This window comes from Myodes glareolus, chromosome 19, assembly GCF_982192425.1.
Source record: "Myodes glareolus chromosome 19, mMyoGla1.1, whole genome shotgun sequence".
Classification (NCBI taxonomy): Eukaryota; Metazoa; Chordata; class Mammalia; order Rodentia; family Cricetidae; genus Myodes; species Myodes glareolus.
In genome coordinates this window covers 44,317,059-44,426,713 of record NC_142044.1, presented here as the reverse complement: position 1 = coordinate 44,426,713, position 109,655 = coordinate 44,317,059, and the positions used below count along the sequence as shown (strand labels likewise).

General features: G+C 46.6%; 4 protein-coding genes and 1 non-coding gene across 5 annotated transcripts; 2 read left to right on the top strand and 3 right to left on the bottom strand.

Annotated features, from left to right (window-relative positions):
* Positions 1–1,605: 1,605 nt before the first annotated feature.
* On the bottom strand, positions 1,606–13,528 carry Ccdc134 (coiled-coil domain containing 134). The gene is made up of 7 exons (XM_048445071.3): positions 13,375–13,528; positions 11,487–11,605; positions 10,139–10,260; positions 9,880–9,964; positions 8,238–8,419; positions 7,853–7,924; positions 1,606–2,869 (listed from the first exon to the last, which is right to left on the bottom strand). The coding sequence occupies exons 2-7, from the start codon at positions 11,587–11,589 to the stop codon at positions 2,744–2,746; spliced, it is 690 nt and encodes a 229-aa protein (XP_048301028.1). The 5' UTR covers positions 11,590–11,605; positions 13,375–13,528; the 3' UTR covers positions 1,606–2,743.
* Positions 13,529–14,456: 928 nt separating this feature from the next.
* Mei1 (meiotic double-stranded break formation protein 1) lies at positions 14,457–88,320 on the bottom strand. The gene is made up of 33 exons (XM_087898692.1): positions 88,309–88,320; positions 85,781–86,062; positions 85,571–85,633; positions 83,942–84,065; positions 83,163–83,213; positions 70,022–70,095; positions 66,655–66,760; positions 65,057–65,260; positions 63,089–63,219; positions 61,694–61,808; positions 60,591–60,707; positions 59,129–59,228; positions 58,890–59,024; positions 54,739–54,853; positions 53,278–53,369; positions 51,783–51,924; positions 49,067–49,178; positions 46,087–46,147; positions 43,895–43,992; positions 41,125–41,293; positions 40,675–40,822; positions 34,555–34,830; positions 30,250–30,415; positions 27,715–27,819; positions 24,292–24,402; positions 23,858–24,018; positions 21,773–21,854; positions 21,439–21,614; positions 17,538–17,619; positions 17,007–17,113; positions 16,013–16,144; positions 15,735–15,847; positions 14,457–14,650 (listed from the first exon to the last, which is right to left on the bottom strand). The coding sequence occupies exons 1-33, from the start codon at positions 88,318–88,320 to the stop codon at positions 14,605–14,607; spliced, it is 4,008 nt and encodes a 1,335-aa protein (XP_087754818.1). The 3' UTR covers positions 14,457–14,604.
* Positions 71,665–71,798, top strand: LOC125407515 (small nucleolar RNA SNORA42/SNORA80 family). The gene has a single exon (XR_007234239.1). It is a non-coding gene; the product is annotated as a small nucleolar RNA SNORA42/SNORA80 family (small nucleolar RNA).
* Positions 88,321–89,071: 751 nt separating the features above from the next.
* LOC125407196 (uncharacterized) lies at positions 89,072–97,875 on the bottom strand. The gene is made up of 2 exons (XM_048444563.3): positions 97,627–97,875; positions 89,072–93,458 (listed from the first exon to the last, which is right to left on the bottom strand). Exons 1-2 carry the CDS (start codon positions 97,834–97,836, stop codon positions 89,160–89,162), a joined length of 4,509 nt encoding a protein of 1,502 aa, XP_048300520.3. The 5' UTR covers positions 97,837–97,875; the 3' UTR covers positions 89,072–89,159.
* A 5,279-nt stretch (positions 97,876–103,154) lies between these two features.
* Snu13 (small nuclear ribonucleoprotein 13) lies at positions 103,155–108,539 on the top strand. The gene is made up of 3 exons (XM_048445072.3): positions 103,155–103,279; positions 106,158–106,278; positions 108,173–108,539. Exons 1-3 carry the CDS (start codon positions 103,277–103,279, stop codon positions 108,433–108,435), a joined length of 387 nt encoding a protein of 128 aa, XP_048301029.3. The 5' UTR covers positions 103,155–103,276; the 3' UTR covers positions 108,436–108,539.
* The last annotated feature ends 1,116 nt before the right edge of the window (positions 108,540–109,655 follow it).

Genomic DNA, 109,655 nt, shown 5'->3' with positions numbered 1-109,655 from the left:
TTAAGTCCAGATGGTTTGACTGTCCAAGAAGAAAAGAGCAGAGACAGGAAGCTAGGCCAAAATACCTATTCATTTAAAGAGGTGAGAGAAGACACAGCAGACTTTAATCAGTGACAGAGCTCGGAACAAGAATAGCCCAGAATGGGCTGCAGAGATGGCTCAGTGGTTAAGAGCACTGTTGCCCTTCCAGAGGGCCCAGGGTTCAATTACTAGCAACCACATGGCAGCTCACAACTGTCTGTAACTCCTGTTCCAGCAGATCTGACACCTTCACACCAATGCACATAAACTTTAAAATAAATAAAGTAACCCCAGTAGATCATCCCCAAAAGCCCTCAACATCTATCTGGACAATGACTAGGGAGGGCAGAAGAAAATGGAGGACTGAGGGGAAGGAAGGAGAGACATCTAGCAGTGACTGGAGATGTTTTTAGTTGTCCTAAGTGCGGGACTGCTACTGGCATCTAGTACGTGGTGACCAGGGGTACTGCTAAATATCCTGCATCACTCAGGATAGCCTTCTCACACAACAGTAAAGTGGTCCAAAATGTCAACAGTGCCACTGTGGAGCTGCTCTGCCTTACGGGATAATTCAGGGGCTCCCAGAGTCTCCAGGAGTGCCATGGACTGGACTTACAAGACTGGACAATCCAAGACCACACTGTCACCGTTGCCATCATGAGCACCCCTAGCAATGGCCACTGATCAGCCACTAGAAAACATACACTCTTGTTACCTTGGCCACTGTGACTACCTGAACACACAATTAGTAGAGCTATATCACATAATTGAACCCAGCTGCTGGGTGAGCAAGAGAAGCCAGTGCCCTCCCTCAAGTGTTTTGTGTTTTTATTTCCTAAATCCACCCACCCACCTACCCACCACCAGGCATGGTGACACATGCCTTTAATTCCAGCACTCAGGGAGCAAGGGCATGTGGATCTCTGTGAGGTCAGCCTAGTCTACAGAGTGAGTTCCAAGGCAGCCAGAGCTACATAGTGAGACCCTGTCTCAAAGAAACAAAAACAAAAAGACATGTTCCCCAGCCAAGCTAGCCTGGTTCTTTAGAAGCTCTTCCCTCAGTTAAAGGAAGAAATATTTTCCTTGCAGAGCCAGCAAAGATGAACAGGGAGGACCCTCATGGCTGGCTCTGAGTCTCACAAGCACTCACTCAGCTTCGACAGGTGATGGATAGATGTCATCCTTTTCATAGGCCTAGCGCCGTCATCTCCTATAAACCTCACAGGAATTGGCCGGGTCATACAGCTGGAAAGGGACAGGACTGGGAATGCAGCCCAGGTCTCTGGAGCCAGCTGTGTATTTCTTCTGCCTAACAAGGGAGACAAGCATTTCTGATGGGAAATCTCCAGCCCTCCTCCCAATGACTTCCTGTTTCTTTACTTTTCCTGAATGACTGTTGGGCTGCAGGCTATTCACCTGGTTTCCCTTTGCTATCCTGGCCAGCAGAAAAGTCAGCCTCCAAGGAAATAGTTAAGAGCTTGGCAGAGGATTCAGATATCATCAAATTTATTTTACCAATGAAGGCACAGCACAGGGAAGGGAGAGTAGGCCAGGATCAGTCAGACTATGACTCAGGTCTCGTGATCACGGTCAGCAGTAAGAGGAAAACTTTATTTGAAAGGTAGGGGATGGCTGGGAATGATACAGGGATTGTGGGTGTTTCCGTGCCTTTAAGAGATACATTCTGGCTTGGCAAGATCAAAGAGGTGGTGCTGTAATTTCAATAGAGTCAAGGCAGCCACGTGCCTTGGCATTCACAGAAACCAGGCTGCCCTTTGAGGGCCTAAACTCCTTAAAACAGCTTCCTGCCCTGTGGCCATGGAACTCTGCTTGAACCCTGAACTGGGAAGCCCACTGTCTGATCACTCCAGCTCACAGTAGCCCCATTACAAAGCAGTCTCCTATAACCTGTCTCCTACGGCCTCTTCCCACACACAGGCTCTATTTTTCAGCAGTAGAGAGAACAAGTTGATTGTCCCCTGAACCAGCTCAATGACTGTCCCCAGTTATCTGAGAATAGAGATCATGTTCTTTTAAGGTCTCCTTGAAATAAACACCCTCCCAGGACACTTCTGGGTCCCCTCTTCAAACTAGTCCCTCATGAAGGGCAGCAGTGAATGAAGAAGAGGTCTAAACCTGACTTGTTTCTCTGCAATGCAAAGGCCTGGGGCTCCCTCCTGATGAGGGAGAAACATACTCCAGGCTGGTCCTGACATCTCTAGGAACTCCTGGTACCCTTACAATCTCTTCATGAGCCTTGGATTTGCTGGGTATGTAGTGTTGCTCTGCAGAGAGCTGTTGGACTGGTGATAGGCAGCCCAGGAATACAGGGAGGCCAGCTGCAAGCATGGCACCTTCATCTGTAACTCAGAGCCAGGTTCTACTGCTTCCTCAAAGGGCAGCAGCTGGCCTGCAGCCCTTACTCACCAAGAGGATCCAGACCAGGAGTCCCTTCAGTCAGCCTCCCCCAACAGTTTCCCTACAAGTCCTGTCAGCAGAACCGTGTCCTCTCAAGGTCCCCTCAGTGTGCCCTAAGATCCCAGAGGCTCAGTCTTTCTGGTCGAGGCTCAGACCCAGCTCCTGAGGACCCAGCAAGCATAGAGTCCCCATTTGGAACTGGGAGTTGCTCATCACAGTGCTAGACGCTGCTACACCATAGCCACATGGTTGTCTCTTCTGACTGGCCTCTTGCTGAACCCTTAGGCCCCAAACTGCTGTAGGGCTACAACTCAGACTGGGATCTTGAGATTCTTGGGCCTTTTCGAATCTCTTTCCGCTTCTCCTCCTTCTTCCGGCGTTTTTCTTCTTCCCTCAGGGCCTTCTGGAAAGGGTCAGTGCTAGGAATGAACTGAGATGAGCAGAGTAATTTGATTTAGTCTAGGAGTAGCAGAGTTTCCGCCCAGTTAAATAATGGAATGTAAAACAAGAAGGTCCCAGAGAAGGCCCTGCCCCCAGGGAGTCCCAGACAAGGAAGCAGATGAGAGGGCTCTGGGAAAGCACTGACTGTATCTTGAGATAATCAGGAGCTTGACAGGCAGACAGGGAAGACAAGAGATTCCAGGCCTGGGGGACAAATGCCAGCTAAGGTGTGAGCTGGAAAACAAATACTCTCTTCAAGGAAGAAGGAGCAGTGTGGCTCTTAGAATACCTGCCTGGTACCCTTCAGGAGCAAAGCAAACTGGGAATCTTAGACTACAGGTGCTGCCACTAGGGAACAAGAAACAGTCCCCAGGAGAGGAGCACACAGGAGCAAAGTAGACCAGAAGAGAAAGAGATGGGACTTCCAGGCAGGCAGGGATGGGAAAAGACAAGGATTTGGGGGCAACTTCAACTTCAATCTCAGGGCACGACTCTCCTCCCTCCATCCTTTTCTGCAAGTCTTATTCGACCCATAGCTTCTGTTGGTCTCTGTGGCTAAGTAACTATCAAACTTGCATCTCTATGTCTATTTGTCTCTGTAACCGATGGACGGTTTCCATGACAACACTCCTGCAGGCCTTTGCACATGCTGTGGCCTAGGCCCAGAATGCCCTTTCCAGCCCTGTCCGCTTTGTCTCATTTGCTCCAACTCTGCGCCCACTACCCTGGGGACCTCTTCCACAGCTGCCTCCTCGCTGGCACCTGCCTCCTCGCTGGCACCTGCCTCCTCGCTGGCACCCACCTCCTCGCTGGCACCCACCTCCTCGCTGGTACCCTCTCTTCCGCTTTGTACTAATTTATTCTTGTTCTCCTCCTTTGTGGTCACCTACAGCAGCATGTTTCGTGAAGACGCAATGCTGGTATTGGATGTTGTATCCACTATGTCCCAAGCACAGAGTCTCACAACAGCATTCAGTGTGCACTTCGAACAAAAATGAACATGAGAATATAAAACACAAAAGTATCCAAAACTCAGACTGTGAGTGGACAAGTGTGATCAAGGTAGGCATTAAAAACAAACTAAGAGTGCCACCTTGTGGCTTAACCTACCTGTCACATACACAGCCATGCCTCTGGGAAAAGGGGTTCAGAGACAGGCCAAACAGCTAGTGGAATGCCCAACTAACTAGAACTAATCCAACCAGGCATTGCATGCACCTCCAGATAGCTGCCACTCTTGTCTCATAAGAGAATCTTCTCACTGAGAGGTTCACGCTGAATACAAAATGGTAGACAGGCTGGGGATCATTTGGATAGCATGCGTAAAGCCCTAGGTTTAAGCCCCAGTACAGGGGGGGAAAGTGGGAAAACTATCGGGATCATCCCTACCCAACAAGAAGGAATTATGTTGCTTCTATAGTAGTGTCTAAGACACTATATTATGATAATGATATTATATGACACTATATTATGATATGATATTATATATTATGATAATATTACACTAAATTTATCTTTTTTTTTTTTTTTTGGTTTTTCAAGACAGGGTTTTTTCTGTAGCTTTGGAGCCTGTCCTGGAACTCGCTCTGTAGACCAGGTTGGCCTTGAACTCAACAGAGATCCACCTGTTTGGGATTAAAGGCATGCACCGCCACTGCCTGACTTTCCTAAGCTTCCCTAAATTTATCTTGGAAGTATTCTGACACCGTCCTGTGTGACAGAAGCACATATGACTTACACTGCGAGAAGAACCTACTTACAGAAATTTAGCATCTCCCTTGGTGCCCCCTTGTGGTGGAAAGAATCTCTCAAGGCCCTGAGCGCCTCTGAGTGCGCCACTTAGTACACCTAGAATCAAGATCTTGTCCAGGACTACTTATCAGGTTATGATGATAGCAAGCAGCCTTGAGGGGTGTACCATTGAGAAGGGGTAGTAGCTACTTTGATGGGAAAACCATATCCCCTACTCCTTCTGTATAAAACAGGAACCTCAGAGGTTCTGCTAGATATAAATAGCCAGGCATGGTCCACTGTGGTTCAGCTGGGTTAAAAAAATAAGGTGCTGAACAGAAATTAGTAAACATTGCAGGTGTGGCCATGTGTGGTGGCATATGGCTCTAGTCCCAGCACTTGGGAAGTAAAAGCAAGCAAATCTGGAGTTGAGGCTAGCCTGTGCTTCATGAGACCCTGTCTCAACAAAAAAAGGAAACAACAGAGAAACCCAGGAAAGGAGTTGCAGGTCTGGCTGCTATCTTTTAAAAGTCATGTGTTTAAAGTTGGCCCTTGACTGGCAGCTGGGAACCATAGTCTAAATAAGTAAAAGTGGTTCACTGTTCTCAAACTGTCTGTGAAATCGAAATGGTTTATGATAAGTTTCCTCCCAGCAGCCTGGAGTTTGGGTACTAGTTAGATACAGGGCACTCATATAACCAACTCCCAGTAAAACCCAGAGCACTAGGTCTCTAGTGAGTTGACAAAGGAAGCTCTTACATACTACAACTTGTTGCTGGGGGAATTAATACATCTGTGACCACTGGACGCAAATGCTAAAAGCTGGTTTCCCATGTGTCAGGGCTGGTGTCAAATTCCAGAGCTCAGGTGATCATCCCAGTCAGCCTCCCAAATAGTTGGGATCACATGTGTGCCACCACAACCAGTCAACAGGTTTCTATAACCTGGGATCACATGTGTGCCGCCACAACCGGTCAACAGGTCTCTATAATCTTGTAGAAACTCCCTTGTCCCACTCACATCTGAACCTTCTGAAGGCTCTAGGTGAAAGAGGGAGTGACTAGAGGTAAGAAAAATTATAGGCATTGAGATGGGACACATGAATAATTCCGCAATGACTCGAGCACCTAGGCAGGGCTTGAGACTCTAAAAGGCAGAGAACACAGTGGCAGGCGCCACTAACCGGCACAGGGTATGTAGTTCCCACCCACATGATGGGGACACTCACACTGGCACAGTCTGTGTCTCATACCATCAGAGGTCTCCTCAGAGTACCTATGCAGCCACGAAGGACGGTACAAACCTGCTTTACTCTCACTCTCACAGGTTAACTATCTGTTATTCCTTTTTTTTTTTTTTTTTTTTTTTGGTTAACAGAGCTTTTCTATGTAACCGTAGCTGTCCTTGAACTCCCTCTATAGACCAGACTGGCTTTGAACTCAGAGATTTGCCTGCCTCTGTCTCCCAAGTACTGAGATTAAAGGCATGTGCCAACAGGACCTGGTCTATCTTTTATTCCAAATGCCCAAGCAGCCTTGGGTTATACGACACAAACAACTGAGGTTAAAATTCTGCAGTTAAGATACCCTCAATGTACTGAAGACTTAAAAGTATAAAGTGGAAGAGAAAGGGCCACAGGAATGTCTGTCCACGGTGGATGACTGTTGCTTTGGGCCTATCGATTGCTTCCTATAATTATTAACGAATACATTCAATGAGATTGGCAGGTAAAAATCTAAATTTTAGGTGGATATAACGGATAATAAACATTGATTTTAGATGATATTCTGACTGTTCAAAATGAGACTCACTAGTCCCCCCAATATTTAAGTCTGGGTTGAGTCGGGAACCCAGAGAACATGATAATTGTAGTCAATTCTGCAGGTTGGCTTTACCCTAGTACTCAGACTACCTAGCTGTGGTGGCTTGTGCCCGTAATCTCAGCACTCGGAAGGCTAAGGCAGGAATGTGGAAAGTTTAACGTCAACTGGGGTTACAGAACAAGACTCTGTCTCAAAACCCAAACCAGCAATCAAAAAGCAATATCTGAGTGCAGCCTCAATAAATGACATGAAACAAACTGAATGGATTTGGTCATCGCCTGTTGGTCAGATTAACCAGGAAGTAGGCTATGGAGTACACCATTTGCGATGGCGCTGGGCATCTTCCTGTGTTCTTGCTGGGGACACTGACAATGCAAAATCTGGGAAGTTCTTTTGTTTGATTAATTTTGTTTTGTTTTAAGGCAGTTTTAGGTCAGGCTGGCCTCAGATTCAGTAGACAGCCAAGATGGCCTCTTGCTCCAGCCTCCTGAGTGCTGGGGTTACAGATGAGGTCCACATCTCTCTTCTAGCAACTTTACCCAGAACGTTTCTCAGGATTACTTTTGCAGAGAGACTTATCTTGGAAGGATGAGTATCTTTCGCTGGATAATGCATAGTCTAGTCAATTCACTATGAAGAAAGATGGCAAACTTTCCAAGCATAGAGGTCTGCAGGCATAATGCAAACCCACTACACACACAGCATCTGCCTGGCCTTCCATGTAAAGATCTGGAAGAGCAGTGTACCCAAGACGATGGGCCCAACAGTCAAGCTACCACTTTTGCTGCATTGAAGAGCGTCTGTGACCTGCTGGCATCTATAAGCAGTAGCAGGCTACTTTGTCAGTCTGCAAGCAGGTACAGCCTTGGACCCTCTGCACGGGCGTCAGTCCTCGTTTCCTAGGAGGGGCCCTTCCTTCCCGTCCTTCTTGGCCCTGCCCTGCTCCCTCTGATCCCTTCTTCCCTGTATGTGTCACCATCTGTCTTCTCAGACTGCAGCTGTTAGCCCCCAAGGCCAATTTTAGAACTCTAGATGAAAGGCATGTGTAGGAGTGAGAACAGAAGCCCCAGAGTACCAGTACCACAGACTCGAAGCTGGGAACATTATCTGACCTCACCTGGTCATTATGACATTCACAACTTGGGGTACATACTGTGCAATGAGATAAAGATGCTCATAGCCACAGGAATCCCACGTCCCCCAATCTCCACTCCATCCCCAGCTACGGTACATATTCAGAGAGGAACGATGACTTGCCAAAACCTTCAGTGACTTGAGTAATGATTTCTGGACCTGTATTCACTGGGGTATCCACTTCCAAGTTTAAAGCTCTCACAGTCTACCCTAGGCCTTAGCCCTGCAGACCCAGCCTTCCATGCCCATCAGACACAAAGCAGTCACAGGACCCAGCAGCTCACCTCTGTCCGGTCCATTCTAAATGGGTTCTGGAAGTCAGAGTCTTTCTCAGCGATCCCCAGCTCTTGGGCCATCTGTGGATGAAAAAGCTAATCACTTTCTTCTGCCTTCTGCTCCCTGACTACCAGACAGCCATTCCCACTATGCATGGACTTAAGCCTCAAACCCAGGCCCAAATGTGGGCCAGAAACAATCCCTAGGGACCTCCAAGTGAGCACAGAACCCCTTGAATTAAGCCTCTATGACCCAAAGTGCCCTGAGACACACAAACAAATGTAACTAAGCATTCACAACTGAGAATAACTGACAGGGCTAACCACAGACAGACACGAGGCTCCAGCCCACCACGTGACAGGGTTCCCAACCTTCTTACCAGTCCTTACTTACCAGGTTGAGGATGGGTGAGTGGGGCCCCTGGTCAAAGACACCTGTCTGATTGCAGAAGCTGATGCCCCACCGGATGAGGACGTTCCAGTTGGAATTACGGTCAAAGTAATAATGTACAATTTTTGGGAAGCGCAGCACCACGTCACCAAAGAAGGCTGTGTTCTCCACCACGTGTGAGAAAGCTGACAAGAGGCTCTTAGTGAGTCATCAGGGTAGTTGCTCTTTTCCTCTTGTCCACCCAGATGGCCCCAGACCTCCTCCAGGAATGGAGGCATTTACAAAATCCCCCAACCAGAGAAGGGTCGGCACCCATGGATCACAGGCTGTGATCCCATTGATGGAATTTAAAGGGAGAGACAATGGCTGTTCCTGTTTTACAGACTGTGTTGGTCAGGAGGTTGATTTGTGGTTGGATTTTTTTTTTCCAACTTGACATAAGCTAGAGTCATCTGGGAAGAAGGAACCTCAATCAGATCCCTCTAATACCATGGTCCTCGGTCACTGTATCTAAATCGGGAAATTAGCAATACTTTTATCTTACCTACAGCCATTTGTCATTTGAATTTGGTCAGTTTTCCCACAAATGAGACCAACAGATCAGTTTACACTGGGATTAGAATGTTCACTCTAATGACAGGTTCCCAAACCCAGATAAGAACAAAGGGTAGTCGTATCTTCACTCCTAGAGCAGAGAGCCCTGCCTAGCACTGGCTGGGCATCACAGGGAGGCAAGCAGAAGCCAAAGATGTGCCAGGCTGGCATTTGAGACATGGACCCATAGACTTCAGAATAATCTTGATGCTCAGAGAACTGAAGAGTTAGTTTGGTTCAGAGAGAAGAGCAAAGGCAAATGATTTGTTCTCTTCCAACTGAAGAACAGAAGCAACTCACAGGCATGAGAGGTGGCCCTCATGGTAAGTCATGGTTCATATGCATGAGCTGTTCCCTCCTCTCAGTGACTCTCAGGACTGGTGAGGCTAGGCCTTTAATCCCAGCACTTGGGAGGCAGAGGCAGGTGGATCTCAATGCATTTGAAGCCAACCTGGTCTACACATCAGGTTCTAGGGTAGCCATGGTTACATAGTGAGAAGAAACAAAAATGTCATCTGTTGGTAGGCATGAGTGAGGACTGACCACCACTGAAGAGACGTTCTTGCGAGAGGGGACAAAGGGACGTGAAACATCCCTTCACCTTACTCACTTTTCTCCCCTTGTCTAAAAAGGGATTTAAGGAGCTTGTATATTTTACTATGGAAGCAAAGAGTACTGGCAATCACACTCTGACTCAGCTATCTGACAGGCCTCGGTCATTTCACCTTCCAACCGAAACAATCCCTACCTGCCCTCCCAAAAAGTAGCTGTCAGACTCTGTCCTGGCCCTCGGTGACGAGGGCAGAAATTCTTCTCTGGTTTCCCTATCCTAAGCACAGGACAACAAAAGGGAATATGTGCAAGGGCAGAGAAGCTGGCTCTGTACCCCAGGAATGTTTAGAGAACCAGAGACTAGGCCCTTATCCCCCCAGGCCAACTACTCAGGCATCACATGAGGATATCCCCAGGGGACAAATGATGAGAACAGAGAAGGGTCAGCTAGAGAATACCAGGGGGGCAGGCAGCAAAGCGAGTGCTGGGGAGACCATACCATCCTTCAGCTTCTCGTCCTGGGGGAAAGGCCCATCGGGGAGCACATTGGCAGCGGTGAGTACTGTCCGGGAGTCCTCCAGCACCTGCAGGAACCCCATGTCTGCTAAGTGGCTCTGTGGAGACCCTCACAACCTAGCTCCAGCCCCAGTTAACTGAACGCCGCTCCCACTCTTCCGCGTATACAGCCACTTCCTTATTGAACACTACCCCGCAGAGAACTCCTCTTCTGCTGGGAGCTGCCCTGTTCCCTGACACACCTTAAAGAGTCCCTTAAGCATGACATCAAGGATCTTATACTGCTGGTGGATGTCGTTCAGCTGGGCCAGGTTCTTCAGAGCCAATAACTGCTCCCGCCGCTTCACCTCAAACATCTTCTTGTCTGAGCACCATTAAGTTAAGGGACTAGCAGAAAACACCTACCCAGGCAATCCAACGGCCCTGACTCAGAGGGTCCCTTTCTGACCTGTGCTACTAAAGCCTTGGATGGCCGTGGCTGGGATGCCCCTGGGAAGAGTTGGACTGCCTGTGAAGTATACAGTTACCGTAATGTACCACTTCTCCAGATCTCAGAGACTCCACACCCAGAAAAGAACCGAAAGCCAACACTCCAAGACCTGGCACCTACCCTCCTATCGCTGTGTCTTCCTGTCGTCTCTCACAGTCATTCATTGTTCCAGGACCTCCAGCAATCCACTTAAACTATAACTTCCCTGAGATGCCCCCGCCAGTCTCCTGGTGCTTCTATCAAGACCTTGCTCAGAAAGAAGGTTCACAGTACAGTGTTTCTCCCAGGACCTCCAGTATCCACCAGAGCCTCCATCGCAGAGAACCCAGGCCATTCACTTGGATGTTCTGGTGGTTTAAACAAGAATGGCCTCCATAGGTTCACATTTAAATGCTTGGTTCCCAGTTTGTTAGACCCTTTAGGAAGGATTAGGAGGTGGAAGTGTGACCTTGTTGGAGGTGTATCACTGGAGATGGTCTTTGAGGTTTCAAAAGCCCACACCAAGCACAGTCTCTCTTACTCTCTGCCTCCTGCCTATAGACAAGGATATAAGCTCTTAGCTACTGCTCCAGTAACATGGCTGCCTGTCTTCCCAAAATGATGATCAAGAACTAATCCTCTGAAACCGTAAACAAGCTCTCAATCAAATGCCTTGGTCATGGTTTCTCTTCACAGCAACAGAACAGTAACTAATGCACATGTTTCTCCTTCTAGCTCTGTGAATGCCTCAAAACCAGGGATGGTCTTGTCTCATCCTTGTGTTGCCTAGACATGGCTCAGAGAACCAGTGTCAACATAAGCTAGTAATCCAGAGTTCTGGAGGATCTGCCTGGGGTCTTACCAGCCAGGCGCTACACATGAACACTCCTCATTTGCAGAGCTGAGAGAAGGGCCGAAACTTCAGTTAACAGATGGGGAACCAGCTCAGGAGAAAACTGACTTGCTCATAGTCTGGCTAGGGCTTGTTTCCTTCTCCCTCCCGTTCTTCCCAACTCTGTCTGCTCATCTGCTCATTCCTGGGATTCCCCTAAGAAGTTATGGGCACTGAAGATCTCATTTACCAGCCCTTCAAAAATCCCACCCAATCCCCAAAGAGATACAAATCTTGAGGCTGGGGTCCACGGTGGTCTTTAGGGTGCCTGTGACTTCTCTGCCAGACAACAGTAGGACAAAGACGGACACGAGGAACTGAAGAAGGTTCATGTCTGAGACTCTGGAGCTACAGGAGTAAACCAGAGAAGGCAAGTGAGTTAGGTGAAAAAGCAACTTCCTCAGACATGACCCAACCTCCAAATACCAGGAATTCAGCTTTGGGAAGCCCTGAAGATCTAGCCAGGACTGGTGACTAGCACACACACAGTATAGGGCCTGTAGGATTGCAGGAGGAAGACAGGAAGAGGGACTTTGGAAATGCTTACAATACTGGATAGGGGCGACTTAGGCCAGAGCTCTAGGATGGAGTGTGAGAACATATGTCTTTATAACTGGGCAATTGTCCCAGCTCTCTAAACCACAGCTTCTTTACTTGTAAAACAGGACTTAGGAGGTCTCTTTCCTGATGCAGAGAGGCAGGTCTGGATGATGTACTATGTCTGGAGGAAGGGGCTGGTCAATAGCACTCCTCTAGTTCTCTGCCCTAGCCTCCTAGGAGGGTATCAACCTGGAACTCTCAGGCAGTGAAAAAATATGTAAAACTTGTGTGGGTTCCCTCCTTCTCCAACTTCTTCCAACATCAGAACAAACACACAAGTAAATATACTTTAAAAAAAAAAAAGACAGGGCTAGGGAGATGATTCCATTGGTAAAGTTGGAACCATGAAGTTTTGAGTTCAATCCCTAGCATCTATGTACACACTGGGCACAGTGCATGTTTGTGGTCTACAGCTGGAGACAGAATGATCCCTGGGACTCAACTAGTCTGGCTGAATCTAGGTGCCCCAGGTGCAGTGAAAGACACTGTCTCAACAAATAGGGTAGAGGGCAATTAAGGAAGATATTTGATATTGACCTCTGGCCTCCACATGCACACACACAGAAGTGTTCACACATGAACACATACACAATTTAAAAAGAAAATGATGAGAAGAAGTTGATCAGGTACAACATTGGCAAGTGGGGGCCAGGAGTAGTGTGGCTCATGACTTTAAGCCTATCACTTGGGAGGCTGAGGCAGAAGAACTTCCTTAAGTTTGAGACTAATCTAGGGAACATGGTGAGATCGTGTCTAAAACTCCAAAACGGATAGGAAAATGGGTGCAAGATGAAAGTCAAGGGAGGTGTCATACTTAGACACCCGGTTTTACTAATGTTTCCATTTGGGGGACAAAAATAAACGAATGAATGAATGAAAGAATGAAAGGCCTGTCCAGAGCCTCACAGTTGTTCCTACACTAAGCCAAACGTCCAACTCAAGTTCAGTGTCTCTTGTCTCTAAATAAGGAAAGGGCACCTGATATGAAAGCTGGCCACACCCCACCTCAACTCAGAGTTTGAATTGCTCAGTCAGAGGCCGTTAGAACCTCTGCCCCGACTTCCTAGATGGGACAGCTGAAGTCTAGAGAAGGACTCCAAGATCATTCAGGACCCTCCACCTCCCGCTTCATGTTCCAGGACCCTAGGGACCCTGAATCAGGCCACAGCAAAACTTAGGTAAACAGAAATTTACCAGACAAACTAAGATAACTCGAGCAGGACAAACGTGAGAAAGGAAAGAAAGAAGCGGACTGTGGGGACAGGTTTGGGTTTCTTTACTGTAACTCTACTATTCGGCCTCTAAACCTCGCTTCTGTCCCAAGCGTCCCTAGACTCTGCAAGCCTCTCTGAACTTGTTTTGAAGAGCCAGTGGAAGTGGCCGGCCGCTGGTTGGTTAGGGCTAGCGAGCCCAAGTAAGAGGATTCCGAGTCTCGAAACCCGGACGCAGGGCGGTGGGCTCTGCACTCCCCTCCCAAGAAGCCGACACCACAGCCCAGCACCCCCGCCACCACCTACCCGGGCCGGCGGTGCAAGGAGATGAGGGCAGCCCCTCAGCTTGCAGCTCAACTACCGGACGCAGCCAACTCCGGCGAAAGCTCGAAACTCTAGAGCACCTGGCCCGCCGCGCAGCGAGACCGACCATTGTCCCGCCCACTGCGCTGCTCCAGACCAATGAGATCGGGCCGCGACCGCCGCGCTCCGCTGACTTCACTTCCGGCCCCGCCCCCACCGGGCTCCGGTGCCTGTCACGACAGCTGTCAGCCCCGGCGGGGTCCGGTCGAAGGCGTCCCTCGGAGAGGCAGATCTCGTTTCTGGTCGAGTTAGAGGAAACTAAACTAAGCTAAGCTGCGGTGGGGGCTTTACTTTGCTTAAAGCGCGTCAGCAAGCCCAGGCCCGAAACCCTGGCTGCCCAGGCGCTGCAAGTGTGATGTCTCATCTGAGTCTTCTTTAAACCGCAGTTCACAAGATCCAGAGAACTTTTGAAAGAACTAGCAGAACTCCTAGTGCGGAACGCGGGCAGCCACTGCTTGCCGCTCCAGTCCACTAATCTCTAAACCAGAGCGCTCTGTTCATACATTTTCAGTTTTGCTCGGAGGGGTGAGGGTTGCGGGAGGTGTCAGGACAGCTAGATCCGGGGAAGACAGGTGGAGTGGTCAGTTAGAGCGCAGAGGCCCAGGCTGGGCTGATAAACAGGTGTGGGCAGAGTTGTCTGCCAGCAGCCAGCGACGGGTAGCTGTTAAATGATCACTGCCCATGTGGGCTTTGAGAGGGCTGGCTTGAGCCAGGGGAGCTGAGGCGGATTTGCTAAGCAAGGCAGGCTGAGGGTTTGGTTGTCTTTGCCTGAGATTTATACCTCTCCCTATGACCACTGGAAGGAAAGTCACCCTCAGAGTTCCAACCACAAGCCCTTGCTCTGCCCTTCCAGCTCAGGGTCCTCTTGTTCTCTATGCACATCTACTGAGAGGCACTTTGCACAGGCTCCTTAAATGCCGTCTCCACTCCGCCTCTCTCCACCTTTGTTAAAACCCAGTGTCCAACTGACCAGTTGAGGAGCAAGTTTCAGAAAGGTGAGTTCAGAAAGAGTGCCCACACAGGAATGTGAACTCAGTTTTATTTCAGGATTCACGGTGGAGTAAAATGGCTCCCAGCAAAGGACTGAGATTGACATTTTTCCATCAACAACTGTCCTGAATTTTTCTAGAGGTCTCCCTTCTTTCCGTGTCTGGGCCTTCATGTCCTTAGAGCTCAGTCTCTGATGTGGGACAGGGAAACAGACACACCTCCAAGGCAGCTGGCAGGAAGCATGAGAGGAGAATAAGAGAGAAATGGAGCTAAAGGGGTAGGGAAGGAAATCTCACACTTCCAGAACCCCAAAGGGCAAGAACGGTCCAACAAGAGCATGGATGTGGGGCTGGAAAGACAGCTCAGTGGTTAAGAGCACTGGATGTTCTTCCAGAGGACCCACATGGTGGTGCTCAACTATCTTTAACTCCAGTTCCAGGGAATACACCCTCACAATATGTACATGCAGGTAAGACCCCAATGCACATAAAGTAGAAATAAATTTATTAAAAAGAGCATAGGTGCTTCTAAAATGGAGAAGTAGTCCTCCTCCTCCACACACACACACACACACACACACACACACACAGAGGCACTATAATGTCTCCAGCGCATCACAACCTAGAAGACTCTGGCCACCAGGACAGCCAGGTCCTCCCTTTTTCCTCTCCTCCTCCCCCCTCCCATGTTTTTCAAGACACAGTTTCTCTGTAACAGCCCTGGCTACCGGGGTACCCGGGAACTCACTTTGTAGACCAGGCTAGTCTCTGCCTGCCTCTTCCTGAGTCCTGGGATTAAAGGTCTGCATTACCAGTGCCTGGTAACTAACTCTCTCTCTCTCCTTCTCTCCCCCTTACCTCCCTCTCTCCATCTGTCTCTGTCTCTCTCTGTGAGATAAGGTATTGTTAAGCCGGGCGGTGGTGGCACATGCCTTTAATCCCAGCACTCGGGAGGCAGAGGCAGGCAGATCTCTGTGAGTTAGAGGCCAGCCTGATCTACAAGAGCTAGTTCCAGGACAGGCACCAAAGCTACAGAGAAACCTTGTCTTGAAAAAAAAAACAAAGATAAATAAATAAGTAAGATATTGTTATGTAGCCCAGGCTGGCATAAAAATTTTAAATCCTCTTGCCTCAGCTTCCTGAGCGCTGAGATTTATAGGTATGTGCTACCATGTCTCAACCCCAGCTTTCTTAGGGACTTACGAATCACCAGCCCTCCCTACTTGAACTAGGGGAAAGAATACTGCTAGAGCCTCCATGGCCTTGGGGATGTTGCCCAGGCCAAAGCGCCTGCCCAGATGCAAGAAAGGATACAGCATGTCTTGAAGGGCTGGCTGGGCTGGGAAGGTCCTGGAACAAAGGCTCTCCAAGGATGCCTGCAAGGTCTGGATTTTGTTGTGGTCAGTCAGGAGACCCACACTCTGGACCTGCAGGAGAAGGGACAGGAGAGACAGGCCCTCTCTAACTGTCCCCCACCAACCATATTCTTGACTTCCCAATGGCTTTAGTGGCTAGAGCTTCCACTCTCTACAGAGAATATGGTCTTGAGGGTCTAGCCTCATACAACTGCATAGCATCCTTTTCCCACTCACCTGCAGGAAGAAGCCACGCAGAGCCTGGAGTGTATCATTTGGGAGAGTTGACAGGTCAGCCAATGCTGCACTTTGCAAAATAAGACCCACCTCCTCACGAGAGAGGATGTTGTTGCTCCGGTACTGCACAAACTAGCCCAGAAGAAAAGCCCCAAAAGTCCATAATTAGAGGAGATGCTGTTTCTGGGCACTGCTGTGCCCAGCACTGAGCAGGGAACACCATTCTCAAATCCAGAGTCCTGCTTTTAAGCGCCGCACTGGTGAGAACGGGTGGGCCTGTCTTACAGGAGAACGGGGCAAATGAGGCAGATTGAGATCCTGAGAGAGCTGGCCTCAGTGACTTCTCCATCAGGCTCCCTCCCCCAGCCTTGCACTGCAAACTCATGGCCAAGATGGACTGCGTGTTGTTCCTATAACCACCCTATGTGCTCTTGACCCTACTACTCCCACCTCACTCCCTAAAATACTGTCTCCTTCTGCCTATTGCTCCATTAAGCTTCAGCTGACACATTACTTACACTTCACAAAAGCAATTAATTTTCTCTCTGTTTTCACCTCTGATTTATTTGTGGGTGAGCGTCACTGTCAACCAGGAGCTTGTTCCTTTGTTCTTCATTCAGCAAGAATTATTAATGTGCCAAATACTCTGTCACTCAAAATATCAAACTTAGCTATTCATTTACTTGTCTTTCTCATTTTCTAGAATGAGGGACCTCTGGGGGCAGAGTATGTGACTCTGGGACATCCTTAGTACTTAGACCTGTCATGGGACAAAGACCCTGGCCATCGTTTCATTAAAGAAGTAAGAGAAAATGTGTCCTAAGGTTAGATGTAGCTATTCACAGGAAGTCCCTGGGCAGGTCTCTTGTCGGGTGAAGGCTGCCATACTGCTCCTTGAAGATTAGGGTCACCTAAAATACCTTTGTGTTTTGAACCTCTTTAGCAACACCCTGCTGATATCTTCCAACCATACGGCTATCCTGTCTGCACTTACCATGGTCATAAGTCTCAGTATCTCAGGTCTAAGGAAGGAATTCTCTCCAGCATCCAAGAGGGTGAACAGCAAAAACCGATTCCAGGGCTGGGAGGCCACATGGAGTGCTGTAAGAAACATCAATCCGCAGATGGTTAATGCTGTCCTTCCAGAGACCCGGGAGCATGCCCAAAGAGGAGTTTCTCCTATTGACTTAAAAGAAAAAAAAGGCTGCTCAGCTGCAGACAGGAAGTTAAACAGGCTGGGTTCATGAGGTCTCTTGCCTGGACTTCTACCCACCTATCTGGACTCTCAGTAAAACAGTCTATCCCATAACTATGAGAGGTAGACAACTAGAAAGTCTCTGCTGCTTAAGAGCACAGTGACCATGGTTAGGCAGATCACTTGAACAGTCTGGTGCTCAGTGCCCATGTCTTACAGTGGGCATACAGAGTCCTCTGCAGGGTTGTCAGAGCACTGGAGCGGTAAGATGATGGGTTGATTCCCTCCCATCTTGATCATGGACAATGAGAGAATAAGGAAAGTTTCTACCAATGTCTGGGCTCCTGGCATGCAAGTAGTCCAGCAAGGCTTCCAGACAGCCAACACAGGCTTGCGACAATAGAGGATCTTTCTGGGGAAACAAAACAGAATTAGAGTCAGGATTTATTTGTTTTCTTTTTAAATATATATTTATTATGTATATAGTGTTCTGCCTGCATGTATGACTGTACACCAGAAGAAGGCACCAGATCTCATTACAGATGGTTATGAGGCACCATGTGGCAGCTGGGAATTGAACTCAGGACCTCTGGAAGAGCAGTCAATGCTCTTACTCTCTGAGCCATTCTCCAGCCCTTATTTGTTTTTCTAAGACAAGATCTCATGTAGTTAGGCTGGCCTCAAACTCCAGGAACATCATATATATATATATATATATATATATATATATATATATATATATTAACCAATAAGGTTTAGTTTTTCAGTTTTTTAGATTTCAGTTTTTCAGATATGGAATACAAACCTGTAGATCACTTTAAGTGCTTGTCAGAATCATCTGTCATGTACAAAGCACAATATTTATATTAAGTAACACCTTTTTGTGAAGCAGACTCTTTTATTTTCCTGAAACAGATCTCACTATTACATTCCCAGCTGACTTAGAAATCAGGCTGGCCTCAGACTTGGGGCAATCCTCCTGCTTCTACTTCCCAAGTACTAAGATTAGGGGCACAAGGCACCCAGTTGTAACAAACTTTCAAAGAAAGACTTATTTACTTTTGTTTTGTGTACACAAGTGTTTTGCCTATATGTATATCTATGTACTACATGTGTGCCTGGTGCCCACAGAGGCTGGAAGAGGGGTTGCAGCCCACAGAAGTGGAATTACAGATGGCTGTGAACTACTGTGTGGCTGCTGGGAACTGAACCTGAGTCCTCTGCCAGAGAATCCAGGGCTCTTAACCACTGAGCCAGCTCTACAGCCCCCAAAGATGTATTTATTTTTATTTTATATGTATGAGTATATGTATGAAAGTGTACCATGTGGATGCAGTACCCACAGAGGCCAGAAAAGGTCACTAGATCTCTGGGAACTGGAATCATAGATGGTTGTCAGCAGCCCTGTGAAACTGAACCCAGGTCCTCTGCAAGAGGAGGAGTGCCCTTCAAAGTTACCTCTTTTTTCTGAAAGAGTGATTTGTTTTAGAAAAGGAGAGAGGCCCTGGGACCCATTAAAAGGTTCACCCATAAGACACTGGAAGACTTACAGTGTGTCTAAACCAGCAGTTATCAATTACTTTTTAAACATTAGACCCTTTTATCAAACAAAACTTTAAATTCTAACAAACACATGAAAAATTCACTATCACCAGTCATTAGGGAGCTGCGAATTAAAACTTCTATGAGAGAGTCACTACACTCACTAGGAGCTAAAATTAAAAAGACTGGTAACCCATGAACCTTTTAGGAGTTTCCTCTGCCCTGTGGCAGAAGAATCAGAGGGACTTAGAGTGTAAGACTCGTATGCCACTCTGGTATTGAAAATGGAAGGATTGTGTTGGAAATGATTTGAACAACCTTCAAGAGCTGAAGGAGGCCCTTGGGGAGAGTTCACTTCCCCAGGATAAGCTCCCAACTTGGCTATCATTGATTTTAGCCCTGTGGGTCCAAGTGGAAACCCCAGTGACAGAACTCTTGCTTAGTATGTAAGAACACTGGGTTTCATCCCTACCAGTACACGAAGCCACCACTAACCTAAGTAAACAAGCTGGGTGAGTTCCCCCAAACTTCTGGCCTAGAGAACTGTGAAGGAACTAACAGGACTGTAGGGGGTGTTTATGTCACTATGTTTTGATAACTCATTACAGAAAAACAAACAGATCACCAACACATCATTCGACCCAACAATCCCATTTCTGGGTATTCACCCAAGATGAATAAATCTCTATTTATCAGCATACACATTTGTACTATAGTAGTAAGAGCTATGTTACTCAGAAATGGGAGTGGTGATATAGGCCTAAAGCCCAGCACCATGAGGCAGAGGCAGGAGGATCAGGAGTTCAAGGCAAGCCTGAACTACATAAGCCCTTGTCTCAAAAATACTATTTTTTAAATTTAAGAGTAACTTTATGTTGTAGATTATTTTAAGGTGTGTTACATTTGTTTATGCTCTGAAACATTTGTTTAATGATGCAAAGATGTGTTGCACCCTTTTGTTGTTGTTGTTATTCAAGACAGGTGTTTCTGTGTAGCACTGAGATCCACTTGCTTCTGTCTCTCAAATGCTGGGATTAAAGGTGTGCACCACCACTGCTCAGCCTGCTGCATTTTTTTTATGTTGCATTTATTAGCTCTGTGAAGCTGTGTTACTTTGCCTGTCTAAAACACCTGATTGGTCTCATAATGAGCTGAATGGCCAATAGCAAGGCAGGAGAAGAAATAGGCAGGGCTGGCAGGCAGAGAGAATAAATAGGAGAAAAAGAGAAAAGAGATCAAGGAACGAAAAAAGGAGGCGAGGAGTCCAGGCCAGCTACCCAGCCACACCGGCAGACACAGACTGAGAAGGAAAGAAAAGATATACAGAAATAGAGAAAGCCAAAAGCCCAGAGGCAAAAGGTAGACGGGAAAATTTAAAGTTAAGAAAAGCTGGCAAGAAACAAGCCAAGCAAAGGCCAGGCATCTATAAGAAAGAATAGCCTCCATGTGTGATTTATTTGGGAGCTGGGTGGCAAGTGCCCCAAAAGAGCAAAGAGTGAAAACAACCAACAACATTATTAATTATTGATACACACAATAAATAGATTTCAAAGTCATTAAGCTAATTGAAAGAAATTAGACACGTAAATCCCAATATTATTTGATTATATGAAATTCTTTAGAAGATAATAGTATAGTGACAGAAAGCAGATCAATGTTTGTAAAGGGTCATGGAGGGGACATGAGTGACAGTGAGGAAATGTTCCATATTGTGACAGTGTTTACACAACTATGTACCTAGCCGGGCATGGAAACAAACACTTTTAATCCCAGCACTAGGGAGGCAGAGGCAGGCAGGTCTCTGTGAGTTCAAGGCCAGCCTGGTCTACACAGTGAGCTCCAGGACAGCCAGGGATATTACATAAAGAAACCCTGTCTCAAAAAACAAACAAAGACAATGACAACAGCAACAAAAATCGTGAAGTGGAGAGTGCCTGAGGGGTGCTCTCCCCTCCATCTGTATGGGCACACCTGTGTGTACCTGCACGCTCACACATACACAAACGCACACAACAGGCACACACAGAAACCTGCTTTTTGTTTGTTTGTTTTTGAGTCAGGGTCTCACTCTGTAGACCGGGAGAACAACCTGGCCTCAAACCCAGAGATCTGCCTGCAGAGTTTATAGGCTACCATCACATGATGGCTGGATAGGCAGTCATCTCTAAGGACCTCTGGGCTACAAAATACAAACACCTCTGGGGGACCCATCTGCTCTGCTTGGCCAGGCTCCATTCTCCTAGGAAAACGATGTTACTTTGGAGAAGCGTCCTTCTCATGTTAAGCCATGTAGGCTATACGGAGCCGACCATATGTTCTGGCTCCTAGGGCACCAACCCAGGCCAAACTAGCATGGTAATTATCCTCAAAGAGAAAAAAACAAAACAAAACAAAACAAAAAAACCCCCAAAAGACCAAAAAGATAAAAAAAAACCCTATAGACCTGTATCTTATATGCCTTCTAAAAGACTCCTTTAACTACACATTCATACTATCCGTTCTGTTCCTCTAGAAGTCTCTAATACAATGACCGGAACTCTTGGTCTTCCTGCCTCCACCTCCCAAATGCTGGGATTTCACATACGAGACTCAATGACGGCTCTGATAGAAACACTAGTCTCCTGAGAGGAAGCCATCTTTTCCTGCTGTCCCACCGCAGGGACAGGACAGGACTCAGCTAGAGCCTTACCTGCACCAGGAGGTTCTGAAGCCCAATGAACAGGGACAGCACCTGTGATGTTTTCAATGGAGCTAGGACAGTGTCCTCAGGAGTTGGCAGCGGTTGACCCCCTGAGGGCACCAAGGCCACCAAGGCAGAAGAAAATCTTTGCTTCAGTGCTGTCCGCAGGAATCGTAGGATGGCAGCTAGAAAGAGGAGACTCTGACACCCCATTCCTCCTCCACTCCCATCTTCTACCCAGAAGGGGAAACAGTGCAGATAGAGAATTATGGTCTGGGCGGGTGGTCCTGTCTAAGAATCCAAGGAAAAGGCTTTTTCTCCCGCTGGGAAGTCCACACCATACCTGACAGCAGTGCAGACTTTTTCTTTGGAAAGCTGAGAGCCTTCAGTACTTGGCTTAGTTCCACAGATAATGTCTGATGGACCTGGCAGAGAAGCGGGGAAAGGGGTAAGTCCAAACAGTGTTCTGTAGGTGGAGGTAGAAATGGCTACCCACTTCCTGTTGCACCTGTTGCATCAAGACATGGAGGCGACACAGCCCTCTGAGCCTTACTGTCCTGATGCCAGGAGTGTGAGGACGATCAAGCCTGCACCTAGAGAACTAACTCCGCGCTGAAGTCATCCCAGACAGCACTGCCTCCAGGAAGCCTTGTTCAGCCTCATCTGCGGCTTGGTCTCTGGCTTTACTCACCTAACCCAGAACACCTAGAGTTTGACACACCAAATCAGAACCTTGGCTCTTGCCAATAGTGGTGGCACATGCCGATTGTTACCTTGAGAGGGGAGGATTGTGAGTTCGAGGCCATCCTGAATTATATAATGAATCGCTAGATAAGCATAGCGGGTAAGTCACTGAGTCTCTGCCTCCCGCTTTTCTGCCTCCAGAGTTACCTTGCAGACTGGTGCAGAAGCAGCATAAGTAAATGTGAGCCAAATGTCCAATTGAGGAGCTGGACAGGGTGGCCGGTTCAAAGCCGGTCTGTTCTGCCCTCCTCCATCAGAACACGAGCTGCCAGAGGGCAGCTACTACTACTACGCTTGACTCAGAGTCTGGCACAAGGAAATCCCTTACATATCTGAGACTGAATTAGGGCAGTGGAGCTGGGTGGGAGCAGGTTGCCGGCGAGGTATATGCTGACGGCCAGGCGCAGTCAAGAAGGAGGAAGGAGGGCAGCCTTTTACCCAGGCACATCACCAGAGAAGTGAGAAGCTCCTCACAGAGTAAAACAGGGAAGGTTTCTGTTCTGAATCACCCATGGGACCATCACAGTGACACATACCTATAAAATCATATCTGGGAGGTTGAGGCAGGATGATGAGAAGTCAAAGGCCAGAATCAGCTACCTAACAAATCTGAGGCCTATCTGGGCCACATGACATCTATCACAATAATTTTTTTTTAAAAAAAAGACATGCATGGTTATACATGCCTTTAATTCCACCATTCCAGTGGCAGCGGCAGGCAGATCTCTGTGAGATGGAGATCAACCCAATCTACATAGCCAGCTCCAGGGTTACAGAGAGGAACTCTGTTTCAATAAATAAATAAATAAATAGCAAAAATCAACCCTAGGCAACACCATGCAGGGTCTGCCAAAGCACAGAACTGCTGTCATTTGTCACTACCACAGAAGTCAAAACTGATTTCCCTTCTAACAGAGAACTGGCCATGCTGGGTGCTGTGCAAATACTGCAGAAGCTCAGAGATGGTTTCTGCCCATGAGGAGCAGCTTGGGGAAGAGCTGGCTGTGTATGACATGGCCAGAAGTGGAGCTCACAGAGGACCTTGTCATCACAAGGTCCTCCAGAAGGAAACGAGGGTTTCTGTGAGATGTCCACTGCTTCCGTGTTCTCTGTGTCCACCTCCAACAGTGACAATGGCAGCTAACTACATGTGGCACTCTACATCTCGCCGCTGGGCACTACAAGGTCACAGCTGGTTCCTGCTTTCTTGTCTAAACCGATCTATTTCTTCGCTCCCTCATTCCAGCCACACATACCAGCTTATCACTAAATACGTACCCCGTGTCCTAAATGTGTGCATCTTTATGCCCTTGCCCACATTGTACTGCCCTGGAGCTCCTTCCCCCACTACCTTTGCCAAGCACAGTCTTCCTTCAAGGTTTTACTTAGAAAACACATCCCCTAAGGGTAGGGCAAATGTGACAGTCATTTTTATTTCTCTGTGCCCAGAATACAGCCTGACATGTAGGTGATCCGTTCCTGTTAAAAAGAGTAATTTAAGCCAAGCTGTCAATAACCCTGACTCCCTTCATTGTTGTTGGTAAGAGCTCTGAAACTCAGTATAGTTAAGTATTTTGCCAAGGTCACACTGCTAATAGGCCACAGAACTGGGAACAAAACTCAGAATTTTACCTTTTCTTTGAGCGCTAGCTCATGTCCTGAAGATAAGGCACTAGACACTAACCTGCAAATTGCCATCGTGCTGCTGGGCAGAGAAGGAGGCAGTGAGCAGCCAGGCAGAGCAGAGCAGTGGAGTCCTGGGAGAGCCTGCTTCTGTCCAGGTGAGGGCCAGCATCTTCTCCAGTAGCTCAACCAAGGCTGTGCAGCTCAGCAGTACAGCGGCAGCTGCAGGGAAAAGAGGGGAGGGGCAACCGTCTAGCTTACCACCTCTATGATACTGAGTACCTAGTAGGGCTTCGAGCATATAAAAACAATGGCTCATCAAGGGGACCTAAGGAACCTTGCACACTGATTGATTGAAGAATCACAGACTACCAGAATCTGAGTCTCATCATCAATCATACACAAACACCTAGTTATTTTTTAAGAAGAAAAACCCAAGAGCACCAAGGACCCCTGACACTGGCCTCTTCAGTGACTCTGCCGGAGCCCCTGTACCTCTTTTCTGGCTACTGGGTGTGGTTCGATGGAGACTCCAGTACAAGAAGTTGAAGGAGGGCAGCAGGATGTCCACATCTGCAGGGCTGCACTTCCCACACAGCTTGCTGACTGCAAGAAAGCAGAGTCCACGGGTAGCCTATGGCACGGCACTCTACTTTAAGCACTCTTACACTTCACACAGATGCTGGCCAACAGCTGGCTGGTTTCAGATGCCAGTCTCGGGGGGAGAAGACAAACACTGTGTTACAGCCAGTGAAAAGAAGGATGGTATGTTTGTCCACACCCTCCATCTGTACAAACACATGAGCAACCCACCACCAACCGGCAATCTTAACACACTGTTTAGTTCACTTGTCAAGGGCATCCTCTTACTGTGCATGTGTCAGCCTGCTACCTGTACTGGCTGGTTTTGTGTGTCAATCGACACAAGCTAGAGTCGCTAGAGTCATCAGAGGAAGGAACCTCAACGGAGGTAGTGCCGCCTTGAGATCCAGCTGTAAGGCATTTTCTCATTTAGGGAACAGTGGGGGAAGAGCCCAGCCCATGGTGGATGATGACATCCCAGAGCTGCTGCTCCTGGGCTACAAGAAAGCAGGCTAAGCAAGCCGTGGAAAACAAGCCAGTAAGCACCTCCCCTCTATGGCCTCTGCATCACTGCATCAGCTCCTGCCTCCAGAATCCAGCCCTGTTTGAGTCCCTGTCTTGACTTCCTCCGGTGATGAACAGCAATGCTGAAGTGTAAGCCTAATAAACCCGTTCTTTCCCAATTTGCCTTTTGGTCACGGTGTTTCATTGCAGCAATAGAAATCCTAAGACAATACCAGTGATCTTTGTTCCCTAAGACCATTCAGCCACTTACTCATCCCAAGGGAATTCTGTGATGCTGGATGGACAAGTCCCTATATTTGCTACCCTTCTGCCTCCACCCCCTCCTTCTTCCTTCCACTCTTCCCCTCTGGTTTTTAAGACAGGGTCTTATGTATCCTAGAATAGTCTCAAATTCACCACTGCTTCTGCCTCCCGAGTGCTGGGATTGCGGGTGTGCACCACCATCCTCCTGCCTCTGCAGGAGTGCTTGGATTATAGGCATGCACCACCATTCTCCTGCCTCTGCCTCCCAAGTCCTGGGATTAAAGGCATGCATCACACCTGGCTAGACTTTTCAGTGATGCTGCTACCTTTGAGTCATCCATGTTCTTAATTCTACTAACCTCACAGACTGAACTGGGATGGAATCCTTTTTGGTCTGTCAGTGCCCCTTGTGAGCCGGACAGACATTTCCTTACATCACCCCAGGAAGAGGAATGCAGCATTACAAACATTATACAACCAAAGATGACCCAGAGTGGAGCAATTGCATGGCCTCTGCTAAAGGTGGTAAGATGTGCAATTAAGCTTAAACCATCTGAGAATGGGATGCATGGGGTGGCGTGCTTCCTTGAAAAATGGGGTCTTCCATGTATGTGAGTACAGGCTTGTCCCCCAAATGAGTGACAGACCAGACAATATTGCAATCCCTGAAAACACATATGGAACGGGATTATAAAGAGCTTTGGTGTGATAAGTAAAAATCTGAAGCAAGAGAGTTGCTGGTAAGATGGCTCAGTGTGCCATCTGCCACAAGGACTGAAAATTTGAGTTCACTGCCTAGAACCTATAAGGAGATGGGAGGAGGGAACTGGCTCCACAGAGTTAACCTCTGACCTCCACACTCATGCTGTAGCATGCCTATAGTCACATACAAATCATACACACACTGAATAACATTAAGACCGTGTCAGCTTTGCGGCTCCTGCCATGTAAGTGATAAAACACACACTGGAGCTGTCCAGAGGGAGCACGCCCATTTGAGGAAGAAATAAGAGTGTGCAAAGGCCATGAAGATGCGATCCTCCACGTCAGCCTCTGGTCTGGCAAGAAAGGCAGATAAGAGGGAGGATGAGATAGAACACCAGCTCAGAAAGATTTGGCTCAGGCCAGACATGGGAGCAAACGTCTGTAATAACTAGGGCTTGAGGGGCTGAGGCACAAACAATTCCAAGTTTGAAGCCATCATGAGTTATCTATCAAGATCTTGTCTCCACAATAAAAAAACAAAAACAAAAATATTCAGCTGGCAGATTATCTCTGTAACCGTTAAGCCTAGCTGGACAGCTCATCGACATTCCGAAACAGGCAGTCACGGCGCCAAAGAGCAGAGCTCGAGAGAAGTCTTCCCCCTCATCCCGGAAGCACCATTCACCTCCCCACACCATTCCATCAATCCCACTTTTTCCACTTTTTGGCAGTCATATTACATCTGACTTCTCACTGGCTTGTGCTCAACTGAGCAAGCAAGTCTTCCCTCAACAGTGTCTCTACTCCAGAAACACAGTTCTTTCTTCTCTCAGACAGAAGGACTCGAGAATTGTGTGGAAATATCTACTATATTTCACATGGAGGTTTTCAGTCTGTTGTTCTTTGTCAGAATAATCAAAATCATTCCATGTGCGTGTGTGCGTGCATGTGTGTATGCACATATATACTTAAGACAGGAGTTAGCATTTAATGCAGTCTAGGAAGACCCTGAATTCACTATATAACCAAGGATGACCTTGAGCTCCTGATCCTGCTCCCTCTTAAGTTCTGGGGTCACAATAATGAAAAATAAATTCTTTTTGGTTTTTCAAGACATGGTTTCTCTGTGTAGCTTTAGAGCCTGTCCTAGAACTAGCTCTTGTAGACCAATCTGGCCTCGAACTCACAGAGATCCGTCTGCCTCTGCCTCCCAAGTGCTAGGATTAAAAGCATGCACCACTACTGCCCAGCTTAATAAAAATAAAAATATTTTTAAAAAGATGCCCAGAGAACTGTAAACTGGAAGACCAGTGATCTAAGTCAGCTGTGAGACAGGGAAGCTAGCCGACCAGATATTGGGAAGCATTGCCTGACACAAACTGCATCCAGAAGGCCTCTGTGTGCCAAGCACTACACATCTACCAGAACACATATCATCTCAACCCTACACGAGGGATGCTCCATTTTTACCTATGAGCTCAATACAGGTAAGGTGGCTCTGCATACAGTTATCAATAGCTAACATGCAAATGTCTTCCTGTCTTCACTGATTGTTAGTTTGCTATTTTGGGTTTTTGTTTGCTTTTTAGAGTGGGTATTTCCCAAATATTCCTTTACAATGAGCAGAGGAGGTCAAGAGATACCCCCAGGATTGCTCTCTCTCTCTCTCTGTGGTTCCCTAGCCACGCAGCTGAACTTGGACTTCTCGTTCCAGTTTCATGAGTTTTCCTCTTATAATAAATAAAAATATAATTCTTAAGATGCCCCCAGGAACAGACTGACTTGTTCACATTTTCCAAACCGAGTGGGCCCCACCACACTCAGCCCCAGGCCCGTGGGCACTGTCTCAAGCAGCCAAGGCACCTTGATGAAGCAGCTTCACGGCCATGCTATCCAGTTCTTGCTTCGACTCACTCCTGAGCTGCACCAAGGAGAGGAGGTTCAGCAGCAGTGGCAGGTTCCCCGAGGCTATGGAGAACAAGAACAGGCAGCTCAGAGAGCTAAGCTCAGCCCACCCACAGGTCAAATACCGCCCTGCCACAAACAGCCCTAAGGGCACTTGGCTCTCTCATTTCTTCTCATGAGGGACAGCAGTAGCTCATACACTCAGTGCCAACTCTAGGGAGCCATTGGGAATTCATTACGTCACTAAAGTCCATTAAAAAACATGTAAACAGGGACTTTTATTCCTACTTTGCAGTTAAGGAAACAAAGCTCAGTGATTTCTCACAATGTCCCACGCTACTGCAAGGCGGGTGTCATGCTATGAATGCTTGCAAGCCCCCAGCTCCTATGCTGAAACCCTAACCTTCGCTGTAAGAGTACTAGGAAGGGGGGCCACTAGGAGCTGATCGAGTCATAAGACATTGTCACCATGGATAGGACTAGTGCCGTAAAAAGAGACTCCGAAGAACTAGTCACTTGTACCTTCTGCCGCATGAGGACACAAGATGTCTGAACGTGGGCTCTCACCAGACATCAAATCTGCTAGTATCTGGACTCTGGATTTCCCAAGAACTGTTAATAATAGTCTATTGTTCACGAGTCACCAAACAAAGGCAGAAATTGAACACAAATCTAAATCTATTCCATCCTTTTCATTTAATCTTTTTCTTTTTCTTTTTGGCTTTTTTGTTTGTTTGTTTGTTTTTGTTTTTCGAGACAGGGATTCTCTGTAGCTTTGGAACCTGTTCTGGAACTAGCTCTTGTAGCTCAGGCTGGCCTCGAACTCACAGAGATCCACCTGCCTCTGCTTCCCAAGTGCTGGGATTAAAGGCGTGTGCCACCACCACCCGACTCTTTTTTTTGGCTTTTTGAGACAGGGTTTCGCTGTGTAATAGTCCTGGCTGTCCTAAAACTCACTCTGTAGATCAGGCTGGCCTCAAACTCACAGAGATCCACCTGCCTCTGCCTCCTGAGCGCTGGGATTAAAGCCATGTGCCACCACTGCCTGGCAGTCTTTTCTTCTTCTTCCTCTTCCTCTTCCTCTTCCTCTTCCTCTTCTTCTTCTTCTTCTGTCAGGGTTTCTAAGGGCAGCCCTGGCTGTCCTAGTGCTCCCTTTGTAGACAAGGCTGACCTCAAACTCAGAGATCTGCCTCCCTCTGCCTGCCAAGTTCTGGAATTAAAGGAATGTACCACCATACCTGTCTACAATGAATCTCAAAAAAATTTTTTCTTTGTTTTTTGTTTTGTTTTGTTTTGTTTTGAGACAGGGTTTCTCTGTGTAGCTCTGGCTATCCTGGAACTCACTATATAGACCAGGCTGGCCTCAGACTCATAGAACTCTGCCTGCCTTGGTCTCTCCAGGGCTGTCACACTGTTACACCTGGCCTCAAATTTTCAAAATTTGTTGTTATTATTTATTATTACTATTATTAGTGTGTGTGTGTTGTAATGGGGAAAGGTACAGCAGTATATACATGGAGATCTGAGGACAACTTCATGAAATCAGTTCTCTCCGTCCACCTTTATGTAGGTTCCGGAAATCAAACTTGGCTTGGCGGGCTGTTGAGCAAGGCTGTTCAGCTGTTATCTGCTGAGCAATTTGGCTGGTCCAACCCTTATCTTAAACAGTACCATCATCCAGATACATTTTGTTCTTCCCTGGAAAGGAAGTGCTTGGATCCTCACAGCTCCAGTGTTCTTCCAGGAAGTGGACCTGGGAACCACAAGACTCTTCCCACCTCCCCTAGATGGCTCAGAAAGTTAGTTTAAAAAATTAAGATTCTTGGCTCGGGTGTGGGAGTGATAGCTTTAATTCTAGCACTCAGCAAGTAGAGACAGTGAATCTTTGTGAGTTCGAGGCCAGCCTGGTCTACAAAGTGAGCTCCATGCCAGTCAAGGCTACACAGGGAGACCTTTTAAAAAAGAAATCAGATTCTTGAGCCAGGCATGGTGGTACATTACATACCTCTAATCCCAATACTCGAAAGACAGAGGCAGGTGGATTTCTATGAATTTGTAGCTAGCCTGGTCTATATGAGACCTTCTCTCAAAACCCAAAAGCAAAATCAGATTCTCAAATTAAAAAAAAAAAGTCAGCTTCTTTAAAAGAGCTGAAGACAAATCAACCCTAATTTTGAGTTTCTTCATACTGAGAAGCCAGCTTCTGTGACTGCTAGCATATCCTCACTGGGGCTCACTGGGTATTCAACACATCACAGATCCACCCTACTCCCACAGCCCTGCTGGTTCCCCAGCCTCCTCCAGATTTGCACTTTCCTTTTCCCTCTGGGAGCTGCCATTTTTGTGACAAACAGCTCTGAGCACATGCTGTGCACGGTAGGGACTGGCCTGATTTTTCTTCTGGTGCAAAACCTGATGCTCTTTCTTAGAGCACACTTCACCAAAATAGAATGGTCTACTCTGCATGTCAGAACATGTCCAAGGAAAACTGACCTCCTGAGGTGGAAGCTCCACACTCCACCAGCAGGCGCTGCAGGATGAGCAGGAAGTGGCCTCGGATGAGACCACCCACCTCAATATCTTCATTCTCCCGAATGAAGGTCCCCAGAACAACCAGGACCTTGCGGGCTGTGTCCACGGGACTGGAATAGACGAGATCCTGAGAACAGAAGGAAGCCAGAGCTCAGAGGGCACACAGCCAGGGACAGGTAAACAATGCAGGGAAGAAAGTCAGGGACCATGCCCAGGATGATGGTTTCACAGAAACTAAGTGAGATCTCTCTTAGCACCTAACTTTGTACCAAATGCCCTGGTGGATGCATGGACTCCTCACAAATCCTGGAGAATAGTCCCATCGTATTACATCAAGAAGCAAACATGGACATTACATGATTTGCTAGAGGTCACATAAAGCCAGTAAGTGGCACCACGGATGTAAGTGTAGGTCTCTGGACTCAGGATGCCTCTCCCTTGTAACCTGAAGTGTTAGAGGCAAAAAGAGGTTGCTTTTAGGACCAGCAACCTGAGAGCCAGAAGACGATACAGAGGGCAGAGATGTCATAGGTCAGGAGAAAAATAGGTTGGGAAAGATTCAGGGACAGGAAGTGAGGACCAGGTCAGGCCCCTTCTCTGCCATGGCATCTGCCCATCCCTGCCCCAAGCAGTGAAGGACTTGGGTTCAGGAAATGGAAAAGGGCATTTTGTTTTGTTTGTTTTGCTTTTGGAGTTATTTTAATGAGCGTATGTTGAAGGCAAAACAGGCAGAAGGCACACCAGGAGCTGTCCCTGATAGCTCCTGGCACCTACCAGCTCAAATACGCCAATGCCTTTGGACAAGTGAATGTGTCAAGCCAGTTATGATAGGGTGCTATGAATCCAAGGTCGTTCAGACGCCATTCAGAGAACATCTCCCAGTGCAGAGAAACATGACTGCAGGGCACTTCAGCCAAACAAATCCTGATGTGATGACCACTGGGCAGGCAGGGCAGGGTGGGGAATCATGAGCATAGGGTTTGGAGAAATGATAACAATATCAGCAATTAGAACCTAATAACATAGGTGCTGTTTTGTTTTTATATGATAACCATACATTTGTCTATACATTTATCTTCATTTATTTATTCCTTTATTTATTTGGTTTTTCCAGACAGGGTTACTCTGTGTGGTCTTGGCTGTCCTGGAGCTCACTCTGTAGACCATGCAGGCCTTAAACTCACAGAGATCCACCTGCCTCTGCCTCCTGAGTGCTGGGATTAAAGGCGTGCACCACCATGTCTGGCTGTCTATACATTTTTTACATCTTCCTAATAACTCTAGGTATCACTCCAATTTACAAATGGAGAAACTGAGGCAGATAGATTAGTTGTCTATCAACTAATCAAGAAAATAGTAGAGAACCAGACAGAGGTGGTAGCTTCCACCTACAATCTCAGCACTCAGGAGGAAGAGGCAGAGGAATTCCATGTGTGTGAGGCCAGCCTGGGCTGGGTATTAATTTCAGGGCTAGCCTAGGCTACAGAATAAGATAGAGTAGCACTGAAATTCTACTCTAGAATGTGTTAATGAAGGGGAGGGGTGAAGTGGCTTTACCTCTGACACTTCATAGAGACTCAAAAAACATCTCTGCGAAGACAAACTCACAAATTGGAGGGCTAAGGAAAATCAAGAAAATTTCAGAGATAGATGTGTGGCCTAAGCCTAAAATTCTAGAACTCGGGGATGGGTGGGTCTCAAAATCATCCATCTCCTCTGCTTTAAAGAACGAGAGGCTGAAACCTAAAGTAGAAATAACTTACTCATGATCAAGAGAGAAAAGGTCAAGTCAACTTCCCCGCTGTCCTTTGCTGGCCCATCCCTGCTGGTCCCTCAGACATCTGTGAATGTTAAAGGTCTAAAAGGAGAGGGGTTGTGTGGTCTTTGTGGGCTGCAGTAAATGCAGCGTGCTGGCGTGCACCTCCTCACACGGGTCGGTGAGAAGGTGTTGGGCGGACCCATGGCCCACTACATTTTCAACTGTCCAAAGCTGTCCAGACTCGGAACAGAGCATCTGTGACAGCCTTGTTTTTCACAGCCAAACAACGTACGTGAAAGACCACCCGTGGATAAGAGTGGCAATTAACAGCTCTGTTCTCAGCTGCTAATTACCCATATCAAAACCAGAAATTGGTCCCAGCACATATTTTTAGACTCTTCCCCCCCCCCCCCCCGTGGCTACAAGCTGGGAAGAAATGGTGGGAATTATATGTGTGAACAGCAAACAAAGTTGTTCCTTGCTGTTCTTTTCAGCCCTGATGTTTTTAGGACCTAATTTTGTAAGACTCAGTAGCTGTGGTCTGCAGTCCGGGCCATGATCCTTATTACCTTGGGCAACTCTATTAGCATCTCTGAGTTATTATCCAGCTCAGACTCAGAGTCAATGATTAACAAGAGATTATCTGTATGCAGGGCTTGTTTAATATCCCTCAAGCTCCCCCTCCTCCTGCTGTCTCCATTTTATCTGAAACACAGGAAAGCCTCCTTCTCCAGATCTCTAAACAGCATCCAGCCCCGAAGGTGGCTCCTTCCTATTGAGCTCTAGGCAAAGCGAAGTAAAAAAACCTCCTGGGGCCTGATGCAGCCACCTCCAAGAAGAGATGAATGGGACAGTTTACATTCGAGGGCAAGCTCTGAGCTGGAAGGATAAATGGTGCACCCCATCCCTTCCTAAACACATGAAATCTAAGGATTTGGTCTTGCGAGATTCACTTTCTTTTTGGTTTGCTTCTCCTAAGTGTTTATTTCCTTCGACACTGGTGGCCCAGGGCAGTTTTCAGGTCTCCACCCTAACAAGGTCCAAACTATGAAAGGCAGAAGAGATAACAAGCTGCATCGTTTTCATATTAATTATAGATTTATATGTTTGCTTATCCATGAACCCAGTCCTTCTTGTGTTCCAAGCCACAAGCTCTATCACCGATTTACACCTCCATTCCAAGGAGCTTTGCTGTGGGAAAATTCTCTTGTACACTGTAAAGATTTGTCCCTTGTATTGGTTTAATAAAATGCTGATTGGCCAGTAGCCAGGCAGGAAGTATAGGTGGGGCAACCAGACTAAGAGAATTCTGGGAAGAAGAAAGGCAGAGACATAGTCACCAGACAAATGCAGAGGAAGCAAGATAAGAATGATTCACTGAGAAGAGGTACCAAACCATGTGGCTACACATAGACAAGAATTATGTGTTAATTTAAGTTGTAAGAGGTAGTTAGTAATAAGCCTGAGCAATAGGCCAAACAGTTTATAATTAGTATAAGCCTCTGTGTGTTTCTTTGAGACTGAGCAGCCGCAGGACCAGGTGGACAGCAACTTCTGTCTACAGAGCTTCATGTTAGACAAAACTGCCAAGTACATGGTTGGTATTATAAGACTAAGTCTGGAGTGGTCAGAAGTGAGGTGTAGGCTTGGTTCACAGCATATAGGTAGAGGCTACCAGAGTCTGGGATAGGTGACCAACCCAGGAGAGATGCACTGAGTGAAGACAGCTTCAGACAGAACTCTGCAGAACACCACCGTTCAAGACCTAGCCAGGGCACAGGGAAATCTCTAAGGGACTCAGAAGGAACGTCAGAAGAAGGGTGAGAAAAATCAAGAGATGGCATACCTTAAACCAAGAGTGGGCCACTAAAAAGAAAGAGGACAGCCATCAATATCAACAGGTCACTTGAGATGATTACCTGATTACCAGCAAGCCGACGGTAATTAGGCAGAGACATCCTTGTTATAATGGGGATGCAGTGTTAAGGAGCATCAGGGCCTGAAGCCAAAGGGTGGGTGAATTAAAGAGATAGAGGTGAAAAGTTGGAAGTAGACAATTACTTCTAAGAGTTGGGCTGTGTCAAGGAGGGAAATTAAAACATAAAGAGCAGGAGGCAGGGACTCGGGAGCCCATAGGTAAAAGGAGAGGCCTTCAGAGCAGTTAGAGAATAGTAAGCAGGGCGTACACTCACACACAAAAGTCAATCTCTCTCTCTCTCTTCTTCCTTCTCCTCTTTTTTTCTTCTCCTTCTTCCTCCTCCTTCTTTAAAACCCAGGCATCCTTAAACTCACTACATAGTAGAGGATGACCGTGAACTTCCAATCCTCCTGCCTCCACTTCCCCGGTACTGGGATTATTGCTGTTCAGCTGTTCGTCACCATACTCAGTCTATGCAAACCGGGATGGAACCATGGGCCTCCTGCACGCTAGGCAAGCACTCTGTCAACTGAGTTGCATCTCCCCAAGCCTGCTGTCCATGAATGCAGAAATCAATGCGTGCACCCACCAGCAAAATGAGTAGGACGCTAGGCGTGCTCCTGAGCATCTGGAAGAGGGCTGCTAAGCTGGCAGGAAGGACGGCACACCCAGGAGACGAGTCGTGATCTAGGTTCTCATAGTTGTACTCTTCCCAAGAAAACCAAAGTTCCAGGACACGATACCCGAACCTGCTCATCAGCTCCGGGTAGACCAGGAAGAGCCTGAGCAGCAGCGGGTGATGGGTGTAGACCAGGCGCAGGTCTGAGACGCCTTCTAGGACTTTCCTGATTGCGCTGATCACAGTCTGGAGGGAGAAGAAAGCAAATGAATAGACCTTGCAGAGGACCTGAAACCCCAGCGACGTAACCAATGACTGAGGTATCTCAGCATCCCAGGGCACCGTGCTGATCATCCCAGTGGCTTGGAGAGAAAACCCCACAGTGCTTGACTTTAACAGCAGTTCTCAGGCGGGAGCGGTTTGCTCCCTGTGTGATATCTGGTAGGGTCTGGAGACGTTTCTCATTGCCACGACAGGGGAAGTGCTGCTGGCATCTACTAGGGAGAGTGCAGGGATGTTGCTAGATACCCTACAAAACCCAGCAACAATCCTCCCAGGGGAAAACCCCAGTGCAAGATAAAAGTAGTGCTGAGGCTGAGGACCCAGGCCTATCGAGGCACCTCAGTGTAAAATGATTTCTGTCTCTCTCCTACCCTACACTGAAAGCTCACCTAGCAGTGGGCCTGCCTCAGAAGGGAGAAAGCAGATGTGTCATGTACTAAACACTAGCAACCACTCCCTTCCCATGGAAGACTGAGCAGCATTCAAATTCCTTCTAGTCTTGATAGTAAAGAGTAACAGAAAGGCTGGATTTGATTGGAAACTGCTCAGGAGATCAGTGAGACATACCCAGGTGTGTCTGTGAGGGCATTTTCAGAAAGCCTAATAACGTGGGGAGGCGGGGAAGAGCAACCCTGAATGTGAGTATTACCATCCTAGAGGGTGGGGGCTTGAATGGATAAAGGGGAGGAGAAAAGGGGAAAAAAATCCATTATAAATGTGTGGCTTAGCCGGATGTGATGGCGCATGCTTCCAATCCAGCAGAGGCAGGCAGATGTCTGAGTTCAAGGCCAGTCTGGTCTACACAGTGAACTTCAGGACAGGTAGTGCTACTCAGAGAGACCCTGACTCAAAAAAAAAAGAAAGATAGATAGACTGTGGCTGAGGTAGCTTTGTGAGTACAGCAGATACCTCAGTGGTCAAGAGCATCAACTGGTCTTGCAGAGGATCTGAGTTCAATTTCTAGAACCCAGTCAGACAACTAACAACCATCTGTAACTCTAGTTCCAGGGAATTTAACACCTTTCCCTGACCTCCAAGGCCATCTACACACATAAATAAACATACATCTTTTTAATTTTGTTTTGTTTTCCTGAGACAGCCCTGGCTGTTCTGGAACTTGCTCTGTAGACCAGGATGGCCTTGAACTCACAGAGATCCACCTGCCTCTACCTCCTGAGTGCTGGGATTAAAGGTATGTGCCACCAGCACCCAGCTAATACATTTTTTAAAAGTAGAGGGAGAGCTCAATTGACTTGCTTAGCCTGTATGAGGCCCTGGGTTCCATCCCCAGCACAGAATACCAGCGGAAGTGACAGATGCCTGTGATCCAAGCTTCGAGGAAGTAGAAACAGGAAAATCAGAACTTCAAGAACATTATTAGCCAAATAATGAGTTCAAGGCCAACCACAGGAGCTGCCGATTCAAAAAAACAAAAAAGTCAAGATCATGGACTATTTTTTTTTAAGAGAGAGAGAAAAAAAACAGGAAGTAAATGTGATATGTATCTCAGATTGGAGAAAAATCTCTATAAAGAACATTATTAGTTTAAGTAGTAAAATTTCGTGGCTAAGGTTGTAGTTCAGTAGTGGATTGCTTAGATAGCGTGTTTAAAAAGCAGCAGGTTCAATTCCTAGAAGCTCCCCCCCTCAAAGTGAAATTAGACTACTGACTTATGGATTGAGTATAGTAAAAGTGTCGCTAGATTTTGTTTGCTTGAGAAAGAGCCTCACCCAGATTGGCTCAGAACTTACTATGTAGTCTAAGCTGGCCAAAATCTTTCTGCCCTAAATTCTCAAAGTATATAAATAAAATATTATGGTGTTAGGCATGATGGTGCACTATGAAAGCTAAGGCAGGGGATTATTAAAAGTTTCTGGACAGCCAATGTTATAGCATGAGACCCTGATGTAAGTCCCCCTAAATCAGGCTGTGGTTCTGAATTAGCATTTACATATTTATGGAAAAATTAAGATAAAACTACAGCTCAATTGAGTGCTTGCCTGCCATGTAAAGGCTGTAATTTTTTGAAGTATTATATAACACTATGGATGCGTGCCTAAAAGGGAAAGCCCAGAGTCTCACTCAGCTTCTTCTTGGCTCCCACACCAGTAGCAGATGTGAAGAAGACCCAGCAATCCAGCCTTGCTACACACCGGTTGAGAAGCCACTGGGACTGCTCCCATCATCCTTTCTCCTCTATTACTGGCAGTCACAGAAGTCCAGAGTCATCCCCTTTGGGCTCAGGACACACCCTTTCCTGTCCTTCTGTCCTGTCTTACTCAGCTCCCCAAACTGTGCATTGTGCCCTTTGACCCAATGCACAAACAGTTACTGAAAACTTTTGTGTTTTCAAACTTCTCTGAACATCCCCTCCCCTCTGCTACTTCGATTCCCTTCCAAACACTGGCTTGGCCTTTAGCCTCTCGAGTGGAAGCGTGTTCTGCCCCACCTCCCTACTTCCAGAACCCTGAGTTCTAAATTCTGTGACTTCTTCCCAGTTTCTTCCACCTGCCTCAGCTATTCATGTCTGTGGTTCTGTCCACTCGGGCCTGAAAACCTGGGTTCAGTCCCAGAGGGCCACACAGTGAAAGGAGAGAATCTACTCCTGCAAGCTGTCCTCTGACCTCCACATGACTTCTGTAGCATGCGTGTTTCTAGCTTCTGTGCAGACTACATGCATGTTGGTACAGACATACATGGAGGTAAAATACCAATACACATAAAAAAGATGCAGCAGGTGAGAAAGTATAGGAAACTCTTTTTATTTCTTTTTTGAAAACTGCTAATTAAAGAGAGAAATCACCAGGTGGTGGAGGCTCACACCTTTAATCCCAGAACTCGGGAGGCAGAGGCAGGCATATCTCTGTAGGTTCAAGGCCAGCCTGGTCTACAAGAGCTAGTTCCAGGACAGGCTCCAAAGCTAGAGAGAGAGAGAGAGAGAGAGAGAGAGAGAGAGAGAAAATCCCAGCTGGGGATACAGCTCCGTGGTGGAATGCATGCTCGCTTATGTGAGATCCTGTGTTTCATTCCTGGCACTCAAAATAGGAACCAATCATTTAAGCTTTTTCCTATGCAATATACCCTTGAGAGTGAATGAACAATTGATAAAGTACTCTAGTTAATAACTGGCAAGGGCGGGGCATGGTGTTTCTACCTGTGAACTCAGCACCCAGGAAGTATGAGCAAGAGGACCACGAGTTCAAGGCTATCCTTGGCTATACAGAAAGCTGAGTGAGCTGAGTTCCAAGCCAGTCTCAACTAAATGAGACCATGCCTGAAAACAACAAAAACTAAATAAAGAATGTTAAATTCAGGCCAGTGAGATGACTCAGCAGGTAAAAGTCCACGCTGTCTAAGACTACCATCTGAATTTGATCCCTGGAACTTATTTAAGGGTGGAAGGAGAGAACCAATGCTACAGAATAGTTCCCTGACTTCCACATACATGGTTTCAGCATGTGTGCACACACTTAACACAAACATCATGCACACATATACTCTCACAATAATAATCAAGCTTTTAACCTACAAATAAAAAGAAGGATAGAATTAGGATAGTATTGTGTGGAAATCTGCAGTGAAGTAACGAGTGTAGGCAACAATCACTGGAGATTGATGATAACCCACAAAGACAAGCAATGGGACCCTGTGCTAGACCATACAGAGTCATGTCATGCTCTTTCTGCTTCTATTCCAATGAAACTTAATCTCTTTACATCACATTTGGACCAATATCAACTTTAAACAAAAAGAAGAAAAGCTATTTGGTGCCACACACCTTTAGTCCCAGAACTCAGGAGACGGGAGCAGCCAGATCTCTTAGATTTCAAGGCCAGCATGGTCTACAAAGCGAGTTCTAAGCTAGCCAAGGGTACATAGTAAGACCTTGTCTCAAAAAAAACAAAAACAAAAAAATTGTTACTGTAGACCAGTGATACAGCACTTGCCTAACATATGCAACACACTGAGTTCATCACCCAGCACTGAAAAATCAAGTGAACAGAGCAATAAAAATAGTCTGTGGTAGCCAGGCAGGGGATGACCACACCTTTAATCCTAGCACCTGGCGGGCAGAGGCAGGTGGATTTGGTGAGTTCAAGGCCAGTTTGGTCTACAGACCCAGTTCTAGGACAGCCAGGGCTGTTACACAGAGAAATCCAGTTTTGGAAAAAACAAAACAAAACAAAACAAAAAAAAAACAAAACAAAACTATATATTCTTAGGTAAAAACTGAGAAGTTCACAGTCAAGGAACTGAAGTGGGGCCGGAAAGCTGGCTCAGTGGTCAAGAGTACTTCCTGCTGCTGCAGAGGACCAAGTTCTGTTCCCAGCACCCGTGTCACATAGCTCACAGCTGCCTCCAGGGAATTTGACATCCTCTTCTGGCTTCCACAGGCCACCACACGGTTGTGCTACACATTCGCTTAGATACACACACACAATAAAAAAAAATGCATTTTAAAGAGACATAGAAGCAAACCTCTTTTAAAAAATATTTTCATTTTATTTGCATTGGTGTTTTGTCTGAATGTCTGTGTGAGGATGTGAGATCTTGGAGTTACAGACAGTTGTGAGCTGCCATGTGGATGCTGGGAACTGAACCCGGGTACTACGGAAGAGCAGTCAGTGCTCTTAACCGCTGAGCCATCTCTCCAGCCCCAGAAGCAAACTTCTAAGAAAAGCATCCCGTTATGAGTTAGACACTGTTCTTGATTTCCAGGACTGATAAAACAGAGAAAACTTGTACAATACAACTATAACCACCATTAAAGCAGGTGGGAAGTTAAAAAAACAAAAAAGATCCAATAGCCAGGTGTGGCAGAGCAATTAATTCTAGTTTCTTGGAAGAGTGAGGCAGGAGAATTCCAAGTGTGAGATGAGCCTGTGCAATTTAGTGAAATACTGTCTCAAAATAAAATAAGAAAAAAAGTCTAGAAATACAGTTGAGTAGTTGAACATAGCATGTGGAAGGCCTTGGGTTCAATCTCCAGAACCGCCCTATACATATACACACATACAGAGAAAGAGGGGGGAGAGGGAAGGGAGGAGAGAGAGAGAGAGAGAGAGAGAGAGAGAGAGAGAGAGAGAAGAGAGAGGGGAAGAGAGAGAGAAGAGGAAAGAGAGAGAGGGGAGGATAGAGATAAGAGAGAGAGAGAGAGAGGAGAGGAGAGAGAAGAGAGTGAGAGAGGAGAGAGGAGAGAGAAAGAGAGAGGAGAGGGGAGAGGAGAGGAGAGAAATAGAAGAGGTGAGGAGAAGAGGGGAAGAGAGGGGAGGGGAGGAGGGGAGGGGAGGGGAGGGGAGGGGAGGGGAGGAGAGGGGAGGAGAGGAGAGGAGAGGAGAGGAGAGGAGACCCACAATCAGTCCAACAATGACCACTCCGTTTGATGCGTTGTCATCACAACTCCCTCAAAGCACAGAGGTGGCACCAAGGACAGACGTGTACACCTTGAGAAAGTTATTTTCACTTTTTTTCTGCGGGGGGAGCGGGGGTGTTATTAGAGGCAGGCTATCCAGGCTGGCCTTTATCGTCTCCACCTCACTAGCATTGTAGATGTGATCCCACGTCTGGCTTAGCTACTTTCACTTCTGTCTCCATTTTCTTACCTATGGAATGGAAATCACAATCTCCACCAGCCAGGGCTGTCGAGAGAATTAGCGAGCTTATAGGCTCGCCGTGTGTCAGCACTGCCCTCTCTTGTCCCACGGCACTTCAGCTCAGCCTCGCTGTCATCCCTGTCTACACAGATCATCACGCTCTCCCAAAGACCATGAGTGCAAAGAGGAGAGCCCCAGGCCTTCTCCTTTGTACCTCGCTCAGTGCGCCATCCCTGTCCTGGCACACGGCCAGCAGAAAGAGGGCGGCTTTGCAGGCTGCTGGCGGAGGGCACTCGCCCTGGTCCTGCAGAGACAAAAGGAAGCTCTGCACAGCCACGAATAAGTCTGCCTCCGGGACAAACCTGTTGACCAGAAAAGCCAGAGTGAGAAAGGCAGAGCTGCCGGGCCTGCAGCCTCCTGTCCCACCGGCCCCATTCTCCCTCCGCTCAGCATCCGTCCCCAGCACGCCCACAGCCTGGTCACTCCAGGCACAGCGTGTTGTATAGACTTTCAAAGCATTGTCACACATGTGCAATACGAATGCGCTCGAACACGTGTGCAGAGATGAACACGGATACATGCACACATGCATTCCGCGGAACTGGGTTACAGAAAAAAGCCCCAGGTCTCACCACCGGCCGGAGCGCCAGCTCTGAGAACTGACCTGTCGTCATGGATATGAGCCAGGTAGAAGAGGAGCAGGATGCAGTATTGTCTCTGGCGTGCAGCGGCCTCCACATACTGGCGATCTGACAGGAAGGCAAGGCTTTCAAGGGTCCCGCTGCTTATCTGGGGCAGTCCATGCTGCAGGACCTCAGACACTGCGCAGAGTTCTGGGAGGCCGCAAAGAGAACACAGGAAAGCCAGTAAAGAGGCCTGAGGACCACTGCATGTAGATGCTACACAGGGCACCCAAGGGCTGCGCCGTGCAAATTAGAGGCTTCTCTTCCCTTACGCTGCTCTCAGTCTCTCAGGGACTGAACTTCACATGTGGGAGGGAGGACACTGACAGTATGCATTCATTAATTCACTCACTCATTCATTCATTCCTCTGACGTTTCCTGAGTGGCTTACTCTAGAGCAGACTGTGAAACCTACTTGAGTCCCTGAAGGGAGAGAGTGATAAGACAGAATTGCAAGACAAGTGGTCGGTGCCATGTTCCAGGCAACCTATGGCGGAGGGGGCAACCTTAAAGGGCAGAGAATTGCAGAGGATAAGCAGAAAGCAGGCAGGGAATGGAGAGAGACTTCTCTCTCTCCCAAGGGACGGGAAGCAGGGAGTTTGGAGACCCAGAGCCATAGGCGGGCACAATCTGTTCACTATGAACAGGTACGGGGCGTCAGGGACCACAGGGCCATGTGGATATTCCACAGCTTGACTGCAAAAGACAGCAGATGCTGCTGCCTAAAGAACTCGAATATTTGCAGGGCAGGAAGTGGTGGCACATGCAGTTCCTGTCACACACTGGCTGTGCATCAGGCAGGATGGCACTCAGGTGGCTGAAGAAGAAGGGCAGACAGCTCAAGGACACCCTGGCCTACATAGTGGGATTCTCTCTCAAAAAAAAAAAAAACAAAAAAAACAAAAAAAACAACAAAAAAAACTCGAAACAAAACAGCAAAACCGTTAAACCAGGGATGGCTCAGAGGTTAAGAGCATTGCCTGCTCTTCCAAAGGTCCTGAGTTCAATTCCCAGCAACCACATGGTGGCTCAAACCATCTGTAAAGGGGTCTGGTGCCCTCTTCTGGCCTGCAGGCATACACACAGGCAGAATATTGTACACATAATAAATAAATAAATATTTTTTTAAAAAAAAACCCGTTAAACCATTTGTACTTGCTCCTGGGAGCAGAGGTCCTAGAACCTGTTTTACAAAGGATGGTAGCAGAGGAATAGAAGCAAAAGGATCTCAGAGCCTTTTCAACTTTTTGGGAAAGTTACCACATTACCCTTGTTCCTCGTTCCACCAAAGGCCAGCGAACTCTCCCCTCACCGTCTGACGCTGCTTGGCAGACTGACAGGTGAGGACCACAGCTGAAGAGCAGGGAAGTACGGCGGTAAACCTTCCCAGGAGATGCTCCAGCGGTAAGTGAGGACAGGTTGGAGAATGAGCGACTAGAAGCGGGCAGCCAAGCTCACGCCCAGCTGAAAGAACACACCCTGCCAAGGCCAAGTCCTAAACATGCAGAGCGGAATCCCCAGAACAACGTGGGGGCACAGCTCATCAGGTATTCTAATTCCGATTCAATTCTTTCTCCAGCAACAAGCTCCAGAATGTGTGTGATAATGAGATGAATATCCTTGAGCCTCACAGATCCACCTGCCCTCTGCTCTGATACATACAGGAAAAGGAAATAAAGCCACGAGTGTGAGAGTAAGTGAGCTGCTCTCCCTAGCATTCTGAGCTCTGACAAGTGCTCAGTGCTCAAGGGAACGGGGGTGAGGGGCTTCCTTTTGTTCTGACAAGTGAGGAAACGTAAGAGGCCAGCCACAGTGATGAGGCTGCCAACAGTCTCGGGTCACCACAGCGGAGGCACTGAGGTCTTCTCCCTGCATGTTATGCCTGAACAGCAGACTGCTGGGAACCATTCAGCCAAAACTGGTCAGTGTAATGAAAGAATCAGGCTCCAGGACATGCTGGAAGTAATAAAATGCTTGCCTGGACTCCTGTCTGTCTCGGCACGGTATCTGAGAAAGGGAATGGACCGGAGACAGGGGATGACCAAATCCTCATGATGTTGAAAAGAAGAAACACTCTCAACACCTGTCTAACCCACAAAGACAGGATAACCTGAGTGCGTACATAAAACAACGATTGCCCTATGTCATCTCAAGAGATAAGTCTAGAATAGGGGAATTTCATAAGAAATAACCCTGCAGTCTTTGTCTGATCTACCTGTGCCTCACCAGGCATAGGGGAGAATTCAGGTATTAGTCAACAAAAGAGAAGATTTCTAACAAGAGGCCTACACCCACTGTTCTTCCTGCCTGGGTCCTGCGTGGCTCTCCTTTGGTCCCCTGTCTGGCATAGCCTCCTCTCTCTGTCTTCCTCCATCCCTTTGCCCACTTTTCTTTTTCTTTCATAGTGCTATGCCTGACATTGCACCTATTGTATAATACCTGCCTTTCTCACTGAAGAGAAAGGCTTTGTCTCCCCAGCTCCTTCCCTAGCACCTGGCATAAAATGTATGCACAAGAACTGCTTCATGAACAGCAGAACAAAGAAATAGAACGGACTATTCGAGAGACACTGAGTCCTGGGCAGACGTAGACCAGGAGAGTGTTGGTGTGGGGATGGGGTAGCACAAAGGAGACGGTTGAGAGAGAGGATTTAGACCCAATAAACTCCAGGGTCCTTCTCGACCTCCAGAGGCTAACATCCCAGGAACCTTGGATCCCATCAGTGTCAGTGGTCAGATCACTTCATCTTACCTTCTTGTGAGGATGGTTCTGTCTTCTCTGGAGCTGAGAGCAGATTGAGGCACATGTAGTAGAGGAAACTGGAACACACCTGATTGAGGGATGAGTGACTTAAAGGGGGAAATAAGAACAAAAGAGGCAGCATTACTACTTTGGCTCCAACACCATCAACCCCAACATGTGCTATGACATCACTGCTTTGTGCCAGAGCCCAGTGAAAGTCTAATCATGGCTACAGCAGAGGAGACCCTAAGGTGGTTAGAAAAAGTAAGTAGCTGGGGAGGGGAAGTGGAGAGATGGCTCAGTGGTTAAGGGCATTTGCTGATCTGGCAAAGAACCCAGGTTCAATTCCCAGCACCCATAATGGACAGCATTCAACCACCACTTCTAAGGGCACAGCCCACATACAGACAAGTAGGTACACACACACACACACACAAAAAGATGAAAATGAAAAATATTTAAAAGTAAATATGTAACAGCTACCACATTTGCAATAGGCACCTGCTCCTTGGAATCACTGAAAGCTTCCTGAAACATACACTAAGGAAGGCTGCCCAAACATACAACACACAAAAAACACTAAGGAAGGCTGCCCAAACATACAGGGCTGAAGAGCAGTACAAATGTAAGGAGTGACCCATGGTAGTACATATCCATAATTCCAGCTCTCAGAAGGCTGAGGCGGGAGGATTGTCAAAAGATCCAGCCTGGGATAGACGATTTGCAAATAAAAGAAAAGAAGCCAGGCGGTGGTGGCGCACGCCTTTAATCCCAGCACTCGGGAGGCAGAGGCAGGCGGATCTCTGTGAGTTCAAGGCCAGCCTGGTCTACAAGAGCTAGTTCCAGGACAGGCTCCAAAACTACAGTAAAACCCTGTCTCTAAAAACCAGAAAAAAAAAAGTAAGTAAAGAAAAGAAAAGAAGGAGGAAAAGGAAGAGGAAAGAGGAGGAGAAAGAGAGAAGAGGAAGAAGGAAAAAGAGGGAGAAAGACGAGAAAGAAGAGGAAGAAGAGGAAGGAAAAAGAAGAGGAAGAAGACACTGAATTGCAGTTTTGACCTTGAACCCAGACTGACTCCTGAAAACTCTTGAATGTGAGTATTCTGAGTATTCTGTTCAAAGCTACGGAAGGAGAGCCACGTGTGACGCTGTGGTCACTTTGCAAGCTCTGGACAGTGGCAAATCCCAGATGGGAAGGTACAGAAGGAAGATCTAGAAAACTAGAAAGACACTGAAATACTGACATCCACTCTGAGCAAAAACTGATCCTCTGAAATCGCGGGGCTGGCAACAACTACAAGGGGATAGATAAATACTGTATCCTTTCACCTCTGCAGGCCTCAGTTTCTCCGTTAACTGAGATTACACAAATGATCTCCAAGAGCCTGTGGTGTTTAGCTTTTCTTGTGAACTTGACACATCCTAGGCTCTCCTTGAAGAGTCCCAGTGAGAAGTTGTCTGTATTGGGTTAGCCTTTGGGCATATCTTTGAAGGTTGTGTTAAGTTAACGGATGCAGGAAGATCCAGCCCACTGTGGGTGGCACCATTTCTAGGTAGGAAGTCCTGAATTGTATAAGAATAAAGAAAGCAGGCTGGAGATGGTTTAGGGGTTGAGAGCACTGACTCCTCTTCCAGAGGTCCTGAGTTCAATTCCCAGCAACCACATGGTGGCTCACAACCATCTGTAATGAGATCTAGTGCCTTCTTCTGGCCTGCAGGCATATATGCAGGCAGAACGCTGCACACATAATAAATAAATCTTTAAAAAAAAAAGAATAAAGAAAGCAAACAGTGTGAGCAGCCAAGCAAGCACACATTCATTTCTCTCTCTTCTTGACTGTGGATACGATGTGACCAGCTGCTCGAAGGACCTGCCTTAACGTCCCTATTCTAAGCTAAAACAAGCCCTTTTCTCCGCCACGTTGTTTCTGCCAGGGTGATTTATTGCAGCCACAGAAATAAAACGAGGACAGAATCCTCCCAGTTTTGATGTAACAGCTGCCCGCTCACACATCACCTTTCCGTGGCAGACGAATCTCAACTTACAGAAGCACCTTCAGCTCATGTGTCAGTTGCTGGGCAACAGTGACACCGTTTCCAACACACTAGGGTCCCATGACTGAATCACCAACCAGACACCCCCATTTGTCCCCTCAAAACTTTTTCTGGCCCCTGCTGTTCAGTTCTGCAGGAAGCCATACATACCTCTGGCCATTGCAGAACCTGGCCTTCAGCTCCAGGGTCAGTCGTATGAAGGATGAGTCAGCTTCGGAGAAGTGGGGAAAGAGCAGAGCTGTTTAAACCAGGCTTGTCGCAGAAACTCGCAGGTGTTGGTATTAGGGTATTGGTTTTGTAATCATGGGGCCTGGCTCACCAGGATCTAGTAGCAGTTAATTTCTGAGACCCTGTTTTCGTTATCTGTACTTCATAGGTTGGGAATAAGTATATCTTTTGTTTGTTTGTCTATTTTTAAAGACAGGGTCTCACTGTACAGACCTCAGCTGTCCTGGAACTGGCTCAGAAGACCAGGCTGGCCTTGAACTCACAGAGACACACCTGCCTCTGCCTCCCAAATGTATGCCACTACCCCCTGGCAGGAATAGCACACCTAACAAATGCTTGCTGGATCTCTCTCTCTCTGTGTCTCTGTCTCTGTCTCTCTCTCTCTCAATTATGTTCTACTATAACATGGTACTTTCTGCAGGCACCAGAAAGGGCCTTGTTGCTTCTACAACAACAAGATGCTGTCTCATCTTTGTAGAAAACAATCTCATTTCAGACTTGGAAAGAAGAGTGGTAGTCATTGTCTTATCCCTATCTCTAAACTGCCTATGTGAAGGAGACTGGGTCTCAGACCACAGACCTGAAAACAGCTTCTGCCTTAGCTAGTGACCCTGGCCTAGCTTCCACTGCAAAGTTTCTCCTGGTCTTCTCCCTAAGACTGGCTTTCACTCCAGCAGCCACATCAAGTGGCTCACAATTACCTGTAGCTCCAGGGAGTCTATGCCCTCTTCTAGCCTCTACTTGCAATTATGAGCAAATATCCTACACACATAACACATAACACACATACACACACACACTTCTCAAAAGCAATCGTTAAAAAGGAAAGAAAGCTCTAAATACACAGTCACAGGGTTACTTACAGTGTAACCCCGGGCAAGTTCCTGTGTCTCCCTGATAACTCAGTTTATCCATCACTTCAATGAAGACTATGTGTAATTCCCATGAGTTTTCAATCAATTAATCAATATATGTAAAGCATATCAAATAGTGTCTCAGACAGTGATGGGGAAACCTTGTTAGCCAATTATCTTTAAAAGGTGGATCTAAGTTAAGGCGTGGCTTTCTAGGACTGGGAGAGAAAAGAAAAAAAAATCACTCTCTTGGTGTGATTCCTGCAGGGCACAACTGAGCTTGGACTTCGCATTCCTGTTTCCGAGTTTTCTCTTTATAATAAATAAAAATAAAATTGTTTTATCCTTTAGCTACCCTGGCTATTTCCTGAATCAAGCTAATTTCTACAACACAGTAAGAACTTAAATTATTGAGGAGGGAGAAGGCAAAAACAAAACAAAACAAAACAAAACAAAACAGAGGCCAGGTGGCCAGTAACATGGCTCAGGCACTTGCTACCAAGACTGATCACCCGAGTTGAATCCTTAGGACCCACACAATAGAAATGGAGAGATGATTTATGTAAGTTATCCTTTGATGCACACATATACACATGACAAAAAGAAAGAAAGAAAGAAAGAAAGAAAGAAGAGAGGGAGGGAGGGAGGGAGGGAGGGAAAGAAGGAAGATAGATGGTAGATGACTAGTTGGAAGATAGATAGATAGATAGATGATAGATAGATAGATAGATAGATAGATAGATAGATAGATAGATAGATAGATCAAAATGGAAGGAACCTTAGTGGATCACTAAATAGTAGCTTCTATATGGAGTGCAACAGCTCCCTTAGAAAACACTTGGAAATATATTAAGACCTTTCTCAGTTTTCACAATGACTAATGCCTTGGCATCTGGTACTCAGAATCAGAGATCCTGGGGCTGGAGAGATGACTCAGTATCAAAGTGCATATTCTGTTTTTTGTAGAGATTCTACATTCAGTTCTCAATACCCATGTCAGGCGACCCATAACTGTTTGTAACTCCAGCTTCAGGGGATCCAACATCTTTTTCTGGCCTCTGCAAGCACCTTCACTCACATGTACACAACCCCCCCATCCATAGCCACACACAACCACAACCCACCCATCCATATCTACACACAGACACACACACACACACACACACATCCACACATCCACCCATCCATATCCACACGCACACACACATCCACACACCCACCCATCCATATCCACACACTGGCATACACCAACACACGCACAAACATTTACACACACACACACACACACACCCATCCATATCCATACACCCACACACATTCATGCAATTTATTTATTTTTTATGATCTTTAAAATATTTTTTGCAGGGTGTGGATGGCACATGCCTTTAATATCAGCACCCGGGAAGGCAGAGGCAAGTGGATCTCTGAGTTCAACATCAGCCTGATCTACAAAGTGAGTTCCAGGACAGCCAGAGCCACACACAGAAACCCTGTCTCGAAAAGCAAAAATTGATGAAATTTCATTAAATATTTTATTACTTTTTATAAATATTTATTACATGGAAGTAAAAATAAATCTTGACCAAAAAGAAAATAAACCAGAGCTTCTAAACATCATTTGCAGTCTCAAGGGATATGGTAAATAAAAGGAATGGGGGATTCAGGATTAGTAACAAACACATTTAACCCCAGCACTTAAGAGGCAGAGGCAGGTGGATGTCTGTGAGTTCAAGGTCAGTCTGGTCTACATAGTGAATTCTAGGACAGGCAGCTCTATATAGTGAGACCCTGTCTCAAAAAAAGAAGAAAGAAAGGAACCTCCTGTACTTCTAGACAACACTAAAGTATCAATAAGTTGGAAAACTTATTTCAATAGCTTTGATTGCTCCATGATTTTTCTGCCACCCAACACTGGACAGAGAAAAGGACATACAGTTTAACAGACATGCAAATGTCCACCCTATAGCTAATGTTTTCTCTGAGCACTCTCAACAGCTGCTGACAGGTGCTCGCCTCTCTACAGAGCCCCATAACGACCTGCCACCTACCCAGCTTCCTGGAGAACTTCACCTTCATGTGGGGAACGATGACAAAGAGGCTGTGCAGAACTGAGAGGAAAACTTCCATCAGGCTTGGATGCATGGCCTCCTCCGAGTATCTCTGAAAGCACCAGAAGTGAGAAGACAACACAGCACCAGGCCTGAGTCTCCGAAGAAGGAAAGACAGCTTCAGAAACCAGCATCAAATCTACCAAGTTGGGATAACCACTTCCATTTGACCAACACAAGAAAGTCTAGGGACTCTGAACTCACAGGCCTACACCAAAGGACTCTGCCAGTAGATGGTACCAGGTACTTCACCTCCCTGGCCTCTGCTCCTACCCTCTTCCCCCAAACAAAAACAAGAACACTTATTTCCGAGAACAGATAAGTTATAATGTACAGAAGGCATTTCTAGGCCATAATGCAGGATGGCATATTTCTCTCACTACAGTTATAATTTTAATAGGATTCTAGAATTCAACCTTCACTTTTATTTTTCCCTAAGACAAGGTTTCTTTGTGTAGCCCTGGCTGTCCTGGAACTCACTATGTAGACCAGGCTGGCCCCAAACTCAGAGATCCACCTGTTTCTGCCTCCAGAATGCTGGGAGACTAAAGACGTGCACCACAATACCTAACTTCTGCTTTCATTTTTTTTTTCCGTATGATCCTTGGATAGTCATGAGACAGCCTGATATAGTGCCTCAGGGTTGAGGTTAAAGGAATTTGTCTTCTATCAAACTCAAGCTCAATTTAGGGCTATTTCTGTACATCCTTAGACAGTAACCTTCTCCCCTCCTAAGTTTCAGGTCCTAAGTGTGAACAGCTGGGACCTTTGAGACATTATTCTTGAACATGCCAGTCCTTTCGTTTTAAAACAAAACATTTAAATACATATAAATTATTATAAAAGTTGTAGCTGGGGGTAGTAAGACACACCTTTAATATCAACATTTAGGAAGCAAAGGCACGTAGATCTCTACAAGTTAGAGGCCAGCCTGGTCTACATAGCAAGTTCCAGGCTGGCCAGAACTACACAGTGAGACTTTCCCCAAAATCACAAAACCAAAAAAAAAAAAAAAAGTAGTATGTGCACTTATTAAAGAAAAAAAATCTACAAATAAAGGAAAGTAGGAAGCAGGAATAATATAATAATTCTATAGTCTGCCCTGACTAACACGGGACTCTTGGCAGCTTACAGGATGCTCAAACCCTCAGAAGGAGAAGACTCTGGATGACCCTAGAGCCAACCACTCTGTCTCCCGCCCAAACCTATTTCCCATCATCTTCTTCTAGGTCAACCATAAACAAAGCTCTGTGGGACCAGGTCTCATTTCAGATTGGTGTCTCTGGTTTATGGAACACACATGTCCTTACTGAAGCTAGGATCAAAGACATTCACTGCTGCTACCTACTCGTGGGGGAAGCAAGAAAAGCTATGAATATGAAATTACATGCTCTTGCTCAGCAGCACCGTAATGCTTTTCTTTTCTTTCTTTCTTTCTTTCTTTCTTTCTTTTTTTTTAAGACAGGGTCTCTTTACATAGCTCTGGCTGTCCTGGAATTTACTATGTAGACTAGACTGGCCTCAAAATCACAGAATTCCACCTGCCTCTGTTTCCTGAGTGCTGGGATTAAAGACGGGTACCACCATGCCTGGCAATACTTGCTTTCTAACAGTAGAAGGGTACCATTTAAAAACTACAGAATATAGTTTAGTGTGGTGATATTTTGTTTGTGACCTAACAAATAAAGCTTGCCTGAAGATCAGAGTGTGGAGCTAGCCACTAGTTAGCCATAGAGGCCAGGCAGTGGGGGCACACACCTTTAACCCCAACACTCGGGAGGCAGAAACAGACAATCTCTGTGAGTTCAAGACCACCCTGGACTACAGGAGATTGATCCAGTCTAAAAAGAGAAACAGAGCCAAGTAGTGGTAGCTCAAACCTTTAATTCTAGTACTTGGAGTCACATGCCTTTAACCCCAGCACTAAGGAGGTGGAGACAGGAAGGATATGACTGGGCAGGGAGTTATATAAGGCAAGAGGAGACAGAAGCTCAAAGAATTCAGTCTGAAGATTCGTGGAGACAGGATCTTGTCCACTTTGGTCTGAGGATTTGGTAGAGGTAAAAGGTCTCTCTAATGGCTGGCTCATTTACTTCTCTGATCTTTCAGCATTTACCCCATATCTAACTCCAGGTTTTTGTTATTAAGACCAATTAGAATTCACGATACAGTTTAATGACAGCCACATATAAGATCTGAGGCGGGGAGAGATACAGGGAAAATTCTAATACCCTTCTCTCGTGGCCACAGGGACAAAATTACATGTGATTGTAAAACAGGTACCACATTATAAATGTTACCTGTTGCTGATTTCAACTCTTCATCAGATGACTCTATTACTTTTATAATGAAACTCACTTTCTTGTTACAACTAAACTAAGGTAGCTGCAGGAATAACATTGATAAGGGGCTAAAGACTAGCTGAGTGCTCCCCGAGATCTGTGCTGCCTGTGGAGGAGAGCCTACCATCATCATAGGGATGCACTGGGAGTCACAGAGGAGAGCCTACCATGATCACAGGGATGTACTGGGAGTCACAGAGGAGAGCCTATCATCACCACAGGGATGCACTGTGGAGGAGAGCCTACCATTATCACAGGGATATACTGTGGAGGAGAGCCTACCATCATGGGGATGCACTGGGAGGAGAGCCTACCATCACCATAGGGATGCACTGGGAGTCACAGGCACTAAGAAGAAATTCTGAGAAGGCCTCCAACGTGTCTTCCTTCTCTGCACCTGGAGCTGTGAAGGGATTCTCCTGAGTGGAAGGCTCGCCTTGGAATTCCACAGCCAGCCTGAGAAATCAGTACATATGTTTTTATTAACACCCATACACCATAAGAAAGGATGTATCCAAGGCTGGAGAGATGACTCAGTGGTTAAGAACACTGGCTGCTCTTCTAGAGGTCCTGAGTTCGATTCCCAGTATCCACATGGTGACTCACAACCATCTGCAATGAGATCTGGCGCCCTCTTCTGGATTGTAGGCATACATGCAGACAGAACACTAAATACATAATAAATAAATAAATCTTTAAAAAAAGAGAGAGAGAATGTACCCTCTTAGACTGAACTCAGAATTCAGTGAAAGTATTCCCACCTTTAGGTGGGGGCAATTTTAAGAGTCCTCAACGAGAAGTTCAGGGCTTTAATTAGCCCTCCAAGTCTCTGCTGCCCCATTACATACGGCTCTTCCATACCCATGTGTACCCCCTGACCATCTCATGTTATCTGCTGATGCTCCTCTCCCTGCCTATAACATCTTCCTTGGATGCTATACAACTTAGAGAATTTGCATATATATCCAAAAGTGTCTTCCTGCAGAGACTGTCAGCTCCCTGGGGGCAGGAGTCACTTTGATTTATCTTTCTATCTCCAGGTCTGGCATACAGATGTGACAAACATCTGTTTTTGTGAAATGTGTTCAGAGAAGAGTGATGGGTGATATCAGGCTAGTTTCAAGGAGGAACAAAACAAAAGTGAATAAGACATAACTTCATGGGGGCTGGAGAGATGGCTCAAGGGGTTAAAAGCACTGGCTACTCTTCCAGAGGACCCAGGTTCAATTCCCAGCACCCACATGGTGGCTGACAACCATCTGTAACTCCAGTTCCAGAGGATCTGCTTCTCTCTCTCTCCCTCTCTCTCTCTCTCCCTCCTTCTTTCTCTGGTTTTTCGAGACAGGGTTTACCTGTGTAGCCCTGGCTGTCCTGGAACTAACCCTGTAGATGAGGCTGATGTCAAACTCAAAGATCTACCTGCCTCTGCCTCCCAAATACTGAGACTAAAGGCTTTCATCACCACTACCTGGTTTGATACCCTCTCTTAGCTTTCATGAGTAATGTGTGTACATGGTACACATACATACATTCAAGCAAAACACCTACACACATAAAATAAAAATAAATAAAACTTAAAAGATGTTTTTAAAACAAACTCATGGTACAGTAGCAAAAGCATCACCAGGATGCTTTGGTAGGAATCTGTCCTACCCCAAGCTACCCATTCTCAAACTTCCTCCACATACCCCAACCCCACTCAAAGTTCTTTCACAATTGGGAGAGCGGCAGAGGCCAAGCACTATTCCGTCCTTTGCCTAGGACTCGCCAGACCCTACTCTCCAGCCTCTGGATGCACAGGCGGCTTACCTGCAGGCATTCCTAAACCCCTCCAGAGTGCTCAGGAGGAATTTCCCCATTCGAAGAGTGGCCTTCTCTGAGTTTCTACTGCAAGCATGACCCTGGGGTGAGGAGGGAGAGGAGATTATGAGTCACACACCCACTCCCATGTGCCAGCCTAGGCCTTCCCTCGCTGCAGCCTGCCCTGGACATACACCTAACTTTCCAAGGGATCGTGTTAATATCTTCACAAATCTGAGTAACTCCCTTAAAAATAATAGCGGCAATAACTTTAACCCCATGTGCCTAGCACCTCAGGAATGGCTCTTGGTCTATTACAAACACAAAGGAAGCTATCACAGCTGGTGAACAATAGCCGAGTAGTTGTAACATCCATATTGTTGCTCCATAGCACAAGAAAGACCTCACTCCAGCAGTCTGAGAATACAACCCTGAAAAACAGAACACTCATACTGAGAGCATCTTTCTGATATCATAAGTCTATGAACCATTAAAAGCCAATAATTAGCCGGGCGGTGGTGGTGCATGCCTTTAATCCTAGCACTTGGGAGGCAGAAGCAGGTGGACCTCTGTGAGTTCGAGGCCAGCCTGGGCTACAGAACTAGTTTCAGGAAAGCCAGACAGGGCTCGAAAAACAAAAACAAAAACAGCCAATGATTACAACATAGTACCCATCAGTCAGATTCTTTCTAAGATCCTAAAGCATCCAGTATTACATAATGTGAGAATGTTTGCCATACCTACAAGGTAGGGTTAGGAATGTGGCTTAATGTGGAGTACTTGCCTTTTACTGATTCCCAGAAGCACAAAAGTAAGCAAGAAAAACAGAAACAAAACAAGGAAAAATGTAATTAACCCCATTTAAATAGTAGCTAAATTATTTTGGGACATTATGTAGCCGAGGCCAGCTTCAAACTCTTCAATCCTCCTACCTCAGTCTCTTGAATATAAGGATTATAGGTATGAGCCTTGCTTGCTAAAGTACCTTGGATCTTTTTTTTTTCCGAGAAAAAAAATTTCTCTGTAGCTTTGGAACCTGTTCAGGAACTCACTCTATAGACCAGACTGGCCTCAAACTCACAGAGATCCACCTCTCTGTCTGCCAAGTGAGTGCTGGGATTAAAGGCAGAAGCCACCATCACTGTCCAGTGAAATTTTGGTCTTTAGAGAAAAGTCTTTAACCCCTGGGGCTCAGTTTCTTCATCAATCAGAATGGAGATAGTTATCCTTACACCTGTAAATTGGCACGGGAGATAAGGTGATGTCCAAATTACTTTTCTAAAGACAAGTTGGAGAGCTGGAGAGATAGCTCAGTGGTAAAGTGCTAGCCTAGCATGCCTAGGTTCAATTCCTAGTATTCCAAAAAAGGATCTAATAAATAAGATAGGCAAGATGATGCATGCTTCCAGTCCCGTGGCAGAGAATAAAATGACGGACAGACATTAGAGCAGGGGCTTGCACTTCACTCACCAGGGGCCTCCTGTTCAGCGGGGTGTGGGAAAACTCCATGCATCGACTCAGCATGGCTTCAAGCAAGGCCCGAAGGGCTCTGTACTGCACAGGTAGAGAGCTTTGATGGTCCTTCCTACAACCAGGGAGACAAGAATAAGCTCGGAGAGATAAGAGAGCCCTAAAATCCACACCCCAGGGTTTGAGGCATTGGGAGGCCCAGAGCAGATGCATAGCTTTCTGTGCATCTTCACCCTCTGTACTCACCGGCCTGGCCCATAGAGGGAAGCTTAGCAGCAGGGAACCTCACAGACTGATGCTGAGGATCACACTAGGCCAGTCAACGAAGGTGGCAAGAGGGAAGGCCAGGGAACAAAAACGGAAATGGCCTTCTTTCTGACACACCTCTTTCTTTTAAAAGTCTGGGCCACCCCAAGAAGGAAGGTGCCATCCTGAGTGTGGGTCTTCCTACCCACATGAGTCGAGGCCGTCAGGACAGCTCTTCAGGAGAGGTCTCCTGTTCGGGTGATTCTAACCCGAATGTCTGGCAAGCTGACATTGAACTTACTTAGGATATTATGAGATAATTTTTATAATTCAATTGTGTAGGGTTTTTTGTGTATTTTTTAATTTTGGTTTCTGGTTTTTGTTTTGTTTTGTTTTGCTTTTTATTTTTATTTTTGAGACAAGGTTTCCCTGTGTAACCCAGGCTGTTCTGGAACTCATTGCGTTGAACCAGGCTGGCCTCCAACTGACAGATCTGCCTGCCTCTGCCTCCTGAGCGCTGGGATTAAAGATACATGCCCGGTTCAATTGCGTAGTTCTTGAGTGTGAATTCTGTAGACAACAATGTCTTGTCATAATGTTGGAAGACGGGACTGACCTGCAAATCTAAAGCATCTTGGGAAGTATCTTTCCTTGTCTTAGCTTGTTGGTGGTTGCCAGCAATCTCTGCATTCCTTGACATTGTCCTAATTCTGCCCGTCTTCACAATGGTATCTTCCCCTCCTCTTTTCCACGTTACCATGTATCTAAATCATCCCTTTTAAAGTTTCATTTATTTTTATACATAAAATGTTTGGTTGCATTTGTATTTATGTGCACATGTGTATTTATGTGCACAACATGTGGTGGCTGGTAACACTGGGGGCCAAGAGAGGGCATCAGATCCCCGGGAACTGCAGTTACAGGCAGTGTGATTGTCATGTGGGTACTTGGAACTGAACCCAGGTCCTCTGGAAGAGCAGCCAGTGCTCTTAACCACCGAGCTATCTCTCCAACCCCAATCCTCTACCCCAACCTTTTTGAAACAGGGTCTCACTTTTAGTTTACTGGCTCAGAATTCACTATGTAGCCCAGGCTAACCCAAAACTCTCAGAAATTCTCTTGTCTCAGCCTCCCAAGCACTGAGATTATAGGTATCACACCATCATGTCTGGATTGTGTTTTTGTGTTTTGTTTTTTGTTTTTTTAAATATTTATTTATTTATTATGTATACAATATTCTGTTTACATGTATGCCTGAAGGCCAGAAGAGGGCACCAGACCTCATTACAGATGGTTGTGAGCCACCATGTGGTTGCTGGGAATTGAACTCAGGACCTTTGGAAGAACAGGCAATGCTCTTAACCACTGAGCCATCTCTCCAGCCCTTGTTTTTTGTTTTGAGATGGTGTCTCAAGTGGCTGGGGCTAACTTCAAATGCTCCCTATGTACCTGAAGAAGGTCTTGAACTCCTGATCCTCCTATCTCCACCACCCAGTGCTAGGATTACAGGTAAATGCCATCACTGTAGCTTAGACAATAGTCATTGAATTTGCAACCCCTGCTATATGACTTTATCTTAACTTGACAATATCCACAAAAGCGCTATGTCTGAAGACATACTCACAGGTCTACGTAGACAGGCCATTGGAAGGACTCTATTAAACTGAGTGTAGTAACTAGGGAACACTATCATCTCTCATTCCTGGGTCCTTTGACACTGAGTGAGCAATTTGGCCTTCTAGTAAGTTCTCAGCTAACTGCACATAGTTTAGGCTTGGCTTCTCCTTCCTCCTTCTGGAAACCCTTTGTTTTCTTCTTTGATTGATTTTTGGCTTTTTGTTGTTGCTGTTTTGTTTTGGGTTTCAGGTTTTTTTGCTTTTTGTTTTTGGAAACAGGGTTTCTCTGTATAGCCCTGGCTGTTCTGGAACTCACTCTGTAGACAGGCTGGTTTTGAACTCAGAGATCCACTTCCCAAGTGCTGGGATTAAAAGTGGGCAGGCACCACTACCACCTGGCCTTTGTTTAGTTTTTTGAGACAGGGTCTTCGTATGTTGCACAGACCATTTCTTTAACAATTATTGATTGGGGCTGGAGAGATGGCTCAGTGGTTAAGAGCACTGGTTGCTCTTCTAGAGGTCCTGAGTTCGATTCCCAGCAACCACATGGTGGCTGACAACCATCTGTAATGAGATCTGGCACCCTCCTCTGGCGTGCAGGCATACATGGAGGCAGAATGTTGTGTACAAAATAAATAAATAAATAAACAAACAAACAATTATTGATTGTTGTGCGTGATATACATGTGAGCAGGAACGTCAGAGTGTACGTGTGGAGGTCAGAGGGCAACTTTCAGGAGTGAGCTTCCTCCTTCTGACATGGTTTTCGGGGGACAGAACTCAGGCCATCGGCTTATCCTGCAAGGGCTTTCACCCATGGAGCCATCTTGCCAGCCCACGCAGATGGGTTTCCACTATCCTCAAGCAACCCTCCCAAGTCCTGGGATTGCAGGGCTGCACCACCGTGTGAACGCTGGCCCTCTAACTTTTCCCTACAGTCCCTCAAGCCGCAGGTCCCTTATATTTGGTGCTTGCTCTCTCTGTCTGTGTTTCAGCAGCTCACTTTCTTCTTTCCCCTAGTTTGTCTCCCGGAGCCGAACCACTCCATCTCAGTGCGACCACCTCAGCCAGCGTTTTGGGGGATAAAGTCAACCCCTCAGCAGCCTGCAAACATTAATGACTCACTCACCTTCCTCCCCAACGCTCCCCAGCTCTGACCAAACAGCTTTGCTGGTACTGCCCGCTTCTTGTAACCTGCTAACTGAGCAACTGCTGCGCCTCGGGAACGCTCCCCCTTGCCTTTCCGCCCACCCTGTCTTTCCACAACCTGCATTCCCTCAGCCCTCCAGGCACGGCTCAAATACCACCACCTGCTTGAGAGCTGCTTCCTGCCTCTTCCAAGCACAGCCCTCCTGTGCACGGGAGCCTGACTGCCATCGCTTTTACTCTAGCTGTGCTCTGGCACCGTGGGGGCTTACTCATCTCATCCACCCTGGGATTCGTGCTCCAGATTTAGAGATTCAAATCCAGGGAACCACAAAAGGAAGGAGAGAGAGAAATCAAGTTATTGTAATGTAAATGTTATTTTTTTTTGCTTCAATTTTTAGAACCACCCTGGAGTTAAATCACAAAGATTTTAAATATAAGGAAGGAAGGAACTATAAATGTTAACAACCTTTACAATGTCAAAATAAAGTTACAGCTGACCGACCTTGAAAAGAAGAAGAGAGGGCTTGGTGGGGGAATGTGTGGGCTGTTGAGAGAATGAGAACCAACAGATATTCCTTCAAAAACCATATTTAGCTGATTGAGGGGGTACATGTTTGTCTAAGTACATCCCAGTACTCAGAAGGCTGAGGCAGGATGCAAAGAAATCCAAGGTCACCATCTGCCATGTGGCAACTTTGAGGCCAGCCTGGACTATACCAGAGCTTTCCTCAAAAAGAAACAAACGGAAGCCGGGTGTGGCGGCAAAACCTTTAATCCTAGCGCTCAGGAGGCAGAGGCAAGAGAATCTCTGTGAGTTCGAGGCCAGCTTGGTCTACAATGTGATTTCCAGGACAGCCAGGGATATGTAGAGAAACCCTGTCTCAGAAAAGGAGGAAGGAACTATAGGAAATCAGGTGTGGGGCTCATGCTAATCCTAGCACTTGGAAAGTAGAGACAGAAAAATTACTGTTTGAAGCCAACCTGGGGTACATAGTGAGTTCTAGGCCAGCCTGGGCTACACTATGAGATCCAATAACAACAAATGATAATAATGACCGTGGTACAAGAAAGCATCCCGGAAGCAGCCTGGCCTCCACAGACCCTCAGGCATGTTCAGTTCAGCCTGCCTCAGCCTCTCACCTCAGAAAAGCCGAAATGGCCCTCAGTGCTTCAGCGGCCACATCTACCACCGGACTGCTCACCGCCTCCTGGAGGGCACGGCTGGCATCTCTGCACATGGCTGAGCTTGTGAACAGCCTGATCTCTTCTGGTTGCCTGTGAAACGGTAGATGAGGAGCGAGTGACTGATTCATCCCTGGCCCCACCAGGAATTGATGCTCACCTCTCCGTCACCAGTCCTACCTGACACCTTTGCTTACCGAGTCAGAATTTCAGCGAAGAGCAGCAGGCCCTGCTTGTGCAGCTCTGTGTTGGTCATCTGCAGGCTTCCCTGGAGGCTCCTGACCACTGCCTCAATCCCTGCCTCAGGATAACAGACCACAGACACGGGGTCAGTGCTCTGTGGTTCTTCCATGAACCACCCAGGAGAGGTGGCATACCCTAAACAGAACCTACAGGCTGTATACAGGACCCTGACACGGCTGAACTGATCCCTAAGACCGGGACTACAGGTACCTCCCAGAGACAGTGTTTGCCGACCGTGCTAAAGGCCTGGGCTCCATCACGCCGGGGATGGGTGGGGTGGGGATAAGATGTGCGGTTTTCAAGGCCATGTCTGTCTCATTCTATCCCCCTATATCCACACAGACTCAAGCACAGGAGGGAGTCAGTGGCCCCTACTGATTAAGTCACCTCTTTCCCCTTCCTCCTCTGCTCCTCCACAAGTGGCTGTGAGCTGTCCGTGGGTCTTGTTAACTACTGAGCATCTCTCCAGCTCGGAATCTTTCGCCCAGCTCCACCAAGGGCCCCTTCTCTCCCTCCCAAGCCAGCCCCATTGTGTCCTGCCCCAACTGGACTCACTGAGCAGAGGAGACAGGGAGGGTGTTGTCAAAGGGCCGAGTGACTGGTGGACCCTATTTAACCAACAGGTCAGCAATGTAGCTGCCCAGGCTAGTAGGTAACAACCTGAGTCCTAGCAATAAGCATGTCCTGTTGATGAGCATGGCTGGCCCTGGCTCCCAAAGTTGGAAGGAGTCATCTCACCAGCCCCTCCTCTCCAGATGGAGGCATTGGGACTCAGAGAAAAAGTCACACACACTCAGCAGACAGGACACTGGTCAACTCCCTAGTAGGGATCCACACCAAAAAACCTTCCTTAAAAATCCAACACAGAGCTGGGCAATGGTGGCACATGCCTTTAATCCTAGCAACTCGGTAGGTAGGGGCAGGAGGATCTCTGTGAGTTCACAGCCAGTCTGGCTCACAGAGAGTTCCAGGACAGTCAGGACTACACAGAGAATCCAAAAAATAAAAGAAAAAGACTATTTTGAGTCTAAAAATCTGGATATGTTTTTATAAATCCCAAATAGGATCATTAATATGGAAGAGCAAAGAACAGTTTCAAACGACCCTGAAAGGACGAACTGGAAAATCCTGAGACTAACTAGACGGACAAATATCTAGGTCATACAGAGGAATGAATCCAAGGCTGAATCTAACTGTTTGAAATTGTGTTTGGTGTGAAGCTAGAATTCACTGAGCGGGTAATAAGAATGCCCCTTCCTGATGAAGAGTCTCTACAGAAACACCTGGATACGTTTACACATGGATTGAGTCTGCGCTGCACCCCTAAAGTGGATGCCAGCCCCTCCACAGCCTCTGCGGCTGCGACCCAACCACTGCCCGTGACCCTGGAGTCGGCACGGGGCCCCCATTACCAACCATACACTGTGTGGCACTTGGAGAAGAAGAGCGGTTCTTCTGCCAGGAGGATCAAGCAATTGCAGCTGGACCAGACGAGCACTTCGCTGGAAGCCGAAAGATGCTCGAAGAGGAACTCTGGCCAGGGACGGAGAGAACAACGGACGACAGATGGAGGTCAGGGTCCTTTAGCCAACACATCCCCCCTCTCTCCTTCTGTCCGTCCACACACCCTTCTCCATCAGAAACTGCCAACTCACAGATAAACCTTCAAAGTGCTCTCAGGGTCATGAAGGTATTTCTTTTTTAACAGATGGAGAAACGGAGGACCCGAAAAAGCCACAGTAACAGTGAAAGCCATTTCTGCTTGGTAGAGATGGGAACGTCGGGTCTTCACACCCTCGGGCAGGGCAGATGGGTATCAGCACAATTTAGAAACAGCGAGCTTTGATAATCAGTCTCAGCTGCACGTCGCATCTCTGCCAGCGACCGCTCTGGCTGGCTTGGGATATCGTCTCCCTTCTCTGAACCTTAATTCTCCCCCGTTATCATTTACAGCCCTTCCTAATTGTGTACATTCCACATTCTTCCACCTCCTCTACCCAGAAAGGTGTATATATTCACATGGGTCTGGTGAGTACTACGTAATGGTCTCCATATATGTAAGTTTGTGTCTTTTCTAGGAAAAAATTAGTTTCCTAAACCATAAAATAAAGATGGGCTGGAACGCCCATCGGTGACATCGAGTACCCACTTAGCATGAACAAGGTCCTTGTTTGAAACCCTGACCACAGAAAGTAAAACAACCAAGATGGGCACCACTACATTTGACATCTGCAATAACCACAAGGCTTATTTCCCGGCTCCTCAAAGCTCCTCAACAGACATCTGCCTTCCTGTCTCAGGTCCTTCTGCCACCCCCTGAAGGTCAAATGAATGACAAGTCTCAGTAACAAACTGTTACTGAGGAAGCCTGCCTGGTGCGCAATTGACCTTAGCCCTGCCCGGTCCCTCCGGGGTGAGTTATCAGAGATCTTCTGACAAACCGCTGCCGCGGCTACAGCCTCCCAGCTCTAGTCAGAATCCTCGAGTCCCCAGAGAGGAAGATCAGCAGCTTCCCATACCTGGGATGTCAGCATGAATGAAGGCAGCGGCGTGCTTTGCAGGGGAGTGGACCAGCACTGCAGTTATACAGTGGGAGCTGGCCACCTGCAGGATCTCGTCTCTGGAGAGGAGAAACTGGAGAAACAGATAGCGAAAAGCGCCCCAGTCACATCACCAATGAGACCAGAGGGCCCAACCTAAGCGTCTTAGGGCAGGAGCCCAAATCATCCTCGCTTCCACGTCGTGGTACCAGGCAGAAGGAGAACAATCATAGACTATGGAAATGAGTCTCTGCCTGACACAGGGGAGAACAGAGTGAAGGACTCAACGTGAAGTCCACCAGTGGCACCCGGTTCTAAAAGGAGCACCAACTCATAAACGGGGATTCATTAGCGAAAACTCTTATCCGGCTCGGGCACTCGCTATAGTCACGTGACAGCCACAACCAGAGTCCGCCACTGTGATCTTTGCTGTTCTGAGTGTGTCAAAAAGAGTTCACGTAACTAATCTGAAGCTATTGCTCTTGGCGAGAAGTGTTTACTAAACTGAACTTTGGCTGGATTCGGAATTTGGGGGTTGTGGGGACCCAATGAAGGCAGCTATGCGAATAAACAATGCGTCTGAGAGAAGCTGCTGTCCTTCTGGGAGCCCAGAAACCTAGGCTGTGGGAGGCAAAGAGTACCTTCGTGACCACCCTGCTCCAGGCAAAACTCCAGGACACAAAAACCTCCCTCAGTAGGCAACATTTCCCATCGATTTTCACAGCGAACTGTTGGAGGAGCTACAGCATCCTGTGAGAGGATTTTGGGACCCTCTGTCCGGTTTCCCTTGGACCTTACTGCATGTGCCTTTTTCCTTTTTAACTTTGTTTTGTAGCCTTTCGGTGTAAGAAGTCATTGCCAGGGGGCTGGAGAGATGGCTCAGCTGTTAAGAGCACTGGCTACTCTTCCAGAGGTCCTGAGTTCAATTCCCAGCAACCACATGGCAACTCACAGCCAACCAAAATGAAATCTGGCGCCCTCTTCTGGCCTGCAGGCCCACATGCAGACAGAACACCATATACATAATAAATAAAACAACAAAAAAGAAGTCATTGTCATATAATAAACACCCACGCCAATGAGTCCTCTATGCAGATCATCAAGAAGAGGCAAAGTCAAGGTAGGAATTCAGGTCAAACAATGGTAAATTTGAGGTCCTACCACAACTAAACTGTCTCATCAAAACTTGGTTGTTTTGAGAAAGGTTATTTTGGTTTTGCTTTGTTCTTTAAGGATTTTGTTGTTGTTATTACTGCTACCGCTGTTGTTTTGAGGCAGGATCCCATGTGACCCAGATAATCTTGCATGCCTGATCCTGACCACATGCTAAGCACATGCTCTACAACAGAGCTCCGACCCCTGGCCCACCACTACCTTTTTGAGCACCAAAGGCAGCGAGGTCTCTCTTGATGGCCGCTCAACACTCTCAGCACTCTCTACCAGCACAGACTTGCTCATGATCACGGACACAAAGAGATCATACTTCAGCAGCTGACTTAGCAAACCTAGGGTGCAGAGGGGTGGAGTGAGGTCAGAAGGGCATCAGCGTCCTCCCAAGATGGCCCCTCAGACAGCCCGAGAGACTTCTTCAGGTCTCTGTAGATATGAAATTGGGTTAGAAGACTTAGGCATCAGTTTGCTGTCTGTGACCCAGCTTTCCCCCACAAACACCTGAGGAGAACCTAAGGCCTATGAGTCTAGGGATTCAGCTGTGGCCTGGCCTAGCTTCCGGTTGCCATGATAAAATTCTGAACAAAAGCAACTCAGGGAGCAAAGGGTTTATTTGTCTTCTACTTCTACCTCAGAGTCCACCACTGAGGGAAGGCAGGGCAGGAACTCAAGCAGGCCCAGTTAGGAACCATGTAGGAATGCTGCTTCCTGGCTTGCTTTGCAGGGTTCGCTCAGTTTGCCTTCTCATACAGCCCAGGTCCGCCTACTCAGGGGTGGCACTGCCTACAGGAACCATCTGGAACTCCAGTTCAAGGGGATCTGATTCCCACTTCTGGTCTCTGCAGGCTCTTTGTGCATGTGGCACTTGGACATACAGAGAAGCAAAACACTCATACACATAAAATAAAAATAAATACATCTAAAAAAAAAACTTTAAAAAAAAAGAATATAACTGCATACCTATTTGGAGAGAAAGGCTCCAGAGAAGAGATAGGATTTAAAATGTACCACCAGCTGAGATTTCCCTCTTCTTTCCCTAGGCCAGCTCTGGGACCAACCAGGATTTCAACTTAATGCCCCTCTGAACGCTCATCTTCTCTGATTCCAACACTGTCTTGTCACAGGCTACCCATCAGGCTGCTTCATGCCTGGTGCTTTTGCCCACATTACTTCCACAGGCTCATTCTAAGCATCTTTTCTGACAGGAAGTCTCTCCTGTCCTCTTCCCTCCTCACCCTCTTTGCACCCTCTATGTCAGGATGCCACATTGTACTCTAGCCGTCCATGTCTGTCCTGCACATGGCCTGTGAGTCCCTACAGGATAGGAGCTGGGTCTGACCATCTTTGTGATCCAAGAGTCCAGCACACAGCCTGGCTCAGAATTAACACTGAGTGGCTGGGCTGTTCCTGAAAGCTCTTGGCTTAGACTATGAAAAGAAACTGTGGTCACATAGATGATGCTTTTCCCTCTGGCTCCTGCTCCGAAAGCAGCCCACACTCAGTCCCCTGTGACAGCGTCAATCCACACTGTCTGAAAACTGAAAACTGGAGCCGGGCTAGAGTACAATCACTGGTACCAACAAATACAGCAAACTACACAGCTCACTGCTCAGGAGCATCCACCTGCTCATGTGCATCCACGTAAAGAGCAGGACAAGAGACCTGAAGGCTAAACCAAGGTTCCTGAAATCTTCAAACAGCCAGGAGTGGTGCCACAAGTCTGGAAGACAAGGGTGAAGGCCAGCCTAGGCTATATACTGAGACCAATCTCAAATGGAGGAGGAGGAAGAATAGGAAGAGGAAGAGGAAGAAGCCGCCTATATAACAAGCAGGAAAACCTGACCTTTACCCTGGAGGATTTTTCTGACTAGGAGAGGACTGTCCAGGAGATGAAAACTGTGTGGTATGACAATTAACCCGTGACAGCAAGTTCAGGCAGCAAAGACTCAAAGCAAAACACCCTCTATTTCCCTTCATCCTTTTCTCCCAAAGACAACATTCTTAAAGCGCCACACCAAATGTAGGCATCTCTCACTCACTCTATGAACCTTCTCTCCCAGACCTGCCTTCTGCCCTCTCCAATGCAACAAACCTCCGCTCCACCTGCTACAGCCAATATCGTAAGTCCTCAAATTCGAGAGCTTCTTCCTTTACCCGTCAACATCGTCTTACCCAGACAGTTGAACTGTAGGTCCTTTGTCTGGGCATTGTCCAGGGTGGAAAGGAACAGGGGACACAGCTTCTCTCGGAAATGGCCTGCAAGCATCTCAGCTGCCGTCGGTGAGGAGTAGAGCTTCCCATAGAGGTAGCAGACGGAGGCCTGCACTGCCTCATTGGGGTAAACCAAGCCCCTCAGCAGATGCTCCACCAACATGCCTATCCAGAAAAGTAGAAGCAATCTTTTAAGTTTTGTTTTTAATGTCGTGTCTGCAGGTGGGTTTGAGCATGTGAACGCAGAGGGAGGTGCCCAAGGAAGGCAGAAGAGGGTGTCAAATCAAGAGCTACCGGCGGCTGTGTGCCACCCGATGTGGGCACTGGGAACGGAACTTCAGCCTTAGTCGGTCAGCCATCTCTCCAGCCACAAACAAGGACTCTTACATCAGTTAACATATACTCCAAACTAGAGGCTGGAGAAACGGCTCAGAGTTAAAGAGCACTTGTGGCTCTTACGGAGGACCTGAGTTCAGGCCCCAGCACCCATATCAAGGGGCTTGCACAACCGTATAACTCCAGCTCCGGGGGATGTGACACTCTCTTTGGGCCTTCAGTGAGGTAATAGTGATTTCCCTACAAAAAAAGAAGAAGAAAGAGGAGGAGGAGGAGGAGGAGAAGGAGGGGAGGGAGGGAGGGAGGGAGGGAGGGAGGGAGGGAGGGAGGGAGGGAGGGAGGGGAGGGGAGGGGAGGGGAGGGGAGGGGAGGGGAGGGGAGGGGAGGGGAGAAAGAAAGGAAGGAAGGAAGGAAGGAAGGAAGGAAGGAAGGAAGGAAGGAAGGAAGGAAGGAAGGAAGGAAGGAAGAAAGGAAGGAAGGAAAGATCGCTTTCTAAATGCACAACCAAAAGAGAAAGTCAGACCTTAAAGGACGCCCTCTGGGAGGTACGATTTGCCACTGATCTTTGTCTAAAGTGCTTCTGGGTCTGTGAGGAGAGGGTGGAGGGTTTGCCTGGGAACCTGACAACCTGAGCCTGATCTCCAGAGCCCACAGAGCTGGCAGAAGAAAATGACTCCCAAGAGTTGTTCTCTGCATTCCACAAACTCTGCGGCACGTACATCCCTGCACACACTTGTGCACCCTCACAAACACACTAAGTAAAGAAGATGTAAAGGTGCTTCTATGTCCCAGAACTAATTTATTTTGTCACCCAAAAGGAAGGTCATGATAAGCCCTTAATTCATTTGTAGTGCACACCTCTAATTCCAGTACTCCCTAGACTGAGGGGAAACTGTGAGTTTAAGGCCAGATGGCCAGGCTGGGACTATGTGGTGAGACCCTGCCTCAAAAACAAACAAACAAACAAACAAACAAACAAACAAAAAAAGCCCAAGACCAGGGTCAAGAAACTCAGAAACTGTTTTTTTGTTTTGTTTTCAAACTGACCAATATGGAGCACATTCTGCAGATAAAAAAATAAAAAAAAAAACAAGTAAGCAAACAAAAACAATAAGAAAAGTAATGCCTTCCCAAGTATGAGCACACAGTTAACAGGACACTGAAGTGACAATGTGATCAAAGCAGGTAAAGGGTAGGAGCCACCCTCTCCATAGGAAACTCACCATGTTCCATTACAAGCTCATCCGCCAAACCAGAAACGGCATCCACCAGCTTGCCGAGAAGAGTCATGACGGCCAGGCTGCCTCCCATGGAGGGCATGCAACACAGCTGCAGAAAGTGGACGCGTCAGAGTCATGGCTGACCTCCGATGATGACCTTGCGCTACCCAGACTAGTGCCTGTTATGCGTGTCTCTCACCACAATTAACTTTAGCTAAGTCTCTGTCTCCTCCATTCAACTGGGAGCACCTGGAGGAGAGGACCAACTCAGACTCCTCCCGAAGGCTCAGTACCTGGCTCAGCACACACTTGTTAAACCGTACTAATATTAACATATTCTGGTTTGGGAATGTAGCTTGGTGATTGAACACTTACCTAGCATGCTTGAGCTCAGTCTACACACACACACACACACACACACACACACACACACACACACACACACAATAAAATGTTTTAAAATGCAAAATATATAAATAGGTAAGTTGGGTTTTGCTTTGTTTTTTGTTTTCTTTCTTTAGAACCAGAAACTGGAGGATAAAACCTGGAAATCTCATAAAGATAAAACATTGACTCTAGGCCTAGAGAGATGGCTGAGAGGTTAAGAGCACAGGCTGCTCTTCCAGAGGTCCTGAGTTCAATTCCCAGCTAGCATATGGTGACTCACAGCCATCTGTAAAGAGATCTGGTGCCCTCTTCTGGCCTGCAAGCATACATGCAGGCAGAACACAGTATACATAAAAAATAAATAAATCTTTCAAAAAAACAAAAACAAAAAACACTGACTCTTGATGTGGGATGTCCTTCTGTACATGTGTTGCTTTTATTGGTTAATGAATAAAGTTGCTTTGGTCTATGGTGGGACAGAATACAGCCAGGTGAGAAATCCAAATAGAGATATACAGAGAAAATAGGAGATGTCATATAGCTGCTCAAGAAGCAAAAGGTTACAAACCACGAGCCTCGTGGTAAAATATAATGTAAATGGGTTAATTTAAGATTTAAGAGCTAGCTAGAAATACACCTGAGACATCGGCCAAATGGTGCTGTAATTAATATAGTTTCTGTGTGATTATTCGTGTCCAGGTGGCTGAGAAATGAATGAGAGCCTCCATTTACAGACTCTAAATGTATAAACGTACATATTTTAGCTACTGTCATTGAACATTCAATTAACTTTTTGTGAATGTAGTACTGAGGATTAAACACCGGACTTCACTATGCCACTGAACTATAGTCCCAGCATAATAAATGAATGTCACATGACTTGAGTAATCATTTCTATTTTACTGACTTTATGATGGATGTGAACCTTTACTATTTTGTTTTTTGAGATCTCACATTGTCCGTGCTAGTCTAAAATCTATATAGCTACAGCTGGGTATAACAGGCTGCAAAGCCATGCTGTTTTTGATGAATGCTCTGTGTGTGACCAGCACTGTGTTTTTTTGCTTTACAGGGAGAGTAACCTTTCCTGTCTTTTTAAAAACCTTTTCTTTCTTTTATTTATTATGTATACAGTGTTCTACCTGCATGCATATCCATATGCCACAAAGGGCACCAGATCTCATCATAGGTGGTTGTGAGGGGGACTGGAGAGACAGTTTAGAGGTTAGGAGTACTGGCTGCTCTTTCAGAGGTCCTGAGTTCAGTTCCTAGCAACCACATGGTAGCTCAGAACCATGTTTAATGAGATTTGGTGCCCTCTGTGGCATAGGGGCATACATGAAGGAAGAATACAGTATACATAATAAATAAATATATCTTTTAAAAAAAAAGATGGCTGTGAGTCACCATGTGGTTCCTGGGAGTTGAACTAAGGATCTCTGGAAGAGCAGCAGCCAGTCCTTTTAACCTCTAAGTCATTTCTCCAGCCTGACATGATACTGCATGGATTTTTGTTGTGAAAAACAATAACAGCAATGCTCTCCTACATTCGTTGATGAGCTTGAGTAAGATACTGCACACACGACAGGCATGGCAACTCATGCCTTTAATCCCATAAACTCAGGAGGCAGAGATGTGGGATCTCTGAAACCAAGGATAGCCTGGTCTATTAATAAGATCCTATCTCAAAAATGGGGAGGGGGTCTAGAGAGATGCCTCGGTGGTTAAGCGTACTAGCTGCTCTTTCAAAGGACTCATGTTTGATTCCCAGCACCCACATGGCCGCTCACAATCATCTGCAACTCCAGTTCTAGTGGAACCAACACCATCCTTTAGTCTCTGGGGGCATGCATGTGGTGCACAGATAGGCATGCAGACAAAACACCCATACACATTAAAGTTTAATTTTAATTTAAAAAGATATTTCATGTAAACTGGGTATTGTTGTGCATAATGCAAACATTTGAAAGGCTCAAAACTTCAATGCCTAGACTACATATGGGTAGATGATCTCAAAAAAAGAGAAAAAGAAAAAAAATATTGCATACAAATCACCTCACAGTGCCTAATACAGAGCAAGTGCTCAGCGGGTGTTAATGGCATCATGATGAATATTTACATATAATTGTAAATTTAATCTATTACATACAAAATAACTATATAATTTAAATACAATATAAAATTAAGCTGGGCGGTGGTGGTGGTGCATGCCTTTAATCCCAGCACTCGGGAGGTAGGGGCAGGTGGAGCTCTGTGAGTTTGAGGCCATCCTGGTCTTCAAGAGCTAGGTGCAGGACAGGCTCCAAAGCTACAGAGAAATCCTGTTTCAAAAAAAGCATATATATATATATATATATATATATATATATATATATATATATATAATTAAATATTGCTCTTAATGAGATTAAGGTAAACATTTATCTTCCTTCTGAAAAATAAATAGTGATTCTAAGCTGGGTGCTTAGAATTCTAAGTTGGTATGTACCTTTGATCCCACATTCAGGAAGCAGAGGTAGGCAGATCTCCATGAATACAAAGTTAGAATGAACTACATACACATCAAGTTCCAGGCCAGCCAAAGCTACATGGTAAAATTTCAACAAAAACAAAAGGGTGGTTCTGATATTATCCCTCAGTCTCGGTCTTGTTTAACTGGCTGTGAGCATAGCAAAGGAAGCACACTGCACATACATGTACAAGATTTGCTTCAGATACTGATACCAAGTCACGTATATAACTCAAAACTGAGTGGAAATACCGAATCCAGACACAGAATCCCCATTCCCTTGATAAATTCATCAAAGAAATGTGCACTGTACTTAGATACCAAGCATGGGCTACGGGAGGACTCCACAGGCAAGATGAGGCTCTACTGCATAGAGGAAGGATTCAGGATACCGAATGTGGAAGAAGGACCGACTTAGCTCCGATAGAATCTGAGGACTCTGAGGGTCTCAAGAACCCACAGCTCCATACTCACCTCTCTGTAGCACTCGCTCACTAGGCAATGGATGACCTGCTCCAGCTTTAGCTGGGTGGTGAGCTGGATAAGAACTGAAGAGACACAACCGCATTACAAACCAGAAGGCAACCGCACGCCTACCATCCCGCTATCACAGCCCATCTTCTCAAACTAAGGGCATGACAGGAACTAGCTTGTTGCAAATGGTATCGGTTTTGCTATCTCCCTCATTAGAGTACATGTGCCAACCTTCACTGTTCTGTATTAGCAGTTCCCAACTCGGGCTGCACAGCAGGATCACCTAGGCTTTTAAAACATTTCGATACAGAACCGAGGCCATGACAATGGAGGAGTGCCTGCTTACCATGTGTGGTGTCCTGGGTTCAACCTTCAACAACACCAAAACAAGAATAAGAAAGCGCTAGTACCCAAGTCCCATTCCAGACCAATCAGAGTCTCTACAAAAACCCAAGTACCTTTATTATTTATTTACTGTTTGCTTTGAAACAAGGTCTGATGTAGTCCAGAATAGCCTTGAACTCATGCTATAACCAAGTTTGATCTTGAACCCTTGATCTCCTACCTTTACCTCCCCAAACCCTGGGGTTATTGATATGCACCACCACAATTAGAATTAACAATTAAGAATTAACAATTCTTGGGGGCTGGAGAGATGGCTCAGAGGTTAAGAGCATTGCCTGCTCCTCCAAAGGTCCTGAGTTCAATTCCCAGCAACCACATGGTGGCTCACAACCATCTGTAATGGGGTCTGGTGCCCTCTTCTGGCCTGCAGGCATACACACAGACAGAATATTGTATACATAATAAATAAATAAATATAAAAAAAAGAGAATTAACAATTCTTAAATGTGAACAAAGGTAAGCATATATATGTATATAGACGTATTTTTTATTTAAATTTCCTTGTGCAGTTACATATACTTACCTATTACTATGCTTTGTTTTTTAAAAACATTTTATTACATTTGTGTGGTGTGGTGTGTGTGTGTGTGTGTGTGTAGGTCAACCACCTTTGGAGGTCAGTTCTCTTCCTCCATTATGTAAGTCTTAGGAATTGAACTCAGGGCATCAGGCTTTGACAGTGCCTGTCCTTACTCTCTGGGCCATCTCACCCCCCCATCATTTTTCTTAATATAAAATGTGAGTACATTGCTGAAGTCTCTTAGTAAATCTATTGTGAAGCCAAGGCTGGAAATTACTTTGTTCTAACTGCTTTCTCCTTCCTCAGAGTTTGCTCCTTTATATCTAAGAAAAGATAATTATAAGTTGAGTGCCTGGGCCAATTATTAACCTATCTCTCAGCCCCAAATCTACTTTGCTATACAATTATTGAGATGTTTCTGCTAGCACTTTTAAGAAGCATAAATTGGTTAGAAAAACTGCAATGTGGATTTATAGCCATTGCTGGAATGTTCACCACTGTTGGAACGAAGAAGCGGTCTAACAGGGTTGGAGAGGAGAGATGGCTCAGCAGTTAAGAGCATTGGCTGCTCTTCCAGGTCCTGAGTTCAATTCCCGGTTATCATAAGGTGGCTCACAACTATCTGTAAAGAGATCTGGTGCCCTCTTCTGGCCTGCAGGCAAACATGCAGGCAGAACACTGTATACTAAATAAATAAAAATCTTTAAAAAAGAAGCATGCATAGGTTTGGATTTAAGGCAGGCCCGTTTCCCTGGGCCTGTCACAGTGTCCCGTGCTAGAGCAACCTGCGGCCCCGAACCATTGCCTGGCCTTTGCTTTTAGGCTACTGGCACTGAAGTGGGTCGCACAATAAGAAAAAAAAAAATAGATAGATAGATGATAGATAGATAGATAGATAGATAGATAGATAGATAGATAGATAGACAGATAGATAGACAAAAATAAAAAAGGAAGAAGAAGAAGCAATCTAAGATAGCACCCCTAAAGCCAAGACGCAGCAGGAAGCAAACAAGGACCAGGAAAAAGAATCAGGTCCTCCTAGCGCTTTCCCGTTTCCCTCTAGTGCCTCAAGAGATGTTCGTAGGGACCCGGTAATGGTTCTGTACGATACATTAGCACCAGCTAAAAGTGAATCAATCACTGCAATGGTGCTCACGAACAAAAATCCCACCCAGGAAGGCTCAGTTGGTAAAATACTTGCATAAAAATACTTGCATAGCATGCATAAAACCCTAGGTTCAGTTTTCAGGACCACACAAAACTGAGTGTGGTGACACACCCTATAATCCCAGCACTAGGTGGGATCCCAAGTTCAAAGTTATCCTCAGCTACAAGAGTTTAATTAAGGCCAGTTTGGGTTACACAAGACCCTGTTTCAAACAAAGAAAAAAAAGAAATTAAAACAGAGGAAGGGAGGAGGGAGTGAAGAAAGCAAGAGAGAGGAAGGAAAGAAGAATAAAAAGAGGATGGAAGAAGTTCCTCCGGTAGCCAGAACTTAAAGTAAAAAATGCGTGTTCAGCTTGACATTGGTGGCGCACGCCCTTAATCCCAGCACTCGGCAGGCAGAGGCAGGTGAATCTCTGTGAGTTTGAGGCCAGCCTGGTCTACAAGATCTAGTTCCAGGACAGGCTCCAAAGCTACAGAGAAACCCTGTCCCCCAAAAACAAAACAAAAAAATAAAATAAAATAAAATAACCAATAAATGATGTCCACATATTTGTCTGGACAGGTGTGGTCAGAAATAGCCACAGATCACATTGACTTGTGGGATGTTTTCACAAACATGGGAAAGACAAAATAAGTAGATCAGCTGACAAGTTCTGTGTCCTATGTGAGCATTTCCTAAGGAGTATCTGTTATAAAGGAGGTTCTGAACACTCGAGGTCACAGAATGGCACATACTGGTGTCCCAGGGTTCATTTAATAGACACATTTATAACGTGGCTGTGCTGGCAGACTTGGAGGCTGTGCTTGGATGGGCTCAACATGGTCTTCTCTGCCTGAAGGCTGGACTAATTACTGGATTTTTTTAAAGACTTATTTATTATGTATACAACATTCTGCCTCCATGTATGCCTGAACACCAGAAGAAGATGCCAGATCTCATTATGGATGGTTGTGAGTCTATTATGGATAGACTGCTAGGAATTGAACTCAAGACCTCTGGAAGAGCAGTCAATGCTCTTAACCACTGAGCCATCTCTCCAGCCCTGTTACAACTGAATATTTAATCCAAAGATAGCAGAGACCAACTCTAAGTTCATAGTGCGGCACTATTCCTTGAGGGGATCATTTGCATGGCAATGGGTGGATTATATACTGTGCCCTTGCATGATGGAAAGGCACAAATTTGTCCCCACTGGAATACACACATATTCTGACTATGGGTTTACCTTCCTAAACCATACTCAGAGCACATCTATAAATTCACAAAATCTTTGTTCACTGCTGTGGTATTCCACACAGCATCCCTTTGATCAAAGAACTCATCTCACCACAGCAGAAGGACACAAAGGGGCTTACGCTCATGAAATCCACTGATCTTGTCCTATATTTCACCACCTGGAATCAATGTGGGCCTGGAACTAACAACATGGAACAGCCTAAAAAACTCAGTTATGGCACCGGGTGGTGGCACACACCTTTGATCCCAGTACTCAGGTGGCAGAGGCAGCTGGATCTCTGTGAGTTCGAGGTCAGCCTGGTCTACAGAGAGAGTCCCAGAACAGGCCCCAAAGCTACACAAAGAAACCCTGTCTCAAAAAGGAAAGCAAACAAAAAGACTCAGTTACGGCACCATTGAGAGGTCACCACTCTAAATAAAAAGGTGGGCACCTTCCTTACGTGGGACATAAAGCGCCCTCTGCGCCATGGAATACATGGGTCAGGAACCAATGAGTGAATGGGAAACACTCCTCTTACTTTTGGAGAATTTTTATATCCTGTATTAGCTCTTTGGGAATTCCATAATAAAAATATCACAGATGAGGTACGTCAAACAACCAAAATTTATTTTCTTACGGTTTTTGGAGGCCAGAAACGCACCTTTTCCCAGGCTTGCAGCTGCCTGCCTGCCTTCTGTGTCCTCCCAAAGCCTCTTCTTTGTACAAGTACATACTAAGTGTCTCTCTGTGTGTTCAACGTTCGCCTTATAAAGACACTGGTCAGACTGAATTAGGACCGCACTCCCTGGCCTCATTTTATCTTGTCTCTTTGAAGACCCCATCTCCAAACAGACATGAGGTCCTGGAAGTTAGGGCTTCAACATATGAATTTGGGGGTTGGAGGAGTGACACAATCCAACCCACAATGTATGATCTTTTAGCTCCAAACCCACCCTTTGGATGTTATTTGGGGAGGGTGAGGCTGAATTAATGTCTGCCAATAACGGGCAGTGGAAAGAGTGAGCTGTTCCCTTTGCTTCGTTTATTTATTTATTTATTTATTTATTTATTCGAGACAAGGTTTCTCTGTGGCTTTGGAGCCTGTCCCGAACTAGCTCTTGTAGACCAGGCTGGCCTCGAACTCACAGAGATCCACCTGCCTCTGCCTCCCGAGTGCTGGGATTGAAGGTGTGTGCCACCACCGCCTGACTAAGACTTCCTTAAGGAAATCTTAACAGGAACAATGCCTTTCCACCACAGGAGCGGAATTAAGCCTGCAGTTTTTCCAGAATCAGCTTCTTTGCACCCCTCTTCCCTAGAAGACACCCACTGATAGACACTTCCGGTCGACACCCTGCCACAGACCTGGGTACCAGGTATTCCACGGCTACACAGTCTCAAGTAGTATTCTGTTTCATACACAGGAGTCGTGCTCCAAACTCCTTTTTCTGTTTGTTTGTTTTTTTCAAGACAGGGTTTCTCTGTATAGCTCTGACTATCCTGGAACTCACTGTCTATACCTGGCTGGTCTTGAACTCACAGAGACCCACCTGCCTCTGCCCCCAGAGTGCTGGGAGTAAAGGCCTGTGCCACCACCGCCCGGCTCGCCCTCCAAACTTCTAAGTTTTAACAACTCTAACCTCTCCTTCAGAGATGCAGTCCCAGGAGTGGAAGCTGCTCTCTACAGTAAATGCCTCTAAGAAAACTTTTTGTGTCTTCAGTTAGCTACTTAAAAATTCTTGCTGGGGGGTGGTGGCGCACGCCTTTGATCTCAGCACTCAGGAGGCAGAGGCAGGCGGATCTCTGTGAGTTCAAGATCAGCCTGGTCTACAGAACTAGTTACAAGACAGCTATGGCTGTTACACAGAGAAATCTTGTCTCAAAAAAAATTCTTTAAATTTTTTTTGTTGGTTTTGTTTTTCTGTTAAACAACTGGAATGGTTTCTGACCTAACTGGTACACTTCTCACTCTCGGCGAGAACCGTTCCACTCCAGTACCCTTGCCATCTGTGATGACTATTCTTGGTTGTCAACTTGACTATATCTGGAATTAACTAAAACCCAAGTGACTGGGCACAGCTGTGAGGGATTTTTTTTCTTAGTTAAATCATTTGAAGTGGGAAGACCCACTTGTAATCTGGAATTCAGATCTTTTGAGGGGAGAGATAAGCCTTAAATCTGAGCCACGTCTTCTTCTGGCAGCCTATATTATAGGCCATGGAAGGAGGAAGCTCTTTCTTTGCCTGCGTGCTCTCGCTGACAAGTCCGTTCCTTTACTGCCATTAGAAGCTCAATTCTTTGGGGTTCTGGATCCCCGAGGAGACATCCAGCCTCACGGACTAAACACTGTTAGATTCTTGGACCATCTGTTTGTAGGCAGCCATTGTTGAACTGGTTGGACCACAGCCTGTAAGCCACTTTAATAAATCCTTTCTCTATAGGTAGATGGATAGATGAATGGATGGATAGACAGATAGATAGATATAGATAGACAAATTTATTCAGTAAATTCTATTCCTTTAGAGAACGCTAACAGATTTTGGTACCAGAGGTGGATCTAGAGAAGTAAAAGGATGAATTTTTGTTGTTGTTTTTTAAGACATGGTTTCTCTGTGTATCTCTGGCTGTCCTGGAACTCACGAGGTAAACAAGGCTGGCCTTAAACTCACAGAGATCCACCTGTCTCTGCTGAGTGCTGGGATTAAAGGTTCATACCACCACCATCCATCTGAGAAAGGTACGGAGCCATGTGGCTAATGTAGATAAGGATAATGGGGTAACATAAGTTATAAGAGCTAATAATTAGCCTGACCTAATGGGCCAATCAGCTTTATAACTTATAGAGTTCTCTGTGTGATTGATTTTCCTTGGGGTATGCCGGTTGTGGGATACCAGGTGGGACAGATACCCCAACAAGCCGACCCCTCATGTTACAATTAACCATCTCAGAATATGGTGAAGGACAGCAATGAACTCAATAACAAAACTGGCCAGCTCCAGACACACATAAACAGTATAAAGGTTTCTAAGTGTGTCCTGGAAGACAATCTTCTCTCCAGAAGTCACAGCTTGTTATGAAAAACTGATGCCCTCATTATAAAGTTGGCTGAATTACAGTGAAAATTCAAGCTATAGACATATGGAGTAGGTCTTTGATTGGCTGACTGAGGAAGAGAAGCCTAGGGCCTGGTTTACTGATGGTTCTGTACATTATGCGGGCACCACCCAGACAGAAGTGGACAGTCGCAGTGTTACAACCTCTTTCTAGACAACCCTGAACGATAGAGATGAAGGGAAATCTTCACAGTGGGCTGAACTTCCGGCAGTACACATGGTCATACAGTTTGCTTGGAAGGAGAAATACTCTGACATGCGGTTGTTCGCTGATTTGTGGGCTGTAGCCAATGGTTTGGCTGGATGGTCAGGGACTTGGAAGGAGCATGACTGGAAAACTTATGAGAAAGACATCTGGGGAAGAAGTATGTGAACAAATCTCTCCAAATGAGCAAAAAATGTGACTGTTGGCCCATGATCATGAAATCCACTAGTGTTACCACATTCCCACGGTCCTCAAACAGCTGCCCTGACAGAAAGATGGAATGGCCTTTGAAGACACAGTTACACAGCCAATCAGGTGGCCGCAGCATGGAAGGCTGGGGCAGGGGTCTCCAGAAGGCAGCATAGTCTTTGAATCAGAATCCAATATAAGGTGCAGCTTCTCCCCTTGCCAGGATCCATGGATCTGGCAATCAAGGGGTGGGAAAGGGAATAGTTCCACTCACTAGGACGCCTAGTGACCCACTAGGAAAGGTTTTTTAAAAACAATTTATTTAATCTTCTGTGCATTGGTGTGAAGATGTTAGGTCCCCTGGAACTGAGTTACAGACAGGTGTGAGCTGTCATGTGGGTGTTGGGAACTGAACCCGGGTCCTCTGGAAGGGAAATCAATGCTCTTAACCACTGAGCCATCTCTCCAGCTCCTCCACTAGGAAAGTTTTTGTCTTCTGTTCTAGTGACCTTAAATTCTGCTGGCCTAGAAGTTGAGGTTCCAGAGCAGGGAGCGCTCCTAACAGGAGCCACAACAAACATTCCATTGATCTAGGAGCTCAGACTCCTCCCTGGCCACTTTGGACTGTTGATGCTGTTAAATCAACAGGCTGGGAAAGGAATAACAGTGTTAGGAGGGCTGGTTGATCCAGATTACCCAGGGGAAACAGAAGTGCTTCTCCATGATGGAGGTAAGAAAGATATCTTGTGTGCAAGAGATCTTAGGGCAGTGGTTCTCAATTTTCCTAATGCCTAGACCCTTTACTACAGTTCTCATGCTGTGGTGAATCCCAACCGTAAAATTATCTTTGTTGCTACTTCATAACTGACTTTGCTCCTATTGCTCACCATAATGCAAATATCTGTGTTGTCTGATAGTCTTAGGTGACCCCTGTGAAAGGGTCGTTCAACCCCCAAGGGGGTCAAGATCCACAGGTTGACAACCACTGTTTTAGGGCGCCTCTTGGTGCTACCATATCCTGTGATTAAATTCAATGGGAAACTACAACATCCTAATGCCGGCAGGATGACGAAAGGCACAGATCCTGCAGGAGTGAAGCTATAGGTCATTCACTCCTCCAGGAAAAGAGCCAAGACCTGCTGAAGTGTTTGCTGAAGGTGGTAGTAACTCAGAGAAAATAGTGAATGGGAAATAGAGGAAGGTGGTGCCACCAGCGAAGGCCACGTGTCAAGCTGCAGAGATGAGGATCATAACCGACACGAGTGTTTCTAACATGTTTTGTACAGAATATGCTTGTACACATATTTGTGTTTTCTTTCCTCAACTTCTCTATCCTATAATGTAACATAAATTAGGAGATTATCAGTGGTTTTCATATTTAAACTGAGATACTAAAAAAATGTCCCTTGAGGGACATAGACACCTATATTAAACTTATAATGTGCTTGAGGTTATACGAGGAATAGTTACTAGGTCCACAGGAAACTCCAGTTTCCCAAATTCCAAAGGTGGCCCAAATAGCCAGAAATGAGCTCAGTCTGGACTATAGGATTTCTGGTGGTTAGATTAAAAAGCCAGCATTCCTCGGGAACTTATGAAACTGGTTCCCCTCTACCAAAAGGAGTCATTCCCTTACCTTTGGAGGAAGGGACTTATGGCTACCTGTGGCGCCTATCAGCATGTCAAAGCACGTGCTGGGCTCCAGGCTCCTTCAGTATCACACATTTCAAAGTCCATGCTAGTGTATAACCCTTCTCACCTCCTCCCTTACCCTCCACTCCCTCCAGCTCACAGGCTTCCCTCCCCCAGCTGCTCATTCTCCTTGTGACCCTGCCATTGTTTCCTCTCCTCCCCCCCTCTCCCTCCCTCTCTCTCTCTCTCTCCCTCTCTCTTTCTCTCTGCTCCAGACTCTTCCAGAAGCCTTTAGCTATTCTCTCATATCTGCAATAAAAACCTTCCCCTTAACAATATCACGAAGCCATCATGTAGTCGGTTTATAGTTATAACATTTTAAGCTTAAATATGACCTCGTTAAATATATAATGCACTTGCAATTTTACATGGGACAGTTATATCATATTAGGCATAATTATGATCTCATTATTTTCATTTGAAAATTAAGCATGACATAAGGAGATGTGACTGCATATCAAGTTGTCAAGGGGTGGACTTGTAATGACTATTCTTGTTTGTCAATTTGACTACATCTAAATTAAAAGCCAGATGCCTGGGTACATCTGTAAGGGATTTTTTTTTCTTAGTTAAATCATTTGAAGTGAGATGATCTACTTTTAAATCTGAATCTTTGAGGTGAGCAAATGCACCTTTAATCCAGATTCTTTTAGGTGGGAAGACCCGCCTTTAATCTGGGCCATACCTTGTGCTAGCAACCTATATAAAGGGCATAAAAGGGGAAGCTTGCTCCCTTTGCCTGCTTGCTCTGACTCTTGCTGGCAATTCCATTTCTTCACTGGCAAGATAGCTTACTTCCAGCATTACTGTAGACCAGTTGAGACATCCAGCCTCATAGACTGAATATCTCTGGATTCTTGGACCTTCTATTGGTAGACAGCCATTGTTAGACTAGTTGGACCATAGAGTGTAAGTCATTCTAATGAACCCTATATTTTTTCTATAAGTTTTGCTCCTTGAGAGAACCCTGACTAATAAATATGCGCTCTCTCTCTCTCTCTCTCTCTCTCTCTCTCTCTCTCTCTCTCTCTCTCTCTCTTTCTCTCTCCCCCATTACAGGTAAACACTGGTATTCCACAAACAGTCTTCAAGAAATCTATGTGAGGACTGATGAGATGGCTCAGCACGTAAAGGCACCTGCCCCAAACCTGATAATCTGAGTAGAAGCCACTGGTCTCACACAGTAAAGAGGACTCCTACAATCTGTCCTTTGACTTCCATAAGCATACATGGCACACATGTGCGTGCATACCTTTAAAAAATGTACTAAAATTAAAAATAAGGGGTTTGCTGTGTATGGTGGCACATGTCTTTAATCCCAGAACTCAGGAGGCAGAGGAAGGGGGATCTCTATGAGTTGAGGTCAGCCTAGTCTATATAGAGAGTTTCAGGACAGCCAAAGCTATGTAGAGAGACTCTTTTGTTTCAAAAACACGATAGACAGATTCAATGCAATGCCCATCAAAATCCCAGCAAAATTCTTCAAAGACCTCGAAAGAACAGTACTCAACTTCATTTGGAAAAGCAAAAACCCAGGATAGCCAAAACAACCCTATACAATAAAAGAACTTCTGAAGGCATCACAATCCCTGACTTCAAACTCTACTACAGAGCTACAGTACTGAAAACAGCCTGGTTCTGGCATAAGAACAGACAGCACCATGTCTGCCTGCAAACCACCATGCTTCCCATGATGACGATAATGTACTGAACCTCTGAACTTGTTGGAGTCACAGGTATTATACAATGACTGACCAACAGATCCACGGGAGAACCCAGCCCTATTGCAGAGCTTCCAGAACACTTGTCTTTCGGACAGTCACTGTCAATTCTGTAGAAACCTTATGAAATCATGGCATTTCTTCCTTCCATAATGGGATTCATTCCCAAAATACCTCAGCAGGGTCCCTTCCTCCTGTACAGGCAACAGAATGACCTTCCATGGGGCCTTAGAGCGATAACATTTACACTTTGTTCTAATGGTCAAATCTACATAAAGCCAACCCCCCCCACACACACACACAATTACCTTTGCTAACAGACCACACTCGTGGGAATTTCTAAAAGATAGGAAGACAACATGCCCACCCTCACTGACAAACAGGTCTGGGCATCCCCAAAGTTGGTTATCACAACAGAGATTGGGATGAGGGGAGTGGGTGAGTCCAGGGTTCCTATGAAATGGTTTGAAATGTCAGGTATTTCCCCTTGGATGCTGGCCCTTCCTGGGTGGTGTCACCTTCTCCAGGCACGCTGGCCCTTCCTGGGTGGTGTCCCTTTCCCAAGCGTGCTGCTTTGTCAGGTCCTACCTGGTTTTTTTTATGATTCTGAAATGCATGTGGAGACCATCATTAATGTCCGTGTGGGTTATATAGACTGGAAACCTCATGGGAGGGGAACAGTAGCAATCACAGCAAGAACAACAGGCACAGCAAAGATTGAGATGGGCATTTGAGAGGCCATAGAAAGACGGGACGTGATAAAGAGTGATGTGAGTTAATCTATTTTGTTTACCCTCAGACCCAATTAGCCAGGTTTCGCCTGCTATGGCAAATCAATCTGTCTGGACCCTGAGAGGTTTAGTGAGCTTAACCCCAAAATAAACCTCAATATGAACTGTAAGTGAGCCACCCCAATTAAATGTTTTCCTTCATAGGAGTTTCTGGGGTCATGGTGTCTCTTCACAGCAATAGAAACCCAAACTAAGGCACATGCCTAGTGCCTACAGAGGTTAAAAGCGGGCATTGATTCCCTGGAAGTGAATTACGGATGGTTGTGAGCTATTATGTGGGTGCCAGGAATTGAACCCAGGCCCTCTGTAAGGATAACAAGTGCTCTAAACCACTGAGCCATCTCTTCAGCCCTATTGTTTGCTTGAAACAGGTCCTTAGGTAGCCCAGGATGGTAGGGAGCCAAAGATGTCCTTGAATTACTGATTGTAATGGTCTGTCCTGTCCTGTCTCTTTAAGAGACAAGCCACGACTACTCCCCAAAACCCCCTCTCCGCTGAGGCAGGCTGGTCTTCAGCTTCCAGCCTGAGTTCCTTCCTTTCCCATCTCCCCCTCAAAGAAGCAGCTTCTGTCTCCCCGCCTGCTCTTCTCCTCCCTCTTCCCTTCCATACTTTCATAACCAACTAAATAAACATCCAACCTCACTCTGCATGGCATGCCTATCCATCTGCCTCTCACCCGCCGCCATGTGGCTTGTTGCCGCATGGCTCAATGCCTGGGACCAGCCACCTTCAGAGACCTGCAGCATCATAGTCCCATGGCATGCCCATCTGTCTGTCTCTCCTCGTGGCCTGCTGCAGCCACTCAGAGAACTGCACCATCCCTGCCTGGGACTGCTGCTCTCAGGACCTGCTGTTCGCTGCCTGCTGCCACATGGCCCACTGCCGTTGCCCGAGGACCTGCAGCATTTCTGCTTCTGCAGCCACCAGCAATCCACAGCATATTTTATTTAATCCATTACACTGATACCTCTGCCTCTACCTACCAAGTGCTGGGATTACAGGCATGAACCACCACGCGCGGCTCAAAAAATTAGTGTTGGCCATGTCTTCCTTCCTTTCTTTTCTTCTTTTATCTGGGGGGTGGGGTGGGGTGCGGTCTCCCCAGGTATTCCTGGCTGTCCTGGAACTCGATATGCAAACCAGGCTGGCCTCAAGCCCATGGAAATCCTCCTGTCTCTGCCACCAGAATTCTAGTATTAAAGGCATGCGCCACTATGCCCAGTGCATAGCCACCATGCATGCTTTTGTAACAGCATTCATCAAGGCCACTTATTTACCAGTCAGTCTCTTTTCCATGTAAAGGTCTGTCCTGTCCCTTTAAGAGACAGGCCTTGGGGGCTGGAGAGATGGCTCAGTGGTTAAGAGCATTGACTACTCTTCCAGAGGACCCGGGTTCAATTCCCAGCATCCACATGGCAGCTTACAACTGTCTGAAAATGCAGTTCCACAAGATCTGACACCTTCACACTAATGCACATAAAAAAAATAAATAAAATAAATAAAAAGAGACAGGCCTTGCTCACTCCTTCCCCTGTCCACTGCCACAGCAGGCAGATCTTCCTTCCTGCCTAAAGCCCAAGTCTTTCCATTTCCATCTCTCTCCCAAAGAGGCAGCTTCTGTCTTTCTCCCTTCTCCCTTTTCCCCCATTTTCCCTTCCCTTCATAGCCTACTAAATAAATACCCACTTTCTCGGCATGGCATGCCTATAGGTCTTGGTCTCTCACTCACCTGCCTGGGACCCAGCTGCCTTTGTGACCTGCCATGGTCTCAGGACCTGCTGCCTGCTACCAGGGACCTGCGGCATGGTCTCAGGACCCGCAGCCCACTGCAGCCACCAGAGGACCTGCAACATTTCTGCCACTGCAGCATTTTTATTTTTACCATTGCACTCTGGACTGTAGACTCTTAGAAGGCAGGGGCCACATCTTACCCCTAATGTCCCTAATACCTAATGCAGGACTTAGCAAAGAGCTTGTGCTCAGAAGAAACCTGGAGTTCCTTATAAACTTCTGGGTTCCCTTCTGTGTTCCAAAGTGGGCAGTTTCACTACAGCCTCAGCCACCAGGGCTGCGGTTCAGTGTGAATGGCAGGTACCACAGTTTCGGTAGGCACACCTTACCTTCAGTACAGAGGTCTGCTACACTCCCATCTTCCACGCTGTTCAACAGTCCTTGGAGCAGAGTGAGGCAAGAGATGTGTGGTTAACAGAGCCATCTGAAGATACGGTTCCTCAAAGACAGGCATCATTCTCAAACCGGCAGTTTTAAGTAATGCCCTTGCTAAATTCTACCCTCAGTAACACCTAGACTTCTCAATGACCAGTCTAAGATAGTCCATGTGCACAGAAACAGACTGTGTGCCCTGGAGTCTGACACATCTAAGGGTGAAAAGACGAATTGTGGCTGTTACTTTCTTCAAAGATCATCCTATCTCCCACAAAGGTCTAAGCAGGCCGTTGAAAGCCCCGAAAACCCCAACACAGAGCACTCAATGCATGTTAACATTCTCCCTACAAGGACTCATTCCATGGGACATTGGACTCATATAAAAGAAGGACCCACCTCACTTTACAGGTAAAGAAACCAAGGCACATAAAAAAAACAATTTGATGAATATCATAACCAAGGTCAGCGGACTCCATTCCAGGCCTCCAACCCTGACCAGAACCTCAACTGTACAGGACTCGCTTACTTCCCATAATTCACTAGCCTCTTAGATCTAATAAGGACAGTTACTCGTGTAGCTTAGGAAGGGGGCTATCTTGCTATGATTATAACAAAACAACTTGCTACTTAACAGCCATATGATACGAAACATCTAAGTCGTCTTTCCAAATCCTCCGAGGGAAAAACACGCTCCACACGCCAAGTTCATGACAGTTTTCCCTTTGATGCTCACCAAAAAGCACGCGTACCAAACGGATGCAGACTCTCTGGTCCTGAGCTACCAGCTGCGTGACCAAGGAGGTGTGTCTCACGAGAGCATCTTGGAAGCAGAACACCACGTGCTTCTTGCGCACCAACTTTGAGCGGATGAAGAGAAGTATTCATTGGCAACCAAATATAATCAGATAGCCCAAAATACTACAGCAGCCATTTAAACTGTGGGGAGAGCCACACTCCTTAGAGGGAGCATGGATAAATGCACCATTATTTGACACATATTTATACAGAAATATATAGAAACTAATGTTTCTACCTTATATTTACGTAACACGTTATTCCCAATCACTCTTCTCCACCAATACATTTGGAGGAGAGACATTCTTTTTTTGTCTCATGTAGCCCAGGCTGGTCTCAAACTCACTGTGTAGCTGAGGCTAGCTTTGAATTGATCTTCCTGCCTCTGTCACCCAAGTGCTGTAATTACAAGTGTGTGCCACCAACACATCTCAGTCCAACAATTTGGTGAAGCAAGCAAAAACCGATATTATTCCTATTTTGTGGATGAGGAAGACAGGCTCAGAGACTTTCCCAGGGACTCAAATCCAAGTCTCTAAGCAGGCATTGCTAAGGCCCATGCTCGTTCCTCTTCAACAGTCCCGGGGAAGAATTCAGGGAACCCTTCATGAGCCTCCACAGTAGACAGAGAAAACACATAAACTCTCACACTGGGCAGTTCCCTGGCCAGTTGCTGCAAAATGCTCAAGACAAAAGGGCAGGCCAAGAAAAGGGGGGAAACACTAGGCACGGCAATGTGAGCCTTTAATCCCGGATCTGGGCATATCTGTGAGGTCAAGCCCATCCTGGAGAATCTATGAGATCCTGTCTCCAAACAAGCAGCATTACTAAGGTAAGTGTAAGGACTTCTGCCTATCAAAAATGACTTCCCAAACCGGGCAGTGGTGACGGACGCACACCTTTAATCTCAACACTCAGGAGGCAGAGGCAGATGGATCTCTGTGAGTTCGAAGCCAGTGTGGTCTACAGAACGAGTTCCAGGACAGGCTCCAAAGCTATAGAGAAACCCTGTCTCAAAATTAATTAATTAATTTAAAAAAAAAAAAAGACTTCCCGTACACCCACTTCTGCCTGGCAGGAACCTCAGCCTGTCGTCATTCCTGTCATTGCAAAGCTCAAAAAAGCCGCTCTGGGGTGGAGAGACGGCTCAGAGGTTAAGAGCATTGACTGCTTTTCCAGAGGTCCTGAGTTCAATTCCCAGCAACCACATGGTGGCTCACAGTCATCTATAATGAGATCTGGTGCCCTCTTCAGACATGGAAGAAATGTTGTATACATAATAAACAAACAAACAAATAAATAAATAAATCTTTCTTTTAAGCCTCGCCCCCATTTTTCTAGGGCTAAAAGAAAGTGGGGTGGAAGAGCTGAGTCAGAACTAATTTCTTAAAGATGGAGAAGGACAGCAAACAAGGAAGCAGGTGGTGTTGGGAGGGGAGAGGAGGGTGTTGGGCGCTGAGTCTGGAGGTGTACGGGGTTCAGGAGCTCATCTAGACTCAGTGCACCCAGGGACAGGCTCATAGAAACAGGCTAAGCGACAGTAAGGACCCGCTGAGCGAAGGTCGACCTGAGCGGAGAGGGTGAGGAAGCGGGCTGCAGGGGAGACCAAAGGTGGGGGCAGCAATGGCCGCTGCAGCCGAGAGAGAGGGGCGAGCCTAGGGGAAGCGTGTGGGGTTTGGGTTTCCTTTCAGGAAAGCCTAGTTCAGAGAAATCGGTTTGCTGAGAGGGGTGAGGGAAATGGCAGCGCCAGATCCACGGGGGAGGATTTAGGTCGCACCGACACGCCGGGCTCCGGCAGCAGCTCCAGTGCGCAGGCCAGGCAGACATGAGGGGACACGGGCAGCAGCCAGCGCGGATCGTGCCGGTGATGGGTCCTCTCGAGGAGCAGCACCGCTTCTTCATTTCTCCCAAACGCTGGATGGTCAGCAGCCGTCATCTGCACCACAGCCGCCTCCAGGCTCGGGCTCTGCAGCAAGTTTTCCCGCGCAGCTTTTGCGCAAGCGCACTTGGAAGCGCGAACCGCACACGTGTACGTGCTCGTGTCTCCTGTGCGTCGATGCTGCAGTCAGCGCCAGCGAGCAGCCGATGCAAGGGCGGGTTATGTAGGCAAGGACTGGATTGTATGCAACGAAACCCGAAAGGACTGCCTAGACCTCGGCAGGAAGTGATGCTCAGTACATTGAAAGTTGAAAAGTATAAAATAGCTATCAGACTTTAAAGAAAGGAAAGAAAATTGATTTCTGCTATTATTTACTTGGGTTTGTTTATTTTAGATTTAATTTTACGTATGAGTGTTTGCCTGTGTGTATGTATGTGCACTACGTGAATGCCTGGAGCCTGCTTAGGTCAGAAGGAGGATCCGCTGGAGCTGGAGTTAAGGAGGCTCGCGAGCCACCATTTGAATGTCGGCAACCTAAACCAGGTCCTCTGCAAAAACAAGTACTCTTAATCCCTGAGCCTTCTCTCCAGCCTGCTTTTTGTTTGTTTGATTTTGTTTTGTTGAGTTTCACCCTCACGTAGTTCAGGCTGGTCTCAAAAATAAAATGCAGCGGAGGATGACTTTAAATTCCTGATTCTTCTGAGACTGAGACGGGAGAACTGCTCCATCATTTCCCCTGTGCCCCACTGCTGGGAGTCAGCAGTGTCAACTCACACTCAAGAAGAGGGGCTTTCACACGGCATGGGCAACAGGACTCCAGGTTTCAACCCTCCTGCCTTCCTCCCCCCACTCGTTAAAGACAGGGTCAACTTGTCACACAGTAACTAAGCCACAAGTTCTGTGGTAGTTTGGGATTCTATTGCTGTGAAGAGACACCCATAATCATGGCAACTCCTATAAAGGAAAAGCATTTAATTGGGGTGGCTTACATTTTCAGAGGTTTAGTTTGAAGAAAACATGTTTTTGCGAACTAGAGAAAACATGTTTTTGTGAACTAGTCGTGACCCCACCCTGCCTGTTGACTAAAATGTTTTCCTTGTTTTCCAACAGCCTGCGGGTGCTTCCCTGTCCTTCCCCTGACCCAGCAACCACCCCTCCAGCCTTTGACATAACCAATCATAATAAATGCCTTTAAAATGAGCCAATCCCTGCGTTTGACAAACAACCCACTGTACCTCCTCCCTGAATATGTGGTTTTTTGCTTTTAAAAGTAGCCTGGAATAGCTAGTCGGGGCTTCTCTCCCTCACCTGGCTAAGGAGCCCGTTTGCGCAAACGAGAATAAACTTCCTCTTGCTTTTGCATCAACCGGACTAGTGAGTGGTTTCTTGGAGCGACCCTCCTGAGGAGTTAGCATCCTCCTGAGGAGTTGGGGTCTAACAAGTTCAGTATCATCACGGTGGGTCATGGTGCTGGGCAGGCAGACATTGTGCTGGAGAAGTGGCAGAGTGTCCTACTACATCTTAAAGGAAGCAGTCTGAAACACTGGTGTGGCCTCAGCATATGTGAGACCTCAAGGATCACCCCCAAAGTGACATACTTCCTCCAACAGGGCCACACTCATAACAGTATCACTCCCTGTGAGTTTATGGGGTCAGTTACATTCAAACTACCACAAGCTGCCTCTCCTCGCTTTGTGTATTTGTTTTACAGAACTTCTTGACTCCAGCTTAGGCTGCCATATTGAAATTACCTGATGCGAGTGAGAAGGAAACATGGAACACACAACAAATCCACTTAGGAGTTTATTAGAGGGGGTGTGTATATGCCTGGGGAAGTCAGTGTGCAGGGAGAGAGAAAGAGAGAGAAAGATAGCACTTCCAGCTTTTTTGTTTTGTTTTAGTTTGGTTTGGTTTTTCAAGACAGGGTTTCTCTGTAACTTTGGAGTCTGTCCTGAAACTAGCTCTTGTAGACCAGGTTGGCCTTGAACTCACAGAGATCCACCTGCCTCTGCCTCCCAATTGCTAGGATTAAAGGCATGCTCTACCACCACCCAGCATTTTTTTCCCCACTTTTTTTTGTTTTTTGTTTTTTGTTTTTTTCCTAGACAAGGTTTCTTTGTAGCTTTGGTGCCTGTTCTGGAACTAGCTCTTGTAGACTAGGTTGGCCTCAAACTCACAGAGATCTGCCTCTGCCTCCCAAGTGCTAGGATTAAAGGCATGCGCCACCACCACCTGGCTATTCCCCACCTTTAAGTTGGAGGTGCGTCCAACTTTTAAAAGCTGCTTAGCACATGAGCACGGGGGTTGGCATGGCTATGGCATGTGCAGGTGACAGGGCTCACGCATGTGTGCAAGGACTTAGCTGAGTCATACATGAATGATGTAATCCACGCCGCACGTGGGTCATGCGGGGCCCTTTAACATACCTGGGGGGCCATTAGGCACTTCTCTCTGAGGGCTTGTCTACACATGTATGGCTCCTAGAACCCAGAAGTATCAGTCTTATTGTGTCTGAAATCATAACACATATACTCCTGAGCATGGGGCCATCCATTTGAGTATAGTTGACCTACCAAGAGCTACACCTTAAAGAAAACTGACTCTCCCCTTTCACAGAGACCATCAAGTCTGCAGGGCTTCCCAGGAGTGGAGGCTTCTTCACTCCTTCCCGCTCCATGCTAGGATGCTGACTGGCTTGATCTTGCAAAAGTCTTGTGCAGGCGATCACAGCTGCTGTGAGTTTATGAGTGGAGCAGTTCTGCCAGGTCCAGAAGACATGGTTTCTCTCTGGCCCTCTTTTGTTGCCTTTTACCATCTTTCTGTTCCCTCTTCCTCAATGGTTTCTCAGCCTTGACAGGACTTCAAAGGGGTCTGAATAATAATGTCTCATGCAGAGGACGACCCCACCTCCAAACAACCGGGGCTGAGTACCCTGCTTCGATCAGGATTAGTTGGGAATGGGGCAAGACAAAGCCATGATACATTCTCAATGGACTCTACCATGAGGAGCTAGGAACATGGGGGAAGGGCTAAGAAGGTTAGGGCTGGTAGTAGATGATACTGGATTGTCCTACACTCTGCTAGCCCTCAAAACTGCAGGGTAGAAGTGGAATGCTGACCCTAAAGAACCCCAAATCCCAAAAGAGAACAGTCGGACAATACACCAAAGCATCTGCAGCCCTACAGAATCCAAATAACCAATTTATTAGAGGCCTTGGGACTAAGCAGATCACTCTCATGACATTTAGGGCACGCCCTAAGGACTTCAGCCCGTGGCCTACTTTTTAAGACCACAGTGTCTGAGAAAATATCTCAAGTGCCTCATAAAACCAAACTTTTGTGAAACTGCTGAATTTGGGGGTGCCCCATTTGGGTTCCCAGGCGTCTCATGCTCCTTGTAGCTCTCCATCTGGGGAGCAGTTACCCCTACACAGCATTGCTCTGGTGGCTCAAGGTTCCTCTCTAAAGCAGTGGGGGCACTGGTGCTGTCTGCCCTTGTATATGGGTCACTCACTTTGGAAAGTGGGGTAGGATTCCTCAGCGTAAGAAAGGGGGCTGGGCGCTGGGGCTTAGGCGCCTGTGGCGATCGTGGCATCTTGCTCAAGATTGTCATGCTCAGCCTGGCTGTGGCAGAGTGGACATTGTTTTTGAAGCTGGAGACACGTGCAGAAGAGGGGAAAGGCGGCTGCCAGGCCCCTCTGCCCTCTGCAGGTCCCGTGCTTCTACTTCTCCAGTGTGGGGGCTGCTGGCATTTGAGTTTGGGGAGCTCAGAGGCTTCCCTTGGTATGCATTCCTTCTTCCAGTGGCTGTGGCCCTCTGTACAGGATAAGGCCCTCACTCTGCTGGAAGCCCTCTCTTCTACGTGGGAGACTCGAGGCCTGACCATTTTTCTGCCCCTGCTGCTCTCAGTGGAAAGCTCTTGGACCTGCCCTGGGCCACACCAGCTCTTTGACTCTGCTGCTGGCCTGGGATTCCTCCGAGCAGGGATATTGGCCTTCGGGGTCTCCTCTTGGATCTGTGGTTCTCTTGCGCCCCCTGGTGGTTTGTTTCTCCTGGGTTTCTTAGGCGGCATGGAGCTGCCCATTGGCTCTGACTTGGGTGGCCTACACTTCTCCAGAGCCTGGACTTGGGTAGAAAGTTTTGAGCTTTTTCTTTCAAGAACCGGACAGCTTTGAGACCTGTCTGGAGACTCAGGGCCTAACAGGGATCCCTGGGTCTCACAATGCCGTTCCTGCTGCCTTTGACGATCCTGGTTGGTGCGTACTCCAGGCAGCCTCACGCCAGCCCGAGGTAAAGAGCAAGGTTCTAAGAAGTGAAAAAGCAAGTAAGACTCTAGGATTCGCCGAGGGAGGCCCCACCTCAGGTGTGCAATCCTCCTCTTCATAAGGGATTCCAGGAGCAGATGCTTGCTCTTCTTGAGGGCTGACCCTTTGGGCAGGGCGGTGAGAACAAGGGGTGCACTTGCCAGAGCTGGGGCAGCTTGCGAGACTTGGGGACACAGGAGGAAGGGAAAGACAGAGGATGCCTGAGACTGTGGGTGGGGGTGCTGACATGTCATGGAAGCCTTTCCTGCACCCACCCGTTTGTCCCTTTCTTGTCTTCTTTGAGATCCAGGTTGGGCCCCCTGGGAGCTTTCACTGTTCTTCTGGGCAGGGTCTGTGCTCTGGCTACTGAGATGTTCTTCAGGACAGGGGACAGAATCTACACCATTTCCACCTACTGGCTGCTTGTGCCTAAAAACGAGGGAAGCTGGCTGAACCAAGCTGTACTTCCTGCTCCTGGTTCCCACTGTCACAGAAGAGTTACCTTGGAGACGGGGCCTGACAGCATCCTTTGTTCTGACATGGCCCTTGCCTCCTCTCCTCCTCATATGAGACTGTTCAGAATCCTCAGCACTGCATTTTCTCTGGGCCCCCACATCCTGGATTTCTGCAGCAGCATCTGGACCCTTGCTCTGGATTCTTTGCCCCCGGGTCTGAATCTTTCCCTCTCTTTCATTACCTGACTGTCTCTGGTCCTGTCCCATCGAGGGTTGGGTCTCTGGGCCACCATCACTCGTGAAATTTCTCACGTTTCTCTTCCCTTGATTTTGAATTTCTGCATCATCCCCATCTCTGAAATTTTGCTGGGTCTTCCACTCTGACAAGTAGGTCCGTCCATTAGCTTCATTTAACGCTCTCTGATTCTTTCTGCTGGCTCCCTGGATCTTTCTGCCATCCTTGCCTCCAGCCTCTCTCCAGTTTCTCTTCTCCAGCACCCCATTTTCTGAAGCGGTCTCTCCTCTAGCCTGCTCCCAGCTCCCCCACCTGGTAGAACAGCTCCCTCCAGTTCCAGTCAACTGTTCCTGGTTCTTGCTCTCAGGTCTCTGGGTCTTTACATGATTGTCTCCAGGTTCTCTCTGGTTTCTCTTCTCTGGAGCCTGCACTTCCGTTCCATCCTCATGTCCCACCTGCGTCTGGTTGTTTGACTCTAACAAATGGGTATTTGTATCCATGTTACTTCCTAACCCGGTCTGGCTTTCCTTCGTGGCTGCCTTGGTTTCTGTACCTTCCTCTCCTCCACCTCCTTGCGGGAGTCTCATTCCTTGTGTTAGAACTCCTGCACCATCCTCATGCCCAGCCTTCTCTGCCTCCTTGCACCCTGCTGTGTGGGTTGTATCATCAACATGACTACGTGATATTTCTTCCCAGTTCTCTGCCTCAGATATCTGCTTATTTATACTATTGTCTCTTGTCTGCTCCTGATTCTTCTGTTTTGGTGTGTGAATCTTTTTATGAAATCCATTTCCTAACCAATCCCGATTTTCTTCCCCAGGTGTCTGGGACCGTGCTTCATCCTCACCTTCAGCCCCTCTCGGGTCTCCCTCCCCTGGTGCCAGCTCATCCCCCCCATTTTTCCTTCCAGTCTTTCCCTCACTCTTGCTCTCTACTGGGTAAGGCTGAGTTTTACCTCCACGCTGACCCTGATTCTCAGCCTCAGGTATCAGGCTCCCTGCAGCATATTCCCCTCCGACCTGATCCTGATTTCCCCAATATGATATCTTGAGTCCTCTGTCAGTTGCAATCAGCACCAGTCTCTGGTTTCCCCAGCACGGAGCCTGGAGCACCACCCAGTCCTCTTCTCTTATCTCCCTGAGCTTCTTTGTCCCCACACAAACTTCTCTTGACAGATTCTGGTCCTCTCTTTTAGATACTTGGGTCTGCCTGGCATGCTCGTTTCCGCCCCGTTCTTGCTTCTTCCCCGCTGGAGTCTGGACGTCATTCTGAGTTCTAATACATCCTTGTTTCTCCCACCACAGGACCTGGGTCTTTCCATTGTCCTGTGATTTGACTTCCCTCAGGTTCTCCCTCCCAGATGTCTGGATTTTCACACCAACCTCACCTCCAGTCTCCTCGTTTCTTCCTTCCCCTGCCTCAGTGTCTGTCCCAGTATTCCCTCCAGTCTGGTCTTGTGTCCCCTGAGTTAGCATTTGGGAATTCTCACTATTCCTACTTCCAGTCCAGCTCTGTGTTTCCGATCCTTGGTCCTGGACCTCTGCCTCTTCCTTCCTTCCAGCTTCTTTCTCATTCTTCTTTCCCATTACCAGAGTCTCCAGTGCATCCTCCTTGCCCTCCCACTCTGGTGTCTGAGTTGCTATGTCGGTTTTACCTTGGAATTCTTCTTGATCCTCTCCCATAAGAGCCTGGGTAGAAGGATTCTTATCCCCAGGTTCCTTGGTTTTCTTCCATACTTTCTCAGTTTGTTCTCTATCTTCAGATCCCATTTGTTCTTGCTTCTCCCGCCCTGGCATTGAGATCTCTCCATCAGTTTCCATGATTAGTCTCCGGTTTCCACACCCCAGGGCCTTGGCCTTCTCCACTCCAAAGTCTACTGGGAGGAAGCCTCCAGATGCTTGTATTTCTGAAGCAACCTCCCTTCTGCTCTCTCTCTTGTTTGTGCGTTGTGGAGTAGCTTCACCATAGTCTCTGTCTACTGTCTGGGTTTTACCCTGTGGTTCTGAGGGATCTTGTGGGCTATCCGGGGACTTCTCGGTGGGCAGTTCCAATTGTTGGTTAAGAGGACCAGGCAGAAACCTTCTGAGGCAGAACTTTGACCTCTGAACTACAGGGAAGTTTAGAGGGGAGATGGCTAAAGTTGTGGAGGTGAGGTGGTACTTCAGGCTAACAGACTCTCCTGGCACCACCTCCTCCTGGGAGGGGGGCTGCATTCTTTGGCACATGTCCAGGGAAGGGTGGGCCTGGCTATTGCTAGAACACCAGGGGACCTGCCATACTTCCCAAGAACTGTCCCGAGGAAAAAGACAAGTGCTGCTTGAAAAGGAAGAGGTACAAAGCATGGGCTCAGAAGAGGTGGGGACAAGCCAAGGCAGGTCTTGGCATGAGTTCTGCGGTGACGGTAGATACTGGGTGGCCCACTGTTGCCTGACATTCTTCCTGTGTCCCCATCTCTGCTTCTGTGTCCACTGTTGCACAGGAACATCCAGGTCCCTGATTCTTCCAAGAGTAAAGAACTGGGGAATCATCTCAAAGCAAGCTTCGTGTCTGGTGGATGGCACTGCCCGTCTCTGCGGTGGCACCTGTAAAAGTGAGGACCGAGAAGCAAAGCTCTGACATACACATTCTTCCCGCCGTTCCTTACAGATCTGACTAAATGTCCCACTACCCAGATGAAGGTGCTTGGGCTAAGTGGGAGGCACTTCCCATAGGCAAACAGCATCTATTCACCCCGAAATACTGAGAGCTTGCTCTGAGTCAGGCGCCGTTCTGTGTGTTGGGTACCAATGTAAATAAGATAAAGTCCATACTGGGGATCATATTCTAGACATGGAGAAGACAATAAGCAAATACATAACTATTGGGCAAGGGATGTGGCTCAATTCATAGAGTCTGTGCCAAGCACAGGAAGAATCCTCTCCAATAATCTCTGCACTCAGAGAGTAGACAAAGGAGGATCAGAAATTCAGAGTCGTAGCAAGTTAGAAGCCAGCCTGGGCTATATGAGGCCCTTTTCTTAAACAAAACAAAAATACATGTTATCACTCCCCCCCAAAAAAAAGCATTTGAATGGAAATAAATGCATAGGAGGGGCTGCAGTTAACTCCGCTAGACAGAAGAGTCAAGGAAGGCCTCTCAGAGGAAGTGCTATCTGGCTGGAAAATTGAATGAGGTTAGGGGCAAGCCAAGTGACACCAGAGTACGACAGGCAGAAAAGACATTAAGTGTAAAGACCCCGGGAAGAGAACAAGAAAGATTATGTCCATAGGACAGCAAAGACGCTCAGTGATAGCTTACTGTTGTTCAGTGGCACAGCACAGTGCCTAGTGTGTGAGACCCTAAGTTCTGCCCCAGCGTTAAAAAACAAGGAAGAAAGAGAAGGAGCACCCATGTGGTCAGAATGGAGCCAGCACCAAGGAGAACCCTGGAAGATGAGGCCAGAGATGGGTGCAGGCTAGACCCTATCAGGCCTTGGAATTGAGGCCAGGGTTTTGGTTTTGTTCTGAATTTTGTAGGGAGTGGACTCACAGAAACCACTCTAGGGTTTTATGTAGCACAGAGTTTTGCTCTGTTTTGAAGTCTGTCTGGCAGACAAGCACGGTGTTGGGCAGCAGGTTAATGTAGAACGCTTGCCCTGTGACTTCATACAGGTCTGCACTAGCAGCACTACCAGCAGCTACAAGTCACATTGTGGGGCTTCAGGGCGTCTTTTCAGTGCTGGAATTCGAACCCAGGATCTTCTAGTCTGGTCGGGGTTTTTTGTTTGTTTGTTTGTATTTTAGATTTTTGTGATAGGGTTTCTCTGTAGCTTTGGGGCCTGTCCTGGAATTCACTCTGTAAACCAGACTGGCCTCAAACACACAGAGATCTGCCTGCCTCTGCCTCCCGAGTGCTGGGATTAAAGGCGTGCGTCATCACTACCCAATTTAGTCTGGATTTTTGAAGCGTATTTTGTTTGTTTGCTTGCTTGCTTGCTTGCTTGCTTGCTTGCTTGCTTGTTTTGTGTGGAATAAGAGGAGACAAGGCTTGAAACAGAGTCTATTACTCCTCCTGATCTGCATCCTGGGTCCTGAGTGCTGGGATTACAGGTATAAACCACCATACCCAGTTTGCTTTTCTCTTTTTCTTTTGAGACAGGGTCTCTCTAGATAGCCCTGGCTGTCCTGGAACTTACTATATAGACACGGCTTTCCTTGAACTCACAGCGACGCCTGCCTTTGCCTCCTGAGTGCTAGGATTAAAGGCGTGTGCCCCATGCCCAGTCTCATGCCTGGTTTTCATTGCTAGTGTTTGAAGCCAAATGCTGATGGCCTTGTCAGAGGAGTAGCAGGTGGCGATTGAAGTTCCAGGTGTCAGCCTCCCAGGAGGAAACGCTGTGATGGGCCACTTTAGGCAAGGCCACGGGACTGCAGACCCTGGGATGTCTTTTGCTTCTGCTGTGCCTTTACATGATTGCTGCAGCTCTCTGTCTCTGGTACCCAGCATGGTGTGTGTGGATGTGGGGAGAGCTCCACTGCCTGTGATAGAGTGTGTTCATCTCGTGGAAACATCCTGTTCTACCGGGCACTTTTATCTGTAGATTGTCAAGATGACCCCTCCCTAAGCTGTACTGTCTAAACTGATAATAATAATAACGATAGCCTATACAGAGTTTTGATGAATAAAAATAAATACAAGGATATGTTTCACAGATAAGGCCTATAAATTCCACCTTAGGAGCTACTTAGGAGCCAGGCTGACTCTAATTCTCTTAATGCTGAAAAGAGGCAGTGGTGGCACACTCCTTTAATCCCCAGCACTCCGGAGGCAAAAACAGGCAAATCTCTGAGTTCGAGGCCAGCTTGGTCTACAGAGCGAGTTCCAGGACAGACTCCAAAGCTACAGAGAAACCCTATCTGAAAAACAAACAAAAAGAGGCTGCCATGTGCCATTAGCTAAAATAAAGCTTCAAAATAACTTCAGTTTAGAGCAGATGCCTTGATAAGGTTTTAAGATAAATATCCTCAAGCCAGGCGGTGGTGGCACACGCCTTTAATCCCATCACTCGGAAGGCAGAGGCAGGAGGAACTCTGTGAGTTCGAGGCCAACCTGGTCTACAAGAGCTAGTTTCAGGACAGGCTCCAAGGCTACAGAGAAACGCTGTCTCGAAAAACCAAAATAAATAAATAAATACCCCCAGAAAACAAGCTAAAGTTCACAAGAACACATAGCTGAGCTGTCTGATTCATTAGGCTAGGGTAGGGTCCAAAATACAATATACACCCCGACTGTGCTAGCTTTCCTTGCTAGGTTTGGTTGATGACCAAAGGTGATGATTAATTCCTTATATTCATTTCTGCCCTCAACCTCATGATATTAAAAAAAACTATTAAGAGTGGATATGTACCCTAAAAATTTAAAGTAGAGCTGATTCTTTTTCATATACAAAAGCTTAGGTTTATGATTCCCTTAAGACTCCTTAAGACTTTAAAACTAAGGAAGAAAAAAGGACTTTAAGACTTAATCCCTTAAAGACTTCTTTCAAGATGAGTAATCGAGCAATTTGCCCTTTCTTTGTAGCTGCAAAATGCAGCCTGCCAATAAAAAAAACCCAACAAGAACACCTTGTATGCCCACACAATTAATCTATACCAAGTTGCTTGGGCATGAATGGCTGTGGGTTCTTGTGGAAATTTGTTTCTCCCCTGTAGTATGTAAAATGTTTCATCCTGTAAGGGAGATGAAAAAACCTGTTTTTGCTGTATTCGTTATAACCGTTCACTTGAAAAGCAGAATGAAACCACCTTGTAAATCCTGTATTGCCTAAAAAACTTTGTTGGGTTATAGAAGCTGTAGAAAAAAAAGCATACAGTAGAAAGAACAGAGAAAGAACAAGAGAAAACAGAGAATAAAGACAGAAGCCATCAAGAGAGCGTGTGAATGTTTCTTTTCCTAAACCCCCTCAGAGAGAAAAGTCTAGTTTACACCTACTCTGTGAATTCCTCTCAAGGCCCTGTGCTGCTGGAGGCTGGCCCCCCAGATAGCAGTAGCCAAGGCTTTATAACTGGCTAAACATTCTCTCTCTCACTAAGCAACACTTCTTACTTGAGGACCTGTTTCTTTTGTCTTTCCTTTTATATCTTGCAAAACAGAGTTCCATAGCCCTGGCTGACTGGGAACTAGACATGTAGACCAGGATGGCTTCAAACTTGGGGCAGTCCCCGCCTCTGCCTCCTGAATGTTGGGATTACAGGCTTGTACCAACCACCACACACACTAGCCCATGTGTACATGCCATAGCATAGGTGTGGAGGTTAGAGAACAATCTGTGGGACTTCTTTTTCTCCTTTCACCTCGTGGGTTCTGGGGATCAAAGTCAGGTCATCAAGCTTGGCAGCAATCACTTTTACCCACTGAGCCATAATTATGTGTACATAACTTTTTTAAAAGGAGAAAGGAAGGTTACTCCAGGCAGATGCAGACAGCCGTTACCATGGTCCAGAACTACATGCTGGCAGCTCTGCCTGGGAGGTGTAGTGACGTCTCCAGAAGTCATAGCTATGAGTGATGGATCGCATGGAGGGTTCCTAAAACTTGCAAATGGATTGAGTGTATGGAGTGAGGAACAGAGGCGAATCTGGGGTATCTCCTGGGTTTAAGGCTTAGATGTTGATTACACAGACCAGCCTAAGCTCTTTAGTTCATCTCTGATACACAAGACACAGAACAGGGTGACAAACAATTGTGATGCTAAGGAAGTGGCCCCTTTACCTTGGTGGCATTCCTCTTGCTGGTCCTGGAGACCCGGTACCAATACTGTTGGATCTGCCAGATCAGAAAGAGGCAGAAGACAATCAGATTACCACAACACCGAGGATCCCTGCAGCTTCGATCCTGAGGCAGTAGGCCCCTTACTGGCTCCCACTCAGGGCCCTGGAATGGACCCACCACGGCACAGGCTCCCAGAAGTGGCAGCAACATGGCAAAGATTAGGTCAGGTAGATGGTGTTTTAGGGGAGTGAGAAGGAAACACTGGTGTGGCTGGCTCAGCCAGTTTGGGATGACGTACCCCTTACTTCATAGTACCTCTGTCACTGAGGCCACCTCACAAAGGAGCCTGCCTGCTGCTGCACTTTCAGCTCTAGCTAATAGTTCTGGCTAGCAGGCTCTTGGGAGAGGAAACCTCTCCTGGCCAGACCAGACTAGGCTCAGACAGGAGCTCCAAGATGGAGTGTTATGCCTCCATGTGGCCAAATGGCTAAAAAGCAGGTTGGGTACAAGCGCGAGACCTACTTGCTACGGACCGGCTCAAGGGAGCCACTCAGACCTTAAGGGAATCAGGGCGAAGGCACAGGAGAAATCAGGATACGGCGAGGAAAAGTGACACACAGACACTCTCAATGTTTTTGAGACATGCTGTTGCGATTTACTTACTTCAGTGCAGGATTATATATTATTACAAACAAAGAACTTGGCAAAGGCATACATCATCAGATCATAAAATAGAAAAGAACGGCATAAAACAGTTTTACAAAGAGAATCTTTAAAGATGCTTTGGCATGAGTACAAGGACTTTTGCTTCCTTACATTTGTAAAGTTACCCCTTCTTTTTTCTTGTTATTAGAGAGACCATTGTTCTTGAGTTAGCCCACCTTTATCAGCTTGTACCAGGTGGGTGACTTGGGCTCAGCTAAGTGACCTTGTGTGTCTGGGTGAGAAAGAAGAAGAAGGCTACTATCTTCCTGGAAAAACTTTCTGAGACTCATTTTGTACCATTAATCTCAACTCCTTTCCCTTCCCGACTCTCAGGGTCAGATGTTGTAATTAGCCTAGGTTTTCTGGCCATAAGGAAGGTTGCATAGGCCTCCTGTTAAGTTGCACATAAATGCCTAATGCTGTTTTCCTGTAGAAGGCTTCTAAGGTTTTTTCTACTAAGATTAACTCCTTTTATTTCACATCGTCAAGGAATTGTCCTAATGATGATTTTGGCAATTCCCAGAACTGGCTACTTTTTTAAGGCTTTAATTAATAGTGGAGCAGAATTCAAAAATGTCCTCAGCAGTCTTGTTTATATCCACAACTGCCTGGAATAGTCTGATCTGTTGGCAATATGTAAGGATCACAAAGAACACACAGACAAGGGAAAAGACACACATATGGCTCCAAGGACAGCCAGGTCGAGTCAGTACTAATGGCGACTCAGGTAGCATTACACCACAACTGGTTGCCAAGGGACCGCCCGGAACACACAGCTCCTAGAAGCACAAATCCCAATCCTTCCGGCAATATTTGCCCATCCAGTCAGCATTTCTGCTACACTGGTGAGACAGCCGTGGATGTAGCACCTACTGAGCTTTCCCTGACATTGGTACCAGAGCCTTCAGCAAGGACAGTGAGGGAAATATCATAACTCAGGGCCATAAACTGTGCTCAGGTAGGGACTGATAAATAGCTTAAGATGATTCCTTGGTCCCTCATGGAAGCAAAGACTAGACAGAGGACTTTGAACCTAATGGAGCTAGTGGCATAATAAAAGCTTACCTCGTTGATGGGTAGTTGGATGCATTTGGACAGAAGGGAATTGTTTCTAATGTTTTACTGCATGGTGGGATAACTATGTTTGACAATAACTCATTGAATTTTTTGTTCGTTTCTTGGTTTTTAGACAAGACCTTTCTATATAGCCCAGGCTGCCTCAAATTCACATTGATCCTCCTGCCTTAGACTGAGTGCTGGGAATACAGGCATTCATTACCACATCAGCTAATTAAACCCCCAAAATTTTTTCTTTTATTTATTTACTTATTATGTATACAATATTCTCTCTGCAGACCAGAAGAGGGCACCAGACCTCATTACAGATGGTTGTGAGCCACCATGTGGTTGTCGGGAATTGAACTCAGGACCTTTGGAAGAGCAGGCGATGCTCTTAACTGCTGAGCCATCTCTCCAGCCCCATTTTTTTTCCGATTTATCGATAACAACCTATCGATTGATCGATTATTGATTTTCGTTATCTGGTGTGGGAGAATTGTCTGTATTCTGTCAATCATGTATTTTAATAAAACGTTGATTGGTCAGGCAGGAAGTATAGACGGGTCAACCAGACAGGAAGTAGAGGCGGGGCAATGAGAATAGGATAAGGCTAGGGAGGAGGAAACTCCCTCTGCCACTCCTGTGCAGACCACCAAACAGACAGCATGTAACCTGCCCAGCTGAAAAAGGTACAGAGTCATGTGCTAATGTAGATAAGGATAATGGGGTAACATCAGTTATAAGAGTTAACAAGAAGCCTGACCTAATGGGCCAATCAGTTTATAACCTTATGGAGTCCTGTGTGTGATTTCTCTTTGGGATTTGCCGGCTGTGGAGTATCGGGCGGGATAGAAACCCCAACAAGCCGGCCCCCTCATGCTACAGTTATCACCAGGCGGGATTTGAACCCACGTCCCTTGGCACTAGAGTGGAGTGTTAGGCGCTCCTAGCCACAGAGCCACGGCTCAAGCTGCTCAAAATTTTTTCTTTGAGATCATATCACTATGTAGTCCTAGCTAGGCTAGAGCTCACTACATAAACTAGCCTGACCTTGAACTCAGAGATCTGTCTGCCTCTGGAGTGTTGGAATTAAAGGTGTGTGTGTACCATCACACTTAGCCTGAATAAGTAAGAGGACCCTGGGAGCAAAGCTACCTAGGCCAGGCTCCATCATATCACACAAGGTGCTGTAGAACTTACCTCCAAATCACCCACTGTCCTCCTCTATCATCTCCTCCTCTTTCCTTTCTAATCCCCTCCTCTCCCCCTTCCTCTCCTACTTTTGCTTTTCTGAGATTTCTGGCTTAGAAATCATTGTATAATCCAGGATGGCCTCAAACTCACAACAATCCTCCTGTCTTAGGTTCCTAAGTGGTGGCAATACAGGCACAAGCCACCAGGCCTTTACATTATTAAATAAAATAAATTCCATTTCTAGAGTTAAAGAATACAAGAAGTGCCAGGCGGTGGTGGCACACGCCTTTAATCCCAGCACTTGGGAGGCAGAAGCAAGCAGATCTCTGTGAGTTCAAGGCCACCCTGGTCTACAAAAGCTAGTTCCAGGACTGGTTCCAAAGCAACACAAGAAACCCTGTCTGGGGGTGGGAGGAAAAAAAAACAAAAAAGAATACAAGAAACCTTTCTGCTCTGCTTTGTGGGTTTCTTACTTCTGGAACAGAGGCAGCCTTGAAGGAGTAGGGTCTAGGCAACAGTAAGGATGATGAAGTCATAACAAAACTGTCTAGAGAAAACTTGTTTGGCCCTGGGAAAACAGAACTCAGGAGAGGAGGAAGGCTGAAGTAGAACGTGCTGGGCATCTCCACGTTGCTCTGGCTTAAACCTTTCTGTACTCTGGAGTGAAGAGATTAAGCGTCATGTCAAGAGACTGCCTGACATGAACGATCGAATGATGTAACCTGCCCAATCATGGAAAAAAATCTATGTTCCTGGTAGCAAGTAATCTATAGCAAACTAATTTCTTTGAATCCTCTCCAAAAGTTTAAAAAATAAACCTAAATCTTATATCAAGATTTTTCTAATGCCATTGCTTTTAGATACTTGTCAGGAGCAATCGTCAGGAGCTACTGCGGATCATGATGCAATTACAGTTTATAACAATTGATAATTCAGATATCAAGCCACCAGAAGGATGGTTCTCTGTTGGAGAAACCCTGAAAGGCAGGGCCTGCAGGGCCACTGACTCTCTGAAAACGGTTGCTTTAATCTGTAATTTCACTTGTGCAATAACAGTTATGACTAGGCGGCGGTGGCACACGGCCTTAATCCCAGCACTCAGGAGGCAGAGGCAAGTGGATCTTGCTAGTTCCAGGGCAGGCTCCAAAGCTACAGAGAAACCCTGTCTCGAAAAACCTGGCTGTCCTATAACTAGCTATGTAACCAGGCTTGCCTCGAACTCACAGAGATCCGCCAGCCTCTGCCTCCCACGTGCTGAGATTAAAAGTGTGCGCCACAACCGTCTGGTTATATTCATTCTTTTAAAAAATGATTTCATGTGTATGGGTGTTTGCCCCAATGTAAATCTGTGCATCACAGTCCTCATGGAGGCTAGAAGAGGGAGTTGGATCCCCCGCTGGAACTGGAGTCACCAAAGTTGTTAGTTGCTTTGTGGGTGCCGGGAATAGAATCAATATCCTTTGGAAGAGCACCCAGTGCACTTAACCAGTGATCTATTTTTTCCAGACTCGATAAATGCTTACTCCTATAGGCAGTTTGAATCTTTCTGGTTGCCTGACCCCCAGCAATGCTCAAGTAGCTGTATATGGTGAAAATAACCCAGGTCAATAGCTAAAATCTCAGCTTTGCACTGTTTTCCTCATGATGGTGGGCAGGCTTCCCTTCTCTCGGCATTTGTTCTCCATCTAGAAAAGTGAGAAGCTATTTTGCATGGTTCTTAAAGATCTCCCCAGCTCTCAGCTTCTCCACATTTGAAGCCATGAACTGAAATTGGCTCTGAATGGTGTGGGCTGGGCTAGATCCAAAAGGTCCCAAATGTGTGTGGCACCATGTTGGAAAAAATGGGGGGGCATAGAGGATCACTGAGGACCTCGCAGGAAGAAATACTAGACATGAATTTATTATTTAATAATGGAGTTTTAGTGTGGCATTAAGAGAGGGGCAAGCAAATGCCTTTAATCCCAGAGGCAGGCAGATCTCTGTCTTAACACTGAGGGGTTAGACAGGTGAGTTTTTATTTTTTCTTGTGGAGGAAGACAAGGTCTCATGTGGCCGAAGGTTGGCCTCGAACTCGCTATGTAACCGAAACGGGCAACAAACGGATTCTCCTGCCTAACTTTTCAAATGCTGGGGTGACAGGCAAGCCACCACCTCAGGCCTGAGAAGATTTTCAAAGGGTACAGGATATGCTCAAAAAAATAAAAACAAAAACAAAAGGTCAGGCAATGGCTGGGTGGTGGTGGCCCACACCTTTAATCCCAGCACTTAGGAGGCAGAGGCAGGTGGATCTGAGTTCGAGGCCAGCCTGGTCTATAGAATGAGTGCAAGGACAGCCGGGGCTACACAGACCATCTCGAAAAACAAACTAAAAAAAAGCAAACAAGAAAAAAATGGCAATTATATGGTGACCCTTGAAGCCCTTTGTATTCGAATGTTTAATTCACAGTTTTGGCCGACGATTTACACTAAGTCGCTAAGGAAACCAGTAACACACCTTCCCTCACGCAAAGACAATTTCGGGATTTCAGCAGGGTGGGTCGGGGCCGGGGCAACGTCACTGCGCGCTCCGAGTGACATCACTTCCGCTTCCTCCCGCGCAGAAAGTGACTTCCGCTAGTCTTTCCGTGCGGCGCTTTCAGTCTGTCTGAGCTCGGCTGTTCTCGACCCGCGGCGGGGCCGGCGCACCGCAGCCATGGTGAGTGAGTGAGCGCGTGGGAACGCCGGCGCGGGGAGCGGGGGACACGGGCTTCTGCTTGCTCCGGCCGGTGGGAGGCGGAGCGCGTGCGCCATCTCGCCCGCCCGGCGATGGCCGACCTCCGGTTCCCGGGGTAGAACTCGGGCCGCCGCGGCGTGGTCGCGGGCGGCAGAGTGGAGAACTCAGGCGGCAGAAAGCCTGGGACCGCTGTGGCCCGAGCCGCTTTGCAGCGGTGGGCGTGGCCAGAGGCCGGGCGCTGCGTGGGAAACTGACCGCCCCACGTGGGATGGCGGAGGGCTATGGAAACTTCGGCCTCCGTTCCCTTTTGCTTACTTTTTCCTTTCTTAAAATAATCTCCAGAAGATGACGTGAAATCACAGGTAGTCGACTGCTACCCACCAGCTTCCCACGCCCGAGGTTCAGGAGCGTGGCTCCGTGGAGTTTGCATCTGCTATCCTGCCGGGAACTAACCCGGCATAGGAAATTCAGGGGCGGTTTAGGGTATTTTTTTTTTTTTAAGGGACTCAGTATGTAGCCCTGGTTGGCCTGGAACTCGATACGTTGACCAGGCCGACCTCGAACTCTCAGATCCGTCTGACTCAGCCTCCGGATTAAAGGCGTGTGTCTTCACGCCCTCGCATTAAGGATTTATTTGAGGGGGGGTTCAAGGGAAATGTGGCATGGTGATACCTACGCCTCCGAAATCAGAGGTCTTGGGAGCCTCACGTGTGACGATAACGCTTCCTCGGCTCCACTTGAATATTGTAGCTAGAGGGTTCCAGCTCGTGTTCCTGTCGTAGCTAGTTGGGATCGGAACATTCAGCCCTTTGGTTCTTTTTTTTTTTTTTTTTTTTGATACCTTTCGCTCCCCCACCTCCGAAGTTAGTAACTGGCTGCGTCTGGTTTGAGAAAGCCTCTAAGCCAGTGCTGAACCCGTGAAAAGTTTTGAGCTCCGGTGCTTTCGGGTTGAATTTTGCATCGACTGTGAAATGGGCAGAATGAGTTAGTTGTAAGACTTGCTGTGCGCGCATGCATTCCTTAAGGACGGGTGCGTTCTAGCTTTGGACTCGAGATCCTCCTGTCTCAGCCTCCAGAGTGCTGGAATTACAGGTGTGTGCCGCCACACCAAAGCTAGTCATTCTTGGGCCTCTTGATTAGAAGCCGGGATGCTGCTGCCCTGACAAGTGTACTGTCTACAGGAAACATTTTTTAGTACACAACAAGAATAAGGAAGTGTCGTGTGGTAAATAGCAAGCCTTTTATTACTGTGCGTGATTTAATGTGCCACTGTATACAAAAAGCAACACGTCGATGACTTTACAGATATTAAGGTATTTGCTAGATCTTTAAGGTGATGGCCTTTTTCAGCTCCTTTAGCATTTTATGTGAGCAGGGTCTAGTTGACTGAGGCATTATTAGGTTATGTATGGCTATATTTGCTAAATCAAAATCATGCATGTCTTTGACTGTCAGGTATCAAAGGAGACCGAATTGATCAAGCTAGGGATTCAAGTTGACTAGCCTGGGCTGTATAGCAAGCCTTGTCTCAAAAAGGTGTGGGCTGAAAATATAGGTTAAGTGCTTGATAGCATGCCCAAAGTCTTGAATTCAGTTGCCAACACCTCAAAAACGTGAAATTAAAGAGGCCTAACTTTTGGATTGTTTTTTAATATTTGAGAACTTGGAGTTCCGATTACTTGAAGGCATTATTTGATTGAGCCCAGGAATTCAGGTCCGCCCAGGCAACCTAGTTAAGTTTGTTTGGGGGAAAAAACAAGTGAATGAATAAATCTGTGGATGGGAAAATAATGAAAAATAGTAATAATTCTAAAGAGAGGAAAGAAACAGAACACCCCAGCAACCCAAAATGAAGATTGAACCCACTATGTAAGTACTTAAAATATAGGGTCTAAATGTTCCAGTTCTGCAGGGCCTAGAGTGCATTTGTCTCCAGAGATCCACCTGTCTCTGCCTCCGCCTCCCGAGTGCTGGAATTAAAGGCATATGGCCAAAACTTCCAACTTTTTCTCTTTTTTACGGCATTTGCTCACTGGTATGGATGTGCATGTAGGATCAGTAGACAACTTGGGAAAGTCAGTTCTCTCCATCATGTGGGTTCTGGGAATCATTCAAGTTGGAGGCAAGCAAATCTCATTAGCCCTGAATTTGTCAAAAGATAAAACCTTATTTTGTATATTTGAAAAATAAATTAAAGGATATTTTAATAATCATAAGCAACTGTATATATTAATATCCACACCAGCAAAATTAATTTGAATAACTTTTGAATATGATGCTCTGAACTGGGTGGTTGTAGGAAATCTTGACCTGGTGAGTGTGGTGATAGATGAGGTTAGACAACAGGCTAAGGTTAAATAAAAGTATCTAAGTTAATTTTTTTAAGAATTTTTTTTTTATTTATTTATTGGTTTTGGTTTTTTGAGACAGGGTTTCTATGTGTAATAGCCCTGGCTGTCCTGGAACTCTCTTTGTGACCAGATTGGCCTCGAACTCACAGAGATCCACCTGCCTCTGCTTCCTGAGTGCAAGGATTAAAGGTGTGCACCACCGCCGCTCGCCTAAAAAAATGTTTTTGCCTGGTGGTGATTACAGATCCAGTTTGAGGCCTGCCTGGGCTACACAGAGAAACCCTGTCTCCAAAAACCAAACAAGTTCTGTCTGTACTTAGTTGGGTTCTTTGTTGAATCGCTAGGGGCTGTTTTTGAAGTTGAACATCGTCTATCCCTAAAATATGGGGGGAGGTATGTATGCATGTGTATATATGTAAGGAGGGAACCAAGCTGGTCCTTGTCTCAGTTGTAGATAAATATTTTGTCATTTGTCTGAAATCCCTTTTGATTCTTGTGTTTCCTTACAGACAGAGGCTGATGTGAACCCGAAGGCCTATCCCCTCGCAGATGCCCATCTCACCAAGAAGCTGCTGGACCTTGTTCAGCAGTCGTGCAACTACAAGCAGCTTCGGAAAGGAGCCAATGAAGGTGACTCCAGGGTGATGCTGGGGTGCTGAAGAGCCCTGTCTTCAGCAGGGGTGGCCTGCATTTCTAGTTTGGAAGAAAGTGCTTTATTCTCACTCTCCCTCACCCTTCTTCACTTTTGTTCTTAGTTTGTGGAGACGAGTCTTGCTGTGTTCTCAGGGTAGCCTCAAAGTCCTCATACCTCAACCTCCTAAATAGTTGGGCTAACAGTTGACTCTAGACTGGGCAGTGGTGGCGCACGCCATTAATCCCAGGCCTGGGGAGGCAGAGGCAGGCGGATGATCTCTTTGAGATCAAGGCCAGCTTCGTCTATGGAGTGAATTCCGAGATAGCCAGAACTGTTTCACAGAGAAACCCTCTCTCAAAAAACCAATTTTTTACTGACCAATGAAAGATGTATTGGGTAGTTAGGATGTAGAGTCATCAGTTAATATTTTGCTATATTGCCTTTCTCTCTGAATATATAATTTATTTATTTTTGTGGGCCATTTGGAAGGCAGTTGTTAAACTTTGTGTATGAAGTTGTACTCACTCTTTAGAATCATCAAAAGGAAAGGGATTTTAATGCTTTTTTTCTTCCCCAGTATCTGGCGTTGTGAGGTGCATGTATTTTTTTTTTTTAAGATTTATTTATGCCAGGATGTGGTGACACATGCCTCAGAGGCAGATGGATCTCTGAGTTCAAGGCCAACCTGTTCTACAGAGTGAGTTCTAGGACAGCCAAGGCTATACAGAGAAAAGCCCTGTCTCGGAAAGAAAAGAAAGATTTATTATGTATGCAGTGTTCTGCCTGCGTGTATGCCTGCAGGCCAGAAGAGGGCACCAGATCTCATCCTTGTAAATGGTTGTAAGCTACTATGTGGTTGCTGGGAATTGACCTCAGAACCTTTGGGAGAGCAGGCAGTGCTGGTAATCACTGAGCCACCTCTCCAGCCCTGGGATGCATGGATTCCAATGGTTCTCAGAAACATTTCCCTTTTGTCTGTGGAGAAGGTGGTACAGGTAGGGACAGACTGAGGCTAGGGAGTTTTGTGTTTTGTTGGTTGGTTTATTTGGGAGAGCCTCATGAACACAGACTAGCCTCACAGATTTACTGTGTAGCCAGCCGATCCTCCTGTCCCCACCTCTCAAGTGCTGGGATTACAAATACGTTCTACCATGTCTGGTTGTAGCTTGGTTTGGTGAGTGAGCAGTTTTTCAGTGGGCTAATTATATGCACCCATGACATTTCTGCCCAGAGAAGATAAAACCAAATAATTTTCTGTAGTAGAGCTGATTTGTTTTTAGATACTAATTTAAATACTATGTTTGAGATTTTAGGAGAACCCTGAAAAAATGAGAATCTTTTACCTATGCTGTGGCAGAAGGCAAAATAAACCGCTTTGGTTGGGGCCTATTCTGTTGGAAGGTATGGCCTGTGTCTGCAAGGCAGCAGTGCTGTGACGAGACTAGGGTGTGTAGCTGTTGGACAGAACACTGGGGCCTTGGTGACCAGTTAAAACTATAGAAACATTACTTTTCGCTGGTTGGTCTTTATGCTGAGTGGGTGAGAAAGAGAAAGACATTAAGGATTAAGTAACTGGCTAGTGTTTGGGTGCCTTATCACAGTGCTGCTCCAGCCAGAATATTGCTTCCCCCGCCTCGCCCCCTTTTTGAGACAGGGTCTCACTATGTAGTTTTGGCTGGTTCTGGAACTCTGTCGACCAGACCAGACTGACCTCAAACTCAGAGATCTGCCTCCCTATTGCTGAGATTAAAGGTGTGTGCCACCTTGCCTGACTTGTTCCTAATAAGTATTTTGTCTGCTTCCTTGTACCTGTTCCTTGTTCCTTGCTTTGCTGTGGCTGCCCTGCCCACGTCCCATGTCATCTGTTGACTTCATGTCCTGTCTCAACAGCCACCAAAACCCTCAACAGAGGCATCTCTGAGTTCATCGTGATGGCAGCAGACGCTGAGCCCTTGGAGATCATCCTGCACCTCCCACTGCTGTGTGAAGACAAGAATGTCCCCTATGTATTTGTGCGCTCCAAGCAGGCCCTAGGACGGGCCTGTGGGGTCTCCAGACCCGTCATCGCCTGTTCTGTTACCATCAAAGAAGGCTCCCAGCTAAAGCAGCAGATCCAATCCATCCAGCAGTCTATTGAAAGGCTCTTGGTGTAGCCTGTGGCTCTGCCCTTCCTGTCTGCTCCCACCCTACTCTGTATCATACCGTCTGTTAGCATGTAGTGTTTTCGGCCAGTTTCTATTATAAATATTGTACTACATCTGGTTTTTGTATTTTTTTTATAGTCTTACAAGATTGTTCTGTCCCCTCTCTCCATCCTCTACTACCATTTTTTAATCTGTTTCACTTAATCTAAGTGAGATGATATCTAAGTTAGGTGAGAGGCAGAACGTCACAGTTTAACAGTGGGAAGAACCAGGAAAAACCTAAGCCAAGGATAGTGTCTACTTTCATCTGCAAATTCATTCCTCTGTTTAGGACAAGATGACAGTAACACTGGTCTCCCATGCCTTTGCATATGAGAGCTCCATAAATGCTACCATGACTGAAAATCTTTCTTTGGGAAGCAGCCCCTCCCACCTACTGTCATTTGAAGAGAAAGTCTGATAATGTTAAACCTACGTCCAAGTGCCATTTATTAATGTTGTGTTTTTGATATGTGTAATCTTCTATTCTTACCCCATTCCCTACTGAGGGTATCAAGGCAGTAACAATTCAAAGCTGTGGTCTGCAGACTCAGGTTGCCTGAGTTTGACTGCGTGGATCTTGAAGAGTGACAAGGACAGAATAGTTGGAATAAAGAGTACCTGGGCTGGAACTTAGAGCAGAGAATGCTATCAGGGACATCCTGCCCTTCGCTGAATGGGGATTTCTTGTGGGGCTGTTTGATACCCACTTTGGGAGTCCTATCCCTTTCCTCCCTCAACATGGGTCAAATGTATTCTTTATCACATGAAGAGAGTGAAAATAATGTTGTTCATTCTTGAGCATCCTAATAAATATATTCATATTACATTTTAAATGAAATTGGCAGCAGTGCCTAATTTTCGGTTTTATCAGCTAATATTTGAAAATGAAACGCTTAGCATTTCTAGGGCAGTTGTGACATGGGTAGGGAAACATTGGGCGCGTAGACCGGACTGGCCTGAATTCTTAAGAGATCCCCTGCCTCCACCTCCCATGCTGTAATTACAGGTATGCACTACACCCCTGCTTTATTGTATTTTGTTTTGATAATGTGTGTTGGTGTTGGGGATCAAGCCCAAGGCTTCCAAAGTACTCTACTACTGCTCCAAGCCCAGCTGTTGTTTCACTTGGTGCTAAATAGCAAGCACACACCTACCACTGAATTCTATCTCCAGCCTTAACTCTTCAC

Coding starts and splice junctions, on each gene's coding strand:
- LOC125407196 (XM_048444563.3), bottom strand. CDS start 97,836: ATGTTGCTGCCACTTCTGGGAGCCTGTGCCGTGGTGGGTCCATTCCAG. Junction 93,459..97,626: donor GCAAGAGGAATGCCACCAAG/GTAAAGGGGCCA, acceptor TCACTTTTACAG/GTGCCACCGCAGAGACGGGC.
- Snu13 (XM_048445072.3), top strand. Junction 106,279..108,172: donor TCGGAAAGGAGCCAATGAAG/GTGACTCCAGGG, acceptor CTGTCTCAACAG/CCACCAAAACCCTCAACAGA.
- Ccdc134 (XM_048445071.3), bottom strand. CDS start 11,589: ATGAACCTTCTTCAGTTCCTCGTGTCCGTCTTTGTCCTACTGTTGTCT. Junction 10,261..11,486: donor GGACCCCAGCCTCAAGATTT/GTATCTCTTTGG, acceptor AATGGTGCTCAG/ACAAGAAGATGTTTGAGGTG. Junction 9,965..10,138: donor TGCTTAAGGGACTCTTTAAG/GTGTGTCAGGGA, acceptor GGGTTCCTGCAG/GTGCTGGAGGACTCCCGGAC.
- Mei1 (XM_087898692.1), bottom strand. Junction 83,214..83,941: donor TTTGGTACGCGTGCTTTTTG/GTGAGCATCAAA, acceptor CTCTGCTCCAAG/GACTGTTGAACAGCGTGGAA. Junction 70,096..83,162: donor AGCAGACCTCTGTACTGAAG/GTAAGGTGTGCC, acceptor GTGTCTCTTCAG/TTCTTATCCAGCTCACCACC.